Source organism: Mirounga angustirostris, unplaced genomic scaffold (assembly GCF_029215605.1).
Source record: "Mirounga angustirostris isolate CCGP_5_RB_7025 unplaced genomic scaffold, mMirAng1.0.hap1 SCAF_11, whole genome shotgun sequence".
In the NCBI taxonomy this organism is placed as follows: Eukaryota; Metazoa; Chordata; class Mammalia; order Carnivora; family Phocidae; genus Mirounga; species Mirounga angustirostris.
This window is the reverse complement of record NW_026991719.1, coordinates 107,605,869-107,750,047: the sequence shown is the minus strand read 5'-3', so window position 1 is coordinate 107,750,047 and position 144,179 is coordinate 107,605,869. Positions and strand designations below refer to the sequence as shown.

Sequence of the window (144,179 nt, the reverse complement as noted above, 5' to 3'; positions counted from 1 at the left end):
TAATATAATGTTGTATGTCAATTATACTTCATTAAAAAGAAAGAATGAAAGAGCTAAGAGGTTCAGTTATTTTGCATAAAAAGCCTTAGAAATCCTTTCTATATAAAACCCATTTATAGATATGTTAAAACCAAGACAAATAAAAAGAACATGGGACTGTAAATACAGACTGGCTGGATGTGAATCCTAGCTCTGCCACTTGCTGGCTGTGTTGGCCTTGGGCAATTTGTTCAATTGGCTCTGTGTTTCAGTTTCTCCATCTGTAAAGTGGGGCTGATAATGATAGCTATCCCATAGTGTTGTTATGGGGAGAAGATGAGTCAAGATTTATAAAGTATTTAGTGCCTGGTACTATCATAGTGATTTCTATATACATGTTTTGAAAACTGGCACGGGTATCTCCATCTTGACAGATAGTAACTATCACTACCGTGTTCCAACCGATCATCATGTTGAGCCAATTTTACCTTTCCGTTGTTTTGGGAACTTTTACTCTCCCCTCCTTCACTGGCTCCGCTGTCCTAGTTTAGGCACACAGTCACAGCAAACTGCTTGCAGGCCTCCAGGCCTTGCTGCTCTTTCCTATTGCAGTACTCTGACTCTCATGGCACGCCCCCCTCCTCTGGCTATCTCTTACGTGTTTTCCATCACTGTTTATCCTTAGACTACAAACTCCTTAAGAGCAGAAACTAAAGAATAATAACAAGAAATCAAAGAGCAGAAACTGCCATTCTTTCTAAATCATCAACATGTATGACAATGCCTGGCACAAAGAAAATACTCAACAAACATTCATTGAAATTAATGGAGGCTTGCTGTGGCCCAGGCATCTGGAGTAGTTTATAGGGAGACTGTTATTCAATCTGACCCAAAACTCTGTGTGATAGTAAGTACAATTATTATCCTCATTTTACAAATAAAAAACTGAGTCTTGGAAAGTTTAAATAACCTGCCCTCCCAAAAAACCCCATATATCTATATTCATATGGCTATGCTATTCCTTGGGGGATAATCTGCAGTTTATAATGATGTGTAAGAACAAAGGATGCCAGGAAGCCACAACTTACATCACCTGATGCACAAAGAGATGATACTCACTTTGCCTGTTAAAAAGAGCTGTTGCTTTATTTTTATGTGGTTTGCTCTTAAATTGCAGTATTTTTTTTAGATAATTTGTAATCTTTTATGATTAATTTGGCTCTTTTTTACAACGATCAACTGATCTGACAGTTTATTGGATGCTGCATTTTAATCCCATCATTCGACATATGTCAGGAGCTTTGGTTAGTATCTTATCCGTACATTTCTCACTTCAAAAAGTCTTTCGTGATCAACTACATTTGTGGAAGGTTGTCTACATCATTGAAAGCATGTTACTCTAGGGCATCTGGGGAACACTTTACAGATTAATAACAGTAGTGGCGGCAGCAGCTCCCATTTATTGAGCACCTACCAGGTACCAGGCGTACTGTGCTAGAAGTTTGACCTGCATGATTCCAACAAAGCCCCGTGCAACCTCTTCTGCTGTTTTCTTTTACAGATGGGGAAACTGGGACTCAGACAGTTTAACTCACTTCAGGTCACTCAGCTATTGAATAGTGGAACCTGGACTGACATCCAGATTGGTATGTCTCTAAAGCCTGGGCTTTTATCCCAAGCTGGACTCTGGAGGCTGTCCAAGTCACTTAACCCTCTCTGGGATTCAGTTTCCTCATCTGTAAAACTGAGGGAAGTAAAACATCTTGTAGGGTTGCTAGGAGGATTAGAACTAATAGCTGCCCAGGGCCCAGAGGCATTTAAACCATGATGGCGATGTTTATGCATAAGTGGGGCATTAAATGGGCAGAGGAAGATCTGAGATCCCTTTAAAGGCATTGGGGAGCTGGAGAGGAAGGATCTACAGCTTTGGCAGTCTGAAGAGCTGGCCCTCTCCCCTCCAGGATACAGTGACCCAATGAAACTCGGAGCGACAGGAGAGGGGGCAGGGGCCTGACTTTGGCTCCAGCAACCTCTGCAGGGAGCCGGGAGAGGCGGGGAGCTGGGAGGGGCGTAGAAATCCCGGTCGTCAGAGGACTGCAGGTGTCAGGCAGAGTTGGTGTAGGTGGGCTCCCAGAGCCTGGCGAAGGGAGGGGAGGAGGTTGGAGCAGACGGGCAAGCAGGCGGGGGAGAGAGGGAGGCGGGGCGCGGAGCCCGAGAGGCTGTCCTTAGACAGCTCTTCTCATGCCCGGCAGTTTGCTGCATCTGGAGGAGCTCACTGGAGAATCTCCAACAGCGGAGCGGGCCTTCAACTACCGTAAGTACCTGCAAATGAGCGCATAGCCCAGTGGCTGAAGATTAATCTGGCCAACAGATCCTAAAAAAAACCCGAAATAGTCTCCCTGCTGTTAACTAATTGCCGCAAATCAAACTGCTCCCCAGTCTATCCCTCCCTTTCTCCGTCCCTCCACGGATCCCAGCATTGCCTCGCTGAGAATCTCTGGGCACTGTAAATATCTTCCCTTCTCCTTCTCAGTCTTCCCTCCAAACCCTCAGCGAAGCATGTACCCGCCACCCCGCCGAGCCCAACCTCTTTGATTCCTGGAGCCCTCAAAGCTATGCAGGGGGCGAGCCATTAGACATTTCGGGTATGTCACCCTCAAAAGCACTGCGGCGCTGCCTAAGGGTGGGGATAGTGCTTGGGTTGGAGTAGAAGGGGAGGGTAAAAGGACTAGACTGTGGAAGTTGGGGGTGGGGGTGGGGGTGTGAAAGGCCAAAAATGGGCGTGGCCAACTAACCTGAATCTTGCGGCTGTTTCCCACATTCCCTGGGCATAAGGTTCATCTTTTGGGCTGGATGTAAATGGTACAGTTTCCTTAGTGATTGGGGAGGGGTTAGCCATGCTGAGAAGCCCCCCTTCCCTCATTCCACTCAAGTCCCCAGGAGGCAAAACCCTGGTTTAGGGGTCTAAGTGGCAAGCCTGGAATCTCAGATGGCATTTCTGGGCAGAGTCCCAGGTTGAACCTTTCCCTTGGCAGTAGAACCTGGCTTCCCCAATAAATCCTGGCCCAAAGCCTTGGGGGAACCAAGCAACAGGGTGGCACTCAAGCCTGGGCCTAGGTCTGGCCCTGAAAGGAGTGGGGGACAAGGGGCTGTGGGAGTTGAGATGAAAGAGCATCTTTAGGGTCCTACACCAGGTTAATACCCCCTTGGGGAAGAAGAAAAATAGCCACCTTGTAATGAAATGTTTACCATGTGTCCTGTACAGCTATTATCTCTGATCCAACACAACAATGCTAGATAGGTATTACTCCTCAACTTTACAGATAAGAAAAGTTCAGAGAGGGTAATTTGAGCATCCTTCAGTGCAAAGTGAGAAATGCAAAAGGAAACTGTCTCCTTGGATCTCTGGTGGTCCACCTGTTCCCCACAGCCCAGATGTTTGAAAATAAATCTTCTTGCTTTCCTGCTCCACCATCCCACCCAGTGTTAGCATTGGAGCAAATTCGAGGCTGCAGTGTTGCGATCCCTTCTGGGAAGTGAAATCAGCCCTTTTCTGTTCTGGGAGCTGCATTTACCCCCACTCTACTGAGATAGGATGAAACAGCCAGGACCTCAGACTCTGAATAGAGAGTTGGTGGAGGAGAGTTAGCTTGAGTTTGTGTGGTGGGGTTACACCTTCCCTTGGCAAAAGGATACTTTGGTGGTGTGATGGTGGAGAAGAGGCAGGAAAGCAGAAAGGATCTATCTTATATACATGTGGTGGTAGTGATTTTTTGGAAAATGAAAAGGCCTCCCTGAATTCAAATATCTTTACCATATTTCCTTAGGAGCAATGAGCAAAAATGCTTATAAATTACGGGCAGCCAATACATCATTTACACGTTATATTAATTAGCTCAAGTAGCTTGATTCTCCAACACCTATTTGAGATGGGGGTTTTGAGCTTTGGGGGGTAAGAGACAATAATGAGAGTAATATTGCATCTGAGGCAATATACAGAAGGGGAAGGAGGTATGAGGAAAGGTAAGAAAGGGGGAGTTTAATACTGGTTTTAGAGAATAGGCATTGGAGTTATTATATAAATATCTGATATTTAATCTTTTGACTTTGGGCAAATTAAATATATCCCCACTAAGCCTCAGTTTCCTTGTCAGCAAAATGGGGATGGCAGGAAAGCCTCCTTTTCTGGGTTGTTGGAGGACTCAGACTATATATATATATATATAGAGAGAGAGAGAGAGAGAGAGAGAGAGATTTAAAAAGATGACTCTCTACACCTCCCATCTCTCTCCTCCCAAGGGCTCCCCTCTGGCCTGGATTAGGTTGCCCTCTAAGCCTCTGAGATTCCAGGGATGTACAGACATTTCAACAAATCTGACATCTTAGATGCCAGCAAAGACCTCAGGTGCAAGGAGAAGTGGGTGGAGAAAAGGGGCAGGTGACCTTGTAGTACCTTTCATGCCTCTGAAGGAGTGGAAGGTAAGGTTGTCAGGTGCAGTTTAGTGATCCAAACTCAACTTTGAGGAGCAGGAAGAGTCCCCTGAGTAAAAACACTTCTGCTTTTAGATCTCACCACCTGCTGAGGGGCAAAGCCCTTCCAGACTTGAAGTACACATTGAGCACCAGAGGCCCCATGACCCTGGACAGGCCAGGAGAGCGGGCCACCATGCTGTGGACATTCACTGTCTTGCTCTTTTGCATTCGTGAGTACAAGGAAGGGGTGAGGGGCAGGTGACCCTGTCACAGGTACTCCTATGGTTGGGCACCTTGGGGAGGGGGAAAGAAGAGAGTTGAGGATTGAGGGTTGGTGGGGTCAATGTGAGGGCCCTTCTTTACCATTATCTCTCTTTTCAGGGCTAAGTCTGGGTATGACATCAATAGGTAAGTGAGTCCTGCCACCTCAGGTACCTTCCTTCCTGGAGGTTCCAAGACATAAGCTGCCTCCATGGCACTGGATATAACTACCTTGAGACCACAAAGGTTCCCAGATTGAGCTGGTTGGGGACCAGAACACCTCACTTCATGACTTGGTTTCCCACAGAATAATAAAAAGCTTTACTTCAGGTGGAATGGAAGCCAGACTTGCACTGTATTCCCCAACTCACTTGAATCCCTCGAACAAATATCCTAGGGGCCCTATCCCATCCCTCACATGAGCAGACACTCTTGTCCCCAAGGGAAGACAAAAAGAATAATTTGGGTCAGGGCTAGTTTTAAGGGACATTGTGGGGCACGTTATGGGAGGGAGAGGGTTGGACTACTCATATCTTTGTGATCTTTGGGAATAACAGTGGTGCAATCTCAACCGGAGCTGTGGATAGAGACCAACTACCCCCAGGCCCCTTGGGAGAACATCACACTTTGGTGCAAAAGCCCCTCTCGGATTTCAAGCAAGTTTCTGCTGCTGAAGGATAAGACACAGATGACTTGGATCCGCCCTTCCTCCAAAACCTTCCAAGTTTCATTCCCTATAGGTGCCCTTACTAAGTCCAATGCAGGTCTTTACAGGTGCTGCTACTGGAAGGAGACAGGCTGGTCAGAACCTAGTAAAGTTTTAGAGTTGGAGGCACCAGGTAAGAAGACAGCAATAGATAATCAAGAATAAACTCCAGCTCCCGGTATTCAAGCTTGCCTTCCCAGGGCAAGATTTGTTTAATTAGTTAATTCATTTACCTCAAATGCATGAATGCATACATGCAGACATTCCACAGTTAGTAAGTCCCTACTCCCTATAGGCAATGCAGATGAGGATGCAGTCTCTAGAACAAATCTAGAGAGCAAGCTCTCAACATAGGGGAGACCCCAGATAGGGGGAAGGAAGGGTGGTAAATAAGGATCATGAATGAGGGAAGGCTCATTTAAGTAGCGCTCTCCTCTCCTGCTCACTGAGCAGCGCTATCCTTGCTCTACCTGAATTCCAGCTCATTCTCTCCTTCCAGGCCAGCTGCCCAAGCCCATCTTCTGGATCCAGGCTGAGACCTCCCTTCTTCCTGGATGTAATGTTAACATTCTCTGCCATGGCTGGCTGCAGGATTTGGTATTCATGCTGTTCAAAGAGGGATATGCAGAGCCCATGGATTACCAAATCCCAACTGGGACAGTGGCCATATTCTCCATTGCCAACATGACACCTGAGAGCAAAGGGGTTTACATCTGCCGCACTCATATCCAGATGCTCCCCACTCTGTGGTCAGAGCCCAGCAACCCCCTGAAGCTGATTGTGGCAGGTGGGTGTGGCTATGGCTGCTGGGGTCTGATGATCGTTGTCCCTGGGATCATGGCTGGATGAACCAGGGTTTCTGATTTTCCTTTCCTTAGCTAAGTCCTAGGTCTTGCAAGGCCTATGAGCTAGTGTCATTTGACATTTTCCTGAGATGCAAATTAGAATCACATATGCTACCAGGAAGCTATGTGGGAGCCAATCACTTGGCTAATGAGTGAGCCCAACCAAATGTCTGGCAGCTTCAGCTCATCACAGCTTTGTTGTTCTCTACTTGTTGAATATCATGCTTTCATTCATTCATTTGACTAATATTTATTGAGCACTTACTATGTGCCAGGCACTGCCACTGCAGTCTTATAAACTGTTTTTTACATTTTAAATGCATTTTTATTGTATTTGTAATGATTATTTTTACGTGCGGGAAGTAGAATTGTGCTAGCATCAGTGATAAAAATAAATAAAAGTTACAAAAAGTGATAGCTCGTATTTTAGAAATGACTTCTTATAAATTACTTTAGTCCTGTATATGTAGATCTAGTAAGGCAGTATCAAGATCTAGACACAGCAGAAGTCTCCCCAAAATGTTCAAATGCCAGACACACACCCCAGCCCCAGTTCACCCACCCCATGGCCTGGATGCTTTTACACAGAATTGGCCACATTTGCTTTAGTTCCTCCATTAGTCTAAATAGGTGCCACAGAAGGTACCCTGGACTTAGAAGCAGTAATCTTGGTTTCTAATTCCACCTCTGACACTGCCTCCCTGTGTGATCTTAAGCAAGTCACTTCACCTCTCTGTGCTTCAGTTTCCCCCACTCTAAAATGGGATAACAGTATCTATACAACCTACTGTATGATGCCTCTCTGTGCCTCAGTTTCCTGATTTGCAAAATTGGTATAATAATAATGCCTACCTCACAGGGTTGTTGTGAGGATTTGCCTAAATATAATATATGTACAGTGCCTGGCATATACGTTCTCAATAAATGGTAGATATTAATTTTATTAGTACAGCTTTTTATTGAGGATTGAATAACAAAAACTGTTTGTTTGAACTGTGTGTATGGATGTTTGTTGTATGAATGTCCTTCCAGAGTAGATTCCTCTAACATACACTTTCAGAGTTACCTATTCACTGGTATCCCTCACTAGGCCGTGAACTTTTTGCTGACAGGTACTGTATCTTCTTTACTTGTACATCCTTAGACCTACATGATGCCTGACACATCCTAAATGCTCAATGAGCATATGAAAGAGCTGATCTTTCCAGTAACAGATGGGTGGGTCTACCTGGGATTGTAGTGGGTAAGAAGGAATGGTATCAGAGTAAGTTTTGCCCTCTATTTTGTAGTATGATCCCCTTGCGGGAACAATACATGGAAAAGAAGGTGTGGCCCCATTAACAGAGATTTCTTTGGGTCAAAGACTTATTGGCCAATCCCTCCTTGGCTTCTTCCTATCTCATGTTGGAAGTAAGGTCTTATGTGGGCTTAATGTGTTCAAAGGGCATTTTTATTTCTGCAGTAGTATTCATGCTCTACAAAGATGAAATCAAAGTAATTTTCAGAAGCTTGGTTTCTTGGGTGGTTGGAAGAAGTACATTTGGCATTTCAGGAACCTAAAGATACAAGCAATTACAGATGTAGATATTCCACTGAGACACAGCCCTATACATAGTTAGAGCTCAGTGGAGCTGATAAAGTCTGGTGAGAGGGGAGGACATGGCCTTGATTATCTACTAGAAGAGGCCAAGATTTAAGGAAGGGAGAGGGAGTAAAGGCTAAACTTCAGCTACCACTCCTTGTCTTTAGAAAAAACTAGGAAAGGGGTGCCTGGGTGGCTCAGTCGTTAAGTGTCTGCCTTCGGCTCAGGTCATGATCCCAGGGTCCTGGGATCGAGCCCCACATCGGGCTCCTTGCTCAGCGGGGAGTCTGCTTCTCCCTCTCCCTCTGCCTGCTGTTCTGCCTACCTGTGCTCTCTCTCTCTCTCTCTCTGTCAAATAAATAAATAAAATCTTTAAAAAAAAAAAGAAAGAAAAGAAAAAACTAGGAAAATAAAACTAAAAGATAATAGGGAAGAATCATCCTATCTCTAATTCAGGGTCTCTTCCCTTTCTAGGACTCTATCCCAAACCAACTCTGACAGCGTATCCTGGGCCCATTATGGCACCTGGGGAAAGCATGAACCTCAGGTGTCAGGGGCCAATCTATGGAATGACCTTTGCTCTAATAAGGCTTGAAGACTTGGAGAAATCCTTTTACCACAAGAGGCCAATAAAAAATGAGGCATTTTTCTTCTTCCGGGCTTTGAAAATCCAGGATGCTGGACATTACCTCTGTTTTTACTATGATGGGTCATACAGGGGTTCACTCCTTAGTGATATCCTGAAAATCTGGGTGACCGGTAAGAAAGGGGAATGCCAGGGGACCTACGTTAGGGGCTAAGGATATACAACTCCCTCTGGGCTGCCTGGAGAGCCTGATCATGCAGCGAGGGCTAACAGTGGGAAAGGGAACAGAATTTGTACAACTGGGCATAGGATGGGATTTTCCAAGGGTGGACTGAAGGAAGAGAACCCTTAGTGGTGAGAGGGGAGTCAGACCACTAGCCCTTTATATTTTGGGTCTCATCCTAGACACTTTTCCCAAGACCTGGCTACTTGCTCAGCCCACTTCTGTGGTCCAGATGGGTCAGAACGTGAGCCTGTGGTGTCCAGGGCCAGTGAATGGAGTGGGACTTGCACTCTATAAGAAAGGAGAAGACAAACCACTTCAGCTCTTGGATACCACCAGCACTGATGACAATGAGTCATTCTTCCTCAACAATGTGACCTATAGTGATGCTGGCATCTATAGCTGCCACTATCTCCTCTCCTGGAAGACCTCCATCAGGATGACATCACACAACACCGTGGAGCTCGTAGTTGTAGGCGAGTGCTAACAAATGTTTGTTTTTATCACCATTACAGTATTCTAAGAAGGAGCTAGCAGCCCTGTACCCTCTTGGAGTTATGAGCTGAGGAAAAATATGCTAGGAAGGTGGTGCAGAATTTTCTCCAAAAACTTTGCATACTTTCTCTCCCAAGATTGTTACTCAAGCCCTGCCTCTTGGCATGGCCTAGCCCCATTGTGACCCCGGGAAATGTTATTTTCCTTCTGGCCAGGGGAAACTTACAGGTATGAGGTCTTTGTGATAGAAGGTAGAAACACAAGAATCTTGAGAATACTGAGGAGTGGGCCAAGAGGTTCTAAAGAACAGTCAAATTTTGAGACCACTGATCTAGTGGAAGTGGAAAGACAGGAAAGATCACATAAGAAGCTGAGAAACTTGTTGGGGGAAGGGGTACTGAGTTCAAGGTCACTTATTCTAACACTGGTTTCTGGATTGGTTGCAGATAAGCTCCCCAAACCCTCCCTGTCGGCCTGGCCCAGCACCATGTTCAAGCTAGGAAAGGCCATTACCCTTCAGTGCCGAGTACCTCATCCAGTACTTAAATTTTCTCTGGAATGGGAAGAAAGAGCAACATTCCAAAAATTCTCAGTGGATGGAGACTTCATCATCAGTAATGCTGAAGGAAAAGGCAAAGGGACCTACAGTTGCCGCTATCGCATAGAGGCACACCCCAACATCTGGTCAGATCGCAGTGAGCCTCTGAAGCTGATGGGGCCAGCAGGTGAGAGGACAACTCTTCGTAGGGTTGCCCCTCCATGGCTTTGGTCATGATACCCATGGGATCCCGAAGCAGTGCCCAGAAAACAATGGAAAGGGGAGTAAGGGGCATGTAAATCAGGGCCCTTGGGTTTGGGCATACTTCCCCTGGGGTGGTTTCAGAATCGCTCAAAGGCAATGAGCAGGATACTTTCAAAGCTCCCATTCTTCATGAAAAATAAGGCCACTTCTGTCTCAGCTTCCCTTCACCTTCAGTAACCAACTCCTCCTCCCTTCTCCCCACCCCAACCCCGAATGTCTTCACCTCCCCCTTTCCCTATCAAGGCTCCTGCTTCTGGTCTTCTCTGGCCACAGGCTTTCTCACCTGGAATTACATTCTGAATGAAGCTATCAGGTTGTCCTTAATCATGCAGCTTGTTGCCTTGCTGTTGGTAGTGCTGTGGATAAGGTGGAAGTGTCGGAGACTCAGAATCAGGTAACTGTCTTGTCCTAGCCCCCTGTCCTTCAATCTAGCTAAGTCCAGGCTCCCCAGAGACTCAGAAATGGGTCATACCCCAGTTGAGATAAGCCACAGGGTCACACCCTTTGTATCCCCCACCTTCTGGGTTTAAGAAACAAGACTTTCTCATCCCAGCTGTTTCTCTTTCACCTCACAGAGAAGTCAGCATCCAAGCCAGAGGGTAGAGAAACATTCTCAGAAGGGGAAGCAATCAGAACCTCATTCACTGATTCCCTGTCCCCCCACCCCCACCCAGGAGAATGCCCAAATCTCCCTCCCAAACCACCTGGCCACTCAGAGATGACTGAAGTCTCCCAAATGAACTTAGTCTGAACTTTTTCTCTTGTAAGAAGCCAAGCTGTCCTATCTCCCTGGGTATAATCCAACTCCCATCCCAACTTTTCACCCTAACCCCTAGCTTTCAAGGGCTAGAGAGCCTCATGGTCCATCCTAGTCTCCATAGAAACCAATCTCTCTGCTGCTCTGGCCTCCAACCATCTGTGCAGAGCATCCTGAGAATATAATCTTAACTTGGATGGGCATCTGATGAGGCAGTGGATTGGGCCAGGAAATCAAACTGCTTCCTCTGAACCACAAAATGGCAAACCAAACCTACCATTTCCTTTGATCCTTTGGTGTCCCCTGGGCCATCCTCCTTTTTCCCTGATCCCCATGGCCTGTGCTCAGGTGATTCTGCCTGACAACAGGAAGGGAAATGACAGCTACTATGTTGGTGGGGGCCTCAGCCCCTGAAGGCCTTACCTACTACCCCCAAACTTCTGCTCTTGGCTGTAGCCCCCTCACCATGATCATGGGCCTTTGTGTGTCTGGGAGTATTCAATACATGATGGATGATGACTATGATTGTGTATGTCTGTGTTTTCCACCAGGATCTGAGGGACAGAGTGCTTGGGTAATTAGAAGGGAGCACCTTAAATCTTCTGCAAAAACCACCACCCTTTGAGTTTTCAAAAAGTCTCAGCGGGGGGCCAGGCCTAGTTGTCCTCAGAATCGATCCTGAGTCCTGCACCTTGGGGTAACCTCCAAGCCAGGGGTTAGAAAAAAATATAGCTTCAAGTGCCCCACCTCAGCTCAAGACCATTGCATCAAAGAACGAGCTCTGGAAGCAGATTTCAGAGAAAGCAGCTTGAAAAGCATGTTTTCCTGACCAGGAAGGAGGGTCAGTGTTTTCTAAGTACAAATTGCCAAATGGATTATGGCTTAATATCATCTAATTCTACAGGACCCATAACCCAAAGCTGCTGCACATTGCTAGTCATAATCTGGGTGGGGGTAGAGAGATCCCACTCTCTGACAAGCTTAGCTCAGCACTGACAATCTTTGGGTAATTCACTGTGGCTGCCTAGGCAACTCTTCCATAACAAAAGCAGGTGAGGCAGGTCGGTCTGAGGACCAATACTGCCATAATAAAAACTGCTTCCAAACTTAAACTTGATGACAGAGAAACACCCAAGATTTTTCCCTCCACCCCCACACCCGCCACCTAGAGCTGCCGATCACTCTGAGCTCCAGAGGTTCTGAGAGCTGGAATTACAAAAGCATTTTCACATCTGACAACTCAATTCCAGCAACAGCCTAATCAGGGGACATAGGGAGCTGACATCTGATATAGGCTGAGGAGAGGGGAAGGGGGTGGGGTGGGCACGTGGGTCATGAAAGAGCAAGGGGTTTGTAGGTGGTGAGGCCCTCAAAAAGAAAAGTCATCGATGTCAGAAAAGATTATATCCCATTATCCTGCCCAAATCCAATCCCTATTGGGTGGTGAGTAAGCCAATGACATAAATTGCCGCCCCCTTCTCTCCGCCCTCCCCCTAACCCCAGCAGCTCCTCTCATCTCTTTTCTGGTCTCACTAGAGAAGCCTGGTTGCTGGGAACAGCTCAAGGGGTCACCATGCTCTTCATAGTCACGGCCCTTCTCTGCTGTGGTGAGTACAAGGGGGTGGGGAAGGGGTCTGGGCAGAAGGCCGGGTGAAGTCCCGTGGGGGAGGGGGCAGAGCTCTGGCAGCAATTTCTTTTGCAGGACTGTGCAGTGGGGTATTGACAGAAGAGACTGGTGAGTTTTTCCTGTTCCAGACTGGGACATTCCTTCCTGGAGATCTGAAATAACTACAGAGTGTCAATGTCAGTGGCCAGGGAGTGACTGGTTGGGAGGGAAGGACAGCCAGGAAGGGGCACTTGCTAAAGCTGCTGGCAAAATTCAGCCTCCAACTCTGCTTTTCTGCCTGTAAAATTTCCCCCAAGCCTCTGCACTTTCCTGAGGCTCAGCTGAGACATAATCTTCCCCTTTCCCCAGCACCTGCAGAAGGAAGGAAGGAAAGAGTTTGGGTTTGTGTTGAAAGGGGAGTTGGGCACTGTGATCTGGGGAGGGGGTTCAAGGGCAAAGAAAGGGGGAGGGGAGGGAGGAGGGAAGATGGCTTCATTAACTCTGCTGTTTCTAGAAGTAATCATGCCAACCCCTAAGCCTGAGCTGTGGGCAGAGACCAACTTCCCTCTTGCCCCGTGGAAGAACTTAACCCTCTGGTGCAGAAGCCCTTCTGGCTCAACTAAGGAGTTTGTGTTGCTGAAGGATGGGACCGGGTGGATTGCAACTCGCCCGGCCTCAGAGCAGGTCCGGGCTGCCTTCCCCCTTGGAGCCCTGACCCAGAGCCACACCGGGAGTTACCACTGCCATTCCTGGGAAGAGATGGCTGTGTCGGAGCCCAGTGAGGCACTTGAGCTGGTGGGGACAGGTAAGAAAAGGTAGAGGTTCCTCCCGGGGTGACCCTCAGTGCCCTGTGACTCCAACACTGTTCCTAAGGGGGTGGAATGCACAGCGACCTGGAGCCCAAGGGGCTTGTGCTGCAAGTAGGAGAGGAGGGGCCCTGAAATGGGGGAGGGGGGTGGGGAAGAGAGTGAAAGGAGACTGATAAGAAGAGCCAAAGGCCAGTCCAGGATGAATTTCTTTTTTTGCTGACAGAGTGACTCCAAGTGTCCCATCTGGGTACCTCCAAACTTCAGCCTCCTTTTCCACCCCATTTTGTTTTCCAGACATCCTCCCCAAACCTGTCATGTCTGCTTCCCCCCCAGTCCGGGGCCAGAAGTTGCAAATCCGGTGCAAAGGATGGCTGGCGGGCATGGAGTTTGTTCTGTATAAGGAGGGAGTGCAGGAACCTGTCCAGCAACTTGGTGCCGTTGGGAGAGAAGCCTTCTTTACAATCCAAAGAATGGAGGATAAAGACGAAGGCAATTATAGCTGCCGTACTCACACTGAAAAGCGCCCCTTCAAGTGGTCTGAGCCCAGTGAGCCCCTAGAGCTTGTCATAAAAGGTAGAGCTGAAAAGAGTGTGTGAGGGAGGAGGGGGGAGGCAAAGCTCTGGGTCAGACACTCCTCTCCCCACAGCAAACTTTGCTGCTGGTCCTAGGAGCCTGTGTCCAATCTTAGAGCCAGGCAGGCGTGGCGCTGGGAGTGCCAGGGCCTCTGGCTGCACGATATTAATAGCCATAATTGTTATTAATAGCTGGGGTTTGTGGAGGGTGATTTAATTTTTCTAATTATTTTCATATCAATTATCTCATTTAGATATAGGCCAAATATTCCAGGGAGGCGGAGCAGGTACCATTTCCCCTTCTTGCCCAAATGGGCAAACTGAGCCTCAGGGGACCAGCAGAGCCCTAATGACAGTTCACTCTTTTAGCTAGCCTTCATTGCCTACCCTGATGACAGGCAGGATTCAGCTGGAGGAGGTGAGGGGTGGTGGGGGGGGGACGGGAATCCCTGGGAGAAGTCCATCTGCAAAGTGGATTTGCCTTGATTTTTAAATGCACCTACTTCTGAATGTAATGCTATAGAAAACAAAGCAGCTTCCAGAAACCAACATTTGCTATATTAGCTATTTTTTTTTCTTAATTTGGTTTTGTGTCATGTTTTTGTTTTCTGCCTTCTAGAAATGTACCCCAAGCCCTTCTTCAAGACATGGGCCAGCCCTGTGGTCACTCCTGGTGCCCGAGTGACTTTCAATTGCTCCACTCCCCAGCAGCACATGAGCTTTATTCTTTACAAAGATGGAAGTGAAATAGCATCCAGTGACAGGTCTTGGGCAAGTCCAGGGGCCAGTGCGGCTCACTTTCTGATCATTTCAGTGGGCACTGGTGATGGAGGGAATTACAGCTGCCGCTATTATGACTTTGCTATCTGGTCTGAGCCCAGCGACCCTGTGGAGCTCGTGGTAACAGGTCAGGAGTGGGGAAACACAGATGGAGGCAGGATTGACCCTGGGACAATGGGTGGGAGGGCTGTCAGTGGGAGAGGAAAAGTGCTCCTTCTAAAAGTCACCAGGATAGAGCACAGGACTCTTGATCTCAGGGTCATGAGTTCAAGCCCAACACTGGGTGTGGAGCCTACATACATACATACATAAATAAAATCATCAAGAAAGTGCTTAGGAAAGTGCCTGGTACATGGTAAATAGTCCATGAAAGGCAGCAGATTCTATTATTACTAATACAGGGAGAAGAGACAAAGGAGAGGGGAGAGGCAAGTAATTCACGTCTAGGGGAAGAAATGAGGCAGATGGGGGTGTCCAATCCCCAATGCCAGCTCACATGCCCTATTTCTAAAATCTTTTTGTGGCTTGGCCTTGAGCTTTAGGCTCAATGTTCACTTTTTCTTTAGCTGAGCTGTCAGAGATTGGTGGGCTGGATGGCCCTCAGAGAATGGGCAAAGACCTTGAAATGACAGTTGCATATTATGCAGCCATTACAAATGATAGTTTTCAAAGGCTGATTAACGTCATAGAAAAATGTTTACTACATAAAGTTAAGTGAAAAATATTAAACTACACAACTGTGCATACAGTAGGATCCCAATTATGCAAATAGTTACAGCTACAATAACATGGACACATAGAGAAAAAAATGAAAAAGAGATATAGAGACATGTATAAAGAGTGGTTATCTTTGAATGGTAGAATTGTATTTTCTTAGGTTTGTTCTGTATTTTCTAATTTGCTAGATAAACACATACTGTTTCTTCCAATAATGCTAAAAAAGCAATCTGCAGAAAGTGGGGGGCAGGCTTCTCTCATGTTGTGGTCTCTTGAATTTCAGAATTCTACCCCAAACCCACTCTTCTGGCACAGCCGGGTCCTGTGGTGCTTCCTGGGAAGAATGTGACCCTGCGCTGCCAAGGGGCTTTCCAGGGCATGAGGTTTGCCCTCTTGCAGGAGGGAACCCAGGTTCCCTTACAGTTCCAGAGCACCTCCGGGAACTCAGCTGACTTCCTCCTCCACAGTGTTGGAGCAGAGGACTCTGGGAACTACAGTTGTGTCTACTACGAGACAGCCATGTCAAATAGGGGATCACATCTCAGCAAGCCCATTATGATTTGGGTGACTGGTAAGAACAGACAAGATATATTTAAGAAATAAAACAGATGAACATATGGGAAGGAAAAAAAAAAAAAAGAGAGGGAAGCAAACCATAAGAGACTCTTAAGGATAGAGAACAAACTGAGGGTTGATGGAGGGAGGTGGGTTGGGGATGGGGTAAATGGGTGATGGGCATTAAGGAGGGCACCTCTTATGATGAGCACTGGGTGCCATAGGTAAGTGATGAATCATAAACTCTACTCCTGAAACCAATATTATACCAAATGTTAACTAACTAGAATTTAAATAAAAATTTGAGAAAGAAAAAAATAAAGTAATTAATGATATGGAAAAAAAGAACAGACAAGATATGAGACTGGGACAGAGACAACTAGAGTAGGGGTTAGGGAGGGTAGAAGGCTAGGCCAGACCATGGAGGGGGGAACTATTGTATCCAGAAGGAGAAAGATAAAGGGTTAATGCAGCGAGTGATAAGTATCTACACTCACTACATCTTTGATCTCTTTCTAGACACATTTCCCAAGCCATGGTTGTTTGCTGAGCCCAGTTCTGTGGTTCCTATGGGGCAGAATGTTACTCTCTGGTGCCAGGGGCCAGTCCATGGAGTAGGGTATATTCTACACAAAGAAAGAGAAGCCCCTTCAGTGCAGCTCTGGGGATCCACCAGTAATGACGGGGCATTCCCCATCACCAACATATCTGGTGCTAACATAGGGCGTTACAGCTGCTGCTACCACCCTGACTGGACCAGCCCTATCAAGATACAGCCTAGCAACACTTTGGAACTCATAGTCACAGGTAATGGGAAGGTGCTCTGGAGCAGGCATGGGAGAGGAGAGAGGAGAGAATGGACTGTGAGAGGGTTCATGGAAATAGTTTTCAAAGAGCTCAAGGAGAGGCAAGCAATAGTCTTTCCTCTTTATTGAACAGACTCTAGGGGTAGCACACTGGAAAGTGGCCTCCTCTCTCTGACCAGGAGTTAATTTCTTCTAGGTTTGCTCCCTAAACCCAGCCTCTTAGCCCAGCCTGGACCCATTGTGGCCCCTGGAGAAAATATGACTTTTCGATGCCAAGGGGAACTGCCAGACTCAACATTTGTCCTGTTGAAGGAGGGCACTCAAGAGCCTTTGGAGCAACAGAGCCCAAGCGGGTACAGGGCTGACTTCTGGATGCCAGCGGTGAGAGGTGACGATTCTGGGGTCTATAGCTGTGTTTATTATTTGGACTCTGCTCCCTTTGCGGCTTCCAATCGCAGTGACTTCCTGGAGATCTGGGTGACTGGTAAGGTCCTGGAGACCTCAGTAATAGTCTATACTTTGTAGTTTTGAAGTAATTAGCCCTAAGGGGATTCAGGACCGCTTCTAACTCTGGTTGGTTGTCCTGGCTGGTTGCAGATAAGCCCCCTAAGCCCTCTCTGTCAGCCTGGCCCAGCACCGTGTTCAAGCTAGGGAAGGACATCACCCTTCAGTGCCGAGGACCCCTGCCAGGTGTTGAATTTGTCTTAGAACATGACGGAGAAGAAGCACCTCAGCAGTTCTCAGAGGATGGGGACTTCATCATCAACAACATAGAAGGAAAAGGCATTGGCAACTACAGCTGCAGCTACCGCCTCCAGGCCTATCCTGACATCTGGTCAGAGCCTAGCAATGCCCTGGAGCTGGTGGGGGCAGCAGGTGAGAGGATAATCCCTCTATGGTTCTGGAATGACCCACCTGGGATCCCAGAGATAGTCTGGATGGAGACCACCAAAGATGGAGGTGGGAGGATTTGGAGTCAGAGACCTCAAGTGTGGTCATCTTTCTCCTAGGGATGGTGAGGAGGTGGACCTCAGATCCACCCACAGATATGAGCAGGCCTCTACTTTCAAGGCCTCTTCCACCCCCAAAAGGAGGGCAGCTTCTCCTCAGCATAAGCACTGGCTCTGACCAACCCCTCTGCATTCTCAACATGGCTCACAAGTGAACCCTGAAGGAGGCCAAATGAGGGAACAAGAGATCAGGGGAACGTACATGTGCTAACTCCATAGCCTTGGTGTCTACTCTTTTGTCATCACAGGGCCTGCCGCTCAGGAGTGCACTGTGGGGAACATTGTCCGAAGTAGTCTGATTGTGGTGGTAGTTGTAGCTTTGGGGGTGGTGCTAGCCATAGAATGGAAGAAGTGGCCTCGACTCCGAACCAGGTAAATGCCTCATGTCAGCCTCCTTCTATAAACCCAGGGCTGGTGGAAAAAAAATTGTCTGAATGCTCCTCGAATATCTGAGCCCCGTAACACAACCTGTTTTCAGATTGATAGTTTTGGATCCTCCCTTAGTCATGTCTTTTTCTCCACACAGGGACTCAGAGACAGATGGAAGAGACCAGACCGTAGCCCTTGAAGAGTGTAATCAAGAAGGAGAACCAGGCGCCAACACCAGCTCTCCCTCATCAGTCTCTCAGGGAACCTCAGTGGAACTGCCAGTCCCAATATAATAGTCTCCTCCTTTACAAGAGCTTTCCTCTCCTCTCTTTTATCCTCAGAGACCTGCAAATCCTATTGGTTATACTGGGAGTCAACCCCATCTACTGCTCCTTGGCCACTAATCATCTGAGCTGGGTTAAGGGGATTCTGGGAGTTGAGAGCTCTACCAGGGTGAGATGTTTCCTGAAGAGAGATTCCCCACCCCTGTAACTCCTCACTGTACTGATTTACTGGTGCATGAAATTCTGTTAAAAATGTATTCTGAATAAAAAGAGTATTCACTATTTAACTGCAAAAACTATGGCAGTGGTTTCTCCACAGGTCTGTTGTCCACTTACAGCTTAGAAATTGTGTATTGGAGCTGACCTCTATGGCAGAATAAGAGAGCATGGGGCTGCTAGCACAAAGGAAAGAGCTTAAGGATGGAGTGGGGGAGGAGGGAAGGCTCCGAAAGAGTACTTCCCAATTTGGTTTGAGACATGGTTCAGTGAGTAGAATGTCCTTTTGTCCTTCAATCTCACTATTGAATGGATGGATGGATGGGTGGCAGTGTTTCCTCCGAGTTCAGCCCAAGGAGGACAAACATTGAAAGTATATCATTGAACACTAACCAAAAACTAATGATGTATATATGTTGGCTAATTGAACTTAAATAAAGTAAATAAAATAAAATAAAATAAAATAAAATAAAATAAAATAAAATAAAAAAGTATATCCCTTTCACCATGTTACTTCTAGGTCCATAGTATGCCTGCTTTCAAACATTAGGATTAGCCCTCTGCAGAACTTTGAAATTGATGAAGTGTGCTTTGTGGCCCTTACCTAACAATCATGAGTGTACATTAATTCACTCAAGTGTAAATGATTGATAAAAGCTGAATACTTTGCCATTCACTGAAAAGAGTTTTGTTTTCCCAAAGGAATGGGCCTCTGGTAGTGGGATCTCAGAGAGTGGGTAAGCAAGTGAGGTGGTTGAGGTGGTTGGTTTGGAGTGGGAAGGGTCGGGGGGGGCTGCTCCCAGGACTCCAGATGGAGACCAGCTTGCATTCTGAGCCCCTGATCTTCCTTCCCGGATCAGCATGCCATTTGCTCCATGGGTGGGAATTCAGTATACATCAGGGAGATTGGATTAGGGAAGGGGACTTACCTAGTTCCTCGAACGTGTCCAAGACCTCAGAAGAATTGACCTACAGGTCCTAGAGGAGGTCATGATTCCTCAGACCTGAACCCAAAAGTTCCTTACTTCCCAACACTGTTTAATTCTAAGATAACACTGTTCAGTAGAGCAATGCACAAGGGTGCTGCACACAGTGAGTTTATTCCAGATTATAATAAAATTTTATTATAAAATAAAATAAAATTTTACATTAAGGAGCTTATTTATCCAGCAACTTAATGGAAAAAAATGCATCCCATTTCCCTTAATCCTTACAGAATGAAACACGGAATACTATAGATTAATTTGTATTAAGCTCTTTGGAATGTAGAAGTACAAAGTTTCACTCTGATTTCCATTTGATGAGATTCTGTTAGTCCCTTATATTAATTTCTTATGGTGTTTCTAAAAATTACATTTCAAAAGTGCTTTTACACTTGAATTTAGCAAAACCTAATTGTTGCTTTCTGCTGAGCACTACTCTCTGCCTTCAAACTCTTAATCCCTAACTCTCAATCAAGCTGTACATTTTGAACACTAAAGGGAGGCTTGTTTTTGGTCCTTGGTTTTAGGATAGAAGTCCTTTGCTCAGGTCTGATTTTGTTTTCCAATCGTCAGGTGTTTCAAAGTGTATTATTAAGGCTAGGGGCAGGGCTGTGCAAGTTAACAAGTGATTACTTTAGCTGTTAACCAAGGGAAAGAGAAATGGAAAGAAAAGAGCAGAGGGCCAAGGTCTGAAATCTAGAGAAGCCTCTGAGTTAGAAAAGCAGGAAGAAGATGAGGCAAAAATGACAGAAAAAAAGACTCATATGAAATCCAGACATTGAACCTGGGGTCTCCTATGTGAAAAAGATTTAAATACAGGTGCTCATGGAATCAGATAAAATTTTGATAAACCTTTCAATGAGAAACAAATAGTGAGAAATATTGTGACACTGGACTGTTAGTTGGTTTTCTAAAAACACTTGCATATACCATTCTTTCACTTAGAGAACCAAGCTCTACATGTTTTAGAAGGGGAAAAAAATAGTTGTCAATTAACTGTGAAATACTTAAAGACAAAGAGTGGCTTTGGGATTTAACTTTCCTACTCGCTGTCAGAACTATCTCAATGAATTAAATATCTATTTATAATGCAGAAGTCGTCACAAACTATCTCAATGAATTAAACATCTATTTATAATGCAACCTTAGCTTGTTGCTGACAATGCTCCACATGGCACTTTTTTCAACCTGGTTGCCATGGGAATCAGTCCCTTTACCCCTGGCTGGCCTCTAATCATCAGCCTAGCATCGGGTAATTTCTGGGAAATGGAATCTCAATTAGGGTGGAATGGACCTCTAGGAGCAGAATTTGTCTCTGGGACTCCAGGAACACAGGCCAAAGATCCTCTCCCCATGTTTAAAAAACAAATGTAAATTACCCCTAATCCTTGAGCTCACACACCTTTGGTCCCAGCATCTCACAGCTACAAAAATTGTCAAGGTGGTGCATGGTCCAATCCCCAACCCAGTATACAATCTCTTTCACAGCAGTTTACAGCCTCTTTCTGTACACCTTCAGGGATGGGGAACTCACCACTTCATGACAAAACTGGAGAATTTCAAATTGATTTATCCCATGTCTGCCTTTGTACATTCCCTTTGTATTCACTGGCTCTAGTTCTGCCTCAAGTTGCAACCCAGACGGAATCTACTTCTTACACATAATAGTCTTACAACGCCCAGAAAATATGAGTTGGCCTCCCTGAGTTCAGAATATCTCACTAGTGGTGTTTCCAAGGTTTGGCCAACATTCATTTGCAAATGTATCTCTATGTAGTTAACTCAGTTACCCAGGCTTTGGAGGGGGTAGAGTTCATGCCCACCCAACTCCCGCCAGGTTCAACCATAGCAACTCTTTTACATATTTTATCTATTACTGTATAGAAGAATATGCTATAGAATATTAAACAACTATTAAATGATGTGATGAAAAATAAAACAGAGAAAGGAAATACATAAGTGTGTGTCCGGTGGGGAAATTGTTGCAATTTAAAAAGGGTAGCTGAGGGGCACCTGGGTGGCTCAGCCGGTTGAGCGTCTGCCTTCAGCTCAGGTCATGATCCCAGGGTCCTGGGATCGAGTCCCACATCGGGCTCTTTGCTCAACAGAGAGCCTGTTTCTCCCTCTGCCTGGAGCTCCCCCTGCTTGTGCTCTCTCTTCTCTCTCTCTCTGACAAATAAATAAAAATTTAAAATAAATAAATAAAATAAAAAGGGTGGCTGAGAATACCTCACCAAGATGATAACATTTGACTTACGGTTTGAAGGACATGAGGAGCAAGGCACGCAGATATTTAGGTAAAGCAGGTTCTTGTCAGGGAGAGCAGCAAATGCAACAGCCCTGAGACAGGAAAATGCCTGGCTAGTTGGAGGAACTGTGACTAGACTCTAGTGACTGGAGCTGAGTAAGTAAGGGGGAGAGCAGGAGATGATGTCAGAGAGGTGGTGGGAGCCAGGCCAAGCAAGACTTTTGCAGGTCTTTGTAAGGACTTTGACTTACACCATGAATAAAATAGGAAGTCACTGGAGTGACATGATTAGACTCACATTTCCAAAGGACTGGTTAGTCTTCTGCATGGAGAGTAGACTGAGGGGTGAGGGTGGAAGCAGAGAGATCTGCTAGGAGGCTATTGTAATAATCGGGCAAGTGGGGGCTTAGGTCAGCACAGTAGCAGAGAGGTGATGAGAAATGGTTGGATTATTGATATAATCTGAGAAAAGAGTGAACAGAATTTGCTGACAGATTGGATGTGGGGTGTGTTCTGTAAACATTTTCATTAGAAGAAAGAACTGTTTCAAATATTGCTTTAGTGTTTCCCTCCCTGGGTTATTTTAATCTCATCCTCAAGAAAGAGTTTTCCAATGCCTCCCAAGCCAGGTCACCACTTCTGGACAGTTTGTCAATGAGTTTGTCATTGTCTATCTAGAAATACTGTGAGCAAAATGCAATCTTGTACATCTGAAGTGACCTGACTGCACAGAGCACACAGGACAGTGAAACGATCATTTTCCAGGATCTCAACTCACCATTTCTATTAATGCCATCTAAAATTATATTAGTCCTTGGGCGGCCAGATCACTCTGTTGGCGCATAGGAAACTTGTGGTCAACTAAAACCCACAGATCTTTTTCACGCAGATCTTCTTCCCAGTTCAATCCTCTCCTGTTCTTTACTTGTGCAAGTGTTGTACTATTTTGCAACTGAGTTTTTACTCAGATATGAGACCTGACATTTATTCCTGTTACGTTTCATCAGACAGGCCCCACCTTACAGACATCATATATTACCACTTAGTGAGCCTCCTTCAATATGCTATGCATATAGCCACTACCTACCTCATTTACTCCTAACAGCAATTCTGTGTGGCCCCGTGCTTATTATTATCCACATTTTACACATGAGGAAACAGAGGCTTGAGCAGGTTATGTAATATGCCCAAGGCCACCCAGCTCATAGCCAAGGGCAGAGCTGGAATTAGAATACAATTTTGCCTGATTCCAAAGCCAGATCCTCCCATGCTAAATCTTGGGTAGCACAGTATCTGGAACATAGTAGGTGCACATTAAATATTTATTAAATTGGCCACCTTTACACCCTACTTTTTATTCATGTTACTGAGCTGACACTCATATTCACTTGGTATTTCTTGGGCTCTGTTCTAGAGCTTTATATTTACTAGGCATCTTAATCTTTACAATAAATTTATGAGATAGGTACTATCATTATTCACATTTTCTACAAAGAAGGAAACAGAGCCACATAGAGATTAAGCAACCTGTCTAGGTGACACAGCCAACAAGTGTTGGGGACGGGCTTTGGACCCAGGCAGTCTGGCTCCAGAGTTTGTGTTTATAACCACTAAGCTATGCTGTCTCAGGCTATTCTGAGATCCTGACCTTGCACTCTCAAGGGAAGGAGGTGCCTCAGTCTAGCTCACCATCCACTGCCCAGTACTAAACCCACGGCCCTCCTGTTGAAATCCAGTTGGGCCTCCCTCTTTTCTGTTTCCCTTTCCTATCGATGAAAGCTGGTCTCCAGGCTTAGTAAGAAGGAAGACTTGCTCACGTCCCCAAACTTAGTCTTGATCTCTCCCCTTCCCTCCCAGAACTCCATGACACTGCTCTTATGTAGACCAAATTTTTCAAGCCCCCTCCTTAAGGAGGGACCCAATGTGATTAAATGATCCCCATTCTCGGTTAATACCTGAAAAAAAAAAAAAGCCCACTTAGCTGGTGGTGGCATGTTAGTAGAGGCCAGGAGAAGAAGGATGTTCCCTCAGCCCCCTCACCACCCCAAACTGTGGCCCCTAGATCACACACCATTATATCAGACTATGGTAAATTAAGTCTATAGGATCCTGGCTAGAGTCATGTTTTAAACTGGGCATGGTAAGGGCGTATGGAGAAATTGAAGCCATTCACACAACTTATTGGCCCATCGAGGATGACTTTTAATGAGGAAATCCCTTCTTACTTCAGAAGGCCATCTTTGGCACCATATGTTAAAGGCCCAAGGATGATCCATATAATATCACAGGCTAGCAAAATGTATCTCAGGGGCTAGAATTAATTTTGAGCTTGAGACAAATCCTGTAAAGGGTGGCATGTCATAAGAAACTTTTCAAAATTAGCCAAAGTTCCCTTATTTTGCAAGATCATTACCCAAGCAATTGTACCATTTTAACGCAGCAGTCAATCCTGGGGAGTCCGTCAATTGCTGTCCTAAAGTTAGACCTGATCATATGCATCTGGACACGGTGAAGGAATCCTAGACTTGAAGAATATTTGAATTGTCAAGGCCATCAGAGATGATAAAATGCACAAACTTTCTACAACATACCAAACAAATGGCTGACCAACCTGTGCTTGAAACTTTCTGGAAGAGGGGTGCAGGCAGTGTAGGGTGGGGGAGTCTTAAGGAGTGGTTGTCCCTTCAATTATCAGGTAACTGTAATGGTGAGGAAATTCTTTTAATGTTCTGAAAGCTGCCTTCTTTCAGCTTTTGTACCCATTGACCCACAGAAAATGTTTAACACAAAATCCTTCCTTAAGTCTTTGCTTTTCCAAGTAAAACATTTCTTCAAATGTTGCAACCAGAGTAAAACAATACCTTAGAGATGCTCTGACCAACTTTAAATACAAAGAAATCACCTCCAATGTGATGGACACTATACTTCCATTAATATAGCCCTGAAATCTCAATAGCATATATAGCAACCACATAACACTATGAGCTAATACAAAACTTGATGCTAACCGAAACTCTCATGCCTTTTATTTATTTTTTTAAGATTTTATTTTATTATGTTATGTTAATCACCATACATCATTAGTTTTTGATGTAGTGTTCCATGATTCATTGTTTGCGTATAACACCCAGTGCTCCATGCAGTACATGCCCTCTTTAATACCCATCACCAGGTTAACCCATCCCCCCACCCCACTCCCCTCTAGAACCCTCAGTTTGTTTCTCAGAGTCCATAGTCTCTCATGGTTCGTCTCCCCCTCCGATTGAGTATTTACCCCAAAGACCCAGATATAGTGAAAAGAAGGGCCATATGCATCCCAGTGTTCATAGCAGCAATGTCCACAATAGCCAAACTATGGAAAGAGCGAAGATGCCCTTCAACAGACAAATGAATAAAGAAGATGTGGTCCATATATACAATGGAATATTACTCAGCCATCAGAAAGGATGAATACCCAACTTTTGCATCAACATGGATGGGACTGGAGATTATACTATGAAATAACTCAAGCAGAGAAAGTCAATTATCATATGGTTTCACTTATTTGTGGAATATAAGGAATAGCATGGAGGACATTAAGAGAAGGAAGGGGAAAATGAAGGGGGGGATCAGAGGGGGTGATGAACCATTAGATTTTATTTTTAATTAATCTCTATACCCAACGTGGGGCTCGAACTCACAACCCCCTGGATCAAGAGTCACATGCTTTATGGACTGAACCAGCCAGGCACCCCTCCCATGCCTTTTAGAGAAGTATTTCTAAGCCTTGCCCTCACTCTGTAGTTAATTTTAGAGCTGAAACATACAATTTCATATTTGTCCCAACTACATTAGAGTAAGAAGGGTGTTGTTTTTTTTTTTCTTTTTGGATGTTTGGCTTAACAGCTATTTGTCCCCTTGGCAAATTACTGAATCTGTGAGCCTCAGTTTTCATATCTGTATAATGGAGATAATCACTATTCTAATTTTGCAGGGCTGTGGTGAGGATGAATTGAGTAACTTATGTGAAAGTGCTCTGTAATTAGAAAAGTATCACGCCACTATAAGGCCTAATGATGACGACAATGAGGATTCTTATTTTGTATTGTACAGTGTACACAGATATCCCCCCAAACTTGGCCTTAATCCCAAATTTGGTCAATGTCTTATCTTTATCCTCATTAAAGTTGAAAGTGCATGTCTTTCTGGGTTTGAAACAATTTATTAAATGCATACATTTTGTATATGATCATTTAATGAGTTAAACATTCAACTGTCCATACTATCAGCCTACCCCATTTTTCTTCCTTGTCTGAAAGAACATCAGAGAAGTGTTTGTCAAGATCCTTGCTAAAGCCCAGGTAAGTGATTTTTGCAGCTTCCTCTTGTAAGCCCATCCAAAAGGAAATGAGCTTAGTCTGGCATGACTTGCTCTTAATGAACCCATGCTGGTTCTTCATGATTAGTAAGTCCCTTTCCAAGGGCTCAGAAATCATCTTCTTAATAATGCATTCTAGAAATTTGCTGGGGATCGACGTCAAACTCACCAGGCTAGCATTTGTAGATTCTCCTTGCCTTGTAGGGGGGAAAAAAATCATTGTTTTATTTAGTCTTTTGGCACCTCTCTCCTTATCCATGAATCCTTGGAGACTACCAACAGAGATATCCAAGCTTATAAGACAGACCAAAAAGAAACAATGCTAGCTCCTAAGCTGTCTTTCACTTTTCCTCATTTTATTGAAGTGAGAGAATTCATTTTGGTTAGACTGATGTAGACACACCCTCTGCAATTGAGGTTATAGAGTTTATATGTCTTATTTTAGAAAACCCAGAATGTCAATGGCAGATTGGTTAACAATGCAAAAGTGTCCTTTCCAGGGGATGCTTTACAAGAGCTCACACTTCTAGAGCAGTGCTTAACCTTTAATGGGCACATGAATCACCAGTGGATCCTGTTAAAATGAAGATTTTGATTCAGTAGATCTGGGGAAGAGTTTGAATTTAGGCATAACTCCCAGGTGATGTCCATGTTGTGGGTACACAGGCTATACTTTGCATAGCAAGGTTCTAGATTAATCATTCTAGACCTTGGATACACACTAGAATCACTGTAAGAGCTTTTAAAAACCTCCATGACCAAACTGTTCCCCACATTAACTAAAGCAAAATCTCTGGGGTTGGGACCTAGGAATGGGTATTCCTGAAGCTTCTCAGGTTATTCCAATGCACAGCCAAGGTTGAGAGCACTCTTCTAAAACTAGTTATCTTTAATCTTTTGGCCAGTAGTCTTCAGGAGAACTCAAACTTTATCCCTTGACTCATGCAACTGCAGGACCTACCTATTATAAGCTTATGTATAAAGACACTCCTTTTTAGTAAAATGTTGTTAACCAAGAGTATTGGAAGTGTTGTAAGAGACTATATTTCAATGTTGGTAATTTTAGGGTTACTTTTGCTTTCCTACTGCTGCCTACCACCATAATTGAGGGGTCAGTGGGGTGACATGTGTGGGAGGAAGGTTAGGTTAGAAATAGTTTTGTAGCAATAGAAACTCACGTTTCCCCAGTGGGTTGTTTTATATAACACTACCACTTGTACAACAATTTAGAAAGTACTATAGAAATGGTCAGGTTGTGGTTTGGCTTGGACCTCCACAGAAAACTCCACTTATAGTAAACATCTCTCTTTTGATCAGAGTGAATACACAAATAAAACAGAATATGCTTTATTGTTAAACAGACTCTGTCTTTATTGATAGTGGGTTAATGACACGAGAGACAGGCTAGCCCAGGCAACTAAAAGACTTTGAGACGTGTTATATGAAACCATAAGACTCAAAGACAAGTCATCCAAAGGTATAGTCTCTTCCATGAAGATTCCTCAACATAAAGGTTAAGGATCAACACTATGAAAGAACAAAACTATAACAGAGAGCAGCCATTGGAATTTTATAGATCTGAGCATTTCTTAGTTGAGCAATGCTGATGTAAATCCTCTTCCTGGCAGCCAAGTACAGGGAGAAAGCGTATCGGTCTGCGGGTGGGGTGTGTGAAGGGTAATGGCTTGGCTGGCACTCTAGCTAGAGGCATACCAGAGGGAGAACGGCCAAATGAGGCCAGGCTCAAAGAGGAACAAAGAGCAGACTGGATGATGGCAGGTCTCAAAAAAGTTCTAGGCAAGAATCCTCCCTCGGCAGCAATTCTTGCTGGTGCCAGACCTGACAATCCTTTGGGACAACGTGGAAAAGGGCCACTCTGAGGCCTGCTAATAGGATCACCATTATTACATTATTGACCATTTTACAACATTTAGAGTCAACTTTCAGCAAATTCCTTCCTTTTATGCCCTGGGCATACATTAAAGAACCTAAAAAGGGAAAGCCTGGGAAGGAGAATTTGTAGCTCCTGCAAAGAAGGAAGGGCCCTGTCAGAAGCTTTTCCAGTGACTTATTTCCTCCTGGAGAACCTCCCAAGGACAAAGAGATGGGACTGTACTTATCGCCCCCTCCTTCAGAACTGAGCTCATCCCTACTTCTCACTCCCTTCACACCTCCACACCTCTTCCAACATTTCATTCTAAACCTTCCATCAGCCTGGTAAGTCAAAGAGAACAAAAAATCACTCCCTTGTAATACATCTTAGTTCCAGATGCCACTCAGTGTGGCATCAGCAGTTCAAGGATCACCGTTCTGAAAGAGACAACTCTAGTCTGAGAGGTTTTTCTTACATGGGCCCTAGGCATTGTTCCATGCTCTCTATTAGACTGTGCCCAGTCATTCCCCCAAGGCTAACACACAATGATACTCTTAATCCTCCTCGTTTGTCCAAAAGCAAACCACGAACCCTTCTGAAGTGGCACAGTACACAAACAGTTCACTTTATGATGTGGTTAAGAATATGAGCTTTGGGGGCGCCTGGGTGGCTCAGTTGGTTGGGCGACTGCCTTCGGCTCAGGTCATGATCCTGGAGTCCCTGGATCGAGTCCGGCATCGGGCTCCCTGCTCGGCGGGGAGTCTGCTTCTCCCTCTGACCCTCCCCCCTCTCATGTGCTCTCTCTCTCCTCTCATCCTCTTTCTCAAATAAATAAATAAATAAAAAATCTTAAAAAAAAAAAAAAAAGAATATGAGCTTTGGAGTGAGGGAGCAAGCCCAGGGTTTGCATGCCCCGTTGCCACTTACCAGCTGCACACCCTTGCATGCCCACTAGAACTCTTGGCACCTCTGTCCCTCCTTATGTCAAAAAAATGAATACTAATAGTACCGAATTAAAAGGGTTGTTATGAGGATTGGCTATCACGTACGTCAACTGCCTAGCATGCAGTAGGTAAATGGTCAATAAGTAGTAGCTTTCCTTATTTTTTCTAGACTTTTCTTGTGGCAACTATAAAGAAAACAACTAGTGAGGTTTAAAAGATACTAACTGCAAACAAAAGTTGAAGGCTACAAAGTCACAACAATTTGAAAGGAACATACAAGAAAAAAATCATAAAAATCACAACCTGAGGTAATCACTGAAATATGAATAGAAATAACCTTGAGCTGTCTCTGCTCCAGGCTTGCTGAAGTTCAAGATTTTTGCTTTTTCTTTAAACTGTAGTCTGGGGTAGAGAAGAAAGTCCCTGGTCTAGGAGTCAAACAAGCCTGGGATCACATGCCATCACTGTCCCTTACCAGCTCTGTGACTTTGCACAAGTCCCTTAATTTCCCCCAGCCTCAGTTCCATCATCTGCAGAAGGAGAATAACCAGATTACCCGATTCCTATGGCTGCAGTAAGGATGTAATGGGCTCGTTCCAGCATAAGAGCTCAGTAAAAGGAAGTTGCTCTCATTAGCTTGTGTTCCTACCTCCTGGGTCTGTGAATTTCTAGGGCTGTGTTCATGGATACCATCCACATCTGAGGAGTTCTTTCACATTGTCTTTCCTCCTGGGTCATCTTTTGCTTTACGGGAAAATTTGAGCTGACATATTTCCACCCATCGGTTGAGCTTACTTATCTCAATCACTCCAAGGAAGAAAGGAGCAGAGGAAACACACCCCAAAACTGTAGGAGACCTTGCAACCCTGCTGAGCAGGAGTGGGAGGGGCGGGGTGGGAGACAGAGAAAGGCAAACCTTCCACCTCTGCCTTTTTGGCCCCTCCTCTACACCTGTTAAAAGCTCCCTGGGTGTCTCTGGAAAAGAGCACAAGGAGTGGTGTGTCAGCTCTGCTGCTCCCTCCAGTGGTGGGGTCTGGAGAAGCCATGAGGTGGAGACGGGGTGAGGAGTGTAGTCCTAGGACTCATGGAGAACAGCAATTAATAACCCATTGACAACCATAATAAAAATGACAACAGTAGCAATAATCCACCATAGGCTCATAGGGAAGAAGGAATGATCATAAAAACAACAACAATAGTAATATGTGGTGGCCTTGTGGAGGGAGAGGACTAAAGTTCTGGGAAGATTCATGGGTAAGAATGGATCATGAGGATTATAATTAATGTGGCAAAAATCACTGTAATCCTTAATGGACTCATGTAGAAGAGGGAATAATCGTGATTATAAAAACAACACTTAGCAATTACTCCCTACACACCAGTGCTAAGCGCTTTGTATGTATTATTTTACACAACGCTTCAAGGAACTTGCACCTCAGAAAAATTAAGTAACTTGCCCATGGTCACAGGGCTAACAAGTGGCAAAGCTGGTATGAAAATCCAGATACGTCTGAGTCCAAAACCTGTGCATTTCCCCCTGTACCATGCATGTAGTGGCAATGGAAGGAAACCAGCTGACTGAGCTGGTTAGGACACCTATTTGCCTTCCAGTTCTCAGCCACAGAAGTCTGCGGAAGTCTGCAGGATTCTGAGCACGGCTGACTGGTTACCATGGGAGCCACCCTCTCTCCCCTAGGCTCTTATTACCAGTCCTGGACAAGGGGGCTTCAGGAAAATAGAATTCTCTCCCACCTCCAGTAAGGTGGCAGGTTCCCCACTGAGTAGAACAGTCTGGTACCCAGACAACCAGGTGTGTCATCTTCTCATAAATGTGTGAATTGAGGGACATAAGGGAGATTCCTCCTCCCTAATTGTGGATGCTTGAAATTGGACCTTTGGAACATTCTGTACTTTATTAAAATGCAAATACCTGTTTTGATTCATTTACACCACAGTGTGAATCTTTTAGTTCACCATTTCCAAGAAAACTAGTCTCTGAGACTTTCATCCTAATGTAGTTAGGACTACAGGCAAAGCCCTTCACAGTATGTCCATCCCCAGCTTCAATTGCCCCCATTCTCCATCCTAACACCTCCTACCACACTCCAGCTCAAACCAACAACTTCGAATATGTTAATGTTCCCTCTGCCTGGAGTAACCCCTACATCCCTTTTACCTACTTCTTCACTGTCAGTCAAAATTCAGTACAGATGCCAACCTCCTTCCAGTGAACTTTTCCCAGGCACCCACACACCACCACACACAGGGCTCTACTGTCTGGCTTAGGGGACTGTCCCTTGTGCTATTATAGCAGCTTTGTTTTTATCTTTCTATCCATATAGATGAAATATATATATATAGTAATACTTATGGCATGTATTATGTATGTTAGTTCATCTAAAATAGTATGTATTTAATCAGAATAGTAGTAATGATAATAAATGCACATGGTTAAAATACACAAGCAGTGCAGATTATGAAGTGAAAAAATAGAATATTTCTATATCCCTCCCACCACAGTCTTAATCTCCAGAAGTAATCTCTGTTAACTGCTTTTCATTGTATTTTTCCAGAAATGTTGGATGCATATACAAGAATATCTGTATATGTTTCGTTTTCACATCGGAAGTATCATACTGCTCTGCACCTTTCTTTTCTCACTCTGAAGATCTTGGAGAACTTCCCATATCAAAATATGTATTTGTTCTTAATCTGTTGTAAAATATTCAAAGCATAGATTATCATGATTTCCCTACCTATCCAGGAGTCTGTCTTTGTTGTTGGTTTGGTTTTTTGCTGTTGCTCTTGCTTTGGTTTTCTTTGCTGTTAGAAACAGTGTTGTAATGAACATCTTCTTACAAATATATGTTTGCTTCTTTATGTGCATATGCACTTAGGATAAATTCTTGGAAGTAGAACCACTGGGTTAAAGGGTATGGCCTTTTACAGTCTTGATAAATACGTCAAATTGCCCTCCGAAAGTATACTTCAAGTTACACTCCAGCTGAGTGCAAACGAGTTACTGTATCCCTACATCCTCAAAAGCATTAGGTTTTTATCATGTTTCAAGTGTGGTAGAGGGAATTACACTTCATTGTTTTGATTTATCCTTGATCATCAGCACATTTGAGTCAAATTTTTATATTCACTGGACATTTATATTTCTTTTCCTGTTAAAAATTTTTAGCCACTTTTCTGTGGGGTCATTTCCCTTCATGCACTGTAAAAGTTTTTGGTACATATACTTTTTTAATTTTATTATATTGGTATATATACTTTTAATTATTGTTTTTAAATTTTAAAAAAAGGGCTTGAAAAAAATCTTGTTAAATGTGTAACCCTTTTTTTCTGTTTGTCATTTGCCTTTTGACTTGGTTATTCATTTGCTGTTGCCATATATAAGTGATAATATTTATGTAGTTAAATGTATTAATCTTTTCCTTTAGAGTATCTGGTTTTTGTAGTACACTTAGTTAGAAATGTCTCTTTCATTGCAAGATTATAAAAACAATCACCTTTGCTTTCATCTAGTACCTTGTTTTTCCTTTTTTAAATATTTAAGTCAAGTGATCCAGAATTTATTTTGGTATAAGGGATCAGGTACAGATTCAGGTATTTTATTTGAATGGCTAGCCAGCTGTGTAATCACTTTGTATTTTTTAATATTCATTTGTCCCTTCCACTAGAATCTGAGCTCTTCCAAGAAAAGAGCCCTACTTTACTAATGGTTACAACCCAGCATCTAACACTGTGCCTGGAACATAATAGCATTTACTCTATACATGATAAATGAATGCCAGATATGGTTTCAGTTTCCTCTGTTGGTGAACATAGCTTGCTGGAATACAATTAGTAACCTGTATGTGCCACATTTTGTTTACTCTACTGCTAACCCAGTGGGAGCCTCTTCTCATCAGCTACTGCTTGGTACCTATAACATCTTAACCAAGCTAGCTGATTTAAAAGGCCAGACAGACATGACCTGAGCCTAATTAAATATTGCAGGTTCATGGTAAAAAGAGACATCATAAAGCTCCATCTGGCCAAGAAGCCCCCTACTCCATAATTACTACTGCCTGAAATTCTATCTTTAGGACTTGATGTCCTTTATTAAAATGCAAATATCTCTTTGAGCTGGGTTTCTTTATTCATTCACACCGCAGTGTGAATTTTTGTTGCCCAATTTAATGCAAAAAAAAAAAAAAAAAGTCTCTGACAACAAGTTTTGAGGGGATGGCTGGAAAGAAGTAAAGGGCAAAAGAGGGATCCCTGAGGAATGCTGGAGCAAGGGAGTGCATGGAGGAAAGCTCTTAATTCTAACATTCTGACATGGCACTTTGATGTACCAAGCCGCTTAATCACAAAATACATCATCCTACACATCTTTCCCAGAACTTCAGCAATCTAGACTCTCCAGACTCATTGGACATATTTGTAGGGAACTATTTAAATTAGAGAAGATTATATCAGTCTGTTAAAGGCTAATTTCTTTGGAGTGTCTTTGAGAATTTTATCTTGAAAGAACATATGGGTATTATATTTTCATTTAAAGAATTTAATAGTTGATTCCAGGGCCCAAAGTGCCTTCTCATCCTCTGTTGACTCCATACTTAACATTTAAAGTACTTTGGGGGAGGAAATGGCAAAAAGAAGGTCAAGATGTACCTCTGCATTCTTCTGACTTGGGGTTTTTAAATGCATATTGTCAAACTCTCTTTTCCCCATTTTGTCTGGCTGAAAAGAAACCCCAGTTTTAAGGATCTTAAATTGGTGTGACTTGCAAGCCTGCTCAGCACCTGGGTCTATGCTTTGGGGGTTGACGTCAATGAACAATGGGGGTTAAGAAAGTCATTTTCCTGGTTTATTAGAATCTCTCTCTTTGGACCCAGGTCATTCCTCACATGCCCTCATCATGTTGGTCTAAGCTACTTCCATCACAAGCTGTTTTTCATTTCCTAGTTTGTATGAAAAATTGACCATAAAAGTCTGTACATGAGCCACTTGTTTATTGCTAATCCATTCCCGGAGTTTGAAGGGAATGAAATAACTAATAGACTCTGAAATTAAGTCCTTATTAAAAGTGTATATTCAATGGAAAGTGCAGCATTTGAGTTAATACTCATTCATATCTTACTTAGCATGAATTAGTGTTGGGGTCTTCCCTACAGAAACTCTGAGGACACAGTTTGGGAAAGAGCAAAGAATAGAAAGGGAAACAGGGCATTGGGCCCTTGGGGAAAGAGTACCACCAGACCTAAAAAGACCTTGAAACAAGAAGTAGAATAACACCAGAAAGAATCTTCTGTTTTCTCCAAATTCATCTGAAATCTGGTCCCAGAAATGAATGCTCTGGAAATTCCCACTAATTTATTAACCTTAGGCTATAATAATAATAATGAAAAATGTTAGGTAATATTCAGTGATGAACCAGAAGACTCCAGAATTGAATTGAATTTAAATAGCATTTATTGAGAAAAATATAAATATTTTAAAGGTTCTGTAAAATAAATATATGCACATATATATTAAAAAATAATCACTATAATGGAGAGGCTGATGATATTAATGGCAAGTTATATTTACTGAGTACTTACTTTGTGCCAACCACTATATGCATAACAACTCATTTAAGCCTAACAAGAATATACCTAAGACAAGTGACAATTTGGATATGGATCTGTCTGATTCCAGAATTTGAGAGGACTGGTGAGATATAAATAATTTATACTTCTCCAGAGTTCTTGCATGTTAAAAGGAGTCTTCTTAAGGGATTGAATGACTAATGTTGGAATCTCTGGTAAAAGGGACTGGCAGATAAGGCATATATTTTGGGACAAGAGGCTTCCATCTTAAGGTCTTCTTCACATCAACCCAAGCAGGAACTTGCTCCTTAACTCCTCTCTCCCCCCAACACACATAGCACTGGCTAGGTTGGCCTTGCCCCTGGTCTGTCTTTCCCTTGCTAGGATTATCCTGCAGATCATGACAAAAATACAAAGGTCACACCCTCGCCTAGCTCCCCTTTTCCTGGCTCAGTCTGGTTCTTACAAAATGGCAGAAACCCATCATACATTGGAAAAGTTAGATGGGGGTAGCAAGAGTTTTGCTTAGCCCTTTCGGACTGGGACAAAAGTATCTGGAAAGAACCAGTGGGTCCTAGAATAGTCTTCTTGGCTCAAGCCTATTTAGAACTCAAAGTGTCCCTCTTAATCCATTCATGGGAACCACAATAAAATGATGCCCCCTCCTCTGTCTCCCAAACATTGATGAACTTTATTAAATAAGTTTTTTTATTTCTAATTTAAATTAATTAGAATAAGGACTTAGATTTTCTAGCATAGACAATTATATTTACCCAGTTACTTAATGAAAAAAGCATCATTGAAGTTTTACAGTACTTAAGCACATGGAAACATATAGATTAATTTTAAGTTGTTTTGCCTTTAGGATACCAAGCACTCACCTTCAGTTTTATTAGATGAGAACCCATCAGGTGTGTATGCTAATTTTATAATGAATCTAAAATTTTTAGCTGCAAATGACCTCTCCTTATTCTTTAGTGAAGCCACTTTGACACTGCAAAACACTCTTTTTTTTTTTTTTTTAAGATTTTATTTTATTTATTTGACAGAGAGAGACAGCTAGAGAGGGAACACAAGCAGGCGGAGTGGGAGAGGGAGAAGCAGGCTCCTGGCTGAGCAGGGAGCCCGATGCGGGGCTCGATCCCAGGACCCTGGGATCATGACCTGAGCCGAAGGCAGACGCTTAACGACTGAGCCACCCAGGCGCCCTGGCACTGCAAAACACTCTTTATCCAACTCCACCAAACTGCCTGACTGGTACTACTTCCAATATGACCTGACTCCATTAAAAGTTCTTGTCTTGGTACGCCTCGGTGGCTCAGTCAGTTAAGCATCTGCCTTCAGCTCAGGTCATGATCCCAGGGTCCTGGGATGGAGTCCTGCATTGGGCTCCCTGCTCAGCGGGGAGCCTGCTTCTTCCTCTCCCTCTGCTTCTTCCTTTGCTCGTGCTCTCTCTCTCTCTCTCTCTCTCTCTCTGGCAAATAAGTAAGTAAATAAAATCCGTAAAAAATATTGAAATAAATAAATAAAAGTTCTTGCCTTAACACACTAAACACACTGGGTTCATGTCTTATCTTCAATCAAAGATCTCAGATCTGTGGAAAGGGTTGAATTTTTTAAGATGTAGATGTTTACAAATTTGAATTTTAAAACTACCCTTTTCGGGCACCTGGGTGGCTCAGTTGGTTGAGCGACTGCCTTTGGCTCAGGTCATGATCCTGGAGTCCCAGGATCAAGTCCCACATCGGGCTTCCTGCTCGGCGGGGAGTCTGCTTCTGCCTCTGACCCTCTCTCCTCTCGTGTTCTCTCTCCCATTATCTCTCTCTCAGATAAATAAATAAAATCTTTAAAAAAAACCTACCCTTTTCTTCAATCGTTTTATTTTTTTCCTTAAGAAAATGGATATTTTTAATTTTTTTTAATACAATTAGCCAACATTTGGTAAGATGTAGTGTTCAATAATTCATCAGTTGTGTATAACACCCAGTGCTCATCACATTACGTGCCCTCCTAATAAAAGCTCTAAAATCTACAAAGAACTCATCAACACCCAAAAAATAAATAACCCAGTTAAGAAATGGGCAGAAGACAAGCACAGAAATTTCTCCAAAGAAGATATACAAATGGCTAACATACCATGAAAAGATGCTTAACATCACTCATCATCAGGGAAATACAAATCAAAACCATGATGAGATACCACCTCACACCAGTCAGAATGGCTAAAATTAACAACACAAGAAACAACAGGTGCTGGCAAGGATGTGGAGAAAGGGGAACTCTCTTACACTGTTGGTGGGAATGCAAACTGGTGCAGCCACTGTGGAGAACAGTATGGAGGGTCCTTAAAAAGTTAAAAATAGAACTACCCTATGACACAGAAATTGCATTAGTAGGTATTTACACAAAGGATACAAAAATACAGATTTGAAGGAGCACATGCACCCCGATGTTTATAGCAGCATTATCAACTATAGCCAAACTATGGAGAGGGCCCAAATTTCCATCAACTGATGAATGGATAAAGAAGATGTGGTTAATATATATATTAACCAGCCATCAAAAATAATGAAATCTTGCCATTTGCAGCATCGTGGTTGGAACTAGAGTATATTATGCTAAGTGAGGTAAGTCAGTCAGAGAAAGACAAATACCATATGATCTCACTCATATGTGGAATTTAAGAAACAAAACAGAGGATCATAGGGGAAGAGAGGAAAAAATAAAACAAGATGAAATCAGAGAGGGAGACAAATCATAAGAGACTCTTAAAGATACAGAACTGAAGGTTGATGGAGGGAGGTGGGCAGGGGGATGGGCTAGATGGGTGAAGGGTATTAAGGAAGGTACTTGTGATGAGCACTGGGTGTTGTATGTAAGTGATGAATTCTACTCCAGAAACCAATATTTCACTGTACTTTAAGTAAAATTTAAATTGAAAAAAATCCGAAAAAACATCTGAACACAAAAAAATAACTGACTGTTTGACAATTATGCCACAGAAATAGGCAGAAATTATATGCAGGCATTAGAAATGATGATTTATGTTTATTTATTTATTTTTAAAGATTTTATTTATTTATTTGACAGAGACCGCGAGAGCAGGAACACAAGCAGGGGGAGTGGGAGAGGGAGAAGCAGGCTTCCCGCTGAGCCGGGAGCCCGATGTGGGACTCGATCCCAGGACCCTGGGATCATGACCTGAGCCGAAGGCAGTCGCTTAACCAACTGAGCCACCCAGGCGCCCGATTTATGTTTATTAACTTAGAGAAAATGATTAAGTATTAAGGCAAATTAAAAACCTAAATAAATTAAATAAATGAATAAATAAATAAATAAATAAATAAATAAAAACTCTAGATGACAGGTCTCTTAAGTCAATGTTCTATGAGAACAATCAACCGACAAAGTTGTCTAAGAATTTGGCAGAATCTGCACTGTATCTGGACTCAACAAATTTAAAAGTGAGTGCAGATCATTTTCTGTAGTCTATGAGGATTACTTCCTTTGAGCCCAGGACATTCCTCACAAATCATCATCTTATGGATTGTTAAACTTTGCTCACAATTTCAAAGTTTGCATGAAGCACTTCCTAAAAAATTGTTTCTGTATTGGAGGTGGGATGTAGTTGGGAGTAAGGGAAGTATGACTATAGCCAGAAAGTAACTAAAGTAACTAAAGGTGGACTGGGCTCACATGTCAGGTTTTCCCTCAAGCCCTAAATCCAGAAAAAAATATATATTTGAAGTTAATATCTCTCCAACAGGAATTAAAAAGAAGTATAATTTGTCTAAAACAAATTTTGAGGAATCCTTTTCAGTGTTAAGGTAGAGAGAATAAGGTTAATGGAGAAAAGAACAGCCTAAAAATGTACATTGTAGAGGATGGCTGAATAAGATGGGTATGACTCCAGATTATTTCCAAGCCCAGAGATAAAAGAAACAGGTAGAGGGGCGCCTGGGTGGCTCAGTTGGTTAAGCGACTGCCTTCAGCTCAGGTCATGATCTCAGGGTTCTGGGATCGAGCCCCGCATCGGGCTCCCTGCTCGGCGGGAAGCCTACTTCTCCCTCTGACCCTCTCCCTGCTTGTGTTCCCTCTCTCGCTGTCTCTCTCTCTCTGTCAAATAAATAAATAAAATCTTTAAAATAAATAAATAAATAAATAAATAAATAAATAAATAAATAAATAAATAAAACTGAAAATAAAGTTTCATTAAAAAAAAGAAAGAAAGAAACAGGTAGAATATGGAAGCCATGGGAAAATCATTATTTGTTAGAGTACTCCATCTTGAGAAGCTAAATGGTTTAATCCCTGAATTCCCTGTCCAGCTGTGGCAAGTAATGTGTGGCATAAGTGTTTGTCCCAGGCTAGAATAATTATTATGGATGCTTGGGCTGGAAAAGCAAGACAGGGACCTAAGTGGCTGACCACACCCAGGAGAAACAGGAAGCATCCAAGACCAGAAAATGAGTTACTTAAACATTCCTCTCAGAAGTATGCCCTGTTTTTTCTTAAACTCTTGTTAACCGTGCAGACTGTAAGAAAAAGAAACATCATCTGGAGGCAAACAGGGGTTCTCAAAACCCAAGGTGAGGACTAATTAAAAATCCACAAACATTTGGGGGAAAAAAGCCTAACAAAAAGTCGCCAAACTCAAGAAACAGGACTCATGCTCCAGGAAACAGAGTAAATAGGAGTTAAAAACAACAAAGAAAATTGAAGGGAAAATTGATCTAACAAAGAAGAAAAGTATAAAACTTCTCAGAGTTGAGGAAAGACAAAAATTTTCAAATAAAAAGCACACACCAATTACCAGGAGAGGTATCCAAACTGAAGACACATCATGGTGAAATTTCAGAACTCCAAAGAGAGAGAAAACAAAATCTATGAACGTTTCCAAGCAGTAAATAGGCAACCTACACAGGAATGAGAATAAAGATAGCATCAGATTGCTCATCAGCAATACTCAATGTTTAAAAATAGTAATGGATTAGCCTCAAATTAATGAGAAAAAAGAACTTGGAATTAAAGATGTTATACTCAGAAAAACCAGTATTTCAGTTGGAGGGTTGGGGCCTGGGTGAAATGAAGATATTTTTCATTGGGCATGCAAAGATTCAGATATTTCCCCACCTGAGATTTATCTTTGAATGAATTACTGAGGATGTACTCTCACAAAAATGAAAAATGAACCCAAGGAAATGATGTGCAGTAAAAGAAGCAATGAGATCCAAAAGTCTGTAGAAATTATAATGAAGTCTAAGTAACCATTGATTGAAAAAAATAACAATATAGAACTAATTCCCAGATGATCTCTACATGGGAAATTAAGGGGTTTAGGAAAAAAAAGAACAAGGAGGTAAACTATTGCTATGGTTGTTGTCTTTTTCAAGATCAGGATATAGATAATTATACATTCTAGAAATGTATGGAAAATAAGTTTAAATACTTTTTAAAAAATTAAGGGTAACAACTGGAATATGAGGTATAATATAAAATTTCCAAAAAAACTACTAGAGGACACAAAATAAAACACAGAAAATGCTATTTTCCAAAAGGTTGCTGAAAAGAAAAAAACAATGCAAGAAGTCATGATAATTAGAAAAGTTGAAACAAGACAGCGAGAATAATCATAAACATCAAGAATTATATCAGTCTACATAGATAAATGTTGTTAAAAGACAGATAATCTCAGGTTGGAGAAATAAACAAAATCTAGCCATATCCAGTTTAAAAGGGACACATTTTAAACAAAATGACACATGAAACTTGAAAACAGATTGAGAAATGCACATGAAGAAAATGCTAACAGAACTGAAGTCAGGTGTAACAATAGTAATACCAAGCAAAAGAAAACAAAAACAAAAATTAAAAAGGACAAAAGGGATATTTCATATTGGTATAACCCACCAGGAGGATATACAAATTACTGGATTATCATAACAATTAGTCAATTAATTATACCAATTATTAGATTAGTTATAAAAACATAACTGAAATAAATGAAATAAATATGGATAAGAAAACAAGAAGAAACTGGAAATCCACAACATTAATGGGAAGCTCTGACACACCACTCACTTAGAAACCTAGCGATAGATCAAGTGGAAACATGAATACAAAAGAAGAGAATTGGTAGGACCCATGAGTTTGATACAACAGACATGTACACGCATGTATCCAACAAGCAGAGAATTGGCATTACTTAAGCATATATGGGACATGCACAAAATTTGACTGTGTAAAGTTACAAAAATCTCAACAAATTAAGAAAAGCAGAGAACATTAAGGCTATATACTCTGAACATATCAATACAATTGGAAATTAGTAATACTGTTGAATGAAAAGAAGTTTTGAGAATTTCTCCATAAAATCTTTTAAAGTTTCTTTTCAATGACTCCAGGTTAAAAAATATATCAAAATTAAAATTACAAACTATTTAGAAATAAACAAGAATAAAAGCACTATTTAGTGGGGTGCCTGGCTGGCTCAGTAGGAAGAGCATGCGACTCAATCTCGAGGTTGTAAATATGAGCCCCATGTTGGGTGTAGAGATTACTAAAATAATAATAATAATAAACTTTTTAAAAAAGCACTATATAGCAAAACTTTTGGAACATGGCCAAAATGGCACTGAAAGGAAAAATCATAGTCCAAGTAAGTGTATTAGAAAACTCAAGATGTTAGGGAAAGAACAAGAAGGTTAACTCAGGGAAAATAAAAGTGAATATAAATGTAAAAGCATAACTTAAAGAAATTTTGATAAGAACAAAAACAAAGAGAAAGGTAATGTGGATCCATAAAACCTAACGCAATTTATTTGAAAAGGGTACTAAAATAGATAAAACTTTGGGGTAGTCTGAGCAAGAAAAACAGATGGGAAATATAAACAATGTTTGAAACAATAGCTATAATAAATACATATAGGGAGGATATTTAATGTACTAAATGTAGTTATGCATAATTTTCTGACAGTAAAATTTTGAAAATCAATACTTAATGAACTATTTTCTAGGGAAACATGCATCGCTGAAATTGACAGAAGGAAATGTAGAAAACCTGAACAGACCAATAATCTGGAAGATAATCATAGATCTACCCTGTAAAAAAGGAACGGGGCCCAAAAATTAAGTAGACAAGTTCTATTAAACCCTCACTGGACAAGTTACTCTCGTGCACTATAAAATGCTCTGGAGCATAGCGAAAAAAGGAAATATTCTTCATTCATTTTGCAAATCTAGCAAAACTTCGATGCCAAAAATTGGGCAAAGATCCCAGAAAACAGAGAACTATGGAGCCAAGCTTACTTAAGCCTAGATGCAGAATACTAAGCAGAACATGAGCACTTCAAGTCCAGGAATGTGTTCAAAGAAAAGTACAGCATGAGTCATGACCAATAAGACTTTTCCCGTGAAATGAATATGGCTTAATATTATTTAATTAATGCAATTCACTACATTAACAGATTGTGATATAAAAATTATATGATCACCAATAATTTGATGCCCCAAATTATTTTCATGAAATTAGCTATTCCCAACATGACACACACCATTGTAGCAGATCATATTTTAGAACCCATAAAACATTACTGTTTTTTTTCAGTGCACTGAGCTTCCAGGTGTAACACCTACTTCCAAGTTCTGCTCTTCCATGTTGATTACACCTAATTGACTATTTTAATGTGGTCCTTTGGGTTAATTCATCTTAAGACTTCACTCTTTTCATTTCCCTTTCTACAAGGTTCTATTTTTGTTGATTTGGAGTTTAGTTTCTATCTTATCATTTATTTGATCTCTCTAATAAAGTTTTATTGGCTTATCTTCCATGGTTCCTCAGAGTTCTTATATATAATTCAACTGTGTTCACACTCTAAATTTTTTAAAATTTTGATTAATACCTAAATGCATAAAATAATGAATAAGTAGAGTCATGCTTAAAAAGTCCCTATCTGGGGGCGCCTGGGTGGCTCAGTCGTCAAGCGTCTGCCTTCAGCTCAGGTCATGATCTCAGGGTCCTGGGATCGAGCCCCACATTGGGCTCCCGGCTCGGCAGGAAGCCTGCTTCTCCCTCTCCCACTCCCCCTGCTTGTGTTCCCTCTCTCACTGTGAATCTCTCTCTGTCAAATAAATAAAATATTTAAAAAAAGGTCCCTATCTGTGTCAATAGAATCACTGAATAATTAGAATAAATGAAATGAAAAACTTTTGACAAAGTTGCAACGAAACTACTAGCATATGTATAAATTGGCTTCAAGAGCAATTTGCCAGTGTTTAATAAAACTGAAATATTCAGAACCAGCAATTCCACATCAGAGATATATACCCCAAGGAAATACTTGCACGTGTGTGCAAAGAGATGTCTAAGGTTGTTCATTGCAGAATCATAACTGTGATCATTTGTAATCAACCTATATATTTATCAGTGGGAAAAATAGCTAAGTCAATGATAGTATATGCGTACTATGCAGCAGTTATTAAAAATGAGACAGTTTTATATGTACTGACATGAAAATATCCCCAAGACATGCTGTTGGATGAAAAAATCAATTTGTAGTACAACAAATGTGGTTTGATACCATTTATTTTAAAACTAACCCCCACAAAATAATATATATCTATATGTCTATAGATACATAACAATTATTTGGAATATTGCACTACAAATATAATTTCTATCTTGGAAGAGATATGAAGTAGAGGGCTGAAGGGGGACTTTGGTATTGTTTAACATTTTTACAATGAGAAGAAAAACACATATTACTTGTGAAGTTTAAAAAATACATTTAAAAAATGAACAGACAAAAAGGTGACAAGGTGGGCAGTCAGGGGTTTTCCTGCAACTCCCACATTTTATAAGTGAAAAAAAACAACCTCAAAAGAAACTGAGTTATTGTCTCAAAGTCACACAGTTCATTAGTGGCAGAACTGGAATTGGAATCCAGACCCTTAGTCTCCCAGGCCAGGGAACATTACATAGGTAGTCATCCCCATTATTACCTAGAATCCCTCTTGTTCCACCAACAATAGGAGGCATTTTGTGATGTTACCAGGATTGTCATTTGGGGATTATTAGACCAGCACCTTCTTTATAAATGCTATATAAGCCAAACAGAACCTTTTGGCCCCTGTAGAATGGAACACAACAAAACATCATTTTCTCCTACCACCTATTAACCCTAAGACAAATTACCTTGGTAATCACAATACTGGATGTTTTTTTCTGTGATGAGCAAAGGGAAAATAATTCACAATAGACCTCATCTAATGCCTTATGGTGCTGAATGATTACTTTTATTAAATATGTTTCTGTTCAGGCTTTAGTGTTTGATCTATCTGCAAAGTCCTCTGTACAATTCTGAAAATATTTTCATTTATACTTTCTGAAAACTTCTTTAGCTCTTGAAACTGAATCTTTAATAACTGAAGTACAAAGGATACATTCTTTGGATAAATATTTTGGGCCCTTCACAACATGGCTCCAGACAACAGGAATTCTTCCCTCTACTACCCTACAAGAATTCTTGCCTCTAGTCACACTGGACTGGGACACTTGGTGTCCATGGCCACCCCTTGGCCATTCTTACCCCTAGAACATTGTTCAGACTTATATCTCCCTCCAGTTTGGAATAGTCAACCTCATCCTTCTATCCACTCCCACAGAAAGGCAGTAGTACAGTATAGTGGTCAAAAGTATATGCTCTGTGAATTGTGTAAGACTGTTGAATCACAGACCTGTACCTCTGAAACAAATAATACATTATATGTTAAAAAAAAAAAAGAAGATAGTAGGAAGGGAAAAATGAAGGGGGGGAATCTGAGGGGGAAACGAACCATGAGAAACTACGGACTCTGAGAAACAAACTGAGTGTTCTAGAAGGGAGGGGGTGGGGGGATGGGTTAGCCTGGTGATGGGTATTGAGGAGGGCACGTTCTGCATGGAGCACTGGGTGTTATACGCAAACAATGAGTCATGGAATACTACATCAAAAACTAATGATGTAATGTATGGGGATTAACATAACATAATAAAAAAATACATAGAGAAAAAAAAGAACGTACAGAAGTAACACAGTAAGTAGCAAGCAAGCTTCTTGAGTTTTTAATAAGTAGTTGTGAAAATGATACTTCTTTGAGTATATGCCTTTGAATCTACCACTGAATTTGTTTCATGTTTCACTATGATGAAAAGTGGAAGTTCTGAATAGATTATGGATAAGTTTGTATGTTGCACTGGGGTGGATGGCAGATATATGCGTTTATGAATGAAACTTTGTGATTAATAAATGTGATTAAATAAAAAAAAAAGCATACACTCTGGATCAAGACTGAAGTTCATATCCTGTCTCTTACACTTACTGTGTGATTTTTTTTAAGATTTTATTTATTTATTTGACAGAGAGAGAGACAGCGAGAGAGGGAACACAAGCAGGGGGAGTGGGAGAGGGAGAAGCAGGCCTCCTGCTGAGCAGGGAGCCTCATGTGGGGCTCGATCCCAGGATCCTGGGATCATGACATGAGCCAAAGGCAGATGCTTAACGACTGAGCCACCCAGGCTCCCCTTACTGTGTGATCTTAGGAAATTTATTTAATGTATCTGATTTTCAGTCTCTTTGTTTTTAAAATGGCAATAACACAGGCGCCTGGCTGGTTCAGTCCGTAGAGTGTGTGACTCGATGTCAGGGTCATGAGATCGAGCCCCACGTTGGGCAGAAAGGTTACCTAATAAATGGTAATAATGATCCTACCTCATGTGGATGTTCTGAGGATATATAACTCCCTTAGCACAGGGTCTACAGCATAGTAAGCCATTATTATTATCCATCTTTCAGCAATACCCCCAAGCCCTTTTATCTTCAAATACGTACAAGAGCACATGTGGTCACATGCATATAGGAACTGACATATGAGCTTACCTGCACAGAGCTTATGCGCAGGAAGAGGCTGATTCTCGTCCTAACAACCAATCAGAATCAGGTCAATTGTCCAACAGCATTGTAATATCTTCCCTATCGTCATGCCTCAAAAAAGACAGAGGCACACCTTCAGTTCACCACTCCACTCTGCATGAACTAGAAGTATTCAATGGCTGAGTGTGAAGACATAAGAGATCTGCTGAGCCAAAAGTACTTCCAGAAAGGGAGAGAATTTACAGATGTCACCCCAAGCAACCATGCCAGAGTTGGGATTTGATAGGGAGGAGAAAGAGCCACCTCTACTCCAAAATATTTCCCCATGAGTCAAATTTACAGGTGCCTGAAATTTTCCCATTAGAATTTTAAGTCTGAAAGACCTGGAATTTGGAGACTTCTGCATGGGTTTCTAAAAAAATAAGGTGATTGTGGCATGAAAACCTTAAAAGAAAGACTTATTGTCTCCAAATTAACTGACTGGTCTTTATTAAAATGCAAATATGAAAGGTACAGCATTAAGTTGTTTTCATCTATTCACACCACAGTGTAAATTTCTATATCAGGTCTGTTCCAGAAAAACAACCAGAGAAAACAAGCTTTCAAAGAAGGAGATTAGAGGGGAGAAAAGGTCACTGCTGTGTACATGGGTACCCACCCCTAGGGAGAAAGATGGGAAAACGGTTGCATAGAGGACAGCACTTAAAGATCATGTTCTAATACAGAGACATTTATTTACAAAGCAGGTAAATAAAAAAAAAAGCATCCCATTTACTTCTTTACGAACCTAGGCAATCCACATTCTCTAGATTGATTGGATATGTTTGTACAGGATGATTTCTCTTAGAGAGGATCACATTAGTCAGTTGTGGGCTAATTTCCTGGCATATTTCCCAGAATTTCAATGTGAAAGAGCATTTGGGCATTATATTTTTCTGTTTTCTTTAAAGACACTGATTGATGACTCATATGATGAACATACCCTCCCTACCCCACAAAAAATAACCCTATTTTTAAAAATAAAGTATTGACTTTGAGCATTTGCTACTCATAGGAACCTGGGGAAGAGATGGGGAGGGGGTAACTGGGAGCCAGGTTGTTTCCTACAAAGATAAACCCTCACAACTGGACTCTCTCCCCACTCTGGTCAAAGTTTCCATTCTACAAATCAGTCCATAGTTGTATCACTGTTACCATATCACATTGCCATTATCTACCAAAGTCTCTAATCTTCTAGAAATCCATAAGCTACAGAAAAGCAGAGACTATGGATTGATCATCAATGGACCCTCAACTCTGCATAGCATCTGGCACCTAAGAGATACTCAATGGAGTTGAATGAATGAATGTGCAAATGAAAGAATGAATGACTAAATGGAAATCAAGAAGTGGTGAGAACTCCTGACTCAGGTCATCTAAGGCCTATGGTGGGAACAGGATATTCTCCTATGGGAGAAAGAGAATGAATTACTTGCTGTCACCCTGAGTGAAAACAGATTAGAGGCCTCAAGATCAGGCACGACGGCAAGGCCCCTGGAGTTGTAACAGTCAAACAGAATGAGTCTCTGAAGGTCCTCCTCCCACGCTCCAGTGGCCTTCAGGAACCAACAACATCTCCTGGGAACATGTTGCCCTCAAGGCTCCCAACTCTCCTAAGGGAGTGGGAGAAGAACCATCTTTGGAGCTAGAAGACTGGAATGCAAATCCTGATTCTGTACTTACAAACTCTAATCCCTTGGGGAAGTCACTTGCATTTTGAGAGTCTCAGTCTCATTATCTGCAGAATGGGAATAACTAATAAAGTCTACTCTGCTGGGCTGTTCTGTAGATACAGTGAGTCAGCATATGTGAAGGCACATAGTAGGAATTTAGAAAATGTTATACCTATCCTTGTTTTTCAGTGATACTGTTGGCCTAGATCAGGAACCCCTTAAAGTCCCCGAGACTCCAGGGGGCAGACAAACAGACTTTTTTTTTTTTAATCAAATCTGACATCTCAGATATTAGCAAAGGCCTTGGGAGTATGTGTGGGAGGAAGAGGGGAACGGGTAGGAGTGGGGGGTAGAACCATGGAAAAGTGAAAGTAGCTAGGGAAAGAAAAGAACAGAAGTCCTTGTAATACTTTTACAAAAGGAGGGAGGAAAAAGGCAGGACAGAGAGGTTGATAGGGCAGAAGTTGTAGTTTAGGAGTGATCAAGGGAAACTAGAGAAGTCTTTGGAGTAAGAAGAGCAATGCCCCCTGGGTGTTTCCCCCCACCCCTGGTGGCTACCATGAAATAAGACCTTAACCGACTAAAAGGGAACCAGCAGGGAGCTCTCAGCCACACATCTTCACAAAAAGAAGTGTCATGTCCTGCCCCCCCTCCCTCAACACAAGCACTGCCACCCCAAAGATTCTCCTAATCCCATTCTGGGCTAGAATGACTGGTTATGAGTTCAAGGAGGAGAGGGCAGATCTGTGGGGAGAAAAGAGGGGTCTGAGCATAATGAATTCACCTGACACTCACAGCCACCATGGCCCTGAGAAGGCTTGCAGTACTGTCCAGAGACATTGGCTTCCATCAGAGGAAGTTCCAGTGAGAGGAATAACCATATGAAGGAGTGATTCTCAGGCATCAAGATACTGGAACAGTAAAATCTTTCCCCAGCGCTCACAGAACAACTCTAGAGGTACCTCCACATGGACTTAATTCCCTAACCATGTGCCTAAAAGACAAAGGCCTACTATCTCTTCCCTTTGAAAATCCGTATTCCTTCTCAAAGCTTCCTCTTCAGAGACCTTCTTTGGGTCTGAGATAGCCAAATGGTTGCCATGGGAACCTGCCCTTCATTTGCCTCTAATCACCTGTTCTGGAGGGATAAAGCTTCAACTCTCATTTCTATTAGATTAGATCCCATCAATCAGTTATACTAATTTCTTATAGTGTTTCTGAGAATTTTGGCTGGAAATAGCTTTTATGTTCTGTTCATCTATGTATTACATACTGCCATCACCCCTGCCTGTTCCCTGTGAAAACCTGTATTTTTAAATACACTTGAGTCCAGTCAGATAGTGATTATAAAATTTAGCCCTCTAAAGTGGGTTTAATCTATCAGATGTCAAAGTTGAAACTTTATATTGTCAAACTTCCAGTGGCTTTTTAAAATAGAAGCTAGAGAAATAAACATCTTGAATTAGTATTACAGGTGAACTATTAGCACACAAAGTTGTCAAGAGTCCCACTCATGTGGAATTGGCCTCAGGTCCCTGTGTGTAACATAACACAGCATTGTATCTGAGGAAAAGTACATTTTCCAGATTCTTGGATTTGGTCTGGAAGAAAGATAGGAAACCCACAATCTTTCTCCTTTGCCACCCTCTTCTGTGCCTTTCTCCCATTACTGGGAGCTGAAGTTCTTATGACAGTAGAATTGTGAGTAGTTTTGTGCCTAGAGACGGAGTAAGATGGAAATTGCACTTCATCTCCCTGAGATGGCTTTCAAATTTCCAGTTCAACTCCTTCCGATTTCATGATGGAGCCCACAGTACCTGTCCCTGCTTCTGTCCCCATCCACCCCCTCTGCTCTTCTCACCCCAATCAATGCCTGAATAGTGCAAAGCACTCCAGCTGCTGACCCACAGCAGTTCAGAGGCCACTCTTCTTCCTCCACCCCCACCTTCCTGTACTGCCCCATACAGAGCATTGTGCTTAGCACAAAGCCTTTTGTAGAAGCTTAATACATACAGACAATAAAGCAGGCACATTTGCATTTTCAATTCGGGGAGAAATTGGGTTAAGGGGAACTTCAATGCCAGAATCTTGGATAGGGAGCAGGAATAGAGTAAAAGACAGGGTCTTCAGGGAGATGGCCCAAGGAGGCTGGACTCAGGAGACTGGGAGAAGCAAACGGGGAAGCCAGGGACAGGAGAGGGGGACTGTAAGGAGGTGGTGCAGTGTGCATTAAGCTGGCTCTTACTTGTGACTTATTTGTGGTTCAGATGAAGTCCAATTCCCAGGCACTGAAAGAGCTATGCCCCCTCCCCATCTTCTAAGGACATAAGAAAGATGAATACAGGAGGCAGACCCACGAGAGCTATGGAACACTTTGTAGCGAAGAAACTTAGGGCTACCTGCAGTGCGGTGAATTTTATTAGTGAACATTATCTCTCTTGCTTTTCAGAAAATAACAAATGGCCTTAATAGCTTAAGGCATCGTTACCAACAAAATATATACTGCAACTTCCTTATAACATTTTTCTCTATAGAACAAAACAAGGCAGGTCCATCATGGACCCCATTAAAGTAGCTTTAGTTACTGAAGTACCAAAAACATCTTGCCATTAGGTGTTCCCAAGGCAAGAAACCTGAGTAAAGTGTCATTGTGATGCCACGGGTAATAAAAGCATCTAACAAAATGAGGTACTTTCTTTCCTTTGCAGCAATGACTGTACCCATTGCTAACAGAACATACACTGGTCCAGACCCCCTCATGGCCGATAGCAACAAATCTGCAGAACAAAAGTGAGCATAGACTGAGTCAAAGTCAATATCCCTACTACATTAAATCCAAGTAAGGGCATATGAGGAATTTGATGAGCCCACAAAGAACATATCATATATCTATATGCTTATTTATTCTTTATCTACTTTAAAAAAGAAACTTAAAAAAACAATTGGTAGGGGGACGGAGCAAGATGGCGGAGGAGCAGGAGACCTGGATTTCGTCTCCTCTCAGGAATTCAGCTGGATAGGGATCAAACCATTCTGAACACCTACAAACCCAACAGGAGATGGAAGAAAGGAATAGCAACAACTCTCTGAACAGAAAAGCGACCACTTTCTGGAAGGTAGGACGTGCGGAGAAGTGAATCCGAGGCGATATTCGGGAGGATAGACGGCGGGGGAGGGGCCTCCGTCGGCCGCTTCTGGCAAGTGATAGAACCACGGAGCACAAAATCGGAATTTTTAGAAGTCTGCTCCGCCGAGGGACGTCACTCTGGTGGCTAAGCGGGGGGTGGAACCCTCCGGGACAGTGTGGTCTCAGGACCCTCGGGGTCACAGAAAGACCGGGGGTGCCTGAGTGTGGCAGAGCTCCCAGGGATCGGAGCAGGGAAGCCGGCTGCAGAGGCGGAGCCCAGGCGCGGGCTCTCAGCTCGGGGTCGCCATAAACTGTGATCCGTGGAACAGTCGGGGCCCCTGCTCCTCCAGCAGGGACCCAACAAGCGGCAGATCCGGGGAGACTCACCTTCCTCCCCCGGGAGGAGCCGCGCGGGAGGGCACCGCAGGGATCTGCGGGGTTTGGAGACTCCACCCGGGGTCGGGGGCCAGAGATAGAAACGCGCGGTCACAGGCCGGGTGAGCACGGAGTGCGGCCGGAGACTGGGGAGACGGGAGTGACTGACGGCTTTTCTCTGGGGGCTCACTGAGGAGCGGGGCCCCGAGTTCTCGGCTCCTCCGGGGCGGAGATTGGGAGGCCGCCATTTTCACTCTCCGCCTCCAAAGCTGTACGGAAAGCTCGCAGGGAACAAAAGCCCCGGAGAGCAAACCCGAGCAGATTACTTAGCCGGGAGGGGGCAAGGGCGGGGCACTTCCGCCTCCGGCAGAGACATTTGGAAACCACGGCAACAGGCCCCTCCCCAGAAGATCAGCGAGAACAGCCGGCCAAGACCAAGTTTACCGATCAATGAGAACGGCAGAACTCCAGCGCTAGGGGACTACTGCACATAGGATTCATGGCTTTTCCCCATGATTCTTTAGTCTTTCAAAGTTAATTTTTTTTAACTGTCTTTTTTTTTTTTTGAATTTTTCTTTTTCCCTTTTTCAACCAACATCTTATCAATCCCTTTTTTAAAAAAACATTTTTATTTTTCATTTTTAGAGTCATATTCTATCCCTTCATAGTAGTTACCCATATTTTTGGCATATATATATAAGTTGTTCTCTCTTTAAAATTTTGAGATAGTTTCTTCTAACAGATTAAAATATACCCTAAATCTCTAGTATATGGTGTTTTCTATTCCCCTGCCTGATCACATTCTCTCCCTTTTTTATCTTTTTTCTTTTTTTAAATCCTCTTCTTTCTTTTTTCAACTTCTTATCAATTCCTTTTATAAAATTTTTTATAATTTCCATCTTTACAGTCATATTCCATCCCTTCATCATATCAACCCTTATTTTTGTACATATATAAGTTTTTCTTTCTTTAAAATTTTGGGAGGCACTTTCTTCTAAAAGACCAAAACACCCCAAATCTAGTGTGTGGCACTGATCTATATACCAGCCTAATCATATTTGATCACATTCTGCTTTTTTGTGTTGTTGTTGTTTTGTTTTGTTTGTTTTTGTTTGTTTTTATCTTTATCTTTATCTTTATCTTTTTCTTTTTCTTTTTTTTTTCTTTTTTCTCTCTTTCCATTTCTTTTTCCACTGCTTCAGGTCTTTTCTGATTTGTTTAGAGTATATTTTCTGGGGACATTGTTACTCTGCTAGCATTTTGTTCTCTCATTAATCTATTCTCCTCTGCACAAAATGACAAGACAGAAAAAATCACCTCAACAAAAAGAACAAGAGGTAGTATCGACTGCCAAGGACCTACTCAATACGGACATTAGTACGATGTCAGATCTAGAGTTCAGAATCATCACTTTAAAGATACTAGCTGGGCTTGAAAAAATATGGAAGTTATTAGAGAAACCCTTTCTGAAGAAGTAAAAGAACTAAAATCTAACCAAGTAGAAATCAAAAAGGCTATTAATGACGTGCAATCAAAAATGGGGGCACTAACTGCTAGGATAAATGAGGCAGAAGAGAGAATCAGTAATATAGAAGACCAAATGATGGAAAATAAAGAAGCTGAGAAAAAGAGAGATAAACAACTACTGGATCACGAGGGCAGAATTCGAGAGATAAGCGATACCATAAGACGAAACAACATTAGAATAATTGGGATCCCAGAAGAAGAAGAAAGAGAGACAGGGGCAGAAGGTATAATGGAGCAAATTATAGCAGAGAACTTCCCTAATTTGGGGAAGGAAACAGGCATCAAAATCCAGGAAGCACAGAGAAACCCTCTCAAAATCAATAAAAATAGGTCAACACCCCGACATCTAATAGTAAAACTTACGAGTCTCAGAGACAAAGAGAAAATCCTGAAAGCAGCTCGGGACAAGAGATATGTAACCTACAAGGGTAGAAACATTAGATTGGCAACAGACCTATCCACAGAGACCTGGCAGGCCAGAAAGGACTGGCATGATATATTCAGAGCACTAAATGAGAAAAATATGCAGCCAAGAATACTATATCCAGCCAGGCTGTCATTGAAAATTGAAGGAGAGATAAAAAGCTTCCAGGACAAACAAAAACTAAAGGAATTTGCAAACACAAAACCAGCCCTACAGGAAATCTTGAAAGGGGTCCTCTAAGCAAAGAGAGAGCCTAAAAGCAACATCAGAAAGGAACACAGACAATATACGGTAACAGTCACCTTACAGGCAATACAATGGCACTAAGTTCATATCTTTCAATAGTTACCCTGAATGTAAATGGGCTAAATGCCCCAATCAAAAGACACAGGCTATCAGACTGGATTAAAAAACAAGACCCATCGATATGCTGTCTGCAAGAGACTCATTTTAGACCCAAAGACACTGCCAGATTGAAAGTGAGGGGGTGGAAAACCATTTACCATGCTAATGGACACCAAAAGAAAGCTGGGGTGGCAATCCTTATATCAGACAAATTAGATTTTAAACCAAAGACTGTAATAAGAGATGAGGAAGGACATTATATCCTACTTAAAGGATCTATCCAACAAGAAGATCTAACAATTGTAAATATCTATGCCCCTAACATGGGAGCAGCCAATTATAGAAGGCAATTAATAACAAAAGCAAAGAAACACATCGACAACAATACAATAATAGTGGGGGACTTTAACACCCCCCTCACTGAAATGGACAGATCGTCTAAGCAAAAGATCAACAAGGAAATAAAGACTTTAAATGACACACTGGACCAAATGGACTTCACAGACATATTCAGAACATTCCATCCCAAAGCAATGGAATACACATTCTTCTCTAGTGCCCATGGAACATTCTCCAGAATAGATCACATCCTAGGTCATAAATCAGGTCTCAACCGGTACCAAAAGATTGGTACCTATTTTCAGACCACAATGCTTTGAAACTAGAACTCAATCACAAGAGGAAAGTTGGAAAGAACTCAAATACATGGAGGCTAAAGAGCATCCTACTGAAGAATGAATGGGTCAACCAGGAAATTAAAGAAGAATTTAAAAAATACATGGAAACCAATGAAAATGAAAACACAACTATTCAAAATCTTTGGGATGCAGCAAAGGCAGTCCTAAGAGGAAAGTATATAGCAATACAAGCCTTTCTCAAGAAACAAGAAAGGTCTCAAGTACACAACCTAACCCTACACCTAAAGGAGCTGGAGAAAGAACAGCAAATAAAGCCTAAACCCAGGAGAAGAGAAATAATAAAGATCAGAGCAGGGTGCCTGGGTGGCTCAGTTGGTTAAGCGACTGCCTTCAGCTCAGGTCATGATCTTGGAGTCCCGGGATCGAGTCCTGCATCGGGCTCCCTGCTCAGCAGGGAGTCTGCTTCTCCCTCTGACCCTCCCCCCTCTCATGCTCTCTCTCTGTCTCATTCTTTCTCTCTCAAATAAATAAATAAAATCTTTAAAAAAAAAAAAGATCAGAGCAGAAATCAATGAAATAGAAACTAAAAGAACAGTAGAACAGATCAACGAAACCAGGAGCTGGTTCTTTGAAAGAATTAACAAGATTGATAAACCCCTGGCCAGACTTATCAAAAAGAAAAGAGAAATGACCCACATCAACAAAATCATGAATGAAAGAGGAGAGATCACAACCAACACTAAAGAAATACAAACAATTATAAGAACATATTATGAGCAGCTCTATGCCAGCAAATTAGATAACCTGGAAGAAATGGATGCATTCCTAGAGATGTATCAACTACCAAAACTGAGCCAGGAAGAAATAGAAAACCTGAACAGACCTAGAACCACTAAGGAAGTTGAAGCAGTCATCAAAAATCTCCCAAAAAACAAAAGCCCAGGGCCAGATGGCTTCCCAGGGAAATTCTACCAAACATTTTAAGAAGACTTAATACCTATTCTTCTGAAACTGTTCCAGAAAATAGAAATGGAAGGAAAACTTCCAAACTCATTTTATGAGGCCAGCATTACCTTGATCCCAAAACCAGACAAAGACCCCATCAAAAAGGAGAATGACAGACCAATACCCCTGATGAACATGGATGCAATAATTCTCACCAAAATACTAGCCAATAGGATCCAACAGTACATTAAAAGGATTATTCACCACGACCAAGCGGGATTTATCCCTGGGCTGCAAGGTTGGTTCAACATCCGCAAATCAATCCATGTGATACAATACATTAACAAAAGAAAGAACAAGAATCATATGATCCTCTCAATAGATGCAGAAAAAGCTTTTGACTAAGTACAGAATCCTTTCTTGATCAAAACTCTTCAGAGTATAGGGATCGAGGGTACATACCTCAATATCATAAAAGCCATCTATGAAAAACCTACAGCGAATATCATTCTCAATGGGGAAAAACAGAGCTTTCCCCCTAACGTCAGGAACGCGGCAGGGATGTCCACTATCACCACTGCTATTCGACATAGTATTGGAAGTCCTAGCCACAGCAATCAGACAACAAAAAGAAACCAAAGGCATCCAAATTGGCAAAGAAGAAGTCAAACTCTCACTCTTTGCAGATGATATGATACTTTATGTGGAAAACCCAAAAGACTCCACCCCAAAACTGCTAGAACTCATACAGGAATTCAGTAAAGTGGCAGGATATAAAATCAATGCACAGAAGTCAGTGGCATTCCTATACACCAACAACAAGACAGAAGAAAGAGAAATTAAGGAGTCGATCCCATTGACAATTGCACCCAAAACCATAAGATACCTAGGAATAAATCTAACCAAAGAGACAAAGGATCTGTACTCAGAAAACTATAAAATACTCATGTAAGAAATTGAGGAAGACACAAAGAAATGGAAAAACGTTCCATGCTCATGGATTGGAAGAACAAATATTGTGAAGATGTCAATGCTACCTAGAGCAATCGACACATTCAAAGCAATCCCCATCAAAATACCATCCACTTTTTTCAAAGAAATGGAACAAATAATCCTAGAATTTGTATGGAACCAGAAAAGACCCCGCATAGCCAGAGGAATGTTGAAAAAGAAAAGCAAAGCCGGCGCCATCACAATTCTGGACTTCCAGCTCTATTACAAAGCTGTCATCATCAAGACAGCATGGTACTGGCACAAAAACAGACACATAGATCAATGGAACAGAATAGAGAGCCCAGAAATGGACCCTCAACTCTATGGTCAACTCATCTTTGACAAAGCAGGAAAGAATGTCCAATGGAAAAAAGACAGTCTCTTCAACAAATGGTGTTGGGAAAATTGGATAGCCACATGCAGAAGAATGAAACTGGACCATTTCCTTACACCACACACACAAATAGACTCCAAATGGTTGAAAGACCTCAATGTGAGACAAAGTCCATCAAAATCCTAAAGGAGAACACAGGCAGCAACCTCTTTGACCTCAGCCGAAGCAACTTCTTCCTAGAAACATTGCCAAAGGCAAGGGAAGCAAGGGCAAAAATGAACTATTGGGACTTCATCAAGATAAAAAGCTTTTGCAAAGCAAAGGAAACAGTCAACAAAACCAAAAGACAACTGACAGAATGGGAGAAGATATTTGCAAATGACATATCAGATAAAGGGCTAGTATCCAAAATCTATAAAGAACTCATCAAACTCAACACCCAAAGAACAAAGAATCCAATCAAGAAATGGGCAGAAGACATGAACAGACATTTTTCCAAAGAAGACATCCAAATGGCCAACAGACACATGAAAAAGTGCTCAATATCGCTCGGCATCAGGGAAATCCAAATCAAAACCTCAATGAGATACCACCTCACACCAGTCAGAATGCCTAAAATTAACAAGTCAGGAAATGACAGATGTTGGCGGGGATGCGGAGAAAGGGTAACCCTCCTACACTGTCAGTGGGAATGGAAGCTGGTGCAGCCACTCTGGAAATGGAGGTTCCTCAAAAAGTATGGAGGTTCCTCAAAAAGTTGAAAATAGAGCTACCATATGATCCAGCAATTGCACTACTGGGTATTTACCCCAAAGATACAAAAGTAGGGATCCGAAAGGGTACGTGCACCCCGATGTTTATAGCAGCAATGTCCACAATAGCCAAACTGTGGAAAGAGCCAAGATGTCCATCGACAGATGAATGGATAAAGAAGAAGTGGTATATATATACCATGGAATATTATGCAGCCATCAAAAGGAATGAGATCTTGCCATTTGCAACAACGTGGATGGAACTGGAGGGTATTATGCTGAGCGAAGTAAGTCAAACAGAGAAAGACATGTATCATATGATCTCACTGATATGAGGAATTCTTAATCTCAGGAAACAAACTGAGGGTTGCTGGAGTGGGGGGGTGGAGTGGGAGGGATGGGGTGACTGGGTGATAGACACTGGGGAGGGTATGTGCTCTGGTAAGCGCTGTGAATTGTGCAAGACTGTTGAATCTCAGATCTGTACCTCTGAAACAAATAATGCAATATATGTTAAGAAGAAAAAAAAAAGAAGAAGAAGGTAGCGGGAGGGGAAGAATGAAGCGGGGGAAATTGGAGGGGTAGACGAACCATGAGAGACGATGGACTCTGAAAAACAAACTGAGGGTTCTAGAGGGGAGGGGGGTGGGAGGATGGGTTAGCCTGGTGGTGGGTATTGAGGAGGGCACATTCTGCATGGAGCACTGGGTGTTATGCACAAACAATGAATCATGGAACACTTCATCTAAAACTAATGATGTAATGTATGGGGATTAACATAAGAATAAAAAAAATAAAATAAAAAAACAATTGGTAAATTACTGGTACAATTAGATGGAAATCTGTCAACAAAGAATAAAAGCAGTGCAAAGGGAATATGGAGACAAAGTACACTAACCCCCCTCATATTTCTGGAATGCTGAAACAATTGAGCATACAATCTAGAACTGAGTTTCCTGGCAACCAAGGTGAAAATCAAAATACTATGTTAACACTTGGATTATGATAGTACCATTCATGCTAGTCTCCACATGGATTTTTGCAATATGCGACCCATTTGTCTCATGATCAATTAACAAGGGTACTAAGAAAGTATAATTGAATTGGGAGGTAGTAGGATTTAGAAAATCAAATATTTCTTATATCCCATTATGGTCGGCTCAGTGTACTTCTATAAAGCTATCAGATCAGCAGATCTTATATACCTCCCATGGACAATTAGGCCTTTTCTTCTGTTTGCCTGAGCACTACCAGTTTCCAGAGCTTCTTGGTCCTTCAAATCAGTGATACTCAAGGGGAAGACTCACCTGAGATCTGTTTCCTACATATTCCTGCTTCTTCCTAACTGTGGAGGCCAGGCCCAGCTCCTAATTTTCTGCTAGAGAATCCCCAGCATGATTCAGCTTAGAATTTGATGGTGCCATCATTGTTGCCAGAGGAATTCTCTGGATTCCCTGTTAGGTTTTTTTGTTTGTTTTTATTCCAAATTTTTATTTAAATTCTAGTTAGTTAACATATAGTGTGGTATTGGTTTCAGGAGTAGAATTTAGTGATTCATCACTTACATTTAACACCTAGTGCTCCTCATAACAACCTGTTAGGTTTTTGGATATGGCTGGTCAGTCCTCTTCAGAAGTTGTGGCTTACCCAGTTTCCCCAATTTTGGGGGAGCTATATGAGCTGTCCTTGGCTTCTTCCTCACCTCTGACATTCCTCCTCTCAGCAGACCCAAAATTTTTCACATGGCTGGAGAGTTTTTGTCAACCCTCTGGCTAGGTTGTGGAGGAGGGGTACTTCCATATGATGGGTTTCACTGCTTTCATTGTCTGGCCAAGGAAAGCAGACACATTCACTAAGAAAAGCAAACTTTTTTTCCTGGCCCTGATTTTGGATAAGAATTTGTCATGAAGTTTTATATAAGGAAGAGCATTGAACAATATAATATGTGATGTCCTAGAACAGGAACGAAATATGGGAAGCCAGCTGCGAACTCTACAAAAAACCTCGGTTCACAACTCTGCATCTGGCGCTCATAAATCAAAACCTCACTGAGCTTGTGATGCTGTTGCTGACACACCAAGACCATGAAAATTTAGTCTGGGGCCAGGCACACCCCCACATTCCCATCCCAAACAGTCTTTTCGTGGTTTTCAGAATCTGAGCGTCCAAAATTCCTACTTTCTACTCTCTTTACTAGGCTTTAGCTCAGACCTGCCAGATGTGGTTGAAGCTCTTCCTTGTGATAAACATCAGGCAAAGAACCTTGGGGAAAGGGGTTTTTAAAGGTCTCTACATCCTAGATAGCAATATTCAGTGCTAAGGAAAAGAATTTGATTGTTATCAAGGAATGACCCTGTAACTCCTGGTTACTCTTCTTGGCAGACATCCCCAACTCGTCTCCTCCCTCAGACTGCTTGATTGGAGGAGGCTTTTGTCCTGGGGTGGGCCAACATGAGGGCTTTTCCTACAGAAGCCTTCTTTTCTCCGTTCTCTATTACCCTGGACTTCACTTTGTTTTAGCCTCACTTACCAACAATCAGGAGGTGCCTGACTGACCACAAAGATAGGAAAGGGAAGACTGAATATGGAGATGGAGAGGGAGAATAGAGCTCAACTAGAGATGGGTTCTAGCTGCCCCCCCCTTTGTCTATGGAGCCAGAGCCTCACCCTTTCCTCCAACTTCCTCTGCCAGGAAAACACCCAGGAAGACAGAAGAACAATAAGGCAACCATTTTGGAAAAGAGAATGGGAGAAACCTTCACCTCTAAGTCCTACCTTCCTTTCTACCTCTCTCTGCAGGGGTAGTATGCAAATAAAGAGACCTCTCCTCAGAGAGCAGGAGTCACCTGCTACATCCCTCACTTCAATTCAAAACAATTCAAGTTTATATAACTCTCCTAACTTCATACATGCTTATGCCTTCTACTCTGTCTCTAATTCCTGAGGTCCCAGTTCATTTACTTGAGATGAAGGACAACCAGTTCCCACTATAAGGGTACAATTGTTTGTCATGGATGCTGTGGTCAGTTGACTAATGGCTCCCAAGGTATTCAGCTCCTAATTCCTGTAAACTCTGAGTGTTGCCTTATATAGAGCAAAGGAGATTTTGCAAGTGTGATTAGATTAACAACCTGGAGATGGGGAGATTACCTTGGGTTATTCAGGTGGGCCTGATAGTCTCTTCTTTCAGCCAGTTTTGGGCCCTGGACATCTCTCACAAAGAGATTTGAAGATGCTAGGCTGCTGGCTTTGAAGAAGTGGGCATGAGCCAAGGAATACGAAGAATGCATCTCGAAGCTAGAAAAGACATGGAAACAGATTCTCCTCTGGAGCCTTTAGAAGGAGCACAGCCCTACTGACACCTTGATTTTAGCCCAGTGAATAAATTTGTATTGCCTTAAGCCACTAAATTTTGTGGTAATTTGTTATAGCAATAGGAAACTAACACAAGTGTCTTCTGTTCTGCTTGTGTCAGGAAAATCAGCCCATCCCACTCTCCTTCCCATGCTACAGAAGAAGCCCCATGTCAGGGATCTTCCTGAGAATGTGAGAAAAGTGGCCAGAAATTGTAGAAGCCTCAGGAAGGTAGAAAGAGGTTAATGAAGAGGGGGAAAGGAGCTATGAAAGAGAAAGTGATGTCTGAAAAAGGGCCACATTTGAAGGAAGGGGCCTATTCCCAGGGAAAGGCTGTGAGAAATTCATAGGCACATGGATTGGGGAAAGACTTCTCTGTAGCTCTTACTTTCCTTCCAAAAAATGAAGTACCGCAAATCAGTGTCATCAAATGAGACTGTGTTTTAGAAACTCAGATAAAGACTAAGTTGAAACCACAGCTGTGCAATGTTAGGCGAGTCACTTTGCCTCTCTCACTTTCCATTTCCCTTATCCCTGCAGTGTATCAGGATAGTGATTCTTATTTCATAAAGTTGTTTGAGGGAATTAAATGAAAGAAGGGACAGGACATTACCATGACTGGCAGGTAGTAAGCCCTTAATTAACTTAAATTAATGGCCCTCACCTCCTTGTCCCCAGAAAGCAACTTTTAAGCACTCTGCTTCCCCTTTCTTGTTTGTCTTACCTTGGATGTAGGTAAAGGACTCTCCATCACCTACACACAGATACTGTGGAACTTGGCATATGGTACTGGGCTTAGTTTGGGGAGTATTAGAAGAAGTGAACTGAGAACAGATGTCCAGGGCCTAGAACTGGCTGAGAGAAGAGACTATCAGGCACAGCCACAGGTTGCCATGGCAACGAATTCACATCTTCCATTCAGGGGAGGGAGGGTGAGAGAAAGGACAGAAAGAGCAATAGGGCTTGTTCTGCAACGTTCTGGTTTGGGATTAAGGGAAGACCTGACAGAAGTCAGAGCCTCTATGCCCAACCTGGTGTCCTCAAAACTTGCTTTGTCCTCTGAGGCTCAGTCCACCTTGGTTAGGATCTCCCCTCCCAGAACTGCTTCTATTAAAGCAATGATTCAAGGTCAGGGAGGGCCTTTTTAGGGAAAAGATATTAGAACGTGGGGAATCAGGGTTACACTTGGAGTGTTCTGGTGCTCTTGGCATGGGGAAGAACTAGTCTGAGATACTTACCACAAAACTCTGAACACCCCCTCTGAGAAGGGAGTTCAAACTGGATCATAAGTGAGTGGTGATAGTTCTTGATCTGTATCCTTAAACTGGATGGCTAAAGCCACTAAGTCACCTCAGGCCTTAACACTTCTCTGAGTATTTAACAAATCCTCTGCAGTGAAGTGTTGATTGGTAAGGAGATAGTTTTAGAGGACTGTGCATGCGTGCAGGTGTGTGTGTGTGTGTGTGTGTCAAATATATGAGAGGGTTGCTTACAGTAAGTGAAAGGATTGAAAAAGGAGGTGAGTGGTTACTGCTAAAACAATAGTTGTCCACTTGACTGGTATATCTAGAGCCATCATTGGCTCCCAGGCACTTATAATAAAGTGAGTAGATCACAGAAAGATGGAGGAGGACATATACTTGACTGTGATGTTGGTCTTTGCCTTTTAGGCTAGCCAGGATTCTTTCACTGAACCATTCCTATGTTTTCAACTACATCAGTTCACCATACTTCTTGAAACTTCTCAAAACTTGAGAAAAGCCTCCATCTCTTGATGGAAGAAAAAGATCATGGATTTTGGAGCTTGGCAAATCTGAGTTCACACTGTAGCTCTTGAGTGGGAAAATTTACCCACCATTTACGAGCTGTGTGAATTTGTGCAAGCAGATTCTGGCCCTCAGATTATTAATCTGTAAAATGTAGGTAATACTACACATATTGAGAGATTGTAAGTATTAGCAACAATACATGTAAAGTGATGGGCATAATAAATGACATCCAGTAGCAGTGTGGTGCAGAGGCAAATGCATAGGCTTTATAGGGGGAAAGCCCTGAGTTCAAATCCCAGTTCTTCCACTTATGACCTAAGCAACTTCAGGCAGGTCATCTAACCCTTATGGGTGTATGAATTTTCTATGTCTTCTATGGGCATTCTTGTTCATGTCTTTTGGTGAACTAATGTGCTCATTTATCTTGGGTATATACCTGGAAGTAGAATTGCTGGATCATGGGGTATGCATATGTTCAGCTTCAGGAGATATTGCTTGCCAAATGTTTTCAAAGTGATTGTACCAGTTTACACTTTCTCCAGCAGAGTGTGGACAATCCAGTTCCTCCACATCCTCACCAACTCTGGTGCCATTTATTTTTCTCATCTTCTCCATTCCAGTGACTGTTGTTCTGTAATACTTTTATTCACTTACTATGACATCATGACTCATGCTTCATAGCGGTTGTTCTAATTCTCATCTACTTATTCAGTTATTTATTCAAAAACTATTTATTGAGCACTTTGTGTGCCAGGAAATTTGCCAGTTGCTGGGGACACACTCCTGAAGCTCTCAACCCTATGCCCACTCTCCTTTCCTTCTGCAGATAATCTACTGGCAACACCAAGACCAGTCAGCACATGGCATACAAACTTCCTTGAAAATTCAGAATGTTTCCAGTTTAATGTCATCTCTCCATCTCTAAATATTTATGTAACTTCAGTTGGCCTCTTTTTTTTTTTTCATTTTTCAAAGAAGGTATCACTCCCATATTTGCCAAAGCAAACATTCCGCCTAGCTCTTGATCCTACCCTTTTGTACATTCATCAGGATCTTGTTCCAACTACTATTACTCCCAATCTGACCCCAAGTCTTTAATCTCTACATGTGCACTAGCAAATGTTAATTAACATTTTCCTTCATGTTAATTAACTTTCCTTCCTAGCTAACAAGTGTGCTAGGATCATGCTTACCCTAAGAAGGTCTTTCAACAATCCTAATACCCCTTAAGTATCTATTTTGTTCCTTTAATTTCACCACAAAAATTCTTCTGAGCATTCTCTATAGCCATTGTCTCTGATGTGTGACCCCTACTCTCTCTTCATCATCCTCTTGAAATCTTGCTCTATTATGGAACTGCTCCTTGTCAATCACTAAAGATCTTCTAATCACCCAAATCAATAATATTTTCTCATCCTCCTTTTTCTCTGACCCCTCTCCTATATCTACAATGTTGATCACTCCACCTTCCCCAAATCCCTATTCCATTATTTCCGGTTTCCTCCCTTCCCAATAGCATTTATTGCCAATCTCCATATAACTGTCCCTCTTTGCCACATCAACTCAATGGAAACATCCCCCAAGCTTTTACCTTTGGCTCTTGTCTCTCCCCACATTAATCTTAGTCATTTCCATAGTTGCAGGATCACTTTTTATAGATTTCTCCCAGCTTCAATCTCAAGTCCAAACCAGCAGTCCCACAACTCCATGATGGCATTACCATTCTAGTTAGAAAGCCTCCACACCTCAGTGTCACTTATTTAATTCTTACCTCTCTGTCTCCCTCAACCCCCATATCCAGTTAGTCACGATTTCTTTTTCTTTTCCCTTCACAATGTCTCTCCTTTGTCCATTCCCCTCTTTGGCTTTCTTAGCTCAAGTGCTTAATACACTACGTTACACCCAGACTATTATATTGCAATAGCCTCTTAACTGCCTCCAGTGTCTCCCCTTTCCCATCCATCCTCTGTACTGCTGACAGACTAATCTTCTTAAAGTACCACTTTGACTGTCACTCCACTACTTTAAAACTTCCCAAAGTTTCCCGTTGTTTACAGGATCCAGCCCCCACTCCTTGGCTGCCAATAAGATGCTCCACAGTTTGGCTGCAGCTGCCATTCCTCCTTTCCACATGTTCTATGCTCTAGCCACACTATGCTTTTGTTGCTTTCCATACCCTGACTGGCAAATAGTTTATTGGTTAGTTGCTGCATCGGCTCTGGACTCAGATAAGCCCAAGTTCTGCCACTTCATAGTTGTGTGATGTTGGACAATTTATACAGCCTCTCTGGTCTCAGTTTTCTAATTCATACCGTAGGTACAATAGAGGAATCCTGCCCCATAGGATTATTATAAGGACTAAATGAGGCAATGCATCCAGAGTGCTCAGCACAGTTCCTGGTGCATTGAAAATAACAACAAAAAGGGCAAGAATTTGCTATAATTGTACCCGTATTATGCCCATCTCCTCTCTTTGCTCAGTCCATTTCTTCTTCCCTGAATGTTCTTTCCCAAACTCACCTACTGAAGCCCTTTGTACCTTTCAAGGAACACCTCAAATACTATTCCCTTTAGGTAGTCTTCTCTGCTTCCTCCAACCTGAGCACTTTGCTTGAATCCCTCTCTTGGCATTTTTCATCCCACCTTGGAATAAAGCTATCAGCATCCTATGCCAGGCAAAGCAAAGCTCTTCACCCCCCAAAAAACCATATTCTAATTATATCTGTATCACTCACAGCACCTATCAGAGTAGGTGGTACAGAACAGACACTGAGTAGCTATCTGTTGCCTGACTGTGGCTTGAGAACACAGGCTCAAATGGTGGAAAGAGACCATGGAGAAGGTTCAGAGATTGGTAAACCATGACTATGGAGTTAATAAAGTTGCTAGTGGTGGCACTAGCACCCTCCCTCCTTTTATTTCTCTCTTCCCCTGTCTCCTACTCCTACTTATTTTCTTTTCCATCTTGTTCTTCTCCAGACTCTGTGGTCCTTACTATTGCAGCTGCACCATGGCCATTATTTAATCCTGCTGATAGCCCTTGAGAGGAAAGAGGTTCCTATAACAGCCTCAGATCTTGTCCCTTTGTCCTTACCACTTAAGCTTTGATGAAAACCACCCTCCTATCTACTACAAATTCTTACAAGAGGGGTTCATTAAACTTATGATCCAATTCTCCATCTGGAACCTCTGATAAAAATACAGAGCAGGAGATTAGACTCCTGTATGTAATAGCACTTACTAGGCTGCCCAGATACCAATCACCACTCCGTATCAATAACATTCTTCAGCTCTTGAAGATTGCCTAGCTCAAACTTTGTTTTTAGTCTACAACTGAACTTTGAAAACTAGTCATCCAATTTCCAGACTTTCCCTCCTTGCCATCTTCTAAATAAGTCCTGCTAAGTACAAAGTTGTGACCATGTGCAATCACCTGTAAGCTTGATTGGTGTCTTTTGAATTTTCAACCATTCACCAAGCCATGTGATTAGAGAGACAAATAAGATATGATCAGCCTTTTGCCCCCAAGGAATTTACAGTCTTGTAAATTAAGCTTTTATGAACTTTGCATTTTACATGCTGCTTGCTGAGAAACATTGACTCTCTCAGCTCCTGACTCCTAATCACAGCATTACTGTTCTTCCAGCTGCCCTTCTTTCTTTTTTTTAAGATTTATTTATTTATTCTAGAGACACACACAGAGAGAGAGAGAGAGCAGGAGCAGGGGGAGGGGCAGAGGGAGAGAGAATCTCAAGCAGACTCCATGCTGAGCAGGTACCCCAACATGGGGTTCCATCCCAGGACCCTGAGATCATGACCTGAGCTGAAATCAAGAGTCAGATGCTTAACTGACTGAGCCACCCAGGCGCCCCAGAAGATATACACCTTTTAAAGGAGCACATCTATTATATAATTCGAGATATACCTATAGTGGGATTCTGCATGTAGCAGACATTCAGTAAATATTTTCTGACTGAAGAATAGAATGGAAATCTAAAATGCAGCCATTTTCCTTTTGAGTATATTCAATAACTTGAATTAACAGCTTTAAAAGGTTGTCAGATGTCTGAGGTATCTGTTTTAATGAATAAACATAAATCATTTGTAATCCCCAATATTGATTTATACTAGGTGTGCTCAGTTCTCTTGAGGAGGTTAAGCGCGACCCCTGAAACCTTGTTTACAATATTAATTTTCTCAGTAAATTCTTCCTTTATAGCTAGTGCAGTAGTGAGGTTCTGTAGCTTGTCATTCATACAATCCCAAATTCATAATGAGTTTAAGAAACACAACTGCAGATCAGACCCTGAAAAGAAGGACTGATATTTTGGAAGGGTCTCCTAGCAGTATTGAATCAAGGTTGTGGGGAGGGGAGGGGACAAAAGTTTGAAAATACTTTTGGTTAATTGTTGATTCCTTACTGAACATACTCAAGAGGAAATAATTGTATTTCCAGATCTTTAGTCAGCAAAATATTAAATGCCTACTGTGTGCAAAGGTTTCCACCACAGGTCTATATTCAGTTTTATATTAGATGAGCTCCTCAAAAATCAATGTGTATTTAACTACAAATTAAAGAGAAAATAATTTGAAAGGAACTTCTAGAAGTACTGAACTAGAGGTGAAGAGAGAGGAAAAGGGTTCAGAGACAAGATGAAAGTGGAGTCAACCAAGGTGAATGAACGAGAGAAAGAAAGAGAAAAGGTAGTAGCTGCAGATCAACCTTTTCCAATATCTCAGTGTTGCTGAGAGTTGGCCCTGTTCAGCACAACAGGAAAATTTGGCTTTCAGAGTAGTAATTGGCTCCTCTGAACCCACAAACTTCAGAGTTCAGGTTTTGGTGAGAAATTTGTTAGCACGAGACACTCTGGATGTTCTTTGTATACTCTACCATTTTATTTAACTTTCCCAGTAGAGAGGGAAAATCTTACCCTTGGGAAAGAGACTTATGAGTAGTTGATTTTCATGAGAACAGCACACTGAACAATCGGGCAGGACCTGACTCCCTAATGGGAGGACATTAAGGTAGGATATTAAGTTGGGCAGTTAGAGCAGCACCTCGACTGAGAATGTTCTTGAATGTGGATCCTGATTCTCTGTCAGTATAAACAAAACATCCAGAACCATGGGGTTATGGTGGCCAGTCCTTCTATGGAGGACAAGGACAATGAGAGGTAAGAAAAATCTATTTAGGTTTCTGTCAGCAGTGACCAAAATAAAGCTTGCAGATTTGAGCTGGGATGGGATAAAAAGTTATACCAATAAATACTTACTAAGATCTTACTGGGCGCTCACTTGTGCTAGATCTGTGAAGGAAATCAGAGGACAGCAATTGAAAAACTCCAAGATTGCACCTACTTTTCAGGCACTTATAATTTTGTGAGGGAGACAACACATGAAACGATATATAAATGTATAATCATAGCCATATATATATATATATATATATATATATATATATATGTACACAATGTAAAATGTGAATGAGATTGAGCACTTATGGAGTGCTGGGTACCTCACCAACACTTCATATGGATTATCTCATTCAACCCTAATGAAAACACTATGAGGTAGTTTTATTATTGTAAGTGTTGTTTATTTTCCAGCTGAGAAAATTAAAGCACCAAGAGGTTAAGTTACTTGCCCAGAGTCACACAGAGTATGTGGTGGAGCCAGAACTCAAACTCAGGTCTGTCAGACACAAAAGATCATGCTCTTCCCTACTCCAAAATACTACTTCCCTGTGACATGATAAATCCTCTAGTATGGACCAAAGAAACCATGTGACTGTGACTATTGCAGCTTTCTCACTGTGGTAAATTTGTCACGATCCACGAAGAAGAGGAGTCTGGAAGCAGAAAGCTTCAAAAAGAAAATGTGAGTGGTGACAGATACAGCTTTTGAATGCTACAGGGTGGGGATTAGAGAGAAGCAAGTAGGAGGGGCACTGAGATTTTTCCCATTGTCACAGTCAAACACCAGGACGATGAGTGAAAGATGAAAGAAAATAAATGTCACTGCTATTCAGATGCCTGGCACCCTGAGCATATGAGCAGAGAAGTATTAAAATGATGGATCAGGATATTTCAGTTATCCTGAATATAAGGGAATGGAGCAGGCATAGAAAGTGTGGCAAATTCTCTTTCATGACTCAGAGGACAAGGTAAACATAAGAAGCCAATTAGAAAAATATAACTTGTTCAAAGGTAAACTCCTCATTCAAACTGGGTATTTAGCATTGTGGAGACCAATTATTTTTTTCTAGAATGGTTTATTGATGAAATGTTTTCTGAAATCCATCAATTTCAGATTGTGGCTATAAAGTAATAGCCATAATTAGAGTCTATATTTATAGGGTAATTGAGAAACTACATTTAAACAGATTATTTAGACCCCCAAATTTTTATATGAAATATCTTAGTTGAGACTAAAAGTATGAGCTCATTATCCTTTGCACAATTTACCGGAATAATTGTTGCTATTCTTCACATTTAGGCTAGGTATGTCACATAATGACACATCACGTATCATTTGGCCCAAGATATTTCTTGGCCCATTTCATTGTCTGTCGTGTTGACAAATGGAACAGAACAGGAAAAAAAAAGTATTTGACACCAAAGAATATAGTCGAATAGGAAATATCTGTCACCAGGTCTCAATAATGTCTATCTCCAGTCTGTTTCTGGGTCTCAACAATGTTTGTTTCAGGCATTTCAGTTTTGCCTGTCTCCAGATCTCAAGGTGCATAAACACAAATAACAAAATCATTTCTCACATTAATGTGTCATTGAATTTAAATAAAAAATTTAAAATAAAAAAAGTGAGCTGTCTATAACGTTCCACAAGTTGTATTCAAAGGAAAAAGGATATTTTAACCAAAATTTCCTGCTGCATGGTACAAACAGGAATTATTCAAGAAAGACACCACTTATATAAGAGTTGACCCAAAAAATCAACTTCCTCTATTGGTATTAGAGCTAGTATAGTGCCAGTTAAGGATTTCTTCTCTGCCCTTTCAGAGTCTGTCTCTGGGTAGTTTTCCTGCTCACCAGCCTTTTCTTTCTCAGACATCGCTTTCAGGAACAGGTTTATATGTATTTGGACCAAGGGATGACTTAAAGAGTGAAGCTTGGGTTATCCAGATGATCTTCTGCACTACCAATTAACCCTGACATCTATCATTAAACAATTGTCCCAGATATCAGCCTGGAATAACTTTGGGGAGAATAAAGAACTAAGAGAACATTTGACTGTTGTGCGTTTGTTGTTTAATTTTTTTGTTTTATGGATAGAGGTAGGAGTTTGTAGGGAGGGAGAGCACTGGATATCTGATGTTTTTAGAATGTACAACATGATGATTTAGTATACACGTATTATGAAGTCATTACCACAATCAAGTTAATTAACACATTCTTCACTCACATAGTAACTTCTTTTTGAGGTGAGAACACTTAAAATCTACTCTCTTAGCAAATATCAAGTATACAATGCAGTATTAGTAACTACAGTAATCATGCTGGGCATTAGATCCCAGATTTATTCATCTTATTACTGGAAGTTTGTACCCTTTGACCAACATCTCCCTATTCCCCTCACCCCTAGCCCCTGGTAACCATGGTTCCACTCTGGTACTATGAGCTCATCTTTTTTAGATTCCACATATAATTGAGATCATACAGCATTTGTTTTTCAGTGTCTAACTTATTTCACTTAATACGATGCCCTCTAGGTTCATCCATGTTGTCAAAAATAGCAGGATTTCCTTCTTTTTTAAGGCTGAATAATATTCTGCTGCATATATACACACCACATTTTCTTTATCCATTCATCTATCAGTGGAAATTTAGGTTGTTTCCATATCTTGGCTATTATGAATAATGCTGCAATGAACATAGGGAGGACAGCTATCTCTCTGAGATAGCAATTTCCTTTCCTTTGGATATATACCCAGAAGTGGGACTGCTGGATCATATGGTATCTGATTGGTATAGCCAGATCATTGCTCTCCTTATCAAGCTATATACTTCTCCCTTCCAGAGTTGTAATCTTCACCTGTTTTTTGGCTTCCTCCTCACCACCCCCTATTCTAAGAGGTTTCCCTGGATTGACTCTAGAAGAGGTAATGAGTTTGGGCTTCCATAATTAGTCTCCTACTTCCTAGTTATACTGCTACACTTGCAATTTTATGATTGTACTTTTGCAACTATTAACATCTCAGAGGTGATGGGAGGAGGTAAATTTGGGGGTTTTATTTTATATTGGGCACCAAACAATTTTTCATGCTAATGAATACCTTTTGGTGGTTATAAGGACATAGGAGAATTAATACCAGGGCAAAATCTGATTAAGGATATACCAGGAGTAAGAGTATATGTTTAATTAGATTTTCTGGGTAAAGGAAAGTTAAGAACAAGCTGTTTTCTACCATATTTGCAAAAAAAAAAAATCCACTAAGATATCTGAGTCCACTGTCCCTGCCTAGTAAATCAAGTATACTGATATACTTGAATCATTCTTTACTGATTGAGGATATTTCAGAGCCTCTGACCATTATTTTGAGCATTAATTCTGACTGGCCAGAACTACAAAAGGAGATGGAGAAGACAAAAAGAGTAGGACTGAATGTATTCTGACCCTAGGACATCTCCTGAAAATTGTTTTCTTGACTAAGCTCATTTCATTATCTGTCTCTCTCTCTCTCATGTAAAAGCAAAATGAGACAAAACAGAATTTTTTAAAAATCTCAGATAATTGAAAGCTCTGGGTAGTTGGATTGCCATTAATAAAGGTTTTGTGGAGACTCATGATGAAGGGAGTCTAACAGTCCCCATGGAATTATGCTTTCCTGTGCTTCATTTGCAGAGGATGCTCCTGATATGCTGTTGCTAACCCTGAGCTTTGAGGAATTTCTACAGAGTAAGTCAAGAGTTACATTGACACATTCACTGTCTTCCCTGGTCCCTTTTGAAACCAAGGGCAGGAATTTGTCAGGCTTTAGCTTAAGAGTTTGCTGTGTGACCACAGTGAGAGCTCTGTCTACTTGGGGCTGGGGCCCTGTTACCAGATTGTTGACCCGTATGAGGATTGAAACTGTCATCCCAGCCATGGATCATACCCCACTAGATCTTTTGAAAAGGCAGGAAGGAAAAAAGGAAGGAATGAAGGAAGAAAGACAAAAGAAAATCCCCCCCAAACTAAATTACCTACTTGGTCTTCCCATCCCAGGAAAAGACATGATCATTCATATAGTTGCTTCATCCATGTCATTTCATTAAACTTTTTTATTAAAGTATAATATGTATACATAAAAGTACAAAAAAAGTATCAGTTCTCCTAAGTAAAAAACCCTAAATTTAAAAAAAGGTATTACTGAAGTATAGTTGATGTACAATGTAATATTAGTTTCAGGTGTACAACACAGTAATTTGACAATTCTACACATTATCCTGAGCTTACCATGGTAAATGTAGTCACCATCCGTCACCATAGAATGTTAGGACAATATTATTGACTATGCTCCCTATGCTGTGCTTTTCATCTCCATGACTTATTTCTTTTATAACTGGGAGTTTGTACCTCTTAATCCCCTTCACCTATTTCACCCATCCCTTCACCCACCTCCCGCCAGTTCATTTTCTGTGTTTAAGAGTCTGTTTGGGCATTTTGTTTGTTTTATTCTTTAGATTCCACATATAAGTGAAATCATATGGTATTTGTCTTTCTCTGTCTGCCTTATTTCACTTAGCATACCCTCTAGGTCCATCCATGTTGTAACAAATGACAAGCTTTTATTCATTTTTACTAAAAAGCCCCCAAATTAATCCACCTTGCTCCATCCCAGCCTGGTCCTAGCCACCATCTCTTACCTGGATTACTGTATTACCTTCCTCACCAGTTTTCCCACTGTACTTATTAGCCCCTTACAGTCTATTCTTCACATAGAAGCCTAAGGGATTTTTTCAAAATGTAAACCAGACCACACCTTCTACAAACTCACCTCCTATCGCTCTTCCCTCAGAGCCTGCCTCACCTGTTGCTCTCAAGCCACAGTAGTTGGTTTTGTTGTTTGCTTGGTTGTTTTACTTCTTCCAGTGTTCAGGTGCTCGTCTCACTTAGGGCCTTTGCACATGCCACCTTTCTACCTGTAATACCTCCCCTCTGATTGTTCTCATTGCTGGCTACCCATATTCTTCCCTGAACATCTCATTTCCAGGCATATTATTCTTTGAATTAGGACCCCATATATCTCCCCCATAGCATTTATCACAGTAGTAATTTTACAGTTACTTTTAAGATCACCTCCGCTACTGGGATGTAAGCTCTGGGAACATTAAGACCATGACTTTCTTGCTCCAGATTTTATCCCCAATGCCTACCTCACCCAATATATGCACATAGCAGGTGTCCAGAAATATCTGGTAAGCGAAGAAAAGACTGAGTGAAAGAATGAATAGAATTCTCAGCTGAAGCCTCTTTTTTGCATCAGCATGAATCTGTCTTCACTGCAAGAAAAGAGAGGATGGGAGAAGATTTAGGGAGGCTGGTGTGCCTTTGAATTTGGAGGCACTAAGGAGCACGCCTGTAAGCTAAAAGGGGAAATCAAGTTTATTTCATTATTAATTAATGAGACTTGGGATTGAATGATAAAAATCTAATGATGTTAATGTCAGTTCTGAATGCTGGCTGGCAGTCTCTGAAGACAAGGTAAAATGGTAATAGGACACTGCAGTTTAATCCCCCAATTAGGAAGCAGCTGTCACCCCCAGGGACAACTCTAGTTGCTGATTGATTTTCCTTATACACTGTAATTATATTCAGTACCATGTTAGGCACCCTAAATGTGCTGGATACCCCGTTATAGGTGGACCTTCCTTTACACAGGCCCAGTGTATTAACAATCCAATTTATCCAAAGGGTAAATTATGGAGAAATTTTTTCATGTCACATAAGCATTCTTAATAAGATTCCTTTGAATAGCCAGTTCCCTGAATGGATTTAAAATAGGATTTCATTTACAAAAAATATGACTTAACTGTAACCTGTTAGGGACACATTGTCATTACCAAAGCAAAGCAGCAAAGATGGCTTTGCTTTATTCCTTGGCTAGACAGAGGCTACAGCTTAGAACACCAACTAAATCGAGGCCCTAACTCTGGCCTCACACTAACCCCTAATTTAGGCCACAACACAGCCTGATTTTCAATTCTATCACAGCCCAGGTGCTAAGACAAGACAGCCATTTCACAAATATGAGTCTTTGAGCTCTGGCTGGGGGAAAGGGGGCTTGTGGGGAAGAGAGAGCTGCAGCCATGACTCACTGCAAACCCATCCCTGCTGCTGAAAAAAAAAAATAACTCTAAATGCACATCCTACTGCTTGTGAGTCAGGAATGTCATTTTCATTTATGAAGGATGGAACATTACTTTTCTCTAACATTTCAAGTGAATAACTTTACATACATTTCCCCCAATTTCCATAGGAATTTGATGCCATGGAAGCAATCAGCTACATGTCCCCAGAGCCTGGCAGAGAGTCTTATTTTTCTTACAGGTACATTAAGATCAATATCTCTGAATTCTCCTCCTCCTTCTAATTAGGTTCCTGGTGAAACCTACCCTGATTTAGGTGTTCAGTGGGAGATAGGGTGGTCTGAAATTCCTGATGTTATTGTAGGATCCTGGACTCATGCTTTCATTGAGTCTCAAGAGCTGAGTTTCAGAAGTTCAGAGAAGCTCCTGCATGACGTCCCTATTAAGAAGTGTTTGCCTCCCACTATGAGACTCCCAAAGGTAGACTTGTCACATGTTACGTCAAGGAAAAGAGCCGAAAAGAGCAGAGGAGATGCCCTCTGTGTTCACTCTCCAGGGCATAGTTTCTGATTCTGCTACAAGTATTAGATAAATATACCTAGTAGAACAAAACAGAAAATTCGTTTCGGAGGAGAAAAGACAAAACCTTTGGTTTCAATAGTATATGGCATTTCTGGTGCTATTTCTTCCCTCCAGGAGCACAGCTCTTTCTCCAATTGGCGATATTTCTCTCTTTTTTTCAGGTCTAATGTTTAAATCTGACAGACACAGATAATCCGACCATGAACAAAGAATTTCTCCTCCTGGAATCTGGGAATCTCTATGGGCTACGGTCTTTTCGTGTGGGGATATTTCTGGGCATCTATGTAGTGACCATGCTGGGGAGCATTTTCATCCTCACAGTCATTTGCTTTGAGCTCAACCTCCAAACCCCCACATACTTCTTTTGGTCCAATCTTTGCTTCCTTGAGATCTGGTACACTACTTCCATTGCCCCTAAGATGTTATAGACCCTCTCTCAGATCCTGGGGCAATTTCTTTTGCAGGTTGTGTGGTCCAGTTTTACCTCTTCAGTTCATTGCAGTAGTCAAGTGCTTTGTTCTGCCAGTCATGTCTTCTGACTGCCACCTTGCTATCTGCAGCTCCCTCCAGCACCCATCCCTCATGAACCTCCACACATGCATCCTAGTTGCCAGTGGGTCTTGTCTGGATGAGTTCCTAACCCCTGTGGTCACTGTTGCCATGACTTTCCAGCTGCCATTCCATGCAGCCTATGAGATTGACCACTTCTTCAGTGACCTGGCTCCTGTACAGAATCTGGCCTGTTCTATCTTGAGATGGTGGAGAAGGCCACTTTCTTCCTGGCCTCCTTTGTCCTGGTGCCAGGCACTAGACTAAGTACTTGGAGATTCAGGCCACTGCTGTTCCCTCCTTCCAGGGAACTGGCCAGCAGAGCAGGGATCCTCCCTCAGGCCCTAAAACATAAGCCTTTGGGACTTCCAGGTTAATCCTTGCATGATAAAATTGAGTTTGCCAGACAAATGCAACTCCATCAGGCTATACCACCATATATAGATGACTTTTAGGGGAAAATGTGAAAGACCAAATTTGTATGCCACAAAAATCTCTCTCTCCCTCTCTGTCTCTTTCTCTCTCTCCCTCTCTGTCTCTTTCTGTCTTTCTCTTTTATAGAAATATCTGTTGGTGCTAAGGTTTTTGGCTGCCTTATGGACATGTGCCCATGTGTACACAACATATGCACACACACATACACACATTGTTATACACACATAGTCAGCATACCCTTCCCATCCAAACTTATTGCATATTACTTACTATTATACCCTCTTAGCTTCTGCCTAGCGATGCCCTTTACTGTGTCTCTCCTCAGGCTTCATGCACATTCACCTCCCTTTCTGTTATTTCTTACATCATCTGCCCCTCCACTGAGCAGAACTGACTCTAAAATCCTAGAACATCTATTGACTGTTCCACTCACTTGAACAGTTAGTTATGCAGTTCCCTTGAAGACTGGAATAACATCATTCTTATCCCTCTTAATGTCCCCTAGCATGGTGCTCTGCACAGAACAGATGCAAAATAATTATTTGTTGATTGAATGAATCAAAGCAATAAATGTTTGGTATGAAGAGAGTGAAGTAAGTCACTTTTTTCTGCCTACACTGGCTTCTCCCCAGCTTCCTCCTCATGATCATAGATAGCCCCAGCTTTCTCCACAGGCAGCTCTGACTGAGCCCCCCTCCCAACTTGCTCCTTGCCATGCCCTCTCATCCACTTTCTCTAAAGTGGCCAGGTGTATCTTTCTAAAATCCAAACCCGGCCCTGTCCTTTCCCTGTTTTCACGAACTTTCCGTGGTCCCCCTCTGCCCCTGGGATGGAGTCAGAGCTCCTCAGCCTGGCTTCTGGACCTCTTGAGCTCATCGTTCATCAGTCTCCTTTTCCCCTTTGTGCTCCAGCCACACCAAATTTCTCAGATAGACTTGGAAGCTTCTTAAAGACAAGATCATATACTTGCCATGTCTCTCCCACAGTATCTACATCCAAAGTGGGACAAAAACGTAGTTGCTCAAACAAGACGTCTTCAGTCAAATTGGTTTTGTTTGTTTGTTTGTTTGTTTGTCCATGTTCAGCTATGTATTTATTTTATTTTATTATGTTATGTTAATCACTATACATTACATCATTAGTTTTTGATGTAGTGTTCCATGATTCATTGTTTGTGTACAACACCCAGTGCTCCATTCAATTGTAATGCAAACTTCACTTTCCTTTCCTCTTCGTTTCCATTTATTGGCATATGAAGCACTTTGGCTTGACGAAAAAGTAATCTTGATTGGCTGTTAGCGATGTGTGTGTGTGTGTGTGTGTATACCATATTTCACCTGCCTTCCCTCCTGGTGGGCACCACCAGGAGCACAGATAAACCCTCCAAGAACTTCTACCTACAGTATGAGTCAAAGAATGCCAAACAGTTTGGGAAACACTTTCCCAGCTGGTTCTTCCTACTCCCTTCCCGACCACCCACAGAGCTCCCTCTTGTATAGGGTCTAATTGTCGCTAATCTAGTTTTAACTTCTTGTAATTACCCTCAATTAGGAAATAGAGCCTGCAGAACACACTCCTTGTGGTTAAGACACAGATCCAGAGTAGAAGTGTAATTACTTTTCAGCCTCTCAGGGGTTCTGCCTCGCCTTCTGTGCAGATGCCGAGTGGAAATGTCTCATCTGCTCCATGCATACATGTCTTTCTTTTTCTTTTTCTTGCATCCAGGTTTCTGAAATCGGTTGAGGAGTTTATTTAGCATGTTGGCCATTGGAAAATTTTTTTTAAAAAATCTACTAGGGGCGCCTGGGTGGCTCAGTTGGTTAAGCGATTGCCTTCAGCTCGGGTCATGATCCCAGGGTCCTGGGATTGAGCCCCGCATTGGGCTGGCTCCCTGCTCGGCGGGAAGCCTGCTTCTCCCTCTCCCACTCCCCCTGCTTATGTTCCCTCTCTCGCTGTGTCTCTCTCTGTCAAATAAATAAATAAAATCTTTAAAAATCTACTAGTCTAGGGCACCTGGGTGGCTCAGTTGGTTAAGCGACTGCCTTCGGCTCAGGTCATGATCCCGGAGTCCCGGGATCGAGTCCCGCATCGGGCTCCCTGCTCAGCAGGGAGCCTGCTTCTCCCTCTGACCCTCCCCCCTCTCATGTGCTCTCTGTCTCTCTCATTCTCTCTGTCTCAAATAAATAAATAAAATCTTTAAAAAAAAAAAATCTACTAGTCTAAGATCACCTAAACTTAAAAACTTTCAACAACTTCCCATTGCCTTTGGGATGAAGTCCAAATGCTCCATGGAAGTGACCAACATTACCTGTCATGACATCCAAGGACATGGAGCCCACCTAGAGCCCATTTAATTGCCAAAAAACATATAACTCTTGCCTCAGTCTCCAGTCTCATCTTTTGCTTTCTTGCTCTCAGAGTTTCTTTCCTCTCAGAATTTAAGTTCCCCAAACATGCTTCCTCAAAACTTTCACACATACTGTGCTTTCTCCCCTTCCTCACTCCACTTACCACCTGGCTCATTCTTTGGGTGCCGTCCAGTCTCTTTATGATATGCTCTTAGAGCACCCTGACTTTTTCATTACTTCATTATAAATTTCTCTGCATCTGAATTATCTGAATGATCAGGGATATAGATGTATAGGCACATAAATATACATCCTCTACCTGGATGATAAACTTCACAAAGGCAGTATCTGTGTCTGTCTTGTTTGAACATTACATCTCCAGTACCCAGCACGTGCTTAACACAGAATCATTGTTCAATAGATATTTGTTAATAAAAGAATATAAAAGAGCCATCTAAAGTCATTTCATTTTTTTGAAATGCATTATCTTGCTTTCACTCAAGATGTGGTTATTTAATCTTCATGTGGGCCAATTAGTTTCAGTCTGTTCCCAAAATACCATGTACCTCTGTATTCCCTGCCTCTCTCTCACAAATGTATGTAATTCCCTGAGGGAGCTAAAGGAGAGTGTATAACTCAGGACAGCCCATCCCTACTGGTGAGAAACGTGTCAAAGTGCATGTCTCACTCACGTTGGTCATACAGCTTCCCTGATGAACATAAAAGGCAACACTTTTCTATTATTGTGCTTTGGTTGACACACTGCCTCTGCAACATGAATAGATTTCTTCTATTTAGTGAAACATTATGTTAATGATTGGACAGAGTAATTAATAACAAATCAGATTAAATTTTCATGTCTCTATACAAGCCAAAGAGAAATTATCCCCATTAACCTGATCAGCACAAACTGTCATACTAGATTAGAAGAGCTCCAGTTTCAATTTATACTTTAACCTCCACCATTTTGGCAGATGCCTTGCTGTTACCTCAGCGGCTCCTCAGGAGAGAAGGAGAGGAAACAGGGGATGGATAAGTCAGGGGCTGAAAGAAGGAAAATGGGCTTCAGCCTTGGCCTGAAAGAAGCTTGCCAACAGTACCAGTAACCCATCCACATTAGCATTTCTATATAAAGGAACCAGGCTAGGAAGTGGGGGAAGACTGGATGGTTCTTAGAGCAGTGATACTAATTGAGAAAAGTTATAATTGTGTTCCAGAGCAGTATATCTAGAAGTAGAAATCCAGAGAGAGGGCCTAGAGACAGATTTCAGGACCTTAGGAACAGAGGACTGCCAAGAATTAGACAGGTATCAGGAACCCAGTCAATTGAATTGGGGTTTTGAGGGCATGCTGGCAGGGGCTCCAAGATTTCTAAACTTTTTTTTAAGATTTTATTTATTTATTTGACAGACATAGAGTGAGAGAGCACAAGCAGGGGGAGCAGCAGAGGGAGAGGGAGAACCAGGTTCTCCGCTGATCAGGAAGCCCGATGCAGGGCTCAATACCAGGACTCTGAGATGGTGACCTGAGCCCAAGGCACATGCTTAACTGACTGAGCCACCCAGGCACCCCAGATTTCTAAACTTTAACATCTTCTTTCTTCTTCCTCTCAAGCTCTTCAGGCTCCTCAAATTTACCTTCTATGTCCAGCTTCACCTGTAGTGCAAGATCATTGCTGGCATAAAAATGAATGAAGACGCAAAGTCTGGGGACATGGTGTCTGGTCTCACTATTCTTCCAGCTGATCAAGATTGGAGTTTAATAAAGCTGATATCAAACTGTATTTCACACTACTACTAAAGTAATAGGGATTGTGTGACAAACCCATCAGAATTTATACATCCAAATGAGACTTATCCCCTTCACAGAAGTCCACTCTTGACACTAAAAACAAAATCACTGGAACTTCCTTTTTGAGTATTTACTTTATAATCTTAGACACATTTTTTTTATTTCCTCAGCTGAGGTTAACTTTTTCATCTTTTGAGGATGCATTTGCATTCTACAAGTGGTGAAAATTTTTCTGAGCTTGGTGATAAATGACTCTGGAGTCTAAGCTGAGTAGTACCATTCAAGTAAGTTAGATCCAGACAAACAGGCAGGGCTTACATAAGCCCTAAGTGGGGCCTAAGCATTATGGAGCTAGCTCAAGCAGGTGACCAAAGTGTCAGGGAGCCCTGATAGTGGCAATAGTGTCAAGGCAAGAAATAGGTAGAAAGTATCCAGGAATCCCAAGAACAGATAGAAGTATAGTATTAAAGTAAGGATTAGAAGGGCCTGACGAGAGGCAAATCAGAACACCACTTTCACAGGGAATGCATTATCAGTTGGGAAACCAAAGAAGAGATTTGGATTCTAGAAGAGAGTTACAGGAAATGAAGTAGGACCCCAAGTAAGTTTATGGGATGACAAAGTCAGAGAAAACCTGAGTTTCTAGGATTTCCCCTGTGCAAAACTAGGGTTGTTCCAAGAACCAAGGACAGAGTTCAAACCACAGGAATTTTTGAATGCCCTCAGCACAACTAAAATTGCGAAAGTGATTTACCAACTATGGCCCTGTTGTGGCTAAAAAGCCAATCACAGGGACGCTTGGATGGCTCAGTAGGTTGAGCGTCTGCCTTCAGCTCAGGTCATGATCCCGGAGTCCTGGGATTGAGTCCCACATCCACATCGGGCTCCGTGCTCTGCAGGGAGTCTGCTTCTCTCTCCCCCTGCTTGTGCTCTCTCTGACAAATAAATAAATAAAATTTTAAAAAAGAAAAAGCCAATCACAGAATTCCTCCAGTGCTTTAAAATTCTTATCCTATTAGCCTGATGGACTGCCTTTGAGAAGTGAATTCTACATGGATCGTATCATTGCTAGCAGAACAACACGAGCCCATTATCCTCATTCATAGTCAGATTCTGCACCCATCTTAGGGACTCTGGCATGCTACAGTTTGCCTCTGAAGATTCCATCATTTGTTTCTTGGTCATATTAGAAAGCCCATTTTCTACCCTGGTTACTATTCTGCTTGAGAACACCTTGTTTTGTCAAGTTTCCCTTAAAAGTTCAAAACAAATGTCAAGTCCTTCCTGTTTTCATTCATCACTCAAAATGCATTGACTTCGCAGAAACTTTGCTTGTGTTTAGGGTTTCTTCCAGAACAAGCTAGCTTCTTCCTCCAAATTGGATTCTTCAGCCATCATTCTCACACTTGCAAGGCATTAATACATTTAATGAAGCAAATCTCTTACCTTTTCAATACTTCCATCAATCCTGTGGATGATGAGATGACCAATTCATGCATCATCAAGGACACTGTTCCTAAACCTTTCCTGGCAGTCCCAAATCCTGCTCATGATATTATTCGGCCCCTCATAAGTATCTCTTAACACATAAAGTATCTCACTTGCAAATTCATTTCACACAACATTTGATATTGATCCTTTGCTCTAAACAATAGCCACTCGTTTTTTCAGGGACATGAAAGTAGCATGCACTGCACTGCTGATGCTAGCTAGTGGAGATTGATTGGTTGATGTTGCCAATTTTGCTCCTGAAAGTTAAACATGTTGCCAGTCTGACCTTGGTCCCAGTTCCAAATGTTGAGTAACAACTTCTCTTTGGGTTGTATAGACCTGGCCTCAAGGACGATTGTTTTAGAAATCAAGACACTTATATTGTCCACTTATATTGTCCTTTCTCTTTCATATATTTTGTAATCATCATCCTAGCCAGGACTAGATGAAGGTCATTGCCTCATGGGTTTGGAGGGATATAAGTAGGGTTTGGGAGGGTCCCTTGACATGAGTCTCAGCTTAGTTAATGACATATACCTGTTATAGTACCCTACAGTATTTGTTTTATCCCATCTCTTAAGAAGCTACAGCATATGGTAGTGGTTAAAATAGTAAGCTGTGGAGTTAGAACTGGGTTTGAAACCCAATTTGACCACTCACTAACTTGGTCAAGTGAATCACTTTCACAAAACTGCTGTTTCCTTATTTACACAATGGAAATGACATCTACCTGCAAAGTTCATGAGGCCTAGATGAAATAACACAGGCAAAAAACTTAGCATGATACCTAGCATATATTGAGCTACCTCTATTAGTTAGTGGGAAGACCAATTTAACTTAGTAAAAACTCAGAATATCTTTCAAAACTATAAGGTAATTCCTCCACTAATATTGACTCTTCCTGCTTAGAAATTTCCTTCAACCCTTTGAAGGCACCTGGGTGGCTGTCATTTAAGTGGCCGACTCTTGATTTTGGCTCAGGTCATGATCTCAGGTTGTGAGATCGAGCCCCGAGTTAGGCTCCACACTGGGCATGGAGCCTGCTTAAGATTCTCTCTCTCCTTCTCCCTCTGCCCTTCCACCCCTGTGCGTGCTCTCTCTCTCAGAAAGAAAGAAAGAAAGAAAGAAAGAAAGAAAGAAAGAAAGAAAGAAAGAAAGAAAGAAAGAAAAATTTCCTTCACAGAGTTAATTTCAGAAACACATTCTATTCCCGTCATGCTTCAAGAGAAGGCTGTGACTCAGGCTTGTGGGACATATTTCTGTCTTCCTGAGATATGACCACCACCAATTATTCTTGAGCTAAAGACACTCTGGACCTTTAACTTCCCCTGCTAACATGGCCTTGGTTCTCTCTTTTTTTCAGCTGCCACTTTGACTACCCAAGGACTGAGAGCTTCCATGAATTCTCTATGTTTCTATGTACCAGGCTGACTTTATGCAAATGAACTTTCTTGTCAATGGATTGATTGAGGTATTATTCTTTGCTATTGTTCCTTCCAAATATGTACAGTGAATTGTATTACGGAATAGATCGCTTAATGGGATCCATATTAATAGAAAAGTATAGTCAAGTTTCACATGTAAATGAAACATGCATTAATTACCCTTATGATTCTGTTTAAGGTATTAATTTACCAAACACATCCTTTCTTTTTGTAACATTTACATTATGTGTATTAACCCCAACTATGATGATATATCACTTACCTGAAAGTTCTCTTCCTGGAAATCGTAATTGTCTAGTACTCTCAGAGCTAAAAAACTAAGACTTAACCTTTAAAAATCTTAGAGCAGACAGAAGAGATGATATAAAATCTATACACCAAAACTCATGCAGAGTACTTACAGAAAAACTCCTAAGGCTCTCAATCTTACTTTATACACAATTGTAACTCGGCTTGGTTTCTGAGTTCAGAATAGAATTGAAAATGTCAAAGGGCTACTGGAGGCATAAACAACATTATCAGCAAGCAAAGACTTTGGAAAGAAGACAGGATAGTTCTTAAAAAAAATGGACAGCCTGGGGCCATTTATTGGATGATTAAACAGTCTGATCCACCTCAACATAACTCCTAAGGACACCCCTTACATCCCAGCCCAACTCAATGATTAGTGTCTGTAAAGATGGCTGGAATCAACCTGAAAAGGGCAAATTATGTCAGGTTCACTTGGCATGAAAAGACAGAGACCTATCTATTTGAAACAATTACAAAGAAAAGGACTTGGATACTGCAAGGACACTTGTATTATTTGGACATGCACTTGCAAACATTTCCTTCCTGGCCAATGCCAAACAGATCAGATGTTAATGTATCTGCCAACCAAGGCATGTCACACTAGGTTCTGCCAGGCTGGTTTCAATAAACAGATAGGGTTTGTGGTAAGCACATTGTGTGTATGTAAGTGAAACAGATGCTTGTGAAACAGTCTGAAACAGTCTCTCTCCCCTCCCTGAAGTGGAACACTTGTGATTACCACCAGCCTAGAAGGTGTCGGAGTTATTTACAACTTTGAGCTCATGAGGTGGCTGTTTTGCTGCAGGTATGTGGGGGGTGAGGGGCGGGGAGGATGGGATTGTTCTCCAGGAATGAGCCCTGAAGCTCTGGAGAGTTTAACACTGCCCTTTAGACAAAAACTATGGCTTGGGGCTGGCCATTTTGCCACACCACATTCCAGAAGAAATATGCCTTAGCAAGAAAGGAAGATATTGATAAGCAAAAGTTATTTTTCCAGGTTTCTGATGAAGTCAGGGAAATTTCTCTCACCTTGTTACCAATAATAAACATGTGAGGGTGGGGGCAGGGGGGAAATGCAAAATAATGGCCTCCCAAGGAGCTGTTTTGCACTTGCTTTTAATAACTCCCCCTGAGCCTATCTCCCAGAGAAGTTCTTTATAGTTAAAATGCCTTCTTCAACTAAGTCAGGTGCGACCAATTAAAACTACCAACTCTGCTGTGAATGAGGTTCTAACTCCTTAATCCCAACTATTAGTGTGCAAAAAAGGAATGAAAATGACGAAAGAAGCAAGCTATTGGCTGTAAAAAAAGGAGCCACTTACAAACCTTGCTGCAAGGAGGGAATAGGTTGCTTCTAAGTAACTGTACTGTGTCTGTATCTATAATACGGCTTGTGTGTGCATCTTATATAGACATATGAAATATGGTGTGTGTATATATTCATAGGTAATATGAGTATCTGTGTAAATAGGGTACTTAATACTGGGACTGTTTAGTGGAGGGATAGAGTCCAGTACACTTCAGCATAGCTCCTAATAACACCCTATGTCTCAGCCAGCCCCCAATAATGAGTGTCCATAAAGATGGCTTGAAATCATCCAGAAAAAGTTAAATTGTATCAGATTCAGTTGGTATAAGAAGGCAGAAAACCATCTGTTTGAAATGATTACAATGAAAGAGACTTTGTTCCCTTCAAAGGATACTTCTATTATTTGGGACATGCACTTTAAAGAGCACCTCTTTCCCTGCCAATTGCAAACACATCAGGCGTTACAATATCTGCCAACGAAAGCATGTCACACTAGGTTCTGCCAGTGTGGTCATGGGTCTGTGTCAGTATTTTGTGTCTATGGGTTGTGTGTGTGTGTGCTGGCTCAAGTTGGGTGTGTTTGTGCATGTAGGAATGGGTGGATATGAGGGGGTGTACTTTTTTGTTTTTGAGGGGATGTACTTTTTTTTTCCCCAAAGATTTTATTTATTTGACAGAGAAAGACACAGTGAGAGGGGAACACAAGCAGGGGGAGTGAGAGAGGGAGGAGCAGGGAGCCCAATGTGGGACTCGATCCCAGGACCCTGGAATCATGACCTGAGCCGAAGGTGCCCCAAGGGGATGTACTTTTTAAAAGAGTTCAATCTAGTACACATGGTTTCTGCTCAGCATCTTGCCTTGACTGTTATTCTTTCTAATTTCCTGTTCTGATGCCCTAGTTTGCATTTTTCAATGGGGATCCCATGGGTCACGTTTGGCCCAGTTGGAGATTGCTCAGATTATCTGACCCTGCCCACCTGTTGAGCCAGCAACCCCATTGCCACATCCTGTAGCCTCAACTGCATCCTCTTGCCAAAGCTGCCACCTGTTCTTTGGTCCATTCTGGCCAGAGCTACTTCCTTAAAACTGACCTAATGACCCTGCTTAAGCACTAGTCCTGGCAGAACCAGGGGCAGAAGCAAGGTGACAAGGTTGGACTGCAGGATTTTGCACAATGTAAACCAGGCTCCCTTGGGGACAGTGAGAACCTGAAGGCATGAGAGGCTGCCCGATGGGACTGCCAATTTTGGGTGGGAGGAAGCGTACTGGGAGTTCCCAGAGTCCTTGATCAAAGAGAAAACCAAGTGGAGAAATGAAATGAGAGCCAAGGGTGGAGGGTGCTGGGTCATCAGTGACAGGAAGGAAGAAGAGAGAAGAGGAAAAGCAAAATACGGAGTGTGCTAAATATCACTCCAAAGAGAACCAGGGAGTCCCAATGCTTCCCTAGGAACACACCAGACAGCCATTTATTGAGAGACTACTATATGCCAAGCACTTGCCAGGCACTGGGCATATATCTCAGTAAACAGGACATAGCTCCTTCTCTCAAGGAGCTCACTGCATATTTGAGGAGATAAGAAGGAAGTTCTTTTTCATATTTGTGTGTGAAAAGTTCCATAGTAGATGTAAGAGAAGGCTTCCTGGAAAAAAAAAAAGGGATTTAGGCAGGTGAATAGTGGGGAAGGGAATGAATATTTAAAGGCCAGTCACTTGGCTTCAGGATAAAATCCAAATTCTGTGGCCTGGAATAGAGGCCCTTCATGAGCTGTCTCCAGCTTCTTGGGTCTCAGTTGTTGCCACCATGCCCACACAGTCCACATGAAGCCACACTGGATTACTTGCAATAGTTTGGACATGTACATTCTCTTTCACTTCCAAACCACTGCAAGTGATGGTCACTTTACATAAAATGGTCTCTCCAGGCCCCATCCATGCAATCCTGCTTATTTATCTTGTCTTGGCTCAAATAACATTTCCACTGGGAAGTCTTCCCTTAACCTGACCAAACCCCCTCCCTCAGACTGGTTTGGATGCCTGTATGAGTTTGCTAGGCCTGCCATAATAAAGTACCACAAACTGAGTCATCTGAACAGCAAAAGTTTACTTCCTCACAGTTCTGGAGCCCAGAAGTCCAGGATCGAGTCAGCATTGATTTCTTCTGAGGGCAGTGAGGAAGAATCTGTCCCAGGTCTCTCTCCTAGCTTCTGGTGGTTTGCTGGCAATCTTTGGCATGTCTTGGCTTGCAGACATAGCATTCCAATCTCTGCCTCCATCTTCACATGGAGGTGTCTTCACATGTCTTGGTGTCTAAATTTCCCCTTTTAATAAGGACACCGGTCATATTAAATTGGTACCTACCTTAATGACCTCATTTTAACTTGGGTACCTTTATAAAGACCCTATCCAAATAAGGTCACATGCTGAGGTACTGGGTATTAGGACTCCAAAATATATCTTTCTTTGGGGGACAAAATTCAACCCATAACAATGACTCTCCCCAGTACTGACGTAGGATCCTGTAATTGTCAGAGCATTAATCAACCTGATTATACTTGTCTGTTTACTTGTATGTCTTTTTCACCAAACTGTGAGCTCCATGAAGGCAGAGATGATGCTTTCTTCATTGTCATAACCCTAGTACTTGAAACAAAATCAAGCACACAGTAGGTATTCCATATGTATTTGTCACAGTATAAGTGTCATTCCTTTGATCAGGGGCCACTCCCTTCGCATGTGCTCTGGACCTTGGACCTTCCAACCTTTGCAGGGGCCATAAAACGCTGTATCCCCATGGTCTCCTGCATCTTCAATTTCTCCATTTCTAATCAATTCTTCTTCCTAATGGTATTCAAACATTTTCTATTCTTTCACATTGTAAGAATAAACATCTTCCCTTAAGCTTTCTGTTCCAGCTCTTACCAAATCTATTTCTTTTCAGAGCCAGGCTTCTCCAAAGAATTATCTACACAGTGTTATCTACACTTTTTATTCACTCCTGTATCTCACTCCAGTGTGGCTTCTGCACCCATTGCTCTACCAAAAGTTCTGTTAGTGAGGTCATCAGTATACTCCATGTCATCAGATACAATGAACTCTTTTCTGTCCTCAGCTTGCTCCTCCTCTCAGCAGGCTTTAGTATAGTTTACCAGCCTTTCCTCCCTAAACAATTCTTTCCTCAAAAAAAGAATTTCTCTTCCCTCTACTTGCATGTATGGATTTTCTCTTATCTATCCCTCCTCAGTCTTATTTACTGGTTATTCTTCCTCTATGTGACCTCTAAATGGTGGAATTCCCAGGGCTCCATTCTGAGTTCTCTTCTTCTAAACTGCTTCTCTACATGATTTCACCCATTTCCAGGCTTTTAAATGCCATCTACATGCTGGTGGCTTCTAAATTCATATTTCTAGCTCAGATATCTCTTCTGAGTTTCAGACCAGTATATTTAACTACCTAGTTAACATCCACTGCTATATCAGAATAATGTCATACAAAACTGATCATCATTTGTCTTCTTCCCCAAATGTGGAGCTATTCCAAGGCTCTCCCATCCCAGTGAATGGCCCAAGCACATATTCAACTCACAACCCAGTAACCTGAGAGTTATTACTGATGCCTTCCTCTATAATCCATCACCAAAACCTATCATTTCTACCTCTGAAAATATAGAGCTCAATTCATTTCTCCCCATCTCTGCAACTACTCTCCTACTCCACACTACCATCATCTCTCACTGTGTAACATTTGTAATAGTGCCCTAATTGGCTTCTCAATGTCTATTAGCCCCCAGTACTATTAAAAGTCATTCTGTACATATCAGCCAGAGTGATTTTAAAACATAAAATGGATCATGTCACTCTCCTAAAAACCCTTCAAAGAGTTCCAATCTTACTTACAATGAAATCCAGTGAGACTTTGGAGATCTGGTTCCTGCCTATGTTCCCAGCCCCATCTACCACATTCTTCCCCTTGGTCACCACATTGTAACCACACTAGCCTTTTCTCTGATCCCAAACACTTCAAGGTCTTTATCACTGCAGGACCTTGCTGTGGGCTAATCTCTCTTTTGAAATCCTTCCCTCCCCTACCCCACCTTATTACCTATCTTTGCCTGGCTTATTCCTACTCATCTTTCTGGTCTCTGTTCAAATGCCATATCTTCAGAGAAATCTTTTATGATACTTCCAACCCAATCCAAATTAGTTATCCTTGTTGTATGCCTTCCCAGTAGACTGGTTTTCCTTCACAGCATTTGTCATAGCATCAAATTATGGAGGAATCATCAGTATATAGGTGGTACTTGAGGTGAAGGAAATAATAATCTACTAGGGAAGGAAGACATATAACCATTCAGCTAGTCACTCAGCAAGTATTCCTTGGGTGTCTTCTGTGCCAAGCATTCTTCTAGGCACTGAAGATGCAGTGGCAAACTGCCAGATAATGTGATTACTGCTAAAACATAAGTCCACAATGAGTCCATGGAGATGCAGGAGAGTATCCCTTCATTCAATGTGTTGGATGGAAGAAAATGATCAGGTAAGTCTTTCTAGTGAGGATGATAATGCATGCAAAATATGAAGGGGCATTATCTAGGTGAAAAACAAATATGGGCAGGATCATCCAGGCAAAGGTCATGAGTAATGATGCAGAGGTGTGATATGGTAAACTGAGATGGAGCCTGGTGGGAGATGAGAGCGGGGAGGGAGGCAGAAGCAGGGTCATGGAAGACCTTGATTTCCATGCTGACGAGCTCAGATTTTATCCTTTGAAGATAGGTCTGCTACATGTAGTGCACTTTGTTGGGTACTTGAGTGTACAGCTAGAAAGGACTTTCTGTCTCTTTCCTTGAAGGATTTATAATCTCACTAGAAAGATAGGGCATATACATAAAACATAAAGAGCAGTGAATGCTACTTGTCAAATGAAGAGAAACAATTTCTCAGGGGAAGAAATGACATGAACAGGACAGTCAGGGAGAGAGAAGGTAGGACTTGAGTTGGTTCTTAAGGGAAAAAAATGGGGCAAATTTATCTAACTAAGCAAGGGACATTCTGAGCATTTGTGTTTGTTCATATGTCCTACTAAATGCTTTGTTAGGTCTTTACATTAGGTTATTTCATATTAATTATATAATTACTTTTAAAATTAAGGGAAATAAGAATATTGGGATTTTATATGCAGAGATTCTCTTTATAGACAGTGATTTCAAGAATTATGTAGTCTATAGTGTAAAAAAAAACATAAATTCTGAGCGATTTGAACACCAAGGTCACCAAGGCTATAATATCTTTGAGGTCAGAAGCTGTATCTATATTGTTCACTATTCTATTCCTAGCACTACCACAATCAATGCCTGGATAATATTAGGCTCTCAGTAAATATTTTTTCAATAAATATGTTTCATTCAATAAATATTCAATAAATACTTTCTATTCAATAGGCAAATACATGTATTCTCTCTATCACAGCAGAATCTTTTTTGCTTTCCCTCTCTCTTGAAGTGTAGCTTGAATATACCAGTTGATAATGTTAAGTAGCTGGCAACGGATACAAAAATAAGAAACAAAAGCACAAGTGAGGCCAGCAAGGCAAACTCAGGTACACAACAGGAGGATCTGGGAGGGGAGCAGAAAGAACAAAATGAAAACACAGTGGGTAGGTGTAAATGCTAGAGAAAATTCAACTTAAAAAAGAATGCCTTGAGGCAATCCACATGTCTAACAAACTGTTTAATGCACATTTCTCTAAAACTAGTCTTCTAGGGGGTTTCCACATATTTTATTAGATTCCACCTTTATCTTTTTTTAATCTTATAGGGATAGCACAGTTTTCACTCCTCCTCCAATCCCAAATCTCCCAGTCTCATTTATAAAACACACACACACACGAAATTGAAGACAACTAAAGCACACTTGCCAATACCTACTTTCAGGATTGAGCTTTTTGGGGGGATTATATGAAGCAACTATTTATTTTTTATACCAGAATAGGTCCACTCCTAGGAGGTGCTCCTCCCCTTTCACAGTACAAATATATATGCTCAAGGAAAACTAGATAATTTCAAGGACATCAAGACAAATCTACTAACTCTTCCCCCAAATCAGCTAAATAGATGATTTAAAGGAAAAAATGGGTCAAATTTAGCTAACTAAGCAAGGGACATTCTGAGCTTTGTGTTTGTTCATACGTCCTACTAAATGCTTTCTTAGATCTTTACATTAGGTTATTTCGTATTAATTATATAATTACTTTTAAAATTAAGGGAAATAAGAATATTGGGATTTTATATGCAGAGATTCTCTTTATAGACAGTGCTTTCAAGAATTATGTAGTCTATAATGTAAAAAAACAAATTCTGAGCGATATTTTACTTTATAAATATTATAATCTATCCTATGCTTTCCTAATCAGCCTGAGAGTTCCCTGAGGATGAGGACAAACAGTGCCTTAACCTTCAGACTGCCATCATTTTTGTCGATTGAATGGAACTCATCATTGTAGGATCAAATCCTCAGCTTCCTCAGGGCCTCCTTGGCATCTTTGTTTTTGAGGCTATAGATAAGGGGGTTACACGTGGGAGTGACAACAGTATAGAGCAAGGAGAAGGTTTTGTTGAGAACTGGCACCTGACCAGCCAAGGGCACAGCATAGACCAGGATCAAGGTCCCATAAAACAAGGTCACAACCACTAGATGAGAAGAACATGTAGAGAATGCCTTCTGCTTACCAGTCATGGAAGGCATATGTAAGACCATGGAAAGAATCTTCCAGTAGGAGGTTAGGGTTAGTCCAAAGGGGGCCAAAGTCACCAGCACCATTAGACTCATGCAGACTAGGTTGACCAGTCAGGGATCTGAGCAGGAGAGCTTCTGCAGAGGTGTCAAGTCACAGAAGAAATGGTCAATCTCATTGCTACCACAGAAGGTCAAACTGGTTACCATAGCAGCCTGGAATGCAGCTGCCACTGTGAAGCCACTAAACCATGAACCAATTACTAGCCACACACATATGGTTCCATGCATCAGTGTTGGTTAGTGCAAGGGCTGGCAGACAGCCAGGTAGCAGTCATATGACATCACTGCCAGAAGACAGCATTCAGTGCTGCCCAGAGTCCCAAAGAAGTAGAGCTGCATAACACAACCTGCCATGGAGATCACTCTGTTCTTTCTCAACAAGTCCACCAGCATCCTGGGCACAATGTTGGATGTATAACAGACCTCTAGGCATGAGAGGTTCGCCAGAAAGAAGTACACTGGTGTCTGGAGTCTCCGATGAGTGCTCACCAGGGCCACGAGAAGAAGATTCCCAGATATGGTGGCTAGGTAGACAATGCCAAACACCAGGAAGAGCAAGGGACCCAATTCCTTGAGGTCTCCAAACCCTAGTATGATGAACTCAGTCACCGTCATAGTGGTATTTCCTGGCCCCACAGAAGTCAGAAGTTCCTGGGGAAGTGTCAGTTTCTCCATCCTGTTATATCAGATCCCTCAGTCACTAAGATTTTCTACATAGTCCAATGATTTCTGCACTGATGAAGGCATTTCTTAGGGACTGGTTCTCATGGTAGCCAGTTAAATTTGACCTCAGAAAAGCTGTTTTACTGAAATCAGTTGAACCTGTCATTTGGTCAGGGCTGAAACAGAATGAGGAGACTAAATGGTAGAAGGAATGGCTCAGTGAAAATTTATACCCATCCTTTAGGGAATAATCCAGAACACAACCATACTGGTAGCAGGTCAAGACCCCCAAATTCACATTTAAAGGAGGCATGTAAAGCCTATGCTTGGCATCCTTGGTGCCATTTTGGACAGAAGAAATTCCCAAGGAAAATCCTTACTAAATGTTGACAATTCAAAGAAATGACAAGCCTGATAGCAAATCATATTTATGACCTTCTTTACCAGAGCATGAAATGGGAGCTGAAATGCTAGGACTGAGGCAAAGAACCATTCCATTGATGGTACAGGGCCATCCATGCTTGTTTGGTAGTGACATCCATGAAATTGCAGAATGGTAGTTTCTGGAGAGAGCAGATTCTGGAAAAATAGGCTTACATTCTAAAACAGAATAAAGATTTCTTACACACATCTGAATGCACATACACACATGCACACACATCCATCTGGAGCTACACGGTCAGGTATAGATAGTCACACATGCTATCATCTTTTACATCACTTTTAAAATTTGGTTTTCCCAGAGCAGTCTTCTAGAAGTGAAATATTTGCTCCATGGCTCTTTGCCTACAATTCAGATATGCTGGCATTAGGCAGGTAGCAATGGCCATGGGTTAGATCACAAGGCCCAAATAACCAGGCTTTCCATATACATCATGGGCAGTGGAAGATAAATTAGCATGTTTTTCTCATTCAGTTGTTTCACTGGTCTGTTTTGTGAGGCAGTGTAGTATAATGATTAAACATGGGAACGCCAGTGCCAGACTGCCTAGGATCATCTCCCAGCCTCTCCATTTACTGGTTGTGTGACCTTGGGCAAGTTACTTAGGCTTCCTGAGCCTAAGTTTCTCATCCAAAAAAACGAGGATAATAGTAACTCCTCGCAGTATTGTTTTGAAAAGTAAATACATGTAATTAAAACAGTGCCTGACACATAATAAGCACTAAATAAACATTAAAATTTTTTCTTTACAAAATAAAATTCTTTGTGAAAACAGCCCCACAGAAGCATTAACCAACATTACTAATCACTATGCTTAAATAAGATAAAGCAATATAAATGTATGGGAGGAAATTATACAGCTCTCATTACTTCTTAACTGCTACCTATCACCACTTAATTTAACTTAAAGATAATTGACGATAACACTCATATCTATTTATAGAGTTATGTAAGGATTAGATGAGATTATGAATATAAAGTGCCTGCCGCATAGAAAATGGTCACTAAATCATGGCTAATAATAGTACGAATAACAATTTACCTGAAGTCATCAAGCATGAGCTGACATTCATGGTTCCGTGTGCCTCCAACATTTATGGTCTTTCCACCATATGAACCGACTCTACTGCCTGCTATTATTTACACATTCATGTGTATGTGTCTTCATTTTTGTCTCTATGTGAAAGGTTTTTGGAATTCTGTTGAAAAGGATTAAAGGCAAATGCTCCACCATGATCTAATATCTTTAAACCAGACTTCTTCTGATACATCTACTTTGCACCAGGTACCCACCACGCCTAAGCCATGGACACCCATACTTTCTTGGCTCCTTTGGCTCCAGTTCCTGCCCAGCTTCCTTTGAAGGAAAACTCCAGGGCTTTTCCTGGGTGTTCTCAGTCCAGCTTCCCACCTGTTCCTCAAGAGCTATGGCCCAAAATCATTCTCCTTAATTTCTCCAATATTGCAGCCATCTTTAACTACTTTTTTAAATGAATCCTTACCCCAACTCTATCACTGCCTTCCCTTCTTTCCTGATTTACTTTTTATTTATAGCCCCTATTGCCTCTAACATAAAATATATTTTGTTTAACTCCTTCCTAATAGTCTGTCTCATTTAATGTAGGCTTTACAAGAGTATCGATTTCCTCTCTTTTATTCACCACCGAATCCCAAACACCTAGAACATTTCCTGATGCTGAGTGGACACAACAAATATTTGCTGAATGAATTCATAAGTCAATATGATATGATAAATAGTGCTTTTGCTTTGGAGTCAAAGAGAACCACATTGGGATCTTAGCTTTACCATTTCTCAGTGTTTCACCTTGGGCCATTCACTTAACCTCTGTGTGGTTCCATCTCCTCATCTGTCAGACAAGAATTGTGGCAAAGCCTACTAGGAGACCCCAAATATCCATTTCCTCCTTCTTCTGAAGCAGGAATTGACAAAATTTTTCTTAAAGGCAAGAGTTTTTAGGCTTTGCAGGCCATCTGGTCTTTGCCACAACTGTTGAAAAATGCCATTGTCATGAGAAAGCAGCATAGATAATATATAAATGAATGGGAGTCACTGTATGAAATAAAACTTTATTTACCAAGAAAAAAGTCATTGGGCTTCAAGCTATAGTTCTCCAACTCCTATAGCTGGATACATGGCTGCCCAGCTAAAGCCCACATTTTCTTTGCAGCTTAGTCAAGTCAACAGGGTGTGAACTGAATGATGTGTATAATTTTTAGATTGTGCCCTTAAAAGAAAAGCACATTTCCTCACCTTTTCCTTTTTACCCTTCCCACTGGCTGGAATACAGACCTGATAGGAGAATTGGCAGCTACCACTGGGGGCCATGAAATGTAAACTGGGTCTTGCAGGAACAGAGCAACAGCATAGAAGCAGCCTGGATCCTCAACATGGTATACCCTAAGCAGCCTACCTGGTCTTTTCATGGAGATACATACGTTTCTATTTTGTCTAAGTCACTGAAGTTTTTTAGTCTCTTTGTTACAACAGCTTAACCTGTACCTTAACCCATGATAATAACTATCTCCTAGGTTATTGTGATTATTCCACAAGATAATCCATATGAAGTACTTAGCACAATGGCTGGCAAAACATAAATGGCAACTGTCATGATTTCTGTTGTTAGTGACTTCATTCCTCATCTCCATTCTTCCCCTTCTCTGGCATTTTTAAATATCTTCTCCTAACCAAATCTTGCTTCCCTCAAGACCCAATGCTCCCTTAAGCCCAACAACTTTTTTTTTACTATTCTGGTTTTTTCAATTTTTTATTTAAATTCAATTTAGTTAACATATAGTGTATTATTAGTTTCAGACGTAGAGTTTGGTAATTCATCAGTTACATATAACACAGTAGTTATCCTGTATATATATACCACATCTTTATACATTCATCTGTCATTGGACATCTAAGCTCAACAACTTTGATATGGATTCAACAACTCTCTATCTCTATGGGTTCAACAACTCCCTACTCATTCAGGAAGGGAATTTAAGTGCAAACAACCAGATTTTGCCCTTTTCCTGAATTAAAAGCACAAATAACACATCTGGCTGATTGAGGCCTTGTTCACATTCCTAACAAGCTAGATAAGCAATCTTTAAACTGGAGTATGCATAGCACAAGGCCAGTGGTGCTCAATTAGGGGTGATTCCCCGCCCCCCAGCATTTGGCAATACCTGCAGACATTTCTGGTTGTCACAACTGGAAAAGGGGGCTACTACTGGCAGCCAGTGCTCAGAGGCCAGGGATATTGCTAAATACCCTACAGTGCACAGAACAACCCCCTACAATAAAGCACAGATGTTAATGATGCTGCCCTTGAGGAACTCTGCACTAGAAGTCCACAATGACTTTCCAAGGAGGTATGCAGACAGGGAGAGTTTTAAGAGAATTAACTTCTAACTTATATATGGAGTGTTTTCTAAAACTGGTGTCCCATGAATGTGCCTGAGGTTGAAGTGTCCTCCTGGTTCCCCTTTCTCACCTCTACTTTCGCAATTACCCTTCTCCTAATTTACAACAGAAAGTTCTACCTATTAGGCATCTTGAATCTTACCTTGACTGTAGGCATTTTCTTCTCTAAGGTCCCAGAGTACAGCAGAGCAGAGTGAATAAGATCTTGAAGTTGTAGCATAGTCCCTGGTTCTAGTTAATTTTTTGTCCCTTATTCATTGTGTAATATTTACTTACTTTGCTTATTTATTTTAACTGGTGGGAAGCTTGTGGTCATAGGGATTTTTTTCAGTTTAAAATTTAATTTTATATACATCTTTCCATAGAGATGTATGATACAATGATTGAGAGAAGTTTCAAGTATAAAAATATGCATGACATTAGGATAAAATTTGGTGGGCAAAGTGAGTGGAAATGTGGGTTCAAAAAGAAAAGGTAATGGTGTGAGATGCCTGTTAGAAAACTTGTGCATTTCCTTTTTAATGGGTGACAGTGGATATAAAAATACTCCAGGATTTAGAATTTACCCAGGAGCTAGAGGGTATTATGCTAAGCAAAATAAGTCAGCCAGAGAAAGACAAATACCATATGATTTCACTTATATGTGGAATTTAAGAAACAAAACAGATGAACATAGGGGAAGGGTAGAAAAAATAAAATAAGATTGAAGAAGTGAAAAGACTGAGGCATGAGTTTAATTGTGTCGTAATTTTAACCTGTCAATATTTACAAGGTGTGTTTGCATCTATTAGAACTTGCAATGAAAAATTTCTAGATGTCAGTTTGAAAATGTTCAAGGGGGCAGAGTACAATGCAAAGTTTAAAGAGCTAGATTTCTGCTGAATCCCCTCTGTGTTCTTTCTTGTTTGATGAAAAAACAGAAAGAGGAAAAAAAAAAAAACCCAGTCACACAGAGATGTCATTAAAATGCAGCAGCAAGTCCTAGTGCACAAGACTGGTTTTCTCCGGTCCCCACTCACCCTGCCAGCTAGCTTCCAAGTGTTTTTTTCCCCCTGTTCAAGAAGTTCTTCATGCTCCCTCAGCCTTCCTTTCAAGCCAATACCTAGTTTTTCCCTTTTTATCAAATAATGACTCTCTTAGTCACCGCTGCAGTTCTCCTGGACTTAGAGCCTGCCTATGACTCAATGTGCTTTTAGCAAGTGGGCCTCCAGATACAATCCACAATTATCAGGCATAACTTTGAAAAACAATAAAAGAAAAGAGGAAGTTTTAAAACAGTGCTGTAGGGTGGTCCTCACACACACAGACACACACACACACACTCACACACACATACAGGCTGTGCTCACAGAGAAGTTCTGGTCCCTATGCCAAGAAAACTACTGGGAAAATGGGCAAGTTGATTAAATGAATTAACTCGGCTGTTTGTTTTCATGCTGGAAATGGCAAAACCTGGCGCGCTCTCTCTCTCTCTTTTTTTTTTTTTTTGATTGTAACTTTTATTGTTTCAGGCAAATTGTGAAACTGCTGTGTGTCCACAGGCTCAGGAAAGTAATTTTCATATGAGCACACAAACATGCATCCGTTCACACAAAACACAGTGTGATCATAGCTGTGATGAGCAAGAAGGGGTGTACTTTATGCTATCCACCAGCCCACACCTACATTTTCACATTGAAATCAGAGAACACAACCTTAAAATAGAAATGGCAATAAAATAGTTCACTCTCATCCACATTGGTTTGCAGAGCATAGTTCTACACTGGATTCTGGCTTGGAAAATGTCTCTTGCCTCACTGGAAGTCAGAGCTGCTATTTGATTCCTCCCTGTTTAAAGACAGCTTCTTTGCACTCTGAAAGAAGTCAAGGAAGAAAATCCTTCCTTAAGCATTCCCTCAAGACCAATAAATAGGTACTGATTTGATTCCCAGCTTATACCATTTTAGTTGTGTGACCTTGAGTAATAATCTTTTTGAGCCTCGGTTTCTTCATCTGTAAAATAGGAATAATGTTATGTACCCTAACTAATACACACAATTAGTAATGAGGATTAAATGAGACATGCCCATTTAAAAAATTATTTAAGGTATTATATACAAAATACATTAAAATAACAAGTGTCAATACTATAGTTGTTGTTATTAGCTCCCAAGACCACATAGTCCACAGCTGATAAGCTCTATCAGAAATAAACCAAAATCAGAATCCCTTTAAATTCTGCCCATTCGTCCCTGGTCTGTTCACTGATTCTATACAACATAGACCCAACTATTTTTCTATATGTAATTGATATCATTTTAATCTGTAGTATCTTCAGATAACTGAAGAGAGATATTGTGATCCCATTCTCCCCCTACACCGAGATTTTCTCTTTTCTGGGCCAAAAGAAAACTAATCAATTCAAAAGCCCTTAAAGAAAAGGAGAAGTACATCAGCACACTCACACTTCTGTTCTCAACATTATTGTTTACTTGACTGATGGATACCATCCCCTTTGGAGGTTAACACATGGAAATGTTTGTTGAGTCTGGAAAAGTGAAAGGTGTTTCAGTTTGCTCTTTTATTCTCAATACTAGTCAGCACGTAATACCCTTTTGATGTACTCATGAATAAGTGGATGAAAATCTGTCATAGGTTTTATTTTTCCTCAGCATAATGGCCTGAAGCTCCCAAGTCCTCCCCCATGGCTCCAGCATGATGAGCCCCAGAATCCTGAGCCCTGATTTCCAGCCCACATTCACAGAACACCTGGCTTTGCCCCTCTATTCCTTCAAGAGAGTATTTCACAAACTTTTGGGAGACTGATGGTACCCTGGGGCCATCCAGGCCAGTGTCAGTAACTGATGCCAAGATGAGTAATTTTTTCCTTTTGCAAGGGAGAGGGTTTTTGGTGGGAATCAGTAGCTTAGCCCTAATTTCTCTTTTAGACAAAGCAAGTGGATTGACTCTCTTACTTGTTTATTAGGTGTTAATGCTGCAGCCTCAACCCCAGATCAGTTGACTAAGGAAAAATGAGCTCTTCAAAGCCAAAGGAAGACACTTTTATGGGGCCAACTAGAAAGAAGAGTTTTGTGTGTTTATTTTCTTTTTGTTTTTTTGTTTGTTTGGTGTTTTGTTCTTCTTTGTGATTCTGTTTCTTTGCTTAGTTTTAATTATACACACCTTGCCTCTTCTATAATTTGGGGGAGCATAGCGAGCAGGAGATGCCATGAGCTGGTTATGAGGCTATGTCAGAGGCAAGAAGTCAGTACCTCTGGTCCTACCCTAGTCCTACTTCTCTGCCACCTCAACCTGATCAGCTCCAGTCGAAAAATCATCCTTTTGTCTAAGGTCGTACATCCTACAAGAAAAGGGAGAAAACTCACATATAAGGAGTTGTATATAACACAACTTAAACACAACTAAGGAGCTATCTCTCTCCGAAAACCAGATCAAGTACCTCCTAGAACATCATAAATTGTTAACTCCATGAGAATAGGGGCAGTGTCTGTCTTGATTATGCTGCACCCCAATGCCTAACAGAGTGCCTAGGCTTTTAGTATGCACTAAGTAAGTATTTCAGGGAGGAAGGATATAAAAAGAAGGAAGGAAGATTCTAAGAAATATATCTAAAGAAGAAATAGTGCTGGAATAAGGTATTCTAGAACTCTAAGGTACTGGAGGTAAAAGGGATCATAAGAGACCACTGGTGTCTAGCCCTCCACATTCACACAAGAGATTTTCTGAACCACTCAGCATTCCATTTTTGAGAATTCATCAGACAAAAGCCTCTATGGCTCTCTTTGCCTCCCATTTTTATTGCTGCAAAGTCTTGCTCACACAATGGTCTGTAACTTATTGAAAATTTCCAGATTACACATCCAGGTTCGCTATTCCCACCTGAGCTATCAATGTGCTACTTAGGAAATTTACCTGTATTAATTTAGTCTCCAGAGCAGCCATACAACTGGTCAATTTTCAAAAGAAAAAGAATTCAATCAACCTAGTTCTATTCCCTTCTCCCTATTTGCTTGAATATGCATGGCACCTAGATAAATCTCTCTATATAACAGTCTGGTTTATTTAGAGACAAGGAAGGTTCTTGTAAAATTCTGATTATTTGAGACAAACTGAGAAAGTTTAATATACTCTGCTTTTAGTTGGGAAAAAAATAAAAGCCACCACAATTAAAATTACAAAGATTTTCAAGGGCTCTTTTGCATTCAAATGTCACTCAGCCCAGTTTCCTATATCTTGTACAGCTTTGTTACCATTTGGATAATGGTAAAAAAAGGGGGGGAGGGTATGAATAATCCTTGTATGGACTTTAAAAAGCCTCCATGCATCAGGATTCAAGATGATCCCAGATTTTCCATAGTAATTCAAGCAACGTGGACACAGACACCTTCAAAAGATTTTAAAAATGGGGTTTGAAATCAAGAAAGTTCTCAGCCCACCCTTCAGAAATCTGGAATACTTTAGGAGACAGGATACCAAATTCTTTAACCATTCTGCAATGATTTTGTCACATCATTATTATTGTAGAGATAAGGGTGGTGGTGGTAGCGACAGCTGTTAATACTTACTGAGCCCTCACCACATGGTGAACGCTGTGCTAAAGCTTGTAGATGGATTAATTTATTCATAAATTATCTTATTTAATCCTCAGAACAACCCTATCAGGTAAGTACTAATATTATATTTACTTTGCAGATGATGGAACTAAGGAAAAAAGATGTTAAGCAACTTGTCCATGGTTACCAACAGGGCGATTCAGAGTAAATTAAGCTGGCCTGTGACCACAGATCAGATTTCACTTTGGCAGGAAGCTCTCTACCCCAATCACAATTAGAGCCCACTCTTTGGCCCTCTCCAAATCGTATGCTAACACACAAATTAGTAGATTATATGGTACATTGGGAAACCAGGTAAGAAGCCAGGTTAGAGTCAGAGGAACTCAACCCAACCAATCCCCAGTTCTATAAACTTAGATCAAATACTTTCTCCTCATGGTGAGTAAAGAACATCATTTTTGGATGCTAAAGAAAGCATGACATCAATATGTAAAACTATAATTTATATGAAAACACTTTTCTAATGATTGTTACATTTTGAAATATCAAATTAATCTATTCATAACTCACTATAATAAGGAAGAATTAGGCAAGCACTTTATATCAACTCTGTGACCTTTTGTCATCTTATTAAAATCAACATAATTCTGACTATAGTCCAGGTGTCCAGGCTACCTTCTAAATTGATATAAGATTAGCACCTCAGTCTTTAAAATATTCACATAGTTCATGCAAAAGCACGATTGTTGGCAGGATAATAATTGGCTTAATTAAGGAAAAGGAGGGGAAGGAAACAAACATCTATTGACCACCTGCATCATATTGTACTAGGTGCCTCCACATATATTATCTCATTATGATGATAATACATATCTCACATGGTTATTCTGAGGATTAAACAAGCCCACATCCTTGGAGGGGAGGCAGAGAAAGGGACCTAGTGTTATAAATCATGTACCATGTTCCAGGTCCTGTGCAGTGTCCCATCACATATATTATTTCCTTTAATCTTCACAGTGGCCCTACATACCTGGCCTTGCCATCCAGATTTTATGCATAAGGATACTAAGGCTCAGACAAATTTTTAATTACTAAGATCATACAGCTAGTAGATGGTTGAGAGCACAGACCCTGAGTTGACTGAATTATACCTTCATGTTCTTGCCACTTAATTAAAAAATAGCAAAAGATAGCCTCTTTAACAGCACTTCATCAAAAGGAGGGAGGAAAAGACACCAATATCTACTCATTCATTTATTCATTTATTCAACAAATATGCCTTCAGCACATACTCTGTGCCAGGAGCTGAACTAAATTCTTTTCATAAATTATCTCAGTAAATCTTTACGACACATCTGGGAGAGACAGGACCAGGATGATCCTAATTCTAGAGATGAGAAAAATGGGCTTAAGGAAGTTAAATTGACTTGCTCAGCATTATAGATAGAGCTAAAACATGGCCTATTCTGGATCCAAAATTGAGTTGTTTGCTTCAAAGCCTGTACTCTTTCAAGTATATCATACTACTTCTAGAAGGCAAATCATGCCCCCCTGTAAGCAAAGCAAAACATTTTTAATCATTTTGGACACCATTAGGAAGCTCAGATTGCTGGTTTCCAGCACTAGGGCTCTATTACGTGGACTGACCTCTGGAGCCTAGAAGAAAAAGAGACAGAGACAAAGAATAAAACACAGAGAGAGAGAGAGGGAGAGGGAGAGAGAGAGAGAAGTGCTCAATCATGCTGGTCATCCTGGAGGTGGAAGAAAAAAACCATTAAGGCTAGCCATCTGCTTTGTGCAACATCACATCTGAACCACCTGCCTATTCTCATACTAAAGCTATATTGAGCAATCCTAAACCCAGGTTTGTTCTATGCACACTGTGGTTACAAGACCAGAGTGTGACCAGAGTGTGTCCATGTAAAACCATCTCCACCACTAGAGGTAGAACTCTATGATCCCTCCTGCTAAATAAAGAACAACACAGGAAAGGCTGCTATAGAATGAATGGACTTGATGGGTTTCACAGGGACTATTTTCAAGTCATGAAGTTGCCTCCAAGTTCAGTTTTCTGTCATTCATCTCAGCAACTTCCTGCTTAATCCCACTAATACATGGGCCAATGACCATAACTTTGGGTAGGCAAGCTCCAGCCTACCTTCTTCCTTCCCTAGGGTTAATGGTCATTCTCATCTCTAGTTGTAGCTACTCCCATATCCTCCACTCTTGTAATGGTTCTCAATATTCTGCCAGTTACGGATATGATTTTCTGGATTAAATCCTGAGCAAACAAACTTGCCTTTCCTTTAATTTAAAAGTGGCCCCCTTGGCTCTTCTCCACAAGGCCATCTTTCTATACCTGCATCAGGGGAACAGAACCAGAAGTCAGAGTTTCCAGGGAATCCTTGCCTAGGTGACCTGAGGAGTACCCTAAGGGACGGTTGGCCCAGAATGAGAGTCTGATGTTAATGAGGCCTAGATGGAGGATTCAAGCTCTGTGGGACCAGTTATAATCCTGCTTAAAGAAATTTGTGCTATGCCTGAAACCTCCCAAATGCAGGCCCTGGATCACAATGGGCAACTGGGCCAGAGAGTAGGAAGCTTCCTAGCAAACTCTTCAAACTTAGCACATGCTAATGGAGCAGGTCCACAGGGGAAATACCTGCAGACTTCATACTCCAGAGGCAGTGTGGTATAACAGGATACACACGGCCTTTGGAACTGAAAACCTGAGTAACTTGGGGCAGTCACTTAATCCCTCTGAGTTTCTGTTTCTTCATCTTTTTAAATGGCAGTGAGCAGGGTAGAGAGGGGCTGAAGCATGAGCCAAGACATCACATTTATTGAGTGCATACTTTATGCCAGGCATTGTACCCAGTACTTCACATACACAATCACTTCACCTGCCCCAAATTTTGTCAAGTTATGAATTATTATTGAAATAATATAGTATATGAGAGTACCTAGCTCATAGCACACTTAATAAATGTCAGCTCCCTTCCTTTTCAAATCTGTAGGGAAATGACAAGGATTCCAGTTCTCAGAGAAGACTGAATAGTGTTCTCCCTAGTGCTTTTGAAATTTTCTGTTTGCAGTTTGAAGAGGCTTTGAAGCAATCATTTTCAGAAGTAATCACAGAATGTCCAACTGGAAGGGACCTTAGAGATCGTTACTGTCCTACTCCTCAATGGATAGAACAGAGAGATACCTACTTGTTATTGGTTCTGCCACAAAGACTATACCAGAACCAAGGTGTTCTCTCTCCCTAAGTGTGTGTGCTCTGGTGACTCAGAAAAAGCCACTTTTGGGGCACCTGGGTGGCTCAGTCAATTAAGTGTCCAACGCTTGATTTCAGTTCAGGTTTTGATCTCAGGGTCATGAGTTCAAACCCCACATTGGGCTCCATGCTGGGTGTGGAGCCTACTCAGAAAAAAAAGGAGGGGCAGAGAAAAAGCCATTCTCAATCCCGCATTAGCAGAAGTAAAGAGAAGCTTCAGACATAGAAGCTCCTTGGGCTTCAAGTGCTACTACTGCTCTCTAGGAGTTCCAGGAAATGGCTTTAGGGCATGAGAGGGAAGGAGTGCGGGAGAGAAGAAAAGCTACAGTCCACAGGATTCACCATGATTTCAAAGCCAATTTGGAAACAAAGGCAGAAACTAAAGCAGAACCATGACCACTGGTCAGCCCTATCTTTGGACATTATGGAACTTCACAGGGTTCCACTTTCCCTGTGAGGTCTTGAAATCCACTGCTCTCTCCCATAGGCTGGTTTCTAATTCCCACCACAAGTCATTCCCAGCCATTGTCTCCTACAGACTCCTATCAAAAGGAACATGGTGGCAAGAAAGAACTCTGCTTCTGGAGCTGAAGCTATGTATAAAAAGTACCCCCAGAAATATTTTCTGAATGAACAAATCAATAAATCAATGCCTGCCTAGAGAGATCCTTCTGCTGTCTCTCTGAAACACAGGAGTAGGGCTGAGTTTCTAAAGCAACCCATAGGCATTGTTGGTTAGTTCTGTTCCTCACCTCCTAGCCTAGGACTGGAGAACAGACCTTCTCTGAAGGAGGCAAAGCCTTTCTCCAAAAGTGAAAAAGTCTAGTCCCTGTGCCTCACCCTGAAAATTTTCAAAAAGAATGATAAACAGACCTCCAGCCAGGCAAACAAAAGAGCTATGCCCAGAACTAAAATTCCTTAATAATATATAAGGTGAGTAGAGATGGGAGAACAAACCCTCCTGTTCTGGTGACATCTCATCTGCCGCTCACTCAAAAGAAAGGTGTGGAATGGTTCCAACCATCCTTCATCAGAACCCCATGTCTTGTATAGAAAAGGCCTGAGTGGGAGTGGAAGTGGTCAGAGAGTCACATGTGTTGTGGGAGTGGGGATGAGAAGAAGACATGGATCAAAGGAATTGTCTTTAAGTATTAGAGCAAATTCCAGTCTATTCTGTAACTTTCTCAGAATGATCAATCACCCTTTATTGCCTGCAAGATTACTTACCCTATAAAAAAAGAGTCCATAGATTACCAAAGTCTTAAAAGAATCTCAGAACCCTGATAGTGAACATACATACATATATAAACTTAAATGTTCACAGGATACACATGCAAATTCAAACATATACAGATTGTAACAAAACCAACCAGGCTGGCACATACTATCATAAAGATACAAATTCATAAACATGCACGTATGAAAACATACAAATGACACCACACACACACACACACACACACACAGTTTCAGACACAGACTAGTCACAGTTCCTGGGCTAGGTGGAATAACCGAATGTGCCCCAGAATGGTAGGGTGCTACTACTACTCCCAACCCTCTCTCTATCTATCCCAACACTTAAGGTTTTCCCTGACTTGCTCAATTTTAAAAAAAGTCACAACAACTTCCAATACAATTTAACACCCATCCTTGACAGCTGGCGTTTGAAAACTTATAGAGTGTTTACTTGGAGAACACCCCTCTCTGGAATAAAGTAAAATTCAGAGTTAGAATAGAAAAATACCTCCACAAACCAGGTTTTTCTCCTTCATTATATTATTAATTGGCTAACCATCCTCTATACACCATATCTCATTGTCCACAGGATGTCTTGACAGATCCAAATTTTTCTAAACCATGTTTCACTTTTGAATAGACATTTTCCAAATCCTTGCCCCTATTGAGGCAACTTCACATCCAGCTTCCCTGAAGCAGCACTAGATCTGAGACAGATATTAAGGAAAGAACAGAAAATTAAGATCCTAAATCATATGTCTGTGAACACTGTCCCAAATCTCATTCTGGTCAGGAATCAAGTTGGTAAAAACTTGACTCATTATGACTTTGCCAAGAGTTGGGGGGTGGGCAGGGAACTTATTTGCTTCACCATCTGGGTCACTATAATTACAAACCCCACCCCTTTTTGTGGAGCTCTTTACAGTTTACAACATGCTCCTGTTCCTTTGCTCCCATTGTTTCTATTGCTCCTTTTTTGGTCCTTGAAACAGCTCTCTGAAGTTGTTCAAGCAAATTTAATGACTGTCTCCATTTTACTGATGAAGAAACTGAAGTCCAAGAAGGTATGGTAACATGCCATTGTCTTATGCTTATGCTCCTCCTGCATCATTACACAGACGTTCAGAATTAATTTGTTAAACTAATCTGTTAATGGAATAATAGCATTCCAACACTAATCAAAAGGAATTTGGAATAGCTGTTTTTATTTTATTATTGAAGTCAATGTGATACAAGAGCAATTTAATACATTTTTGCTAACTAAATTCTAGTGTCAGGACATTGGACATGTACTGTATACCTGGCTAGACCCCATGACACAATTAGAGAACAATATGACACAATGTAATAAAACACTAAATGGTACATGTTTAAATGTCCACTTCTAAATTGGAGGCAATAATATATTAAAGAATAGGTTATAAGGGAGGTCAACAAAGAAGAAATTAAAATTGGCTGGAATTATCAAAAATGAAATAAAAGTTGAGCCTGGCAATCAAGGATTTGAAAACTTATAGAGAAGAAAAGAGGGCTTTCCATACAAGAGGAACAGTATGAGCAAAACCATAGAGATAAAAGCAGTTTTGAATAATCCATGTGTGGGAACAAGGAAAACACTAGCTTCATTTCAATATAAGACACAGGTTGACCAGGTGATGGGTACTAAGGAGGGCACATGTTGGGATGAGCACTGGGTGTTATACGCAACTAATGAATCATTGAACACTACAACAAAAACTTATGATGAACTATATGTTGGCCAAGTGAACATAATGAAAAATTGAAAAAATTGAAAAAAAAAGACACAGGTTGAAGAGTTCAAAATAGTGTGTTAGTTTGGAATAGCTGATTGTCCCCAACACAAGGGAAGTTTGCATTCACACACATGCTGTTTTCCATACACCTACATTGGGTGTTCATAAAAAAGATGGGAAAGACTTCCCTGCAAGCTTCCTCAAAATCTTTTCTGAAGCAAAAGCCTAGAGATGCATGGGGCGGGGCAGAAAAACCTCTCACTTCCATGGCACAGGCAAAGATCTATTGCTTCTAGGGGAAGGAGCAGAAGCAAAACTTGTCTACCTCTAAGGAAACAATATGGAATTCTTTACCCAGAACTCAGGAAAATTCCTTTGGTCCTCAGAGAAGAATATAAACAAAACCTTTTACCTCTTGAGCAGGGGCGGGGAACTTAAGCCCAGGATCCTAAACGTATACCAAGCATAGATCTCCTACTACTGGGGGAGGACAGGAAACTCCCACTCAAGACCAAAGACAAATATAAGGCAGAGTTGCAATCCCACTGTGAGGAAGGCTAGGAATACTAGAAAGCTCCATTCCTGAAGCTCAAGGGCACAGGGACTCCTTGAGAGTAATACCGGACCAAGAAAACAGAGAACATACTATGCCCCCATGAGGAGCCTAGCACCAAATAACAAGCAACATCAGTTTTCTGCTGGAGGAGGGGCAAGAGCATAGAAAGAACTCCCCTCTGTGGTCTAGACGTGCAAGGGCAACTGAAAGCTGAGGGGGAAGCAGAAAGACTGAGAAAAACCCTCTGGCACACAACTCACACTCTAGGGACTCCATAACAGTAGCTTACTACTACAGGAATTCAAAGCCCATGGTGCAATGATGGTAATGATAGCACATATCACAAAGCCTGCTCAACTACTGAGTGGACCTACTCAATTTCACAATTAAACAGCCTTATAGAAGAAGAGACAGGGTCATTTCCAGCATAGCAGCTTATCTTAGTTTCTACTATTCTTCTAAATACATTGCCTGGCATTAAATAAAAAATTAAGACACAAACACAAAAGCAAGGAAAAATAATCCCTTGTCAAGAAATAAAGCAATCAACCAAACCTGATTTAGAGATGTTACAAATATTAGAATGGTTAGACAGAGACTTTCTAATAACTACAATAATTATGATAAATGACCTAGTAGAAAAGATGGACGTACATGCATGAACATACAGAGAATTTCAGTACAGCACTGAAAACTATATGAGAGAGTAAAATGGAAATACTATAAATTAAAAAAAAAAGAACACAGTCACAGGGATGCCTGGGTGGCTCAGTCAGTTAAGCATCTGACTCTTGATTTTGGCTCAGGTCATGATCTTAGGGTTGTGAAATTGAGCCCTGCATTGGCTCTGCGCTGGGCATGGAGCCTGCTTAAGATTCTCTTTCCTCCTCCCTCTGCCCCTCCCCCTATCCCTCTCTAAAAACAAACAAACAAAAAACGCAGTAACAAAATAATACAGTAAGGAGGTGATACAAATGAAGAATGCCTTTGACAGGTTTATTAATAGATGGATACAGCCAAAGAAGTAATTAGTGAACTCAAGAATAGATCATTGTAAATTATCCAAACTATAATGCAAAGAGAAAAAAAGTGGGGAAAAAAAGAACAAAGCATCCAAAAGTTGTGGTATAATATATAGTTGATTAACCTGCAGTAATTTGAGTCTCAGAAAAGAAGGCAGGAAAAAAAATATGGGCAAAAGAATCATTTAAAAACATAATGACTGAGAAGTTTTCAAAAATAATGAAAGACTATAAAACACATATCCCAGAAACTCAGAGAAAAAGAATGTGGATAAATATAAATACACACACTTCAAGTACATCATAGTCAAACTTCTGAAAACCAACTACAAAACAAAAGTATTGATGGTAAAAAGATGCAGTACATACAAAGGAACAAAAATTAGAAACACAGTAGACTTGTCATCAGAAACTATGCAATCCAGAAGATAATTGGGTGACATCTTTCAGGTATTGAAAGAAAAATCTGTCGACCCCAAAACCTTTATCTATTAAAATGTTTTTCAATAATGAAGACAAAATACAAACTTTCTCAAACAAAAGCTGAGAGAATTTACTTCTCAGTAAGACAAGTAAATATGGGTTACAAGAAATGTTCAAGGAAGTTATTTAGGCAGAAAAAGTATGATGCCATCTGGAAACTTGGATCTATAGCAAGCAATGAAGAGGGCCAGGAATGATAAAAATAAAAGTAAATATAAAAGGTATTTGAAGAAAACAGGCACTTCCAAGAAAACCATAGTAACAATGTATTTTGGAGTTTATAACATATGTATAAATAAAATGTATGGCAACAATCACACAACAGGTATTAGGGAAGAATTTAAAACATATTGGTGTAGGGCGCCTGGGTGGCTCAGTTGGTTAAAACATATTGGTGTAAATTTCTTATACTATGTAAGAATTGTATATTACTTGAAGTTGGACTCTGCTTAAGATGTATATTATAAACCACAGTGAAGCCAATAAACATAATTCTGAAAAGAGGCATAAATAAGGCAATAGAGGAGATAAAATGACAACACAAACATCACTCAACTTACTCAAAAGAAAACAAGAAAAGAGGAAAAATGAAAAAAGAACAGATGAGATGAACAAAAACGGCTAGCAAGATATAGTTTTAACGTAACCACATCAATAATTCCATTAAGTATAAATGGTCTTATTACCCACCAAAAGGTTGATATGGTCAGGTTGACTATAAAAGAAAAACCCAAATATATGCTTTCTACAAGAAGCTTACTATAATTACAAAAACATTGATATATGAAAAACAAAATTAAGGAAAATAAGATATACCATGAAAACCTTAACCAAAAGAAAGCTACAATGGCTATATGAATTATTATCAGACCAAGAACACTTCAGATCAAGTAATATTACCACCAGACATAAAGAGGGACATGATGTAATGATAAGGAATTCAATTTGTTAAGAAGACATCATAATCCTAAATGTTGTGTATACCTACTAACAGAATTTCAGACTACATAGAGCAAAAACTGTCAGAACTGAAAGGAGAAAAAGACAAATACAATATTACAGTTGGATACTTCCCACATCTCTCTCATTTAGCAATAGAACATGTAGGGAGAAAATAAATGAGGATATAGAATGTATGTATAATATTAGCAATGAACTTGACCTGACACTTATAGAACACTTCACCCAACAACAGAAGAATATACATTGGTTTCAGGTGCACATGGTACATTCACAAAAAATGGCTTATTTTCTGGTGCATAAAAGAAATATAATAATTTCTTTTTATTTTTTTAATTTAGAATAAATCTAATATTAGAATAAATCTAATTCATTTAATTCCTCACAAAATCTTTGAGATGTTCCAGGAGCTCTCTGGAACACCTCAGATTGTGGACAAAATATTTCATTTTAGAATTTGATTCGGGAAAGTATGTCAAAAACTTTCAGAGTTTTGAAGAATTGGCTAAATAGGATAACAGATCATTATGAACCAATATTTAATTACCCATTTAACCAAAGTGACAATAAAAGATATCACAGACAAATACATAAGTTCACATAGCTGTGAGCAAAATTTACCTTTTTTTTAAAATATTAATACTCTTTTTGTTTTTTGGAGAGTAAATCAAAGACCTGATAAAAGTAGGTAATTATTTTGGTAAAACACAGGATTCTTATTTCTAGACATATAACTTTAAAGATAAAAATATTTACAATGTTGTATATATACAATGGAATATTATACAGCCATCAAAAAATGAAATCTTACCATTTGCAACAACGTGGATGGAACTAGAGGGTATTATACTCAGTGAAATAAGTCAGTCATAGAAAGACAAGTATCATATGATCTCACTGATATGTGGAATTTGAGAAACAAGACAGAGGATCATAGGGGAAGGGAGGGAAAAATGAAACAAGATGAAACCAGAGAGGGAGACCATAAGAGACTCTTAATCTCAGGAAACAAACTGAGGGTTGCTGGAGTGGAGGGGGGGTGGGAGGGAATGGGGGGGGCTGGGTGATGGACACTGGGGAGGGTATTTACTATGGTGAGCACTGTGAATTGTGTAAGACTGATGAATCACAGACCTGTACCCCTGAAACAAATAATACATTATATATTAATAAAAATAAAATATTTACAATGTTTTATTAAGAGGGGATCCATAGTTTAAGAAAACTTTTTTAACAAAGAGAAAACAAAAATTTTAACTTTGCATCAGTATACTTTTGATATTAAAATTCATTTACTTAAATCTATTTCCAATCCTAGCCTGTACTGACCACACACAATTCCCTTCAAAAGATTCCCTTACCATAAACCTTGTACAACTTTACGCATTCAGATTTTGTCCCAAGTTTTCCTTCTTTAAATAACCACTCTCACTTAAGGACAAAATTACTTTCTTTTCCCTCGACAAAAATTTATTTCCCATTCCTCATATTTTTTTCAAAAATACCTATTTTACTTTTCTGGCATATAGAGTTGTTTCCCTTATTTCTAGTACTGAGTTACATTTATTAGAATTCTTAACTCTTAGAATCCTTAGTGTCTAGTGAAAACAAAGTAGTAAGCAATTGTGAAATTTGTTATATCAGTATTCTTTAGATTAACAAATTTATGATTACATTTCATGATTTCTAGAAACATCTGTTTTTCATAGTACAATTTTTTTTAAATAAAGCATGAACCAAGTTTACTAATAGAACCATATTTACTTTCTCTGTAATGATAAGAGGAAAAACTCTCTAAAGGCCTGATATACAAGGGAAGCCATTTTAGATTTCTTGACAACTCAACATGACTGTATATAAACTTTGTTCAAACCAAAAGCCTGATTTATGGCCCACCACACATGCATTGTACATCTGCTTTGTGAATGAGTAGCCTAAAGGAAAACAATCTTGTCCTTGAGATATCAATTAATATTTATACTCCCTGCATTCCCTTATGATAAATCTCATGATTCCCACCTATGTACTAATCTATAATCTTTTGAGCTTTTACAAGATGTAAAAAAGTATACAATCCTGTAAAACTGTTCATTCTCCAGAACACTTTCTCCCTTGTGAAAAGCATGTTTCCCAATTAGCTGTCCTAATTTGGGCTCAAAGAAAACTCTCTAAATTCTAAAATGTTTATTCAATTTGCATAGACATTTCTTGCTAAAGTTGGCAGGATATAAGAGTACCTCACCTGAGAACACCTGGGGATCTTCTTGAACTGGGCACTCAGTACTAGCAAAGGCCCTTTGTTTGTGCCCCTCCAACTTTTTGGCACCTCACGGATGTATCTGGTGAGAAGGAACACAGTAATTAAAAATAATTAAAGCTACAGTATTTTCTGACCATAACAGAATTAAACTAGAAATTAATATTCTGGAAAATATCTGATTATTTGGAAAATAAATAATACCATTCTTTAAAAAAAAAAAATCCATGGGCCAAACAAGAAGTCACAAAGGAAATTATAAAATATTTTGAATTTAATGAAAATGAGAATACATCATATCAAAATACGTGAGGCAAACATAACATGCTTAGGGGGAAATTTGTAGCAGTAAAAGCTTATATTAGAAAAGGCAAAAGTTTTCAAATCAATAATCTAAAATCCAGCTCAAGAAGCTAGGAAAAAAAAAGCAAATTAAATCCCAAAGCCAAAAGAAGGTAAGAAAATATAAAGAGCACAAATCAGTGGCAAATGAAACAGAAAAACTATAAAAATCAATGAAACCAAAGCCTGACTCTGAGACAAGAGCAATATCTATAAACCTCAAGACAGATGGATCAAGAAGAGAAAAAGACATAAATCACCAATGTAACAAAGGAAGGAGAGACATTACTACAGTTATTTCAGAAATTAAAAAGGATAATAAAGGACTATTTTGAAAAATTTTTGCCAATAAATTTGATCAGTTAGATAAAAGGAAAAATTCCTTGAAAGATACTACCACTGCTCACTCAAGAAAAAGCAAGCAACCTAAATAGTCCTATATCTACTACAGAAATTAAATTCACAGTTAGAAACCTCCAAACAAACAGAAACAACAGCATCAATTATAAACAAACTCTTCCAGAAAAATGTAAGAAACACTGTCCAATACATATTGTTATATCACCATTACTCTGACATTACTGGACAAGGATAACACAAGTAAAATACAGACAAATATCCTTCAGAAACATAAATGCAGAAAGCCTTAACAGAATGTCAGTAAACTAAAACCAGCAAATATACAAACAAAAATACATCGTGATCATGGTAGGCAGAATAATGACCCCAAGATGTCCATGTTCTAAGCCCCAGGACCTGTGACTATATTATGTTATATATGGCTAAAGAGAATGAAGGTTTCAGATGGCGTTTAGGTTCCTAATCAGGTGACCTTAAAAAAGGGAGATTATTGTGAATTTTTAATGGGCCTAAACAGATACACAAGGATCCTTAACAGTAGAAGAGGGAGGCAGAAGAGTCAGTGTCAGAGTGATGCAATACAAGAAACACTCGACTGGCCATGGCTAGCTTTGAAGATGGAAGGATTTCATGGTCCAAGTAATGTAGGAAGCCCCTAGAAGCTGGAAAAAGCAAGAAAACAAATTTCACCCCATGAGCTGCCAGAAAGGAACACAAGCCTGCCAACACCTTCATTTTAGCCCAGAGAGATCTGAATCAAACTTCTCATCTACAGAGCTGTGACAAAATAAAATGGGGTTGTTTTAAGCTGCTACATTGTGGTGATTTGTTATAACAGCAGTATGAAATTAACAGGGGATTTAATGGGTGGGACCAGGAATTAAGGTTGAAATAATCCATCATGAAGTACCATTCACTCTTTCCAAATTAAGAACAAGCCAAATTGAGCTGCTAAATGGAGAAGCAGTGGGGATAATCACCCCTTCTCTAAATGGGTCTTGTATAATGAGTTTCAACCCTTAAGAGCCCTGTTTTATATTGGGCCAAATTAACTAGAATAGCCAAAATAATTTTGAAAAAGAAAAACATTGGAAGACTTATACTCTACTTTCAAGATGTACTATAAAACTGCAGTAATCAAGGAAGTGTGGTATTGGCAGAAGGATAAACATACAGATCAATTGAACAAAATAGAAGAGATTCTAGAAAGAGACCCAAAATACATATGATCAGTTGATTTTTAACAAAGATGGCAAGGTATTTAATGAAGAAAGGATAGTATTTTGGACAAATAATACTGGAACAATTGGACCACCATATACATAAAAATTTCCTTTAACCCATATTATGTACCATATTTTAAAAAATCAACTCCAAATGTATCACAGTTCTAAATATAAAACCAAAACTTACAACACTTCTAAAGAAATTCAATGTGACCTGGGTTAGGCAAAGATTTCTTAGAAAGGAAACATAAACACAGATAACAAAAGAAAAACTTGATAAATTTGACTTCATCATAATTCAAAACTTCTGCTATTTGAATGACACTGTTACGGAAACACAAAGACCAGGAGAAAATATTTCAGAACACATGTCTGATAAACTACTTGCATCTCTAATATATAAACAACTCTCACAACTCAATAATGATAAAACAAATAACCCAGTGAAAATTTGAGCAGCTTTAAATAGACATTCTAAGGAAGATGTCCAATATAATTTTTCTTTAAGGAAATCCAATTTATTTTTTTTTAGGAAATCCAATTTAAAACCACAATAAGTGGCAATACACATCTCCTAAATGACAAAAACAAAATAAACCAAAACAGAACTACCCTGACAATACCTGGTGAGGATGTAGAGCAACCAGAACTTACATACATTGCTATTGGGAAGGCAAATAGCATAGCCCCTTTGGAAAACAGTTTAGTATTTTCTTCTAATTTAAATATGTAACTTAACTTATGACTCACTCCCATGTATTTATTCAAAAGAAATGAAAACATGTCCAGAAGACCTACAACAAAATGCTTTTAGCAGTTTACTCAAAAGAGCTAACAAAACAGGACAAACCCAAATTTCTATCAACTAACGAATGATCAAACTGGGGTGTATTTATCCAATGGAATATTATTTGGCAGTGAAAGGAACAAACTATTGATACATGCCACAGCATGGATGAATCTCAAAAGCATTGTGCTATGTGAAAGAGGGCAGACACAAAATACTGTATAATTCTGTGATTCCAGTTATATAACTTTCTGGAAAAGGCGTATATATGAGGGAGAGAAATCAAATTAATGGTTGCAGAATGGAGGGCATTGGCAGCAAAGGAACACATGGAGACTTTTGGGGATGATGAAAACCATTTCATATATTAATGCAGTGATTAAATTACTACAAATTTATTAAAACTCAGAACTCTACTCTTAAAAAGGATAAACTTTATTGTATGTAATACCCCAATACACCTGCCTTTTTACCAAAGGAAGCAAAAATAAACAGTGGGAATGGAGTTTAGGTTCTTGAGCAGGAACATGATGAGATAAAATGGGTCTTTTTATCTAATCTCTTCTTAGAGATTACATTTTCACAGGATAGATAAGAAAGAAAGGTAGAGATTTGGTAGACCAGTTGCAGGATACTGAATAATCCAGGTATTAGGTAATGAGGGACAGTAAGAGATATCCTGAAATATTTGAAAACTTATCATTTCAAAAAAAGTTTAAACTTATTCTGTGTGGCTCCAGAGGGTAACTAGCAACAACTAGAGCTTTTCTGATGTATTAATGAGCTCTCCATTATGGAAAATAAGTAAAGTGCATACCCATAAAGTTGAGAGGTTTTCGGCTGCACGGGTTTAAATGACAGAGGAAGAGAATCAGAGAAGAATTTTTAACCTTTACTTTGTCTGTTTGTAGTGACACCACACATTTTCCTCTGAGATTCCCATTATGTTCCAAATTTCTCCTTTGGAAGTCAGACATCCAGATAACTCAGCCTCAAATAGTCCAGAGAATTTGAAGAGATTAGTCTCTGTTCAACAATCTTTGCTTTTCAGAACTTGAGATAAACTCAGGCAGCAGTTATTTCTCTCCATCAAAGATGTAGGAACCTGGTAGACAACAGCACAAGGTGGGCCCTAGGCAGTTGATTTAAACTGCTTTGAAGGGTAGAGACTGCAGCAGGCATGATTTAAGAGTATCGGAGCGTGACCAAGGTGCCATTTTACATTGGTTCCATGCAGGGGTAGCTTTTCCTCTACATTCTGCATCCTGCATTCAGATAGAACTGCGATTTCTCAAGTCTAGCTTAGGTTAGTGCAAAATTTTCAGGGGCAAACATGAAGAAGTACTTCTCTTTTTTTTCAGAAAGTGCCTAGTTTAGTTTTCTCTTTCCCTGAAGACTTGGGAGGAAAGTTTCTCACCTCACACTTGCATTTAAAAAACCAAGGGCTAAGAGGCTTTTCACCAGTGCTCAGAAGTGAGGATGCCCTATCTTTTACCTACCAAAATTTTCCAAACAGACCAGGATATGTGTCCTGACTCATCCCAGCCCTGTTGGAGAATTTCAGGTGATGTTTTTATTTGACATCCAGACAGTTATGAAATGATGAAGGCATTAGATCTCCCCCAGCATAAACATCCCTTCTCCCTCTGGAAGTATTATGGGGCTCTTCCAGAAATACTGACACCAGGGGATTTCAACCGAGATAACTACTTTAAGTAATCTGCTTTCCTTCCCCAGATTTTAGGTTTGGGGTCTTCTAGGAAATGGCTACTAAGTCCCGAAATAATAAGGGTATATGGGTCATTGGCAATATTCCCTAGGTGGTGGTACCCCTTTCATGCAACAGGGATGTCTCCCCTCTGATCCTAAAAAGTGTTACATAAGTTGTTTAATTTTTACAAACCAAATCTTTTGAAAATGCACCAAGAGAATGAAGCTTAATAATAGAAAGACTTGGTGAGCATTTGTTTTATATATCTAGTTTTTCACCTACCATGCTGGCTTCAAGCAGAGTGCAATTCAACTGTAATTATGCCAGTCACACCAATCAAGGACAAACTGAAAGCCAAGATCTTCAGTTCTGTCTATACACTACCACTACAACTGGCTCAGTGGCATTTTTATCACTGAATCAACTAGTTACTTAGGTGACTACAAACCCAACCTTAAGTATGACTTAGTTTCAAGCCCTTGCTTTTGATTCTTGGCTATGTCTTACACATCAACAATGTATAGCTGAAAAACAAAATGTTCTGTGTCCATGACCCTACCATCCTAAATAATCAAATTAACTTCCAGTCACTTGACACAACTATTTGAACAAAATTGATTGAATTGATCAGTTTAGTCAGTTGATCTTTTTGTTCTCTTTATTTCATTTTCCTCACCTCTACAGTGGCCTCCTTAGAAATCTTAAGTTTCCTAAATAGAAGGCAGAAATTACCAAACTAAAAAAGAATAGCACCATGAGGAGAGGTGGACTTTGGAAAGGGGATGGAGGTTGCACAATGGAATGTACTCAAAATTTATCTGACCACAGACAATTCCTAAAAAATTCAGAGGCCTCTGCGTTCTTCATTCATGTATTCATTTGCCAGTCACTGTTCCCCTCTAGTGCGCTTTGATGGCTTGATTAAAAAAAAGACGTTGTAAGGGGAGCCTGGGTGGCTCAGTCGGTTAAGCGTCTGCCTTCAGCTCAGGTCATGATCCCAGTGCCCTGGGATCGAGTCCCGCATCAGGCTGCTAGCCTGCTTCTCCCTCTCCCTCTGCTGCTCCCCCTGTTTGTACCCTTGCTCACTCTCTCTCGCCCACTCTCTCTCTCTAACAAATAAATAAAATCTTTAAAAAAAAAAAAAGTTGTAGGAGGAAACACACTCCCTGTGAGTTCCTTCAATAGTATCCAGATCTGTACAGGGGAGGACAAGGTTAAAGAAGAGGCCTTGGAAATATGTGAGTAAAATCATTTCAAATTCTGATTGGATACAACTCCCTCAAGGACTTAGTCTGTGTTCAGGGTACTCAGTTTGTGACCATTTTTTTTTTTAAGATTTTATTTATTTATTTGACAGAGAGAGACACAGCGAGAGAGGGAACACAAGCAGGGGGAGTGGGAGAGGGAGAAGCAGGCTTCCCGCGGAGCAGAGAGCCCGATATGGGACTCGATCCCAGGACCCTGGGACCATGACCTGAGCTGAAGGCAGTTGCTTAACAACTGAGCCACCCAGGCGCCCAGTTTGTGACCATTTTTAGAGGTGCAGTATATGGCCAGGCTTTAGGGGACCATTGGTGCAGACAGCCCCCAAATTATTCTATAACCATTTCTCCCAGAAAGCCAACCCTAGGAAGGCAAGACACAGATAAATCTACAGTTGAGACTGCTCCTGGGCCTATCCAATTATTCACAAGTACAAGTACTCTTCAGCGTCATACTGCTAGTCTATCTTATCTCTCTGGTTGTCAGTGTCCTCCTCATCCTCCTCATCTGCCTTAATCAACTTCACAGTCTTCTGCATTTTTTCGATAGCAATCTCTCCTTCCTGATCACCTGCTACTGCAATAGCAGCAACCCACACATACTGACTTCTATGCTGACTCCCTTGTGACCCACTACTTTCCCCAGATAATTAACTCCCCCTCCTTTAGCATCATGGAGAGCTTCCACTTGGATGCCATGACCTAAATCTGGGCTATAACCATCTGTTATCCTCTATGTTACCCACTTATATAGAGAGTCTCTGCATGGGCCTGGTGACCAGCTGCTGGATGACAACAAACACTTTCAGTGGACTGCTCATATCCATCATGTCATTACCCTACTGTGCCTCCAATGTCTCCAACCATTTCATCTATAAGATCCAGGCTGTGCTAAATCTGATGTTCTCTTATGTCAGCTTCAGTGAACTGATGCTGGTGGGCAACAGTACCATGAACCTGCTTTGGCCCTTTAGCTTTGTCTTCACCTCCTTACTGCCTCCTTGCCCTTCATTGTGCACCTTGCCATTTCAAAGTCTTTTCCATCTATAGTTCCCATTTTGCTCTGGTGGCCATCTTCTTGAGCACAGCCATCTCTATATACCTAAAACCTCATTCACAGGTGTTCCAAGATTAAAACAAGCTCATGGCTATCTTCTTTGGCATCATTACATCCATGCTTTATACCATCACCTACAGCCTCCAGCAAGGAAGTGAAGAATACCTTTAGGAAGCAGGGGGAAGTAACTTAGACTCATGGACCAAGACTTACTGCATGACACATATGTATGTCTGGGGAACCAAGCATCAGATAATTTATTTCTATACAAATAGATACCTACAGCCTCTAAGTATCATGACAAAGGGTCCAGACATGGTACCAGCTCTTAAGGGAGTTGCAATCTGATTGGGGGTAAGGGAGGAAAGATAACTGTACCACTAACAAAAATATAAGAGCAAAAATATAAGCAAGACATAGTAATGCTGCGAAAGATCTAAGTCAAGACCATGGCATCCTGAAAAGGATGAGAAAGAGCTCACTTCACATTGTTTAGGTTGGTTCATATTAAGCTTTGTGATGGCCTTGGCAACATCTGAACTTCCATTTTCCATATGAAGAGAGTTTAGATGTGGGAAGATAAAACAATGGGGGGAGCATCACATGCAAAGGTAACAGGAGAAACAAAAGTATGAGAATGGTAAAGAGAATGATACAAGAAGGGGAGAGAGATCCTCTTTGATTGCAGGGAAAGTAATGTGAGGATGAGTGAGAGAAGAGGATAGAGGATTTAGCACTTAATCCCAGACAGGAATTATCATTTTGGGGACTCTAGAGTCAGGCTTCCTGGATTTAAATCCTGTTTCTGCCTCACAGCTGTGCGACCTTAAGCAAGTTGTGTGATCTCCCTGGGCCTCTGTTCACTAACCATAAAATGGTGGGGGGGGGGGGAGAATAATAGTGCTTACACTTCATAGGGTTATTTTGAGGATAAAAAAATATATAAACTGTGGGAAGTCGCTGGAACAATGTAAGTACTCAGTAAATGTTAGTTATTATCATTGTTATCCTTGGTTTCCCCATTACCCACTGGAGTAAGAAGTTCTCCAGATATTCCCCATTTCTTGCTTCTATTTACACTTACAAATTGTTTTGGACTAGTATGAGATAAACCCATGATTGAAGCATAGTTGAATATATGAATGAGTAATGAATGAATGAATGAATTGCACTGTGAATCTTCTTATATTAGAGTCCCCGATGTTAAGATTTGTTGTAAAGTCAAGATTCCTCCATGCAGCACATACTTCTAGATATCTATATGTCATCATATGCTGTCTTTAGATGTCTGCATTTTCATTTATCCAGTCTTTGGAAGGTGGTAAGAGGTCTAGGTATGTACAAAACTTATGAAGGCAGCCAGAGGACAGAACGCTGACCAGCAAATAGGAGAACTAGGTTTGAACCCTGGCTTTGTTACCATGTGATCTTGAGCAAGCCATTCAACTTATGAGATTCATTTATTTAAATTCTTACTAGAAAAGAGATATATTAGGTGGCAGTGCCTGGCATTCCAACTGAGGTTTCTTTCTAGGTCTTACATAGTAATAACACATATTAAAATATGCCTGTTGGTTTTCCTCAAGTTTGACCTATAGTAGGGACAGAGACACTAAATACACCAAAGTAGGCAGAGTAAGGACATTCTGAGAGATATGCACATACTGTTGACAATTGGTAACAGGAACCACTTTCCAATGATGCTCTCTAACAGAGCCGCCAGCATGCTAGAGCTCAAGAGTTATTTGTAACTCAGTGCTATGCCTGTTATGCTTCCAGCCTCTAATTTTCTCAGTACTTGGCAGGCAATGGGGGATCAATAAATGTTTGTCGAATCGATTTCAGTTACAGATCCACTCTTCCACCACTCATACCATTCTCTGTCACTGTCTCCTTTCTGTCTGGCCCCTGCCCCATTCATATATTCATTCATTCAACAAATACTCACTACCTATCTACTGAGCACCAGGCCCTCTGCTAGGCTTTGACAAACACTACTGTTGTGGGAGTTAGCTTCTCAGTCTGATTCCAGTCTCATTCTGTCTGTCTTGCTTTCTCTCTCATTCTCTTAATTTTTTATATTATTGCTCTGATTTTATATCTCCTTTTATCCTTTCCCAGTTTCTCTATCTCCCTCTACCTCAGGCCAGTAACTGGCTAACCCACTTCAGAGCTTCTCTGCCCTCACACCCTGAGCTCCTATCCCCTTATTCCCTGAGACCCACCTAGTCCCCAGAGACAGCTCCATTCCTGGAAAAATTGGCACAAACATTCCAACATCAGGTCTGCCCAATGAGAGTTATTCTCTGTACCACCTGTGAGGGGTCCCAGCTGGTTACATGCTCTGTATGTGAAAGCCACACTAAGCATGTGAGATGAGACCTCCCTGAAGCCCTTCCTGAAGGTCACCACTTAAAATTCTAGGATCTCTAATGTGAGAAAGTTCCAAAAAGGTTCTTTCTACTCCGACTCTTTGCTCATGCCCCAGACATGCCCTACCTGACTTGCAGCCCCCTATCTGGTGTTCCCTGGTATGCCTGGGAGGTGCTCAAATTAATCCATTCACAGCCTTATTCAACCCAAATTTTGTAAGCACTTACTTCTCTCAAGGTTTTTTTTTTCCCTATGCAATAACCAATTTAATCCTTAAAACAACCCCATGAGGTATTTATATTGTCCCCATTTACCAGTGAGTAAATCTAGGTTCAGAGAGATGGCATAACTAGCTAAGGTCTCACAGTTAATAAGTGGCAGAGCAGATTCAGAAATGTGAATCTCCTCCTTACTAAGTATCTCTTTCAACCCCAACCTATCAGTGGACACTACATTATGAAACTAAGTGACAGACACTCAATGATTAGTGGCTAAAGAAACAGTGTCAGCTTTTATATAGTTCTAGGTCTTTGCATTTACAACTACCAATCTGACATCTATTGAATGTCTCACAAAATATCTCAAACTCACATGTCCCAAACTGAACTCAACATCTTCCTGACTCCTCCTTCTACTTTCCTCTGCTCAAACCAGTTCTCCATTCCCCTGCTAATGTCCCCTGTATTAATTAATGGCACCACCATCTACCAAGTTGTCTGAGCCAGAATCATGCCAAGGAGGCCTCCTGTGCCCTTCTCTTTCCCTGTTCACTTCCACTCCACCCCCATGCTCAATCCTGATGATTTTATTTCCATAATGCCTTGCTTAACACTGACCCTATTTCTACTTGCCTACTGCCAGGACTGTAATTCAAAGCCTCATTACTTTTTGCCTTCACTTCTGCAAAAAAACACCATTTGTTATTTCTTTCAAGTCTCTTATTGGTTCCTTCTCATCAATTCAAATGCTTAATATTGGAGGACCTCAGAGCTCAGTCCATAGACCATGTCTCTATCAACAGTTGCTCCCTTGCGATCTCATCCAGTCTCATCATGTTAAATATCCTGTATGTGCTACCAACTCCCTAATTATTAGCACCAGAATGGATGTCTCCTCTAAACTACAGATTCATGTATCCAACTGCCCATTGGACACTTGGATAGCTAAAAACATCTTAAGCTTTGCATTCCCTAAACCAAACTCCAAATCTTCTATAAGGCCTAAGCCTATTCCTATATTAGGCTTCCTCATTTTGGTAAATGGTGGCTCCATTATTCCTGTTGCTTAGACCTTTCTGATCCAAGGACATAGCAAGCATACTCTTGCCACAGGGTCTTGCTATTTTCTCCATCTGAAACGTTTTTCCACTGAATATATATTTGACTCTAGGTCTTTACTTGAATGACATCTTAGTAGAGATGACTTCCCTGACCATCCTATGTAAAATAATAGGACCTTTCCCTATCACTCTTTACCCCCTTATTCCGCTTTTCTTTTCAACACATTTATTATTACTTAACAAATAACATATTTATTTCCTTTTTTTTTTTTTTTTGGTTTATAATGTATCCCAGCCTTCAAGAATGCAAGCTCCACAAGGACAGGGAATTTGTTTTGTTCACCGCTGTATCCAAAGCACTTGGGAGGGTGCCTGAACATAATAGGTGCTCAATGAAAATTTGTTAAATTAATGGATAAATGAGATAAATAAACAAATTAATGGTTATATATTTTTTTAAGATTTTATTTATTTATTTGACAGAGAGAGACACAGCGAGAGAGGGAATACAAGCAGTGGGAGTGGGAGAGGGAGAAGCAGGCCTCCCGTCAAGCAGGGAGCCCAATGAGGGGCTCAATCCCAGGACCTGGAATCATGACCTGAGCTGAAGGCAGACGCTTAATGACTGAGCCACCCAGGAGCCCCAATTAATGGTTATATTAATAACTATGTATATACTCTGCATTTTTGGCCTCCAATCAGTTGCTTATGTTGTTCCATCTGCCTGAAATGCCCATGGAAATCTTACTTATTCTCCTAAGTTCCAGCTCACATATTGCCTCTTCTATAAAGCTCCATCCAACTCCCCTCCTCACCAGGCAGAATTAATCTTCCCCTTAAGTAACCTAGCATATAACTTTCATCACTTTCTGCCTTAAGTTGGAGTTATCTATATGCAAGGCTGATCCCACAAAAAAACACTGAGCTTCTTAAAGTATGGTATTCCCTGAAGAATCTAAGATAGTGCCTGGAATATTGTTAAATTGAATGGAAAGGAACTAAATGCTTATTATCAGAGTAGACAACTCCAATTAAGGATAATTAGCCTTGATAATGGCAGGGTTACCAGCAACTCAATTAATGAACTCTAATTGGTCTTCCCAGACATGGACATTAAACGGTATTCAGCTTTGGGCTGCAACATGTATGGATCTCTTCATTGTTAACTTTAGGTCTGGGAGTTAATGCTGCTGCTTAGGCAATGCTGGTTGCTTTCTATGCTCCCTCCTCAGAGCTATAGCCATAAGCAGTAGGGAGCCCATGGAGGTATATCTTTCCCATTATACTTGGGGTGGCTCCCTGGTGCAGAACAATGCTTTTCTCTTCAACTGGGGACTACTTAAAATGGATGGAGAATGTTTCCCTAGTCAGATTGGGAAATCTCTAGAGTAAGGAGACCATTGCTTCTCCATTGCCTTGAGAACGTATCAGGGTAGCAACAGTTTATCCCAACAGATGAGTCTAACCAGAGTGAAGATCATCTGCTAAAAGTTGAAGGCCTCTTAGAGTAAAGAAACTTTGTCTCTTCTATGAAAATTGGAGCTCCATCATGTGAGGGACAGAATGGTCTATATGAAAAGAGATATATTAGGTGACAGTGATCTTGATGATCTCAACCAGTCTCATGGTTTAAATATCAGTCTCATGGCTCTAAATATTATCTATATGCTGAAGACTTCTGATTAGTATCTCCCTTTTTTGTTTTGTTTTGCTTTATAATTTTTTGATTATGTTATGTTAGTCACCATACGGTACATCATTAGTTTTTGATGTAGTATTCCATGATTCATTGTTTGTGTATAACACCCAGTACTCCATGCAACACGGAGTGCATATGGCCCTTCTTTTCACTACATCTGTTTGTTTGGGTTAAATACCCAGTAGTGCAATTGCTGGGTCATAAGGTAACTCTATTTTTAACTTTTTGAGGAACCTCCACACTGTTTTCCAAAGTGGCTGTACCAACTTGCATTCCCACCAACAGTGTAAGAGGGTTCCCCTTTCTCCACAACCTCTCCAACATTTGTTGTTTCTTGTCTTATCAATTTTTGCAATTCTAACTGGTATAAGGTACTATCTTAATGTGGTTTTGATTTGAATGTCCCTGATGGCTAATGATGTTGAACATTTTTTCATGTGTCTGTTAGCCATTTGTATGTCTTCTTTTGAGAAGTGTCTGTTCTTGTCTTCTGCCCAGTTTTGACTTGATTATTTGTTTTTTGGGTGTTCAGTTTGAGAAGTTCTTTTTTTTTTTATTATTATGTTATGTTAGTCACCATACAGTACATCATTAGTTTTAATGTAGTGTTCCATGATTCATTAAAAGAGCCTCTAGCTGATCTCCCTGCTTCTGTTCTTGCCTTCCAACTAACTATCCCTTCTCAACAAAGCATATAGAATGATCTTTTAAAAATATAAATCAGTTCATGGCATTTTTTTGTTCAAAACATTTCTTTGGATCTAAATACTTTTTCACTGTAGTAAAACACATATAACATAAAATTTACCATTATGTATATTTAGTGCATTCACATTGCTGTGTAAACATTACCACTATTTAGTTCTAGAACATTTTCATCACCCTCAAAGAAAACCCAATACCCATTAAACATTCACTTCCATGCTCTAAACAGCCCTTGGCAACTACTAATCTGCTTTCTGTGTCTATGGATTTGCCTATTCCAAGTATTTCACATAAATGGAACCATACAATATGTGGCCTTTTGTGTCTGGCTTCTCTCACTTAGCATGATGTTTTCAAGGTTCATCCATATTGTAGCGTGGATCAGTACTACATTCCTCTTTATGACCGAATAATATTCCATTGAATGGACATACCAAATTGTTTATCCAGTAGTTTATCCAATAGTTTATTAACATAATGCATTATTTGTTTCAGGGGTACAGGTCTGTGATTCATCAGTCTTACACAATTCACAGCACTCACCATAGCACATACCCTCCCCAATGTCCATCACCCAGCCACCCCATCCCTCCCACCCCCTCCACTCCAGCAACCCTCAGTTTGTTTCCTGAGATTAAGAGTCTCTTATGGTTTGTCTCCCTCTCTGGTTTCATCTTGTTTCATTTTTCCCTCCCTTCCCCTATGATCCTCTGTCCTGTTTTTCAAATTCCTCATATCAGTGAGATCCTATGATACTTGTCTTTCTCTGATTGACTTATTTCACTTAGCATAGTACCCTCTAGTTCTATCCACGTCACTGTGAATGGCAAGATTTCATTTTTTTCATGGCTGCATACTATTCCATTGTGTATATATACCACTTCTTCTTTATCCATTCATCTGTTGATGGACATCTAGGCTCTTTCCATAGTTTGGCTATTGTGGACATTGCTGCTATAAACATTGGGGTGCATGTGCCCCTTCAGATCACTATATTTGTATCTTTGGGGTAAATACCCAGTAGTGCAATTGCTGTGTCATAGGGTAACTCTATTTTCAACTTTTTGAGGAACCTCCATACTGTATTCCAGAGTGGCTGCACCAGCTTGCATTCCCACCAACACTGTAGGAGGGTAACACTTTCTCTGCATCCTTGCCAACATCTGTCATTTCCTGACTTGTTAATTTTAGCCATTCTGACTGGTGTGAGGTGGTATCTCATTGAGGTTTTGATTTGGATTTCCCTGATGCCGAGCGATATTGAGCACTTTTTCATGTGTCTGTTGGCCATCTGGATGTCTTCTTTGCAGAAATGTTTGTTCATGTCTTCTGCCCATTTCTTGTTTGGATTATTTGCTCCTTGGGTGTTGAGTTTGATAAGTTCTTTATAGATTTTGGATACTAGCCCTTTATCTGTCATTTGCAAATATCTTCTCCCATTCTGTTGGTTGTCTTGTGGCTTTATTGACTGTTTCCTTTGCTGTGCAAAAGGTTTTATCTTGATAAAGTCCCAATAGTTCATTTTTGCCCTTGCTTCCCTTGCCTTTGGCGATGCTTCTAGGAAGAAGTTGCTGCAGCTGAGGTCCAAGAGGTTGCTGCCTGTGTTCTCCTCAAGGATTTTGATGGATTCCTGTCTCACATTTAGGTCTTTCAACCATTTGGAGTCTATTTTTGTGTGTGGTGTATGGAAATGGTCCAGTTTCATTTTTCTGCATGTGGCTGTCCAATTCTCCCAACACCATTTGTTGAAGATATTGTCTTTTTTCCATTGGATATTCTTTCCTGCTTTGTCGAAGATGAGTTGACCATAGAGTTGAGGGTCCATTTCTGGGTTCTCTATTTGGTTCAGTTGATCTATGTGTCTGCTTTTGTGCAAGTACCATACTGTCTTGATGATCACAGCTGTGTAATAGACCTTGAACTCCAAAATTGTAATGCCACTAGCTTTGCTTTTCTTTTTCAACATTCCTCTGGCTATTCAGGGTCGTTTCTGGTTCCATACAAATTTTAGGATTATTTGTTCCACTTCTTTGGAAAAAAGTTGATGGTATTTTGATAGGGATGCATTAAATGTGTAGATTGCTCTAGGTAGCATAGACATTTACACAATATTTGTTCTTCCAATCCATGAGCATGGAATGCTTTTCCATTTCTTTGTGTCTTCCTCAATTTCTTTCATGAGTGTTCTATAGTTTTCTGAGTACACATTCTTTCCCTCTTTGGTTAGATTTATTCCTAGGTGTCTTATGGGTTGGGGTGCAATTGTAAATGGGATCGACTCCTTCATTTCGCTTTCTTCTGTCTTGTTTTGGTCTATAGGAATGCCACTGACTTCTGTGCATTGATTTTATATCCTGCCACTTTACTGAATTCCTGTATGAGGTCTAGCAGTTTTGGGGTGGAGTCTTTGGGGTTTTCCACATAAAGTATCATATCATCTGCAAAGAGTGAGAGTTTGACTTCTTCTTTGCCAATTTGGGTGCCTTTTATTTCTTTTTGTTGTCTGATTGCTGAGGTTAGGACTTCTAGTACTATGTTGAATAGCAGTGGTGATAATGGACATCCCTGCCGTATTCCTGACCTTAGGGGAAAAGCTCTCAGGTTTTCCCCATTGAGAATGATACTCCCTGTGGGTTTTTCATAGATGGATTTATGATCTTGAGGTAGGAAACCTCTATCCCCACACTATGAAGAGTTTTAATCAAGAAGGATGCTGTACTTTGTCAAATGCTTTTTCTGCATCTATTGAGAGGATCATATGATTCTTGTTCTTTCTTTTGTTAATGTATTGTACCACACTGATTGATTTGCAGATGTTGAACCATCCTTGCAGCCCAGGAATAAATCCCACTTGGTCATGGTGAATAATCCTTTTAATATACTGTTGGATCCTATTGGCTAGTATTTTAGTGAGAATTTTTGCATCCATGCTCATCAGGGATATTGCTCTGTAGTTCCCCTTTTTGATGGGATCTCTGTCTGAGTTTGGGATCAAGGTAATGCTGGCCTCATGAAATGAGTTTGTAAGTTTTCCTTCCATTTCTATTTTTTGGAACAGTTTCAGAAGAATAGGTATTAATTCTTCTTTAAATGTTTGATAGAATTCCCCTGGACAGCCATCTGGCCCTGGGTTCTTGTTTGTTGGGAGATTTTGGATTACTGCTTCAATTTCCTTACTGGGTATGGGTCTGTTCAGGTTTTCTATTTCTTCCTGGTTCGGTTTCGGTAGTTTATACATCTCTAGGAATGCATCCATTTCTTCCAGATTGTTGAATTTGCTGACATATAGTTGCTCATAGCATGTTCTTATAATTGTGTGTATTTCTTTGGTGTTGGTTGTGATCTCCCTTCTCTCATTCATGATTTTATTTATTTGGGTCCTTTCTCTTTTCTTTTTGATAAGTCTGGCCAGGGGTTTATAAATCTTATTAATTCTCTCAAAGAACCAGCTCCTAGTTTCGTTGATCTGTTCTACTGTTCTTTTGGTTTCTATTTCATTGATTTCTGCTCTGATCTTTATTAATTCTCTTCTCCTGCTGGGTTTGGGCTTTATTTGCTGTTCTTTCTCCAGCTCCTTTAGGTGTATGGTTAAGCTGTGTATTTGAGACTTTTCATGTTTCTTGAGAAAGGCCTGTATTGCTATATACTTTGGTCATAGGACCGCCTTTGCTGCATCCCAAAGATTTTGAACAGTTATGTTTTCATTTTCATTTGTTTCCTTGAATTTTTTTTGTTTTTTATTTTTTTATTATGTTATGTTAGTCACCATACAATACATTATTAGTTTTTGATGTAGTGTTCCATGATTCATTGTTTGCATATAACACCCAGTGCTCCATGCAATATGTACCCTCCTTAATACCCATCACTGGGCTAACCCATCCCCCTACCCACCTCCTCTATAAAACCCTCATTTTGTTTCTTGGAGTCCATAGTTGCTCATAGTTCGTCCCCCCTCAGAATTCCCCAACCTTCATTTTTCCCTTCCTTCTCTTAATGTCCTCCATGCTATTCCTTATGTTCCACAAATAAGTGAAACCATAGGATAATTGACTTTCTCTGCTTGACTTATTTCACTGAGCATAATCTCCTCCAGTCCCATCCATGTTGATGGGAAAGTTGGGTATTCATCCTTTCTGATGGCTGAGTAATATTCCATTGTATATATGGACCACATCTTCTTCATCCATTCATCTGTTGAATGGCATATCAGCTCTTTCCACAGTTTGGCTATTGTGGACATTGCTGCTATGAACACTGGGATGCATATGACCCTTCTTTTCACTACATCTGTGTCTTTGGGGTAAATGCCCAGAGGTACAATTGCTGAGTCATAGGGTAGCTCTATTTTTAATTTTTTGAGGAACTTCCACACTGTTTTCCAAAGTGGCTGTTCCAACATGCATTCCCACCAACAGTGTAAGAGGGTTCCCCTTTCTCCACAACCTCTCCAACATTTGTTGTTTCTTGCCTTGTCAATTTTTGCCATTCTAACTGGTATAAGGTGGTATCTCAATGTGGTTTTGATTTGAATCTCCCTGATGGCTAATGATGATGAATACTTTTTCATGTGTCTTTTAGCTATTTGTATGTCTTCTTTTGAGAAGTGTCTGTTCTTATCTTCTGCCCATTTTTTGACTTGATTATTTGTTTTTTGGGTGTTGAGTTTGAGAAAGTCTTTATAGATCTTGGATATCAGCCCTTTGTCTGTAGTGTCATTTGCAAATATCTTCTCCCATTCCGTGGGTTGCCTCTTTGTTCTGTTGACTATTTCCTTTGCTGTGCAAAAGTTTTTTATCTTGATGAAGTCCCAAAAGTTCATTTTCGCTTTTGTTTCCCTTGCCTTTGGGGACGTGTCTTGAAAGAAGTTGCTGTGGGCGATGTCGAAGAGGTTACTGCCTATGTTTTCCTCTAGGATTTTGATGGATTCCTGCCACACATTGAGGTCTTTCATCCACTTTGAGTTTATTTGGGCGTATGGTGTAAGAGAATGGTCGAGTTTCATTCTTCTGTATATAGCTGTCCAATTTTCCCAGCACCATTTATTGAAGAGACTTTTTTCCATTGCATAATTTTTCCTGCTTTGTCAAAGATTATTTGATCATAGAGTTGAAGGTACGTATCTGGGCTCTCTATTCTCTTCCATTGGTCTACGTGTTTGTTTTTGTGCCAGTACCATGCTGTCTTGGTGATCACAGCTTTGTAATATAGCTTGAAATCAGGCAACATGATGCCCCCAGCTTTGTTTTTCTTTTTCAACATTTCCTTGGCAATTCAGGGTCTTCTCTGATTCCATACAGATTTTAGGATTGTTTATTCCAACACATTGAAAAATGCCATTGGAATTTTGATTGGGATGGCGTTGAAGGTATAGATTGCTCTGGACAGCATGTACAATTTTAACAATGTTTATTCTTCCGATCCATGAGCATGGAATGTTTTTCCATCTTTTTGTGTCTTCTTCAATTTCTTTCATGAGTGTTCTGTAGTTCCTAGAGTATAAATCCTTTACCTATTGGTTAGGTTTTTCCAAGGTATCTTATGGGTTTTGGTGCTATTGTAAATGGAATCAATTCTCTCATTTCTTTTTCTACTGTTACATTGTTAGTGTATAAGAAAGCAACTGATTTTTGTGCATTGATTTTGTATCCTGCCACATTACTGAATTGCTGGATGAGTTCTAGTAATTTGGGGGTGGTGTCTTTTGGGTTTTCCACATAAAGTATCATGTCGTTTGTGAAGAGAGAGAATTTGACTTCTTCTTTCCCAGTTTGAATACTTTTTATTTCTTTTTGTTGTCTGATTGCTGTTGCTGGGACTTATAGTACTATGTTGAAAAATACTGGTGAAAGTGGGCATCCTTGTCATTTTCCTGATATTAAGGGAAAGGCTATCAGCTTTTCCCCATTGAGAATGATATTTGCTGTGGGTTTTTCATAGATGGATTTTATGAAATTGAGGAATGTTCCCTCTATCCCTATATGCTGAAGAGTTTTAATCAGGAAAGGATGTTGTATTTTGTCAAATGCTTTTTCTGCATCAATTGAGAGGACCATATGGTTCTGTTCTATCCTCTTACTAATGTGTTCTACCACTTTGATTGATTTGCAAAAGTTGAAACATCTTTGCATCCCATGGATAAATCCCACTTGATCATGGTGGATGATCCCTTTAATATACTGTTGGATCCTATTAGCCAGGATTTTGTTGAGAATTTTGGTGTCCATATTCATCAGGGATATCGGTCTGAAATTCTCCTTTTTGATGGGGTCTTTGCCTGGTTTGGGGATTAAGGTAATGCTGGCCTCATAGAATGAGTGGAAGCTTTCCTTCTGTTTTTATTTTTTTAAACAGCTTCAGGAGAATAGGTATTATTTCTTCTTTGAATGTTCGGTAGAATTCTCCAGAGAATCCATCAGGCCCTGGACTCGTTTTTTGGGAGGTTTTGGATCACTGCTTCAATCTCGTTACTGGTTATTGGCCTATTCAAGTTGTCAATTTCTTCCTGTTTCAGTCTTGGGAGTTTATAGGTTTCCAGGAAGGCATCCATTTCTTCCAGATTGCTTAATTTATTGGCATCGAGTTGTTGACAATAATTTCTAATAATTGTTTCTATTTCCTTGGTGTTAGTCATGATCTCTCCCTTTTCATTCATAATTTTATGAATTTGGGTCCTTTTTCTTTTCTTTTGGATAAGTCTGGCCAGTGGTTTATCAATCTTATTCTTTTGAAAAACCAGCTTCTAGTTTCATTGATCTGCTCTACTATATTTCTGGTTTCTAATTCATTGATCTCTGCTCTAATCTTAATTATTTCTCTTCTAATGCATGGCTTAGGCATCGTTTGTTGTTTTTTCTCCAGTTCTTTAAGGTGTAAAGATAGTTGGTGAATTCGGGACTTTTCTGTTTTTTTGAGTGAGGCTTGGATGGCTGTGTATTTCCCCCATAGGACCGCCTTTGCAGTATCCCATAGGTTTTGAACTGATGTGTTTTCCTTCTTATTGGTTTCCATGAATTGTTTAAGTTCTTCTTTGATTTCCTGGTTGACCCAAACATTCTTGAGCAGAGTGGTCTTTAGCTTCCAAGTGTCCAAATTTCTTCCAAATTTTTTCTTGTGATTGAGTTCCAGTTTTAAAGCATTATGGTCTGAGAAAATGCAGGGAGTAATCTAAATCTTTTGTTATCAGTTAAGACCCGATTTTTGACCCAGTATGTGGTCTATTCTGGAGAAAGTTCCATGTGTGCTTGAGAAGAATGAGTATTCTGTTGTTTTAGGGTGGAATGTTCTGTATGTGTCTATGAGGTCCATCTGGTCCAGTGTGCCATTCAAGGCTCTTGTTTCTTTGTTGATTTTCTGCTTAGATGATCTGTCTATTGTTGAGAGTGGAGTATTGAGGTCTCCTACAATTAACTTATTATTATCAATATGACTATTTTGGTTAACAGTTGGCTTATGTTGGTGGCTGCTCCCATGTTGGGGGTGTAGATATTTACGATTGTTACATCTTCTTGTTGGATAGACCCTTTAAGAATGATATAGTGTCCTTCTGTGTCTCTAACTACAGTCTTTTGCCTAAAAATCTAATTTGTCTGACATGAGAATTGCTACCCCAGCTTTCTTTTGAAGTCCATTGGCATGGAAGATGGATCTCCATCCCTTCACTTTTGGTCTGGCAGTATCTTTAGGTTCAAAATGAGTCTCTTGTAGACAGCATATAATGGGTCCTGTCTTTTTATCCAATCTGCAACCTTGTGTCGTTTTATGGAAGCATTTAGGCCATTCACATTGAGAATGATTATTGAAAGATATGAATTTATTATCATGTAGCCTGTGAAGTCCATGTTTCTATAGATTGTCTCTGTAAATTTCTGTTCCATATCACTCTTGGGGTCTTTCTCTTTTTATAGAATCCCCCTTAATATTTCTTGCAGGGCCAGCTTAGTGGTCACATATTCTTTCAGTTTCTGCCAGTCCTGAAAGCTCTGCATCTCTGCATCCATTCTAAATGACAGCCTTGCCAGATAAAGTATTCTTGGTTGTATGTTCTTCTCCTTTAGTACCCTGAATATGTCTTGCCAGCCCTTTCTGGCTTGCCAGGTCTCTGTGGATAAGTCTGACATTATCCTGATGTTCCTCCCTCTGTGTGTAAGGAATCTCTTCCCCCTAACTGCCCTTAAGATGGTTTCCTTGGTTCTGAGATTTGCGAGTTTTACTATTACATGCCGTGGCATTGGTCTATTCTCCTTGATCTTGAGAGGGGTCTTCTCTGCCTCTAGGACATGAATGTTTGTTTCATTCCCCAGATTAGGGAAGTTCTCAGCTACAATTTGCTCAAATATATCTTCTAGTCCTCTCTCTCTCTCACCCCCTCAAGAATCCTGATAATTCTGACATGGGAACATTTCATGGCATCACTTATTTCTCTAATTCTGTTTTCATGGATTTTAAGCTGTTTCTCCCAGGCCTCCTTGTTTTCCTTATTTTCTACCAGTTTGTCTTCTAGATCACTAATTCGGTCTTCTGCCTCATTTACCTAGCTGTTAGAGTATCTAGATTAGATTGAATCTCATTGACAGCATTTTTAAGTTCTGCCAGCCCAGCTCTCATTTCTGCCCTTAGAGATTCTAGCTTGGCATTAATTGATTTCTCCATTCGAGCTATCATCTTCATAACTGTTACCCCAAAGTCTATTTCCGACATCTTGCTTATATTGATATCCATTAAGTCTGCGGGAGAGGTCATTGTCTCTGGGTCTTTTATTTGTTGGGAGTTCCTCCTCTTAGTCATTCTGTTGAGATGTGGTTGAGGGGATGTACAGTTGAAAATATCAACCACAATCCAGGCAAGGTGCACCTGGGAAAGTTCAGAGCAATCGGAAGCCACCACCAAAAAACCCAGCCAAAATGAAACCCAAGAATGAGATTTATGAAGTACAAAAATAAAAACAAACAAAATCCACAAGAAACCCCCCCCAAAACCGACAACAAACCAAACAGCAAAGAAACAAACAAAGGGGGGTGTGCAGGAAAGGTGGCTATAATTCCTCTATGTGGGTAAGGTAGAGTGTTTCAGCTCTTCCTGGGTGTATTTTGTTCTCTTTGTTAGAGAACAGTACTTCCCAGAGATACAGGGAAATTAAAACTGATATATATATATGAAGGTAGTATTGAGTAGGGACAAAAGGACTACATTGAAGCTTATATCTATCTATCTATATATATATATATAAAATAAAAAGAAAAATAGTATATATGTGGCAAAAGTTCAAGTTAAAATGTTACTATGGAATATTTTGTATTAAACATCTGGTTGAAATGATAAGTAGGTAAAAAAAAAAAAAAAACAGAAGAAGCATGAGAAACAAATAAAAAAGAGAGAGAGAAAAGTTGTATCTAAGAAATACACAGGCCGTGAGGGAACAACAGGAGCTTAATATACTAATTTTCCCCTGGTGTTGGGGTTTTACAGTATTATGGGGACCCTGGGGTTGTTTTCCTCTTGTTCTTCCAGCTTGTCTTCTGGGGGAGCCTGCTGGATTGTTCTTCACTCAATCCTGCTTGAGCAAGTTGCCCTGACCCCTATCAAGGGGCTGCGCTCCTTGGAAACTGCTTTCTTTGTCTTTTTGTTCTCTGGTGGCTTTTGTTCTCTGGCAGCTTTTTGCGCCTTTTTGGAGGGTCAGGGCAAAGGAAAATGACTGCACCCAGACCTCTGCCCCAGAGGAGAGGAGAGAAGCCACACTCTGCTCCACTCTGAATCCTCCAGAACACACAGTCTCCCACTCTGCAAGCACCGCTGAAAACCACAGCCTCCCACAGGCAGTGGGAGTTCCCAGGGATCACCTTAGTGGTGGACACCGGCCCCCAATTGTCCCTGCCCCCTGTTCCCCCAAAACCAAAAACAATCCTGGATTGGGCAGGCCCCAGATCTGTGGGCACAATTCCAAGCCGGGTCATCTCGGGCATGGGCAGCAGGCGGGGGCAGCAATGGCATTGGTGGCTGCCACCTCTAGCCCTGTTTCTGCGAGTTCACATGCATGGCATGTCCTCCTGGGCTGGCGTCAGCAGTGGCCACCCCAATCCGTGTGGGGTCCTCTCTGGTGCAGGCGTGGGCACGGGCGCATGCAGTGGCTGGTGGCTCTATGGCCACTGGGTCCCAGCATTTGCTACCCTTAAACCCCTGTGTTCTGTTTGAGCACTGTTATCAGTCCCTTCCCATCCCTTGGCCACCAAGTTCCAAGGTATTGCTGCTCCCCAGGCCCAGGATGCTTTTGTATGGGGGTCTTACTTTCCAAAGGCTAGTTTCTGGCAGTCCCCTCCCCCTTCTGTTTATCCTCCGACTTCTGTCCCAGCAATTCCAACTCCGTCTATCATACCTTTCCACTGATGATTCTCAGCCACCCCCTAGAGATCCAGACGTATAATCTTATATTTCAGGCTAATTTCGTGAGTGTTCAGAGTGGCTTGGTAGATATCTAGCTAAATTCAGGGGACCAATTGAAACAGAGTCCCACACTCCTCTGCCATCTTGCCTCCTATCTCTGTTTCCATGAATTTTTTAAATTCTTCTTTAATTTCCTGGTTGACCCATTCATTCTTTAGTAGGTTGCTCTTTAGCCTCCATGCATTTGAGTTCTTTCTAACTTTCCTCTTGTGATTGAGGTCTGAAAGCATTGTGGTCTGAAAATAGGCAGGGAATGATCCCAATCTTTTGGTACTGGTTGAGACCTAATTTGTGACCCAGGATGTGATCTATTCTGGAGAATGTTCCATGGGCACTAGAGAAGAATGTGTATTCTGTTGCTTTGGGATGGAATGTTCTGAATATGTCTGTGAAGTCCATTTGGTCCAGTGTGTCATTTAAAGTCTTTATTTCCTTATTGATCTTTTGCATAGATGATCTGTCCATTTCAGTGAGGGGGTTGTTAAAGTCTCCTACTATTATTGTATTATTGTCAATGTGTTTCTTTGATTTTGTGATTAATTGGCTGCTCCCATGTTAGGGGCATAGACATTTAAAATTGTTTTATCTTTTTGTTGGATAGACCCTTTAAGTATGATATAGTGTCTTTCCTCATCTCTTATTATAGTCTTTGGTTTAAAATCTAATTTGTCTGATATAAGGATTGCCACCCCAGTTTTCATGTCCATTAGCATGGTAAATGGTTTTTCACCCCCTCACTTTCAATCTGGAGGTGTCTTGGGGTCTAAAATGAGTCTCTTGCAGACAATGCTGGGTCTTGTCTTTTTATCTAATGGGACACCCTGTGTCTTTTCATTGGGGCATTTAACCCATTTATATTCAGGGTAACTATTGAAAGATATGAATTTAGTGCCATTGTATTGCCTGTAAGCTGACTGTTACTTTTTATTCTCTCTGTTCCTTTCTGGTCTATGTTACTTTTAGGTTCTTTATTTGCTTAGAGGACCCCGTTCAATATTTCTTGTAGGGCTGGTTTGGTGTTTGTAAATTCTTTTAATTTTTGTTTGTCCTGGAAGCTTTTTCTCTCTCCTTCTATTTTCAATGACAGCCTAGCTGGGTATAGTATTCATGGCTGCATATTTTTCTCATTTAATGCTCTGAATATATCATGCCAGTCCTTTCTGGCCTGCCAGGTCTCTGTGGATAGGTCTGTTGCCAATCTAATGTTTCTACCATTGTAGGTTATAGACCTCTTGTCCCGAGCTGCTTTCAGGATTTTCTCTTTGTCTCTGAGACTTGTGAATTTTACTATTAGATGTCGGGGTGTTGACCTATTTTTATTGATTTTGAAGGGGGGTTCTTAGTGCCTCCTGGATTTTGATGCCTGTTTCCTTCCCCAAATTAGGGAAGTTCTCTGCTATAATTTGCTCCAATATACCTTCTGCCCTTCTCTCTCTTTCTTCTTCTTCTGGGATCCCAATTATTCTAATGTTGTTTTGCTTTATGGTATCACTTATTTCTCAAATTCTCCCCCTCATGATCACGTAGTTGTTTATCTCTCTTTTTCTTAGCTTCTTTATTCTCCATCATTTGGTCTTTTATATCACTAATTCTCTCTTCTGCCTCATTTATCCTAGCAGTTAGAGCCTCCATTTTTTATTGCACCTCATTAATAGCCTTTTTTATTTTGACTTGGTTAGATTTTAGTTCTTTTATTTCTCCAGAAAGGGATTCTCTAGTATCTTCTATGCTTTTTTCAAGCCCAGGTGGTATCTTTATCATTGTCATTCTGAATTCTAGTTCTGACATCTTACTAGTGTCTGTATTGGTTAGGTCCCTGGCAGTAGGTACTGCCTCTTGCTCTTTTCTTGAGGTGAGTTTTTTCATCTTGTCATTTTGTCCAGAGGTGAATAGATGAATGAGAGAACAAAACGTTAACAGGGTAACAATGACCCCAGAAAAATATACACTAAACAAATCAGAATAGACCCAAAACCGGGGGGGGGGGGGGGGAAGGAAAAAAAAAAAGAATATGATCATGATGGTGAATAGAACAGAGCTACACACTAGATTTTGGGTTTATTTTGGTCTGTTAGAAGAAATTGCCTCCCAAAATTTTAAAGAAAGAAAAACTTATATATATACAAAAATAAGGGTAAATACGATGAAGGAATGGAATATGACTGTAAAGATGAAAAAAGCATAGAAGATACTAGAGAATCCCTTTCTGGAGAAATAAAAGAACTAAGCCATATACTAGATTTAAGGTATATTTTGATCTGTTAGAGGAATCTGTATCCCAAAATTTTAAAGAAAGAGAAATATATACATACAAAAAATAAGGTTAAATACAAGGGATAGACTATGACTAAAAATGAAAATTCAAAAAGATTTTTAAAAAGGAATTGATAAGGTGTTGGTTGAACAAGAAAAAAATTCAACTAAAAAATAGAAAAAGAAAAAAATAAAGAAAATTTTAAAAATTAACTTTGAAAGACTAAAGAATCATGGGGGGAAAGCCATGAATTCTGTGTGCTGTATTCCCCTAGTGCTGGAGTTTTGCAGTTCTCATTGACCAGTAAACTTGGTCTTGGCTGGCTGTTCTTGCTGATCTTCTGGGGCAGGGGCCTCTTGCAGTGATTCTCAAGTGTGTTTGCCCAAGGCGGAATTGCACCGCCCTTGCCAGGGGCTGGGCTAAGTAATCTGCTCAGGTTTGGCTCTTGGTAGTTTTTGTTCCCTGAAAGCTTTCCATACAGCTTTGGAAAATGAGAGTGAAAATGGCGGCCTCCCAATCTCTGGTCCTGGAGGAGCCAAGAATTCAGGGCCCCACTCCTCAGTGAGCCCCCAGAGAAAAGCAATCAATCACTACTGTCTCCCTGGCTCCGGCCGCACTCTGAGCTCACCCGGCCTGTGACCGAGCGTTTCTATCTCTAGCGCACAATCCTGTTTGGAGGCTCCAAACCCATCAGATTCCTGTGGTGCACTCCCGCACCACTCCTCCCAGGGGAGGAAGGGGAGTCTCCCCGGATGTGCCGCTTTTTGGGTCCCTGCTGGAGGAGCAGTGTTCTGACTGCACTGCGGATCACAGTTCATGGCAGCCCCAAGCTGAGAGCCCACTCCTCGGCTCTGTCTTTGCAGCCAGCTTCCCTGCTCCAATACCTAGGAGCTCTGCCGTACTCAGGCACCCCTGGTCTTTCTGTGACCCCGAGGGTCCTGAGACCACACTGTCCCAGCAAGGGTTCCACTCCCTGCTTAGCCACTGGAGTGATGTCCCTCAGCGGAGCAGACTTCTAAATGTTCCGATTTTGTGCTCTGCTGCTCTATCACTTGCCAGTAGCCGGCTGAGGGAAGCTCCCTCCCCCTGCCATCTATCTTCCCTATCCTACCTTCCAGAAAGTGGTCGCTTTTCTGTTCATAGAATTGCTGCTATTCTTGTCTTTGATCTCCTGTTGAATCTGAATGGTTTGATAACTGTCTAGCTGAATTCCTGAGACCAGACGAAATTTAGGTCTCCTACTCCTCCACCATCTTGCTTCTCCCCCTGAGTTTTTTCCACTTTTTGGCTATTTTTTATTATTATATTCAATTAGCCAACATATAGTACATCATTTGTTTTTTTATTATGTTTAGTTAGCCAGCATATAATACATCATTAGTTTTTGATGTAGTGTTCAACATTTCATTGGTTGCATATAACACCCAGTGCTCATCACCACATGTGCCCTCCTTAATACCCATCACCCAGTTACCCCATCCCCCCACCCCCTCCCTTCTGTAACCCTCAGTTTAGTTCCCGGAGTCCAGAGTCTCTCATGGTTTGTCTCCCTCTCTGATTTCTTCCCATTCAGTTTTCCCTCCCTTCCCCTGTGGTCCTCCATGCTATTCCTCATGTTCCACATATGAGTGAAACCATATGATAATTGACTTTCTCTGCTTGACTTATTTCACTTAGCATAATCCCCTCCAGTTCCATCCATGTCAATGCAAATAGTGGGTATTCATCCTTTCTGATGGCTGAGTAATATTCCATTGTATATATGGACCACATCTTCTTTATCCATTTTTCTGTTGAAGGGCATCTTGGCTCCTTCCACAGTTTCGTTATTGTGGACATTGCTGCTATGAACTTTGGGGTGCATGTGGCCCATCTTTTCACTTCATCTGTATCTTTGGGGTAAATACCCAGTAGTGCAATTGCTGTGTCATAGGGTAGCTCTGTTTTTAACATCTTGAGGAACCACCATACTGTTTTCCAGAGTGGCCATACCAGCTTGCATTCCCACCAACAGTGTAAGAGGGCTTCCCTTTCTCCACATCCTTGCCAACACTTGTTTCCTGTCTTGTTAGTTTTTGCCATTCTAACTGGTGTAAGGTGGTATCTCAATGTGGTTTTGATTTGTATTTCCCTGATGGCTAGTGATGTTGAACATCCTTTCCTGTGTATGTTAGCCATTTGGTTGTCTTCTTTGGAGAAGTGTCTGTTCATGTCTTCTGCCCATTTCTTGACTGGATTATTTGTTTTTTGGGTGTTGAGCTTGAGAAGTTGTTTATAGATCTTGGATACCAGCCCTTTATCCATAATGTCATTTGCAAATATCATCTCCCATTCTGGGGGTTGCTTCTTAGTTTTATTGACTGTTTCCTTTGCTGTGCAAAAGCTTTTTATCATGATGAGGTCCCAAAAGTTCATTTTTGCTTTTGTTTCCCTTGTTTTTAGCTATTTTGAATAATATTTCCATGAATATTCATATATAAACATCTGTTTGGGTCTCTGTTTTCAATTATTTTGAGTATATACCTAGAAGTAGAACTGCTGGGTCATATGACAATTCTATCTTTCACTTGTTGAGGAAATGACCAACTGTTTTCCACAGTGGCTGGATCTAAATTCCAGAAAATTTTCAGAAAAATTCTATACAAAAATCTAAAAGGTCCTATGTGATTTGCCCTACTGTATATTAACTCTCTGACCTTACTCTGCTTTAGCCATTCTGACTTTCTCTGTTGTTCCTCAAACTCACCAGGCACACCCCTACCTCAGGGTTTTTGTACTTGCTATCCCTTCTGCCTAGAATACTCTTGTCCAGATATCTATGTGTGATGCTCCCTCACTTCTTCTAGATTTTTTGCTCAAATATCAGCTAACTTCTGTAGGTAAAATTGTAACCTTAGTCCTACCCCAGCAGTCCCTATCCCCTTTTCCTGCTGTATGTATCCCTGTAGTCTGCTAGGGCTGACATAACAAATTACCACAGACTGAGTGGATTAAACAACAGAAATTTATTTTCTCACACTTCTGGAGGCTAGAAGTCTGAGGTCACACAGGATTTATTTCTTTTGGAGACTCTCTCCCTGGTTTATATATGACCATCTTTCTCCTGTGTTTTCACACAATCTTCCTTTTGTATGTGTCTGTGTCCAAATTTCTTTTTATAAGGACACCTACCATATTGAATTAGAGCCTACCCCAATGACTCCAGTTTAATTACCTCTTTGAAGACCCTGTCTCTAAATAAAGCCATATTCTGAGGCACTGGGAGTTGGGACTCTAACATATGAATTGGGTGGGGGGCACACAATTCTGTTCATAACACCTGCTTTATATTTTCCTTAACACTTATTTTCTCAGACATACTATATTTTATTTACATATTAAATTTACTATTTATTATCTTTCTCCTGCACTCAAATGTAAGCTCAGTTATATAAGCCCCATTTATTCTCCTACCAACATATCCCTAGTGCCTTGAACAGTGCCTGGAACACAGTAGGTTCCCAACAGATATATGTTGGATGAACGAATATTACCCTCATCAGACTGGAGGTTCCTGAGGACAGGGACTCCCTAGAGAAAGAAAACTATCTCTCTCATCAGCCAGAATTTTCTTCATGGTCAGGAACCATATCTCCTCCTGACTAAGTGGTGATTCTTCTCTCATTAAATACTAAGGGTAGTGTTTTGCTTTATATGAAATCATTCATTGAAAGTCCAATGCTAAAAGAAAAAAATCAATGCCTAGTGAATAAACTCTCAACGTGAGTCATGTTAACAAAACTGCAGATTTATGACCCAACCATCTACCTTCTACTTTGATATTGAGCTTTTGATGTTAATTTGATTCATTTATCTCTTACCAATGTACAAAGACTGCTGAGCAGAGGAACTTTTTGGTGCCATGGAAAATGTATAAATAAAAACTAAATAAAAAATGAGTCCTGGTCCCCCATTCATCCCTAATTTTTTTGTTCAACCTTGGCCACACCACTTCCCCTTTGATGGATTCCATTTTCTCACATGCAAAATGAGAGGATAAGAAAAAATTTATTCTATGTTCCCAATTTTATGAATGCTACCATCACTTACCAAATTGCTTAGACCAAAATTCTTATTGTAACCCTAGATTTCTCTTTCTCACCCTTTATATCTAATCCCTCAACAAACCCTATCCTGTACTGTCCTATCCTTTCTATCTCCTAAATATACCTTCTATCAGATGTATTCTCTCCATTTCCACTACTACCATCCTGATGGAAGCCAACATCATCTCTAACCTGGACTACTGCAATAATCTCTTATCTGGTGTACCCACTTAAGTCTTTCTAAATAGCATATCTATTTTTTTTTAGTTTTTATTTAAATTCCCATTAGTTAACATACAGTGTAATATTAGTTTCAGGTGTACAATATAGTGATTCAACACTTCCATACATCACCCTGGTGCTCATCACAACAAATGCACTCCTTAATCCTCATCACCTATTTCACCCAGGCCCCACCCACCTCCCTTCTGGTAACCAACAGTTTGTTCTCTATAATTGAGAGTCTGTTTCTTGGTTTGCCTCTCTCTCTCTCTCTTTCCCTTTGCTCATATGTTTTGTTCTTAAATTTCACATATCCGTAAAATCATATAGTATTTGTCTTTCTCTGACTGACTTATTTTGCTCAGCATAATACTCTCTAGCTCCACCTATGTTGTTGCAAATGGCAAGATTTCATTCATTTAACTATGTTATTCTTCTATCTAAAACCAATAGACTCCCCCTATAGAAAACGTTCTATAACCTGGTGTCTAAAACTTTTAAAACCTGGCCCCTGCCTAACTCTTTCACTTCATCTCCTGCCTCATTCCTCATGTTTCAGTCCTTAGGTACTCTTCACATTGTGATATTACTTGCTCCTGAACCTTAACCTAGATGTGGACCCTGTCTACAATCCCCACCAACTATACACTTAGATCCTTCCCCTTCATAAAACCACTCTCACTCATCTGACAAGACTTCCCTCAGGTGATTACTCATGCAGGAATTTTTCCCTTTATCCCTACTCTGAACAAACTGCCTCTCATTGGGGCTTCCACAAAGTTTCACCTCCACCTATAACAAAATTATATTCTTGTAATGTAATGTCTATTTAGCTACCATTCTCTTCCATGAGGCCATGAACTCCCCGATGGCAAGAGTAATGTCTCATTCATCTTGGTATCTCCAATGCTAAGCCCCAGTTCCTTATACATAGTTAATACTCAGAAGCTAAGTTGAAAATAAAGCCAAAGTTCCCTTATAGGATAAGTGGAAAGAGCCATGAACCAATAAATTGGACCAAGTCATAAAACATTGGTTCAGGGGTACCTGGGTGGCTCAGTCAGTTGTGTCTGTCTTCAGCTCAGATCATCATCATGGGGTCCTGGGATCGAGCACCGCATTGCTCTCCCTGTTCAGCAGGAAGTCTGCTTCTCCCTCTCCCTCTGCCACTCCCCCTGCTTGTACTCTCTCTCAAATAAATAAATAAATAAAATCTTTAAAATAATTGGTTCAAGTCCCTACTCAATCTCTTACTAATTGTATGACTAAAGTGTATCTGTGTGAAATAGATACTAACCAATAACATTTAGTGAGCTTGTACTATGTGCCAGGCACTGTGCTAGGTGCTTTACCTAGAAAAATCTCATTTAATACTTACAAACAACACTTTGAAATAGATATTATTATTATTATTATTATTATTATTATTATTATTATTACTGCTTTAGAGATGAAGAAGGAGACTTCATGGTGGTAAGTGAACTGATCAAGGTCATAGAAGTTGAGATATGGAATACTGTGGACTCTCTACAAAGAAGTAAAAAGGCACAAAGCCACCTTTCTTCTAGATTGAGGGCACTGGTGGTGAGAGACAATAATAAATCATGGCCTCCTCTGGGGCAGAGGGGGTCAGTGGGCATGACAGGCTGGAGGACAAACCTGGTTAACAGTCCAAGGAAAGTGGTAAGGTGAGCAACAGAAAGCAGGAAGGAAGCTTTACATTTTCACTGAAGCTTATTTTGTGACCAACAGCTGTAGATATAGAGATAAGTCATCAGCTTCTAGTTTTGCCTCCTTTCCTTTTTTTCCCTTGAAAAGATCTGTGTGTGTGTGTGTGTGTGTGTGCGTGCATGCGCTTGGGGGTGGTTGAGTCTAATTGAGTATGAAATACATATATGAACCATGGGTAGCATTATTTTTCTTTTATTAGCTACTAATTGCCCCTCTCCCTACCCCTTCCTTGGCTCCCTTGAGTGACTCTGTATTTCTTGGGCACCTTTTCTCCAAAGCTATAGGGGCCTCCCAAAGAGAACATGTCCAGTTTGTCCTTCCCCCAAATGTCTCAGCGTTTCTAGGAAAAAAAAAAAAAAAGGCCATCAACCCTAGGTCTTGGCAGGAATTCACAGGAAAATTCTTCAGCTGGCATCTGATTTGGGTCTGAGAATATCTTGAAGGGTCTTTCTTCATTGTACTCTGAGGTGATGCTCTCAGACAGAGGGAAAATAATGGAGGGGCTGGGTCATCTGATAATAGGAACTTATAGAATAAAATTCTTTCTCTATAAAGCTGGAAATATATATTTAAAAATGGGAAAAGGAACTGAATAAGCTTTTTTCCAAAGAAGACATGTAAACAGCCAATATGTACACAAAAATGTGTTCAACATTACTATTCATCAGAAAAGTACAAATCAAAACCACAATGAGATATCACTTATCTATTTATCTATCTAGATATATGCTTATTAAAATGACTATTACCAAAAGACAAGAAATAACATGCATTGGCAAGGATGTGGAAAAAAAAAAAACACTTGTGCACTGTTGGTGAGAATGTAAATTGTTGCAGCCACTATGGAAAACAGTATGGAGTTTCCTCAAAAAAAATAAAAACTAGACATAGAGGTGCATATATCTTTTCAAATTAGTGCTTTTGTTTTCTTTTAGTGAATACCCAATAGTGGAATATGAAAGCAACCCAAGTGTCCATCGACAGATGATCGGATAAAGAAGATGTGGTGTATATATAGATACAATGGAATATTGCTCAGCCATAAAAAAGGATGAGATCTTGGGCGCCTGGGTGGCTCAGTTGGTTAAGCGACTGCCTCCGGCTCAGGTCATGATCCTGGAGTCCCTGGATCGAGTCCTGCATCTGGCTCCCTGCTCGGCGGGGAGTCTGCTTCTCCCTCTGACCCTCCCCCCTCTCATGTGCTCTCTCTCTCTGTCTCTCTCTCTCAAATAAATAAATAAAATCTTTAAAAAAATAATAAAAAAAAATTCTTAAAAAAAAAAAGGATGAGATTTTGCCATTTGTGACAACATGGGTGGACCTAGAGGATATTATGCTAAATGAAATAAGGCAGATAAGAATGCATACCATATGATTTCACTTTTATGTGGAATCTAAACCAAAAAAAAAAAGCAAATGAATAAACAAACAAAAAGCAAAAACAGACCCATAAATACAGAGAGCAAACTGATGGTTGCCAGAGGAGAAGGGTGTGGGGGCATAGGCAAAGAGGGTGAAGGGAAGTGGGAGATACAGGCTTCCAGTTATGGGATAAAGAATTCATGGGAATAAAAGATGCAGCATAGGTAATATAGTCAATGGTATTGTGATGGTGTTGTATGGTGACAGATGGTAGCTACACTTATGTGAGCATACTGTAACATATAGACTTATTGAATCACTATGTTGTACATCTGAAACTAATGTAACATTATGAGTCAACTATATTTCAATAACATATAATATATAATAGAAATAATAATACATAGAGCTGACAATAATCCAGTAATTCCACTTCTGAGTATTTATCTCAAGAAAATGAAAATACTAACTCAAAAAGATAAGTCAGAAAGAGAAAAACAAATACTGTGTGATAGCACGTATATGTGGAATCTAAAAAAAGCCAAACTTGTGAAAAAAGAGGATAGGATGATAGTTACCATGGGCCAGGAGGTGGGGGAATTGAAATGTTGGTCAAAGGGCACAAACTTGCATTTAGAAGATGAATTAAGTTCTGGAGACCCAAAGCACAGCATTGTGG

At 40.7% G+C, this 144,179-nt stretch overlaps 1 protein-coding gene, 1 long non-coding RNA gene and 1 pseudogene across 2 annotated transcripts; all 3 read left to right on the top strand.

Annotated features, from left to right (window-relative positions):
* The first annotated feature begins 2,254 nt into the window (after positions 1-2,254).
* Positions 2,255-18,416, top strand: IGSF1 (immunoglobulin superfamily member 1). The gene is made up of 20 exons (XM_045868346.1): positions 2,255-2,293; positions 4,546-4,682; positions 4,834-4,860; positions 5,271-5,552; positions 5,919-6,206; positions 8,321-8,605; positions 8,838-9,131; positions 9,597-9,875; positions 10,226-10,346; positions 12,246-12,316; positions 12,412-12,444; positions 12,830-13,120; positions 13,419-13,697; positions 14,316-14,603; positions 15,477-15,764; positions 16,268-16,555; positions 16,751-17,038; positions 17,152-17,430; positions 17,813-17,936; positions 18,091-18,416. The coding sequence occupies exons 2-20, from the start codon at positions 4,613-4,615 to the stop codon at positions 18,224-18,226; spliced, it is 4,011 nt and encodes a 1,336-aa protein (XP_045724302.1). The 5' UTR covers positions 2,255-2,293; positions 4,546-4,612; the 3' UTR covers positions 18,227-18,416.
* A 55,300-nt stretch (positions 18,417-73,716) lies between these two features.
* LOC123847382 (olfactory receptor 6N1-like) lies at positions 73,717-77,954 on the top strand (annotated as a pseudogene).
* Positions 77,955-82,533: 4,579 nt separating this feature from the next.
* Positions 82,534-143,422, top strand: LOC135362035 (uncharacterized). The gene is made up of 2 exons (XR_010406325.1): positions 82,534-82,671; positions 143,074-143,422. It is a non-coding gene; the product is annotated as an uncharacterized LOC135362035 (long non-coding RNA).
* The last annotated feature ends 757 nt before the right edge of the window (positions 143,423-144,179 follow it).

Excerpts from the sequence above, each read along its gene's own strand:
- IGSF1 (XM_045868346.1), top strand. The coding sequence starts at position 4,613 with ATGACCCTGGACAGGCCAGGAGAGCGGGCCACCATGCTGTGGACATTC. Across the intron at positions 13,121-13,418 it reads ACTTGAGCTGGTGGGGACAG|ACATCCTCCCCAAACCTGTC; the intron begins GTAAGAAAAGGT and ends TTTGTTTTCCAG. Across the intron at positions 17,039-17,151 it reads CCTGGAGATCTGGGTGACTG|ATAAGCCCCCTAAGCCCTCT; the intron begins GTAAGGTCCTGG and ends GGCTGGTTGCAG.